General features: G+C 42.6%; 4 protein-coding genes across 4 annotated transcripts; 3 read left to right on the forward strand and 1 right to left on the reverse strand.

Annotated features, from left to right (window-relative positions):
* The first annotated feature begins 5,018 nt into the window (after window positions 1-5,018).
* On the forward strand, window positions 5,019-12,004 carry LOC139376716 (excision repair cross-complementation group 4). The gene is made up of 11 exons (XM_071119590.1): window positions 5,019-5,482; window positions 5,767-5,947; window positions 6,197-6,392; window positions 6,533-6,740; window positions 8,418-8,598; window positions 8,778-8,903; window positions 9,104-9,208; window positions 9,355-9,913; window positions 10,025-10,117; window positions 10,225-10,337; window positions 10,461-12,004. The coding sequence occupies exons 1-11, from the start codon at window positions 5,306-5,308 to the stop codon at window positions 11,192-11,194; spliced, it is 2,673 nt and encodes an 890-aa protein (XP_070975691.1). The 5' UTR covers window positions 5,019-5,305; the 3' UTR covers window positions 11,195-12,004.
* Window positions 12,005-12,173: 169 nt separating this feature from the next.
* Window positions 12,174-53,440, forward strand: LOC139376717 (myocardin related transcription factor Ba). The gene is made up of 15 exons (XM_071119591.1): window positions 12,174-12,345; window positions 18,930-19,010; window positions 28,716-28,959; window positions 33,293-33,358; window positions 33,459-33,514; window positions 33,612-33,849; window positions 34,087-34,271; window positions 35,159-35,299; window positions 35,621-35,871; window positions 38,322-39,429; window positions 39,595-39,747; window positions 39,931-40,071; window positions 47,685-47,745; window positions 47,935-51,955; window positions 52,132-53,440. The coding sequence occupies exons 3-14, from the start codon at window positions 28,806-28,808 to the stop codon at window positions 48,432-48,434; spliced, it is 3,054 nt and encodes a 1,017-aa protein (XP_070975692.1). The 5' UTR covers window positions 12,174-12,345; window positions 18,930-19,010; window positions 28,716-28,805; the 3' UTR covers window positions 48,435-51,955; window positions 52,132-53,440.
* Window positions 53,441-73,489: 20,049 nt separating this feature from the next.
* LOC139376719 (UBA-like domain containing 1a) lies at window positions 73,490-111,628 on the reverse strand. The gene is made up of 3 exons (XM_071119592.1): window positions 111,388-111,628; window positions 110,730-110,789; window positions 73,490-75,893 (listed from the first exon to the last, which is right to left on the reverse strand). The coding sequence occupies exons 1-3, from the start codon at window positions 111,493-111,495 to the stop codon at window positions 75,561-75,563; spliced, it is 501 nt and encodes a 166-aa protein (XP_070975693.1). The 5' UTR covers window positions 111,496-111,628; the 3' UTR covers window positions 73,490-75,560.
* A 13,830-nt stretch (window positions 111,629-125,458) lies between these two features.
* On the forward strand, window positions 125,459-127,709 carry LOC139375641 (forkhead box J1b). The gene is made up of 2 exons (XM_071117442.1): window positions 125,459-126,049; window positions 126,824-127,709. The coding sequence occupies exons 1-2, from the start codon at window positions 125,459-125,461 to the stop codon at window positions 127,679-127,681; spliced, it is 1,449 nt and encodes a 482-aa protein (XP_070973543.1). The 3' UTR covers window positions 127,682-127,709.
* Window positions 127,710-141,327: the final 13,618 nt, after the last annotated feature.

Genomic DNA, 141,327 nt, shown 5'->3' on the forward strand with positions numbered 1-141,327 from the left:
ATTTGCCTTGACCATGAGGATGCTTCTTTTCGTAAGATGTTTAATTTTAGTTTGTCACAGGGATTCAAGGGCTACTATTTGCATATACAGTACCAGTCAAAGTTTGGACACACCTACTCACCAAAGACATCAAAACAATGAAATAACACATATGGAATCATGTAGTAACCAAAAAAGTGTTAAACTAAACAAAATATATTTTATATTTGAGATTCTTCAAAGTAGCCACCCTTTGCCTTGATGACAGCTTTGCACACTCTTGGCATTCTCTCAACCAGCTTCACCTGGAATGCTTTTCCAACAGTCTTGAAGGAGTTCCCACATATGCTGAGCACTTGTTGCCTGCTTTTCCTTTACTCTGCGGTCCTGTAGGCCAGGTCATCTGATGTAGCACTCCATCACTCTGACTGACCTTCATGTTTTAAAGTAATGATGGACTGTCGTTTCTCTTTGCTTATTTGAGATGTTCTTGCTATAATATTGTAACGACCCTGGGTTTATAAGCCCGGAAATCGGCTCTGCCACACGAGCATGCTTTTGCGGCACAGTCGATAGCGCGCCGGACCTCGGGCTAGAAGGTCGAGGGTTCGAGACCTGCTCCCTGCTGTTTCATTATTTCATTATTTCATGGTGTCAGAAGTGGGATCGGACCTTGCATCCACGACAGTGCGTGTGCTTGGCCGGTGAGCGCGTTCCTGTAAGACGTAGAGCCGCAAGCTAGCGCGAGGACGCGCTCTTTGAAAGGAGGAAGTAGTGTAACAACCCTGGGTTTATAAGCGCGGAGCGAGCATGCTTTTCCGGCACAGTCGATAGCGCGCCGGACCTCGGGCGCTATTTCATTACAATATGGACTTGGTCTTTTACCAAATAGGGCTATCTTCTGTATACCACCCTGACCATGTCACAACACAACTGATTAACTTTTAACAAGGCACACCTGTTAATTGAAATGCATTCCAGGTGATCTCATGAAGCTGGTTGAGAGAATGCCAAGAGTGTGCAAAGCTGTCATCAAGGCAAAGGCAAAGGGTGGCTACATTGAAGAATCTCAAATATAAAATATATTTTGTTTAGTTTAACACTTTTTTGCTTACTATATGATTCCATTTGTGTTATTTCATCGTTTTGATGTCTTCACTATTATTCTACAATGTAGAAAATGGTAATAATAAAGAAAAACCCTTGAATGAGTAGGTGTGTCCAAACTTTTGACTGGTACTGTATATGTACAAATGGTAGCCCTTGAAAAGTAAGTATATATATTTTTTGGTAATCAGCTCCTGTTTACATAAACAAAGAAATTAACTTGGAGTGTATCATTGTTTCCCAGCAGCTACTCTCAGGCTGCCTGACTTGTTTGAGCAGCCTAACTCTGCCAATATGCTTTTCTCCTCATCTATATTTTAGTGTACAGAGAAAGCAATAAGCTCAATGAATGAATTATAGGGACTTGTTTTTGGTTTGTAGGCTACCATTGTTGAATCAGAAAGGGAGAGTCAATGTGCTTGATACTGTATGTCACTGTGCGCTGAAAATGTGGGCTGCTTGAAAAGTCTAAATCTTCTGTCCTATTTTTCTTTTTTAGCTCTCTCTCTCTCTCTCTCTGTCTCTCTACATGAAACATCTACTGTAAGTAGCCCAGTATATTTTGGTTCCTTTATATAACAATGCACTGCTATTCAAGACCTACACATCTCTCCTTCTCTGTTGCTCTCATAGAAATGACATCCAATGATCCATTTCTTCACAGGTACTATACATGAAGAAACCTAAATATTCCCCAGGCATTAGCCATAATGCCTTATAATAACTAGACAGATCTGGAGGCAATACAGTTGTAACAGTCCTCAAAATGGTACGCTATTCCCTATATAGGGCACTGTTTGACCAGAGACCTATCAATCCCGGTCAAAAGTAGTGCACTATATAGGGAATAGGGTGCCATTTGGGACAAACCCATTTTCAGACACCCGTTTTAGATGTCTTCCAGTCATATGTGGAAGAAATCATGTAAAATGCCCTATAAAAACTAGCCAGTTCTGAAGGCCATACAGTTATCAGACTTGTAGAGCAGCAGACACTCGTTTTAGCCGCCTCCCACAGCTGCGACCTTCCTAATGAGGGTTGGAGGGGAGAGCTGCTGCTGTTTACTCCATCTCTCTGTCTCTCTCTCTCCCCCCTCTCTCTAGTCATCATTAAATATCATCTTACTTCCCCCTCCAGCCTGCGTGCCTTACATTTTAAGCTGTTCCAGTGTCATTTACACTGCCACACAACCAGTAATGATGTCAGGAAACTGCAAGGTACGAGCTGACAAATAGTTTTTTTTTTTACTCATCCTATAGGGAGATAAATATGAGTGGAAAATGGATGTGATAGATGCATCTATGACATCCATTTGCATCTATCACATCCCCTGGGACCTGGGGACCTATGCAGTCATAAGTAGCATGTTTATGGATCATTTGATCCCACTTCATGAAACAGGAAGAGAAACGTAATCAAGATGTGAGCAGCTGCCTAGTTTTCCCTAGTCTTTCTGTCTCTTTAATTCTAATCACTTTTTGCTCTCATCAAACCCTCATCAAGTCTCGTCATGTTTGACATTACACACTTGAATACATCCTCAGAACAGGAAAAGGGTTTTTAGAGAAGTTCAGACTGTAAACATTAGATGAGTTCTACAGTACATCGTGGAACAAAGCAGTAGAATAGAGAACTATGGAGATAGAGCAACAGTAAAACAGTGCTCTAGTGCTCTCTAAAGGCCATTCTGGAACAGGGCATGACTTCTCTTACTTTACATACTGTATGCTTTCTGTACACATTGCTTACATTGCCTGCTGCTGTATGACCTGGAATCAACACTGAACAGTGATGAAATGGTGTGATATTCCGTTTAGTTTCCAGGTTAACTGCTGACTGAAGTTGACTGAAGTTCAGGGATGTCGTGCTAGAGAAGGATCTCCTGCTAGAAAGGACCCACAATGACAGTGATGTCGTGCTAGAGAAGGATCTCCTGCTAGAAAGGACCCACAATGACAGTGATGTCGTGCAAGAGAAGGATCTCCTGCTAAAAGGGACCCACAATGACAGTGATGTCGTGCAAGAGAAGGATCTCCTGCTAAAAGGGACCCACAATGACAGTGATGTCGTGCTAGAGAAGGATCTCCTGCTAGAAGGGACCCACAATGACAGTGATGTTGTGCTAGAGAAGATGTCCTGCTAGAAGGGACCCACAATGACAGTGATGTTGTGCTAGAGAAGATCTCCTGCTAGAAAGGACCCACAATGACAGTGATGTCGTGCTAGAGAAGGATCTCCTGCTAGAAGGGACCCACAATGACAGTGATGCCGTGCTAGAGAAGGATCTCCTGTTAGAAAGGACCCACAATGACAGTGATGTCGTGCTAGAGAAGGATGTCCTGCTAGAAGGGACCCACAATGACAGTGATGTTGTGCTAGAGAAGGATATCCTGCTAAAAGGGACCCACAATGACAGTGATGTCGTGCTAGAGAAGGATATCCTGCTAGAAGGGACCCACAATGACAGTGATGTCGTGCTAGAGAAGGATCTCCTGCTAGAAGGGACCCACAATGACAGTGATGTCGTGCTAGAGAGGGATCTCCTGCTAGAAGGGACCCACAATGACAGTGATGTCGTGCTAGAGAAGGATCTCCTGCTAGAAGGGACCCACAATGACAGTGATGTTGTGCTAGAGAAGATCTCCTGCTAGAAGGGACCCACAATGACAGTGATGTAACAGACTTTTAGGGCACAGCCAGGCAGCAGATAGTTTGTTTACCCTGGAGGATCATATGTTTGACTGCACCATGGAGATTAACCTATTGAAACATTGATGCCTGTGTTCCATTGAGGTATTCCACAAGCATGGTTTAAGCCTCACAACCTGCCTAAGTTTCTTCTCTGTGGCCACTTCACTTTAAGAACAACAAGAGAAAGGAACTATCTCTTTCTGTGTTGGTAAGTGGAAGTGCTTCACAGCTACTTACCCATATTTTATGGGGAAGGTGAAACAAACTGACTGTTCTGAGAATATCCTTCTCTGTAGGTCTCACAGTATGCATGGCTCTAGATCAAAAATGCACCAAAATGTGAATACCGGTACGAATGTAAATATTAAAGCATGTAAAATGCAGGTCACAGTGTTATAGCTACAGTTCTGAGGTGAGTCATGTCAACAACATCTCCATCTGACTAGGAGAGCCAGGGTTGGAGGAGCGGGAGCTGTGTGTGTGTGTGTGTGTGTGTGTGTGTGTGTGTGTGTGTGTGTGTGTGTGTGTGTGTGTGTGTGTGTGTGTGTGTGTGTGTGTGCGTGTGTGCTGTCTGAAGCAGACAGAACCCTCCCCCACTCCTTCTCCTCCTCATCCAGTGTCATTTACAAGCCTGTCCTATTCTGAGCTACGATTACACACTGCCTCTTCACTGATTATGGAGAAACGTGGGTTGGCAGGACATAGCACAGAACATAGCCCAGCTGGGTACAATTTAGCAGCACAACATACACACACTTATGCAACCACTCTACCTTGTCATGGTCTTTTCACTGCTGTGTTCCCCTATGCCTCCCCAGAGGAATCATTAGTGTTTTGTTAGTGGTAAATATTGTAGATTTTGTCACCTGATTGCATTTCCCTGCTGGCTCTCAAAATCCCCTGAAGGTGGACACTATGCATGATAATAAGTTGGGTTATACAGTACATCACAGGTGGCTGGTGGTACCTTAATTATGGAGGACAGGCTCAATTGCTTGAACGAAATGAATGGGATGGTATCAAACACATCAAACACGTGGTTTCCATGAGTTTAATACCAATCCATTTACTCCATCCAAGACATTTATGAGCCGTCCTCCTCTCACTAGCCTCCTGTGCAGTACATGTCCAGTATGTATGATGGATACTGTACATATTCCTACTGTATACAGTTACTATTCCACTACAGCAGATGGCGCTAAAAATCCTGTCGCTTCTTCCCGCTTCACCGTTACGTGACCGGATATGCGATTTCCAAAACATTGGTGGGATGTGCAGGCTAATACAATGAAGCTCCGAATAACTCCTAATGTATGCACTTGGGGTTATTTTCTTACAACTGATGATATGCAGGTACCCCGAAAGCAGTTTTAGTTAGCAAACAAGTTAAATGTATTTGCTTTACCGACTCGTTCTTGCAGAGTACAACCATGTTGAATAGCTAGCAAGCTAGATAGCGTTCAAGCTATATTGTCTGACTGACTGACCAACATTATTACTGACAAAAACGCACAGTACACGGAGGGAGATGGCTGGTCAACTACTTGAATTTGAGACGGAGATGTTCCTGAGTTTGTTTGGCTCGGACGGGCTGCTGGTGACTGCGGAGGGCATGGGGATAGACCGCATCCTGCTGCAGTTCATGCGGGTGTACTCCGAGGAGGGGAGTCTGGTGCTGCTGCTGAACACTACCACGCCCGAGCAGGTGGGTGATAAATAGCGGTGCTAGGGGAACGAATGGTCAGGGGCCCAGTTCAGGAGGGGCCAACGTTACACAACGATTATAGGTGGCTACTTGTCATCACCTGTTTGACTTTCAAGGTTGCATCAGGAGGGCTTCAGCTAGGATGGACCCCCCTTGGTTGCAGATCTTGCATGAATCGAACTCTAGGTGAAGTTTGAACAACGTTACATGTCTTTCTATGTAGAAAGTTTGTAACAGTAACCAATAACCCATGTTCCTATTTGTGCTTCTATTTCCTCTGCTAGGAGTTCTTCACAGAGCAGCTGCGAGCTGAGGGAGTGAGCCACCTGCCCCGGACAGTGACCAGTGATGTTCAGAGTACAGAGCGCTACGAAGTTTATACACAGGGAGGGGTCCTGTTTGTCACCAGCCGTATCCTAGTGGTGGACTTCCTCACTGACAGGATACCTGCACACCTCATCTCGGGTCAGTATATAGTGTAGGCAAAACTATAGTTTTTACCTACCAGTTATATTAGTATGGATAATGGTACCAAATGGTCCTGGATACAAATCAGACTGGGATGTGTGAAGACAATGCCCTAAGATGTAGTTGCTCAAAAGGACACTCATATTGCTCTCTCTGTCTAAGCACTATCCTTTCTCTGTTTGTGCTGCTTCACTTTATTTATTTACCTTGTTTACACCGACCCACAACTTTCTCTGTTTTCCCCAGGTATACTGGTGTACCGGGCTCATAAGATAATTGAGTCTTGCCAGGAAGCCTTCATCTTGAGACTGTTCAGACAGAAGAATAAGACAGGCTTCATTAAGGCCTTCACAGACAAGGCCACATCCTTCTCCTCAGGCTTCTGTCAGGTGGAGAGAGTCATGAGGAACCTCTTTGTCAAGAAACTTTTCCTCTGGCCCAGGTGGGTGGGGGAGACCTTTTTATTTACTTTTTTACTCCTTTGTGTGGTACCTTCTTGGATTATTGATGATGATGGATAGTTCTCTCTTTCTGCTCCCACCTCTCTCTCTTTTTCTCTCTCTGTTTCCCCGCCTCTCTCAGGTTCCAGGCGTCAGTGAACTCGGTTTTGGACAGACACAAGCCAGAGGTGGTGGAGCTGCATGTGTCTCTGACCCCGGCCATGAGGGCCATCCAGAGCTCTGTCCTGGACATCATGAACGCCTGTCTGAAGGAGCTGAAGCGCTACAACCCCACGCTGGAGGCAGAGGACCTCTCCCTGGAGAATACCCTTGGGAATGCCTTCGAAAAGGTCAGACTTGTTTGTTACATAGGAATTAAGCATCAATACCCACTGGAGTAAACTAACTACAACTTATTGCAGTTCAGCAATAACCATTGTATGCATAACACAACTCAATGTGAATGTACATTTATTGTTCTTCATATTAGCGTTAGTGATATAAAAATATGACTGCACACTGCTCGTCTCCAGACTAAAGGTCGACCGAATATGATTTTTCAACGGCGATACTGATTATTGGAGGACCAAAAAAAGCCGATACCGATTAATCAGACGATTTTATATATATATTTGTAATAATGACAATTACAACAATACTGAATTAACACTTTTATTTTAACTTAATATAATACATAAATAAAATCAATTTAGTCTCAAATAAATAATGAAACATGTTCAATTTGGTTTAAATAATGCAAAAACAAAGTGTTGGAGAAGAAAGTAAAAGTGCAATATGTGCCATGTAAAAAAGCTAACGCTTAAGTTCCTTGCTCAGAACATGAGAACATATGAAAGCTGGTGGTTCTTTTTAACATGAGTCTTCAATATTCCCAGGTAAGAAGTTTTAAGTTGTAGTTATTATAGGAATTATAGGACTATTTATCTCTATATCATTTGTATTTCATATACCTTTGACTATTGGATGCTCTTATAGGCACTATAGTATTGCCAGTCTAATCTCGGGAGTTGATAGTCTTGAAGTCATAAACAGCTCAATGCTTGAAGCACAGCGAAGAGCTGCTGGCAAATGCAGGAAAGTGCTGTTTGAATGAATACTTACGAGCCTGCTGCTGCCTACCACCGCTCAGTCAGACTGCTCTATCAAATATCAAATCATAGACTTAATTCTAATATAATAACACACAGAAATACGAGCCTTAGGTCATTAATAAGGTCAAATCCGGAAACTATCATTTCAAAAACAAAACGTTTATTCTTTCAGTGAAATATGTAACCGTTCCGTATTTTATCTAACGGGTGGCACCCCTAAGTCTAAATATTTCTGTTACATTGCACAACTTTCAATGTTATGTCATAATTATGTACAATTCTGGCTCTTCCTGCACAGAACGCAAGAGAAGTGACACAATTTCCCTAGTTAAAAGAAATTCATGTTAGCAGGCAATATTAAGTAAATTTGCAGGTTTAAAAATATATTATTGTGCATTGATTTTAAGAAAGGCATTGATGTTTATGGTTAGGTACACAGTGCTTTCTTCGCGAATGCGCTTGTTAAATCATCACCCGTTTGGCAAAGTAGGCTGTCATTCAATGATAAATTAACAGGCACCGCATCGATTATATGCAACGCAGGACAAGCTAGATAACCTAGTAATATCATCAACCATGTGTAGTTAACTAGTGATTATGTTAAGATTGATTGATTGTTTTTTATATGATAAGTTTAATGCTAGCTAGCAACTTACCTTGGCTCCTTGCTGCACTCGCATAACAAGTGGTCAGCCTGCCACGCAGTCTCCTCGTGGAGTGCAATATAATCGGTGTCCAAAAATGCCGATTACCGATTATGAAAACTTGAAATCGGCCCTAATTAATCGGCCATTCTGATTAATCGGTCGACCTCTACTCCAGACATTACTTAAATCAAGGCATCCACTGTACTCTATTGACCACTTACAGATTTTCTCTCATATTCCTGTTTGTTGTGCCTGTTTGACCCCCCAGACCATCCGTCACTACCTGGACCCTCTGTGGCACCAGCTGGGAGCCAAGACCAAGTCTTTGGTCCAGGACCTGAAGATCTTACGTACCCTGCTGCTCTACCTCACCCAGTACGACTGTGTCACCTTCCTCAACCTCCTCGAGTCACTCCGCTCTAGCCAGAAAAACTTTGGAAGCAACTCTGGTAAGAAGTTGTAAGAACTGTTCTTGGAGAGTAAGAGAATATGAATAGCTAACTGCATTGCTTAGTTTCATTGGAGAGCTATCATATGAAGGTCTCTGTGTTTCCCCTTCCATTATGTTCGGCAGCCCTAGATGCTGATTCAAAGAAAAATGTCACTTGACTGTGGTTCATTTCAACAGGGTGGTTGTTCCTGGACTCCAGCACCTCCATGTTTATTAACGCCAGGAGTCGGGTGTACAGCATTCCTGAGTCCAAGAAGAAACTCAAGGTGGGAGCTGACACAGAAAAACAACAAAGCACTTCAGGTAACTAACTGCTCTCAAAATATACATTCAAGCACAATCTCTATGGCTATATTATATGTAATTCTACTTCTTTCAGAGGAAGAGCTTGAACATTTCGCTACATCCACGATAACATCTGCAAAAAATGTGTATGCGAACAATACAATTTTATTTTATGCTTTCTGGAGCTGAAGAAAATGATTTTTGTGTGTCTGCCCCAGAGGTGAAAAGGGTGCTGGTGCTGGAGCAGAACCCAAAGTGGGAGGCTCTGACAGAGGTGCTGCAGGAGATAGAGAAGGAGAACAAGAGCTCTGAACTCAAACCAGGTCAGCCACTAGCAAATTACAATATAGACAAAGTATTGTATATGGACACAGAAAGCGTAACATATTCCTACCAAAGCTATGACATGCGTTGGTAAACTGTTCAGTCCTAGGTGGTGAGTCTCACTATTCTTTGTCTGATTCCCCAGGCCACATCTTGATCTGTGCCAGTGATGACAGAACCTGTTCTCAACTTCATGAGTACATCAGTCGTGGCTCAGACTCCCTACTCAATAGACTCTACGCTCGCACCATTGGCAAAAGAGATGCCCTGTTCGACCCAGACGCACACAAACAACAGGGCCAGAGTTGGGCCAGAAAACAACAGCCTGAGAAAGAGACCAAAGGAAAAAAAGCCAAAGGGAATGCAGCAACCAAGCCAAACTCAAAGAGTAAAAAGAGGCCGTCTCTGACCCTGACTCAAATGGTTGGCAACAGAGTGATGGGCAGCAGTGGGGATGAGGGAGGCCTGATGGAAAAGGAGGAGGAGGAGGAGCTAAAGTTAGACTTGTCGTCTGACGCCTATTACGGTGTTCTGAAAGAGCCATTGACTGTTATCCATCCTCTGAGGGGTTGCACTGACCCCTACAGTCTGACGCGGGTACTGCACGAGGTGGAGCCCAGTTTTGTGGTGCTTTATGACGCCGAGCTCAGCTTTGTTCGTCAGCTGGAGATTTACAAAGCCTCCAGACCGGGGAAATCACTGAGGTAATCAAACAAAACCTTTATCCCCTCATTCATTTTACACAGATCTTCTGAATTACATGTTGTTGTTTTCCCAGATGAAGTCACTCATGAAGCATTTCCTCCTCCTCTCAGGGTGTACTTCCTGATCTATGGTGGCTCCACAGAGGAGCAGAGGTACCTGACTGGTCTGGCTAAAGAGAAACAAGCCTTTGAACACCTCATCAGGTCAGACATCTGCTGCATTATATTATGATCATCCTTCAGTTTCCATACCATGTGTTAGTTTGTGAGCTGTGCTGACTGACTGGGTGTCTGTGTGTGTGTGATTGCAGGGAGAAGGCCACTATGGTGGTTCCTGAGGAGAGAGAGGGAAGAGAAGACACCAACCTGGATCTGAGCAGGAGTCAGGAGCCTGCTTACTCTACTACCAACACACGCAAAGCAGGTAAGTGATGTGATTAAATTGCATCTGATTTATTACACTGTGGGCGGCTTAGGTCTTACAATCCACATCATCTATCTGAGTCTGATTTGTTGATGTAATTTCATGTCATGTCTCTCCAATCAGGGGGCCAGGAGCAGCCCAAGGAGCCGTCCCGTGTGATTGTGGACATGCGTGAGTTCCGCAGTGAGCTCCCTTCCCTCCTCCACCGACGCGGCCTGGACATCGAGCCTGTCACCCTGGAGGTGGGCGATTACATCCTTACTGCCGACACCTGCGTGGAGCGCAAGAGCGTCAGTGACCTGATTGGCTCGCTTCAGAGCGGACGCCTCTACACCCAGTGCCTGTCCATGACGCGGTACTACCGGAAGCCCATCCTGCTGATCGAGTTCGACTCGGCCAAGCCCTTTTCCCTGATGGCCCGCTCCGACTTCCGCCAGGAGATCTCAGCTAACGACGTCACCTCCAAGCTGACCCTCCTCACCCTGCACTTCCCCCGCCTCAGGATCCTTTGGTGCCCCTCCCCACACGCCACCGCAGAACTTTTCCAGGAGCTGAAGAAAGGTCGACTCGAGCCGGATGCCGCCGCGGCCCAGGCCATCACTGCCGAGTCGGACACGGTGGCAGAGTCAGCTGACCTCTTCAACCCTGGGCCATATGACTTCCTGCTTCGGATGCCAGGGGTTAATGCGAAGAACTACAGGGCTCTGGTTAAACACGCAGATAGCCTGGCACACCTAGCCAAACTAAGCCAGGAAAGGCTAGCACAGATTCTGGGGCATGCTGGCAATGGGAAGTCGCTCTATGAGTTCCTGCATAATACTGTGGACATCCCTGCCCCTGCACAGAAAAGTAAATAGTCATACACTTTAAAGGAACAGATGCTGATATGTGATATCAGCTATGCTCAGGTTTGACTTTTAGAAAGACTATGGAAGGAACTGTGCCTTGTGTATAGACTGAACTCAATTGTGTTGTCATTGTATGTGTTTGTGAATTTTGTTATCCAACTTTGACTTTGTAAATCTTTGAATATGTAAATGGATATTTTGCTTACATGAGCTGAATTATATTTAGGATCTGCTGTTGGATTTGATACTTGCAGTATTGCAGTGGAAAACTGCTGATACAGAGGAGTCAGTAAGCAGAAAGTGTTTTAAATCGGGTGTGAAACATCCGGTCTGTGGGTGGTTTCATAAAAACAATCAAATAAATATGTGGGAGGAACGAAGTCAATATACTTTCAAATTACTAAAACCAAATAGAAACTAAAGCATCAAAAATTCCAATTTGACAGCAAGGAAATATAACACATTTTCAGTGCGGCCCTCCAAACCTCATTGATGATCAAATGTGGCCCCCGGGGCTAAATTTATTTGACACCCCTGTTTTAAAACAAATTAAAGTTTATTTGTTGCATTTACAGCACACAACAGATATTAATACTGCCCAGGGAAATGCTTAGTTACAAGCTCTTACTCAACAATGCAGTGTTTAAATACTAGGTTTTATTATGATGAATGAATTGTCTGATAATGTTGGTAATGAAACATGTTTATACTGTTTGTCAGAACTAAACTAGGGCTCTATTAAAATATTCAGGTATTGAACATTGGCTCTACATATATCGTTTGGTCTTATCTTTTGCAAAATAAACTTGCCAGAAAGTGCTTCATGATTTGTAATTATTTGTTTGCTCAGAGTTATATGATATATTGCTGCCAACGATAAACATGTATTTAAACACTTATGGGGTGTAGAATGATTTGCCATCTAAGTTGAAGACTCGAGCGCCCCCTGTGTCTTGAATGCAGGCGAGGCAACGCAAAGCTTCCGTTTGACTACTGATTACGTCACCAAATTTATCCGAACATATCAGCAGGAGCCATTTTATTCCGCGAATGAAACTTCCGATTTCCTAAAAAACACAAGACATTCTCCTAGACATCAATTGCAGTGTGTCGTTGAATCGAATGGTAAACCTTTTCATACGGCAATGCGAAGGAATTGGGTAAGATATTTGAACTGGGTAGGGCTGTCTTGTTTTTAACGTGCGAGCAGAACTAGCAGCATGGCTAGTAGCAGAGTAGCGTTAGTGAGTGCAGAGGTTGTTGATGCAGTCATGCCATGTAGAATACAGCGAGCTAGTTAGCTATCAGTGCGAGTGGTTAAAGCCACAGTAGACAATGTGTAAACTGATTTAAATTACAAGATGACAATATTGTTCCGTGTCTTTTCTTTCACCCCCCTATTGTATTCGGTTTACATGCTATCTTGCCTGTCAGATAACCGCACTGACAGGCTGTCTCTGTGATGTTGGAAGCTAGCTAACGTTAACTTCTCACAAATTAAAACCAACGTCTCGCAATTAACTGTAGTGCCTTCTCTTTAATCAGTCAGCCTACCAGTAACCGCTAGTGAACTGAATGCAATGTTTTTTGTGTATGCGGTGATATCTCTAGACCTCCCAGTAATGCCACCTGTTACAATGTAACGTTAGCAGCTAGCAAGTCAACACTGATATCCTACGCCATTTGCTTCATTATCACCAAGGATATATGTTAAAGGGCAGCCACATATTTTGTCAACTGTTAGCACTGTGAATGCTTGACTCTGCACACAGACACAGGTAACTCGGTGAGGTCAACGTGGGTCTCAGTCATAAATGGGTGAGGGAGGATGAGCCAGCCCCTTGGGATAACTAGCACCAAAGAGAGAGACTGGCAGATCAAAGAAACTAAAGATGAAAGTGAGGCTGAGAGTGAAGTGGTTGCTGCCTGCAACACATCACTGGATGATGACACAACACAAACACCTCACAACAGTCTTGCTTGAAATGGGATAAGGTAGATTTGAGATTTTGCATAGCACTTTGTCAGAGCCACATATGGCGCTGCCTTATGAAGCTAACAGATGGTGAGGAAAATAATAGTGAATTGTTCTGGCATACTGTGTTGTGATTTATAATCTGTCTTGCCAAACTTTTTACTTCTAACCGATGTTGCCAAGTTTTTAAAGCTCCTCTCCTCATCCTAACAATGTCTTGATTGTTGGTTCATTGGTTGCCAGAGTTAGGTTCTGTTTTTCCTGCACAAAAAAAAAATCTTATCCGGTTCTAACCTTCACACCAGAGTAACCTGAACCATTCACCCAATTTAAACCTCGTATGATGTCTCAATGAACTTTAACCTTTGGTCTATATATTAATGGATGCCTTCTCCTCTTGGATTTCTGCCTATTTTCTCTGTTTGTTGTGATATGGCCTCATGGGTCACAGATTAGGCTAGGTTTGTTGTGCCTGTCTTTCTCTAGAAGTCAGTAGAAGAGTCACAGTCAACTGTCATGTTCCACGCAATAACTTATTTCCCTCAAGGAGTAGGTGGGATGTGAGTGTGCTTTGGTTTTGTATTTGCATTCGACTTTCTACTTATTTAGCAGATCTTATCCAGAGCGACTTACGGCAGTGAGTTGTACTAGTCCCCTGTGGTAGTCTAGTTCCCACAACCCTGGAGTTGCAAGTGCCATGCTCAACCAACTGAGCTACACGGGACCTTTTATCTTGTCTGCATTAATAAAAAAAATGTGGGGGGGTGGGTGAAAGCAGTTGTCTAGCAGGAAATGGTTTGTCTGGCCAGCTTGCTGAGGTGATAGAGCAGACTTCCACTGTAGTGAACTCTATGCAGTAAAATACTAAAAAAGTCTAAATGTATTTGGATTTAAATATACTTTAAATATAAGTATAAATATTAAGCAAATCAGATGCCTCCACTCTTTTTATTTATTTTATTTATGGATAGCCAGGGGCACACTGGCTACACATAATTGACAAACAAAGCATTTGTGTTTAGTGAGTCCACACGATCAGAGGCAGTAGGGATGACCAGGGATGTTCTCTTGATAAATGTGTGAATTGGACCATTTTCCTTGCCTGCCAAGCATTCAAAATGTAATGAGTACTTTTGGGTGTCAGAGAAAATGTATGGTTTAAAAAGTACATTATTTCTTTTAGGAATGTATCGAAGTAAAAGTTGTCAAAAAGACACAGTAAAGATGCCCCAGAACTGTTTTTACTTAAGTACTTTACACTACTGACTCTGACATGAACCATAATAACATCAGCATTGGCCTTATCTCAAGAAAAAGCAGTCATTTTTGTTGGACTAGACTTGTGGGCTATTTCGGTCTGAGAAACCAACACCCAACAACCTTCAGTTTTATGAAAACGCAAAACAACAGTATTTTAAAGCTGAATTGTAAACACCAGCACATTTACATACACCTATAATCTCCAAAGCCATCTACCATTAGGCCTAGCTGGGCACGACCTTTTCCCTTCTGTGGGTTTCCCTTTGATGAACACATGGTACTTGTTGCTAATGCCTATAGCAGGACAGAGCAGTTGGGTAGGAACACGGTTGATATTTGCCACACATTGTCTAGTCATGCATGATGTTTGCTTTCCCTCTGACAGGACCAGGTACTTCCCTCTGTTTGAATGTAAGCAAACCTGTTGACCTCGATCTTCAGTGGTCAGTCACCAACTGTTCCTGGAGAGCAACAAGTTTTGTGCATGCTCACTGTTTTGTTCCAGCCCAACAATTAAAAACTCCTCCTGATTCAACGATCATCAATACCTTGATGAGTTGAATCAGGTGTTTTAACATTATTCCCGAGCGCGCACACTCTCTATCCAGGGTGCAGTGATTGTGGCCATTGGCAGCCCAGGACCTGAGGAGAGTGCACTAGATCCTCTGTAGCGGATAAACTGAGTTCTGAGGTGTTTTGTATCTTGTTTGAACTGGTTGGTGCTACTGTCACAGTTTGCCTTTCAGTAAAGAGCCCCTCATGTAGGTGAGAGCTTGTCCCGCTAATGTGTCTCCTTTCTGTCTCTTTCAATTTAAGGGGCTTTGTTGGCATGGGAAACATATGCTTACATTGCAAAAGCAAGTGAAATGGATAATAAACAACAAACATTAATAGTAAACATTGCACTCAAACTCTGTCTCTCTGACTCTCAATTTAATTTCAATGTAAGTCCTTTATTGGCATGGGAAACATATGTTGTCATTGCCAAAGCAAGTGAAGGAGATAATAAACAATCAAATGATCAGTAAACATTATGCTCTCAAAGCTCTCTCTCTCTCCCCCCTCCAGAACACCCTTCATCTCATGCCACAAAGACCGCAGCATGCTGTTGCTATAGCAACCGCCGCTTGCCGCTGCAGTCCCGGTGTTTCTTTGCAATACCTGTTTTTGTCTCAGGTAGCCTGTATGCTTTGGTACTTTGGCAACTAGTAAGTCTTTTTTTAAATTCTCCGCTTTGGGCTGGGTGTGTCAATGTCTAGTTTATACATGCAGAATTACTGTTACCTCAATTAGTCACGAAATCCCTAGTTTGAAAGTGTCTATTTTCAGTAAGTTGTGCTGTGCCATTTTTTAAAAACATTTCCCCCCACATGGACCAGCACCCTAGCAATTCAAGTTCCAGCCAATCAGATTCAGCCATTTGAGTGACCGCTAGCAAGAATCACATACAGCAGAGCAAGAGTGCAATGACGTGGTGCACATGGCTGTACCAGACAATCCCTTTGTCCTTTTTACTAGTGAACTATAATATCTCTTAACAGTCACCCCAGCATGAGTTTTCTTATGCGCGTGATGTCAGAATTGACTCACTGTTCATAAATGTGATCTTTACACAACAGGACAACTGCCCTCAAACCAGGACATGCTAATTATCAATAGGGTGTGTTTCAACTTGTCAATATTACATGATTTTCTAACAACAGTTTGAAATGAGGTATGTTCCCCCTCTTTAATTCACAGAAGTAGTTCCAAAACTTGTTATAATCCCATACCTCTTCAAACATTCAACCTCCAGCTGCGTACCCTCTCTAGCACCAGGGTCACCACACTCACAAATGTAGTTTTTTTGCCATAATTATAAGCCTGCCACACACGCATACATTTATTAAACATAAGAATGAGTAAGTTTTTGTCACAACCCGGCTCGTGGGAAGTGACAGAGTTCTTATAGGACCAGGGCACAAATAATAATATAATAATAATAATCTTGCTCTTTATTTAACCATCTTACATATTAAACCTTATTTGTTCATCAAAAGTTGTGAATAACTCACCACAGGTTAATTTGAAGGGCGGGCTTGAAAGGATGCACGTAACTCTGCAAAGTTTGGTTGTATTGGAGAGTCTGTCTTAAATAATTTTCCACACACAGTCTGTGCCTGTATTTAGTTGTCATGATAGTGAGGGTTGAGAATCGTGGTTGCAAAGGGCATCAGTGTCTTAGCGCGATTTGCCAAGGAAGGACACACTCGGCGCAGGCCAAAACAGAAATCTGGCAGTGGCTTCTGATTTTAAATTAAATTTTCACAGAACCGCTTGTTCAGATATTGGTAAGTGGACTGGAGGCAGGGCATGAAGGGATAACGAATCCAGTTGTGTCATCCGTCTCGGGAAAGTACCTGCGTAATTGTGTACCCAACTCCCTCAGATGCTTCGCAATCTCACATTTGACATTGTCCGTAAACTTGAGTTCATTTGCACACAAAAAATCATAATGATTGGAGTACCTGTGTGTTGTCCTTGTTAATCCAGACAGAGAAGAGCTCCAACTTAATCAATTTTGTCCCGCACATTGAATATAGTTGTTGAGAGTCCCTGTAATCCTAGCTTCAGATCATTTAGGCGAGAAAAAACATCACCCAGATAGGCCAGTCGTGTGAGAAACTTGTCATCATGCAAGCCGTCAGACAAGTGAAACTTATGGTCAGAAAAGACCTTTAAGCTCATCTCTCAATTTAAAAAAAAAACATGTCAATACTTTGCCCCTTGATAACCAGTGAACTTCTGTATGTTGTAAAAGCGTTACATGGTCGCTGCCCATATCATTGCATAGTGCAGAAAATACACGAGTTCAGGTGCCTTGCTTAACAAAGTTAACCATTTTCAATGTAGTGTCCAAAACGTCATTCAAGCTGTCAGGTATTCCCTTGGCAGCAAGAGCCTCTCGGTGGATGCTGCAGTGTACCCAAGTGGCGTTGGGAGCAACTGCTTGCACGTGCGTTAACACTCCTATGTCTCCCTGTCATGGCTTTTGTGCCATCAGTACAGATACCATCACATGTTGACCACCAAAGTCCATCTGATGTCACAAAGATGTCCAGTACTTTAAACATATCCTCCTCTGGTTTCCAGTGGTTTGCAGAAGAGGATGTCTTCCTTAATTTACCCCCCCCCCCCATAAATGTAACAGACATATACCAGGAGCTGTGCCAGGCCTGCCACATCTGTTGACTCATCCAGCTGTAATGCATAGATTTCACTGCCTTGTATGCGATGCAGGAATTGTTTCAAAACATCTAATGCCATGTCACTGATGCGTTGTGAAACAGTGTTTGATGAAGTCATGGCCTGCATACTGTGTTGTGTGATGTGCATCTTAGTGGCCGTTTATTGTCCCCAGCACAAGGTGCACCTGTGTAAGGATCATGCTGTTTAACCAGCTTCTTGATTTGCCACACCTGTCAGGTGGATGGATTATCTTGGCAAAGGAGAAATGCTCAGTAACACAACATTTAAGAGAAATAAGCTTTTTGTGCATATGGAACATTTCTGTGATCTTTTATTTCAGCTCATGAAACATGGGACCAACACTTTACATGTTATCTATTTTTGTTCTCCTTTTTTGAAGGTTGTACTGATTATGATGAGCTAATGCTAAGCCATTTGCTGTCTGTGTGGAGTTATGTTTGTTAACATCATTCAATGCATTCTGTGTGTCACGTAAATGTCTGTCAGACACACATTGTTTATAGCAAAACGAGGAGAAGGGATGGTTCACTCGCCTTTCAAGTAAACTTCTAAGTGAATGATGGTAGATTACGCACTCCCTTCAACATGCATACTGCAAATAGACCCAACTCATCTTGTCTCATTTTTGGTTGACGCAGAAAAACTAACATGGTGGCACGCACAAACTACCCACTGGGATTACTTTTGACTTTTAGAAAGTATTTTACTCAATTATTTCAATCACTGGTTAGCTCACCCATGATGTGATGAATTGTACGTAGTATTTGATATTAGCTAACTCATATTATGGTTTCTATCAGCCGATAGTTGGCTATATATGACTGCTAGTGTTAGCTCACTCTTTACTCAGTTAGCATTAGGACTATTGTAGCCTACATTTTCAGATTTGGATGAGTATTGTGTTATGCTACTTCTGTGACTGTCTGAACATTGCATCGATAATAAACTGCTCACATTGAGGACATAATATTGTAAAGACTGTGTAAAATGTTTCTGTGAAATAAGTGTGGCCAGCTCAAATGCTGACTGTTGTGTCAATTGTAACTACACGTTCTAATCACACTGGTTTGAGTCTACGCTGCAGGGACCGCTGTGTTCATATGCGTTAATGATTTTCTGATCTGATACAAATCTTACAAAGGTTGGTGGTCAAGGTCTTTGACATTCAAATTTGCACAAAATGCTTTCTTAGTTCTGATAGCGCATTAATTATAGTTTGTAGTAGAATGTAATTTTAAATCGTCTGTCTTCTGTTCCCAGGTCTGTCTCCATGGCTTAGTGTGCTGTAGCATTTGGACCCAGGCAGAAGTCTCTCTTCATCTTCTCCTTCTCCCAGCGGTGGTAAGGAATGGCATTATGAGAACGTTTCCATACCAAATGGTACTATATCGACAACTTAATTTTTTTTTATTAAGACTCCTATTAGGCTATATAAACACATTTTGGCCAACATTCAGTTGTCTAGTAACAGGTAGGCTTTTTACTAAAAATTAACCATCCATGGTAGAAAAGGTACCTACACCATTCAAACAGAAAGATTAGGCTGCATCAACCTACTTAAAAAAAAAAATGTTTTATTTTTTTATTTTATTTTTACCTTTATTTAACTAGGCATGTCAGTTAAGAACAAATTATTTTTAATGACTGCCTAGGAACAGTGAGTTGGTTCCAATGCTATTAGGCCTAAGTCTGATATTTAGGGCCAACTACTTAAATCTGGAAGATGGGAATCTGGTGTCTTAATAAAGGAAAAAGGAGTTCAGATGAAATTTAAGAGCTGAATCTGAGACTCAACAGCCTCTTTTGAAATGTCCTCTTTTAGAAACTCAGAACCAGCTGTGGCGGGCTGCACTCCCCTCACTAGGGCACAACACTGGAACTTTCAGACTCATGTTGTGTAGAACAGACTAGGGCCGTTGCAGTGACCGTATTACCGCCACACCAGCAGTCATGACCACAGTAAAATTCCACATGACCATTGAGTCACGGTAATCTCTTATACACTCTGGACATGCGTTGATAGTAGCCAACTTCTTAACGACCATCAGGTCGCTAATGGCTTGGTACTCAGTGCTCTATTGTCCCTCTAACCACTCTGACATTAGTGTAAATGCAATGAAAAATCACGTCAAACACTTAAGCCTGATACTGTTTCGCAGTTAACACTCACCTCACTGTGATTGATCAATTTGAAGAAGTTCAACAACATTTTTATTTCACTTTTATTTAACCAGGTAGGCTAGTTGAGAACAAGTTCTCATTTACAACTGCGACCTGGCGAAGATATAGCAAAGCAGTGTGACAAAACAACAACGGAGTTACACATAAACAAACACAGTCAATAACACAATAGAAAAATCTATGTACAATGTGTGCAAATGTAGAGGAGTAGAGAGGTAAGGCAACATGGTTGTTGTGGATGTTGTTTCACAGCCTAACACAATGAAATGGACCCTGCTTTCTGAGGTGATGATTAATTCATAACACCCAGACACATAAGCTCTAATACGCATAGTCCTATACAGTGCAGACTCCAGCCACCCTTGTCTCCCCCCCCCCCTTCACACCACTGCCACAATCTATGCATAGTCACTTTAATTAACTCTACCTACATGTACGTACTACCTCCACAACTAACCGGTGCCCCTGCACATTGACTCTGTACCGGCTCTCCCTGTATATGTTATTTTTTTACTGCTCCTCTTTAATTACTTGCTACCTTTTATCTCTTATTCTTATCTGTATTTTTTGAAACTGCACTGTCGGTTATGGGCTCGTAAGTAAGCATTTCACTGTAAGGTCTACTACGTCTGTATTCGGCGCATGTGACTAATAAAATTTAATTTGCATTCAAAGTATTCAGACCCCTTTATTCTACACTTGATTAAATAAGTTGTTTTCCTCATCAGTCTACACACAACCTCATAATGACAAAGCAAAAAAAGTTTAGAAATGTTTGCAAATTTATTACAAATTAGAAACAGATACCTGAACGGGCTCTAAAATTCTAAATCCAATAGCTAAATTATCCTTGGTATGACCATCTAAACAATTCCGTCTTTTTCTTGACTGACCGCCTGACAGAAAGTCATGACCGCCACATCCCTAGACACACACAACTTAGTAAGGGATCATGTCATGTGGAGTTGGGGATCATGTCAGCTCTATTCATTAAATCTCTAATGGGTTTTCTGCTATGTTCAGAACCTTGCACCCTCTTCAGCGCAACCCTAATATCACAGTCGGTCTCCAGCCCATCTTTCCTCTACCAGACAGACTGACGTTATTGTTCTAACCTGGGTCTAGTCTCCAGTGACATACGTTGAATACCCAGAGCCTCAAGATAAAGTAACATTTAATTTGAACTGTTTTTAAACTGGCTCATGTGGTGGGCTCGGCTACCTCTGTTTGGCTGAGGAGAGGTGGAAGACGAGTGCTGACTGACCAGGTTATAGAAATTGCTTGCCTCTTGAAATGTGAATATTTGTGTGTTTAGATGTACTTGTGTTGACACTTTGGTCAGTACATGTGATCTGAAATCAAGACTGCTGTAGATTGACAGTCATGTAAACCAATGCATAGAGGGGTTGATAGCTGCTTGGTTACTCATTGACGTCTGTAGTATCTAGTGTCCCCACTGTCACCAGTTTTTCTTCTTGGAAAAGAAAACATAACCATAGATACTGATAATGGATATTTGTCTCTTGAGGCACACTAAAGTCAGCCATGGCAGAACAGTGGTTGTCTTCTGTATTTGTGTGTGTGTGGGTGAGACTGCTGGGTCTCTTAGCAACAGTGGTCAATTAAGGAGTGGCTGCTCTCAAATCACTGTCTTCTGGACCATGTAAGATAATGTTTATTATCCCACAGATGTAACAGTTAAGTTATTGAAACGATTGGACCACAGCAACGGAATGGCAACAAACATCCCTCTCTTTGTTCATTACTATGTGGAGAATCCACAATCCTCAAGGGATTCACAGAAAATCCCTGATATGGTCTTAAGTATTGTATTCTGAAGTTGGTTACAGGTTTTTACATTTAAAAAAAAAAATGTGGTTGTTGTGAACAAAAGTTATGAAGTGTGTGAGTCCATGTACAGCCATATACCTAGATGCTTTTAAAATCTTTGTCCTTTAAGTTGGTACATTGGTTGGAATGTTGGTGCTGTTTCTAAGTCCAGAGGTGAAGCAAAGTAAGTACAGAGCTGCATGGTGCAATGCCAATACCAACATGTCAGGATTGTGCCCCTTAGCCCTAGATGGATGTGGTTTGAATGGCTGAACGGAGCTGATGGTGGGACCCGGAACCATCATCATAAACCGGTTATTCGGAACTATAGTTGCCAAACTGTTTGATTTTTTTCCCCTTAACACTAGAACTGCCTGGCCTTTCAGCCTATAGGTACCCGCTAGAGAACGTCATATGCATCAGATCAGTGGTGTGAAGTACTACCTAAGTAGTTTTTGGGGGTATCTGTACATTACTATTTTTGACAACTTTTACTTCATTTACATTCCAAAAAAAAAAGTACTTTTTACTCCACACATTTTCCCAGACACCCAACAGTACTTGTTACATTTTGAATGCTTAGCAGGACAGGAAAATGGTCCAATTAATACACTTATCAAGACAACATCCCTGGTCATCCCTACTGGCGGACTCGCTAAACACGTTTGTAAATTAGTGTTGGAGTGTGCCCCTGGCTATCCTAAATAAAAAAAGAAAATTATGCCCTCAAGTTTGCTTAATATAAGGAATGTGAAATGGTTTATACTTTTACTTTATAACCTCTTAAGGATCAAGTACCCCCCTTTTTTATCGTTTCACCTAAAATGACACGCCCAACTCTAACTGCCTGTAACTCAGGACATGCATATTGTTGATACCATTTGAAAGGAAACACTGAAGTTTGTAGAAATGTGAAATTCATGTAGGAGAATATAACACATTAAATCTGGTAAAAGATAATACAAAGAAAAACGTTTCTATTTTTTTTGTTGTTCCTTTGAAATGCAAAAGACCCATTATATGACTTAGGAGTCTAGCCACAATATTTTGGCCAATAGATGGCAGCAGTGTGTGTGTGCAACATTTTAGACTGAGCCAATGAACCATTCATTGCATTACTGTTCAAAATGTTGTATCAAGTCTGCCCAAATGTGCCTAATTTGGTTTATTTATACATTTTAAAGTACATAACTGTGCATGGCATTCTTTCACTGTAATACCTACTGTAAATTGGAGAGTGTAGTTAAATTAGCAAGAACGTCAGCTTTCTGCCCGTATAATACATGTCTATGTCCTGGAAAGTTTGCTGTTACAACTGTCATGCTAATCACATTAGCTCAACTGTCCCGGTATAGAGACACTGATCCTGTATATTTGAGCAGTTACATTTAATTTTGATTCTTAAGTATATTTAAAACCAAATACTTTTAGACTTTCACTCAAGTAGTATTTCACTGGGTGACTTTTACTTGTCTTTACTCAAGTATAACAATTGGGTACTTTTTCCACCACTGCATCAGATGCATATCAACCCGCAAGGTGTGCAAACATAAGCACCAACGCTTGATAAATAGTGCATAAACTATTAAATAATTAATTGCATGAAGAAATATTTGTGCAAATGTATAATTAAATAACAATAGTGTTTAGATGGTCAAGGATATGTTTTGTATAATTCTACAAACGGCTCCCGAGTAGCGCTGCAGTCTAAGGCACTGCATCTCAGTGCTAGAGGTGGCACTGCAGACCCTGGTTCTATCCCAGGCTGTATCACAACCGGCTGTGATGGAGAGTCCCATAGGGCGGCGCACAATTTGGCCCAGTGTCGTCCGAGTTAGGGGAGGCCGGGTAGGCCATCATTGTAAATAAGAATTTGTTCTTAACTGACTTGCCTAGTTAATTAAATTTTTCTAGAAACAAGTAGGCCTATAGCCTGTTTTTGTTTCCCTTACAATAAAAACAATGTAATCGATTTAATCAACTTTATTTGTTGATTTGATTCATTATACATTCCACTTACAGCTTATTTTGACAAAATAGAAAGGAAAATATGAATAATTAAACCAGCCAGGTGCACAGGTGAAATTATTTCCATATTCCAAAACAAAAGCACCAGTACATGAACAATTGTAAAGGATGAATTGCATAAAAAATATTAGTGGAAATATATTCATAAGTAATTTATTTTATCGGACACTATTGTGCCCGTATATACGCATGAATTTAACTTCTTATGGCTGCAATCCCGTTAACGGAATGATATGACAACAGCCAGTGAAAGTGCAGGGCGCCAAATTCAAAGCAACAGAAATCTCATAATTAAAATTCCTCAAACATACATGTATCTTATACCGTTTTAAAGGTCATCTTGTTGTTAATCCCACCACAGTGTCTGATTTCAAACATGCTTTACAGCGAAAGTACCACAAACGATTATGTTAGGTCACCACCAAGCCACAGAATAAACACAGCCATTTTTCCAGCCAAAGATAGGAGTCAAAAAGCCCAAATGGAGAGAAAATGAATCACTAACCTTTGATCTTCATCAATGACACTCATAGGACTTCATGTTACACAATATATGTATGTTTTGTTTGATAAAGTTCATATTTATATAAAAAAAATCTGAGTTTACATTGGCGTGTTACGTTCACTAGTTCCAAAAACATCCAGTGATTTTGCATAGCCTCATTGATTCAACAGAAATACTCATCATAAATGTAGATGATAATACAAGTTAATCACATGGATAGATAGATATACCTTATAGATATACTTCTCCTTAATGCAACCGCTGTGTCAGATTTCAAAAAAACTTTACGGAAAAAGCAAACCATGCAATAATCTGAGACGGCGCTCAGAAAAATAATCAAATTAGCCTCCATGTTGGAGTCAACAGAAACCAGAAATTACATGATAAATATTCCCTTACCTTTGATCTTCATCAGAATGCACTCCCAGGAATCCTAGTTCCACAATTGTTTGATTTGTTCGATAATATCCGTTATTTATGTCCAAGTAGCTACTTTTGTTAGCGCGTTAGGTATACAAATCCAAACGCTCGTGCATTACTTCGGACAAAATCTTCAAAAAGTTATATTACAGGTCGAAGAAACATTTCAAACTAAGTATAGAATCAATCATTAGGATGTTTTTATCATAAATCTTCAATAAAGTTCCAACCGGAGAATTCCTTTGTGTCTAGAGGAGCAAGGTCGATATCATGTGGAATGCGCGTGACCAGGAAATGATTCATTCAGCTCTTATTCAGTCCCACAACACAGTAGAAGCCTCATTCAAGTTGCTAAAGACGGTTGAAATCTAGTGGAAGCCCTAGAAAGTGCAACTTCATTCATATCCCACTGTGAATTCATTAGGGCCTGGGTTGAAATTTAACCAACCTCAGATTTCTCACTTCCTGTTTTGATTTCTTCTCAGGTTTTTGCCTGCCATATGAGTTCTGTTATACTCAGACATCATTCAAACAGTTTTAGAAACTTCAGTGTTTTATATCCAATACTAATAATAATATGCATATATTAGCAACTGGGACTGAGGAGCAGGCCGTTTACTCTGGGCACCTTTCATCCAAGCTACTCAATACTGCCCCTGCATCCATAAGAAGTTAAGCATGAATCAATCTGGTCTTCTCTTTATACTTCGCGTCCACAGTCAGCACACAGCTTCGGGGCTTTGTGTGAGCAAGCCCCACAAACAAATGGTTTGCGCTGCACACAGTTTTCATTGCCCTTGTTTTGTGTGCATCTGCCGCAGGTGTCTCATCTCTGAAGCGGCTGAGTGTCATGGTCTCTCAGAATTGTCCACCCCATACCCATCAGACCAAAAAGACTCAACATCCACACTGAATGTCACACACTCGTCACTCTTTTCTACCCAAATTGTGCCATCCCTCCCAGACTCCTGTCTCTTGGCAGTTGGGATCACCGTCTCTGTTGGCTCTGTTCTGGTTTCTCTGCGGCAAGGCTCGAAGTCAACATCAGAGTACGATGAAGACTCTTCATCAGCGAAGTCGATTTCGAGCTCAATCGCCAATCCAACTCTTGCTATTTTCTGTAGCATTTACAATGCTGTCAGTGCGTCCATTTGTTTTGGTTCGGCTTGCCATTGTGAACTACACACTGTATGCTGTACTAAGTGTCTGATTTGCCTCTGCAAGGGGAAATTATATACCATTTCCAGTCTTTTCATAATAAAATAATTAGACCGCCCACAATTCTTCATTACACTGTTCTAAATTCAATCATCCTATTCACTCTCATCATTCAGATCAACCAATCACCCTCCATGCACCATTGCGTTTCTATCGCCTGTTCAGCCATTGACGACAGAATAGCATATTTACATTTTAAGTTTGTTACTAGTGTTTGCGTAGTAGCCAGATCAATGCTGCTGCGCGAGTGGTCATGTGCTGAATGCATGGATATTCTTGGGAAAAGTGAAATTTGGAAATCAAGCTGCACCTCTTAATTTTGAGCTCTTTCTGATACTATATAGGAATCAACATGTTTTACCTGCATGTGACTCGGAAGGAGGATTTTATAAAGTTTTGCTCCTTTCCCTGCATCTCTCTATTACAGATGATGCACCCATCTATTCATATACAATTTGTTAGCTGATAGGCCTAATATAGTCACTCATCAGATTGTCAATTTAATATTGTCTATGGGCTAACTCTTGTGTGTGAAAATGTGTACTTATGATGAGCCGGCTGTGCAGGCTGACTGGCATCGTTTTCTTCCTACTGCCTACTGCAACACAGCATGTTTTACTTTCCCTTACAATACATTTGATTTAGTAATAGTTATAGTAAATATAACTGTTCCATAACAGCTTCTTTTTACAAAGTAAAACATAAGAGAATGGTATCAACTAGAGGTCGACCGATTAATCGGAATGGCCGATTTCAAGTTTTCATAACAATCGGAAATCGGTATTTTTGGGCGCCGATTTTTTTGTATTTTTTATATAATAATAATAATAATAATAATAATAATAATAATAATAATAATAATAATAATAATAATAAATAAATTGTTTTTTTATATTTTTTTATATCTTTTTATTTAACTAGGCAAGTCAGTTAAGAACACATTCTTATTTAAAATGACGGCCTAGGAACGGTGGGTTAACTGCTTTGTTCAGGGGCAGAACGACAGATTTTCACCTTGTCAGCTCGGGGATCCAATCTTGCAACCTTACAGTTAACTAGTCCAACGCAATAACAACCTGCCTCTCTCTCGTTGCACTCCACAAGGAGACTGCCTGTTACGCGAATGCAGTAAGCCAAGGTAAGTTGCTAGCTAGCATTAAACTTATCTTATAAAAAACAATCAATCATCACTAGTTAACTACACATGGTTGATGATATTACTAGATATTATCTAGCGTGTCCTGCATTGCATATAATCTGACTGAGCATACAAGTATCTGAGTGGTGGTAGGCAGAAGCAGGCGCGTAAACATTAATTCAAACAGCACTTTCGTGTGTTTTGCCAGCAGCTCTTCGTTGTGCGTCAAGCATTGCGCTGTTTATGACTTCAAGCCTATCAACTCCCGAGATGAGGCTGTTGTAACCGAAGTGAAATGGCTAGCTAGTTAGCGTGCGCTAATAGTGTTTCAAACGTCACTCGCTCTGAGCTTTCTAGTAGTTGTTCCCCTTGCTCTGCATGGGTAACGCTGCTTCGATGGTGGGTGTTGTCGTTGTGTTGCTAGTTCGAGCCCAGGGAGGAAATAGGAGAGGGACGGAAGCTATACTGTTACACTGGCAATACTAAAGTGCCTATAAGAACATCCAATAGTCAAAGGTTAATGAAATACAAATGGTATAGAGGGAAATAGTCCTATAATTCCTATAACTACAACCTAAAACTTCTTACCTGGGAATATTGAAGACTCATGTTAAAAGGAACCACCAGCTTTCATATGTTCTCATGTTCTGAGCAATGAACTGAAACGTTAGCTTTCTTACATAGCACATATTGCACTTTTACTTTCTTTTTCCAACACTTTGTTTTTGCATTATTTAAACCAAATTGAACATGTTTCATTATTTACTTGAGGCTAAATATATTTTATTTATGTATTATGTTAACTTAAAATAAGTGTTCATTCATTATTGTTGTAATTGTCATTATTACTTTTTTTTTTTTAATCGTCTGATTTAATCGGTATTTGCTTTTTTGGTCCTCCAATAATCGGTATCGGTATTGGCGTTGAAAAATCATAATCGGTCGACCTCTAGTATCAACCCGCAAGGTGCGTGGACAAATTATTTGCTGAGGAATAGGCATACACAAACTCCTCATTACACTATTGTCTTTCTAAATTAAATCAACCTCTTTACCTTCATCATTCAGTTAGGCCAAATTTAAATGTGAATTAAGGTGCACAATTATCATCCATTCATCCGTTTGTCATTCAGTGAGGAGAGCGAGAGACTCATTAGCGCCTGGCTGGGTACCAACATCCTATAGCACATTGTCATGGGGGGTTACGTTGGGAATAGGTGTGAACTGGTAAAAAGGCTCAATACTTTTCTGTTTGTGATTTCAAAATTCAGACATGAGCAGTGTAAAATACAAACATTTAGGAAGTCATGGAAGGAGCAGGGCAGATGTTTTTTTTTCAGTGTCCTATGGCGGTTCTAGTGTTTTCATTCCCACTGTTTCAAACCACCATCAGTTAGGCAACTCTGGACACGATTCATTCATCTTATTGACTGGGCTTCTTTCTTATAACTGTTGGTTAAAACGGGTATTTTACACACACATCAATACCTCCTAAATGAATAATACGGTTAGAAGTCTTCCAGGTGGTTGGTTCTGTATTCCACACCACCACTCCCAGTAGGGAGTTTAGAAGAACACTTGTCCCAGGGCATGTTGTAACATTCTTTACTAATTTATAAGTGTAAAAGTTGATTTAGCCTTTCAACACATCCCTGTTCTGTTCTTTGTGTCTTGTAAAAAAACAGATGGGGGGGAAAAAAAGATCCTATTCTCTCTTCCCATGCAGAGATCATCGTGACATCACACCGGGACGGTAACTGCCCCTGCTGGTTACTAGGAAGCCCCCTGATTCCCCCCCCCCCCCCCCCCCGTGGAGATGGAGCCCCAGGGGCTGCCCAGAGCAGAGGGGGATTATGAGATGTTGGGTCTGCTGGTGCCCAGTCCCCAGAGTGAGGCGGTCACCCATGAGCTGGAGGAGCTGACCCTACAGCCCAGCAACAACCTGCCTCCCCTCAACGAACGCAAGAACGGTGAGTGGGGAGGAGAAACAAGCACACACTATGGTGATCGTCAAATTGATTGTCCTTTTCTCATACATAATGATCATTTTGTTTTGCTCCACTGTGATAGATGTGGTTGATTGGTTTCTCACTTGAGCAGTGCTATGCTTGAAAATACCTAACTCAAAGCCTGGAAGATGGAACTCCAGTGAACCTGCCATAATCATGTTTATAGTGTCTTTACAACTGTGATTGGTCTTTTACCCCTTAACACTTGTATATGGGTTAAAAATAGCAGATGTAGGTACTGATAAGTGTATAAATTGGAACCCTCCAGCTCAGTAACATGCTATATATTACGTCATAGCTCAGGCTCTGCACTTCACAGCGTTTTATGGGTTTTGACTGCCAGCCGTCCTGAACTTGAGCACTGCACGCGACAAGAGGTTGACCCCCTCCCTCCCCCAATTGGGTAACTTTGCTATTTTTTTGGTAGTCGGAGTGAGGTAAATGGAGGACTTTATGTATTTTAAAAGATGAGACGGTGAGGATTATAATATTTACCAAAGAATGGAGTTTCGCTGAGCAACTATCATCTTTACTGCCCTTACGACCGGTATGTACTTCCAAAAAATGTCTAAATAAGTTGCATGCAACAGAGAGAGAAAAATGCCTTTGCTGGAAAAAAATCAGGTGTTATTTGAGATGCAGAAGAGGTGGATTTGGCTCATGTGAATTTAGTCTAAGTAATGACTATAGTTGCTCAGCAAAACCCCATTCCTTGGTAAGTACCAAATGTATTTTGACATTAAGCTTGAAATGCTGGTGAATGGTAAATTTAATGGCTGCTTCCTAGGCTTAAAGGAGAATCTCCATATTCAACGTTTCATGTAAACCCAGATTCTGATTCATCAATAACACATCCCATGCACTTCAGACGTTGTACTGTTGGACGTTGAATCACAGGGGAGTGGTGAAAGTGTCAAGCATGTCAGACTCCTTGGAATCCTAGTCAGAATCTCTCACCCTCTGAGCTGACCGGGACTGTGGTCACTTAGCCGACCCACAGCTGAGGAAACACTGCTGCTTAGTGTGTGTGTGTGTGTGTGTGTCTCTCTCTCTCTGTTTCTGTGTGTGTGTTAGGGCTGGGAATTGCCAGGAACTGCAGGAATACGATATTATCACGATAGTTACACTACTGTTCAAAAGTTTGGGGTCACTTAGAGATTTCCTTGTTTTAAAAGAAAAGAAAAAAAAAGTGTCAATTTTTTTTAAATAACAGTAAAATTGATCAGAAATAGTGTTGACATTGTTAATGTTGTAAATGACTTGTAGCTGTAAACTGCTGATTTTAAAAATATATTTTTTAAATGGAATATCTACAGAGGCCCATTATCAGCAACCATCACTCATGTGTTCCAATGGCACGTTGTGTTAGCTAATCTAAGTTTATCATTTTAAAAGGCTAATTGAGCATTAGAAAACCCTTTTGCAATTGTTAGCACAGCTGAAAACCTGCTGTTCTGATTTAAAGAAGCAATTAAACTGACCTTTAGACTAGTTGAGTATCTGGAGCATCAGCATTTGTGGGTTCGATTACAGGCTCAACATGGCTAGAAACAAAGAGCTTTCTACTGAAACTCGTCAGTCTATTCTTGTTCTGAGAAATGAAGGCTATTGAAGATCTGGCACAACGATGTGTACTACTCCCTTCACAGAACAGCGCAAACTGGCCCTAACCAGAATAGAAAGAGGAGTGGGAGGTCCTGGTGCACAACTGAGCAAGAGGACAAGTACAATAGTGTCTAGTTTGAGAAACAGACTCCTCACAAGTCCTCAACTGGCAGCTTCATTAAATAGTACCCGCAAAACACCAGTCTCAACGTCAACAGTGAAAAGTCACGTTTAGTGTGTGTATTTACATCGAAATGTGTCGTCAAATTGAATGAGACGGAATTCACGACAAGCGGTTCACAAAATGTTTCGTCTTAGGCTACAAAAATGGATTTTATCGAACAAAAGGACCTTTCATTGTGTAACAATGAGCATTGGGATTGCAAACAGAGGAAGATCGTCAAAGGTAAACAATTTATTTTATTGCAATTTGGGATTTTGTTACGCTTGTGCTGGTTGAAGTAGTTTTTTTTATGGGGCTCTGTCCTCAGATAATCGCATCGTATTCTTTTGCAGTAAATCCTTTTTAAAATCTGACAACGCAGTTGGATTAGCGATCACCGTATGTTGTCGAATTTAATCCCGCTAACGGGTTCGGTGCGCAGAGGTTAAATCACCCGTTTGGCGAAGAAGGCTATGATTCAATGATAAATTAACAGGCACCGCATCGATTATATGCAATGCAGGACAAGCTAGATAACTACACATGGTTGACGATATTACTAGTTTAACTAGTGATTATGTTAAATGTGATTTGTTTTTTTATAAGATATGTTTAATGCTAGCTAGCACCTTACCTTGGCTCCTTGCTGCACTCGCATAACAGGTAGTCAGCCTTCCACGCAGTCTCCTCGTGGAGTGCAATGTAATCGGCCATAATCGTGTACAAAAATGCTGATTACCGATTTGTATATGAACTTGAAATCGGCCCTAAATAATTGGTCGACCTTTAGTCCAATCTATTGAATTTACCACAGGTGGACTCCAATTTTTTATTTTAACTAGGCAAGTCAGTTAAGAACAAATTCTTATTTTCAATGACGGCCTAGGAACAATGTTCAGGGGCAGAACGACAGATTTGTACCTTGTCATCTCGGGGATTTGAACTTGCAACCTTCCGGTTACTAGTCCAATGCTCTAACCACTAGGCTACCCTGCCGCCCCAATGAAGTTGTAGAAACATCTCAAGCATGATCAATGGAAACAGGATGCACCTGAGCTCAATGTGGAGTCATAGCAAAGGGTCTGAGTACATGTAAAATAGTCAATTCTGTTTTTCATTATGGGGTGTTGTGTGTAGGTTGAGTTTATTTTTTATTTTTAACCATTTTTAGAATAAGGCTGTAACAAAATGTGAAAGTTAAGGGGTCTGAATACTTTCCGAATGCACTGTATATATTTTCTGTATTTTTATATTGTATTCTAGAGGGCACATTTAGAAAAGAGAGACCTAGGTATCTTTGTCTACCCTGTCAAAATATTAAAATACTGTCAATGATTTCTGAAAAGTTTTTCAATAAATATTCATATTTGTAGCTACTTTATAAGTTAATACCTGCAATCAACTTGTGCATATGTTAGGAGATTGAGCAGACTGTATTCATTCCACCTGTCGCATTACTTTACAGTAAGAAGCTTATCTCAGATGAGCCAGTCACATGTTTTTTGTAAATAGCACAACGGGAGAAAGCGACCTGGTGAGTCCGTAGCGTTCTAGTGTCTATCGGCGAATCTCTGTTGTGCGGCGCACATGAGGTGATGTTACACTTGTATGCAATTAACTACTAGATGTTCGCCATCAGATAGCCTATAATGTCTATAAAGCTCTGGATGAGTTATTTCTTCCCTGTGCTTCCTACTAGCGTTTTTCTCCCATGCTTTTCTGAAGAGCAGCACATCATAACTTTGTTCATTTGCACAATTTCTCTCATTCACTTTCGCATGTAAATGTTCACACTCACCGAAAATGACATTTGGTAGCTATTGGCTATGCTTGTATAACTTTATGATCTGTATTTTGCTGTGTTTGCAATTTAGTTTATGTTCGTTTTCACTCGTTAGCATTTAGCTGACAGCGTCTATGTGATCTCGCTATTAGTATGCTAATTTTGTTAGCTTTCTGGTACTAGAGGCCCAATGGGCTTTTCTTGTGTGCTATGCCGGTAATACCATAAATCCCGGGATGAGAGAAGGACGGTATGAAAATCTAGATACCGCCCAAACCTAGTAATCAAGTACATTTAGGCTAGCTGATTTAGCTGTTTGAAATCATGTTTTGCCTGTTTTAGCTATTTGAGATAAATCACAATTCCCCCTGATATTTGTTCCTGTACAATTTTCAAATGCTTTTGATTATTGAAATGAGTTTGTGCCGGATTTGATTAGCCTTGGCTGCAGCTAAAAATAACAAAGAATGCAACGGTATTAAGTAATGAAATTATTGTTCAGAAAAGGGATTCAAGTGAATCCAACCAGGCTTGTTAACCACTGCTGGTGGTAAAGGAAGTGAGTTGTGGTGGCCGTGGGAGTCCAAACTCTGCTGGTCTGTGTGTCTAGCCTTCTAACAGAACCACATCCTCTTGTGAAAGCCTCAGTTACTCATGATGACTTCAGACCCGCAGATGCAGGCAGATTCTGGTTGTGTTTACTGAAGTGTCTACATTTCTCTCTCGCCCCCCTCCCCCAACAGTCCTTCAGCTGAGGCTACAGCAGAGACGCACCCGTGAGCAGCTGGTAGACCAGGGCATCATGCCTCGTGAGTATGGGCACTGCCACTTTATGTAGTCATAATTGAGTTATGTGTTCGCGTTAGAGGTGTCTGTTGAGAAGCTGACAATGTGTTTCTCCCCATGCAGCTCTAAAGAGCCCAGCGGCATTTCATGAGCAGATACGCAGCCTGGAGAGAGCCAGGGTGAGAGCTCAGCCTTGCAAATACATTCCCCAATATATTTTGTGTTCTTGTATGGACATTTCTTGAAAATGCCCTGTCCCCGTTTTCCCTTTCCCAGACTGAAAACTTCCTGAAACACAAGATCCGCAGCCGACCAGAGAGATCTGAACTGGTCAGAATGCACATCCTTAAGGAGACTGGGGCAGAGCCCTCCCTGCAGGCCACCCAGATGAAGCTGAAGAGGGCCAGGCTGGCTGACGACCTGAATGAGAAGCTGGCCCAGCGCCCCGGTCCCATGGAACTGGTAGAAAAGAACATTCTGCCTGTAGAACCCAGCGTCAAGGAGGCCATCATTGGTAAGGCCTGGTAGAGAGAGAGAAAGTGATATGGAGCCGTATCAGGAGTTTGAGTGTAGGAGTGCTGAATTAGGATCAGGTTTGTTTTTTAGATCATAATAAATATGATTAGATGGGCAGCCTGAACCTGCCTAAATCACAGAATTCTGAGGCCTGTTCACCTTTACCCCTTTCTAAACTTGATGTGGACCTTTTGGTTAATGTGCTGTGTTAATGTTGAATGTGTTGGTCCCTCAGTAAACTACCCCAAAGCGCTGGACACGTACGGGTTTGATGAGGACAGCGGGGACGCCCTGTCTCCAGAGCAGCCGGCCAGCCATGAGTCCAAGGTCTCCACACCCTCCCCTGGGGAACCTCGGGCCCTAGAGGCCCCCTGCCCACCACCACTGCCCACAATCACCAACAACCACACAATCCTACAGGTAGGACATGGGAGGTTCTTTATCCACTTGAATTTCATTTTGAAGGACAATACATATGCTTCATTATACCTAGAGTTGCAAAGAGAAGGTATATTACTTGAAACTTTCAGAGTTTACCAGTAAAATACTTGAATTTTGGTAGCTTTCAAGTTTTGGGGGGGAATTTTATAAGATTAATACCATTGGTGTTTTAATATGAGGGGTTCAGCATGAAATATGTTGTATATTTCTTTACAGTTATTTATTTTACAATGTCTGTCTTTGTTATCAATGTTTTGCACCCAAACTGGTGGCAGTTGTGAAAAAAGTTAATAGTTGAAAGACATTCAGTTAATTGAAAATTATGTTGATTTTAGATGCTTTTTTTCATTACTTAGGCTATTTTGTCTTGAACAATATGGTCTATCCACTAGAGCAGTGTTTCCCAACTCCAGTCCTTGGCTACCCTCCAAAAGTACACATTTGTTGTAGCCGTGGACAAGCACACCTGATTCAACTTGTCAATGAATCATCAAGCTCACAATGAGTTGAATCAGGTGAGTTTCTCAGGCTACAACAAAAATGTGTGCTGATGGGGGTACTTGAGGACTGGAGTAGGGAAACCTGGACTAGAAACTCATGGACAATATGGACACAAATGTATAAAAAATGAGTATTTATATGAATACATTTATTTTTTAAAGTTATCCAAGTATAAATGACCAAAGTAACTTTGGTAAATTACCAGTAGCTTTGCAACCCGAATCATACCTCACATTCTTTATCTACCCCTGAATGATTGTAATAATTTAAGTAAATGTTCAGAGAAATGCAAATTATTAACAAGAAACTTAGTTATGTAAGTTATATGCTTAGAGTTATGACGGAAATCTGTTCTTCTGTCCCAGCCCTTTCCTGTTGTCACCCAGGCAACGGCAGACTTCCTCAAAGCTCTCTCCACCCAAGAACTGCCAGTCAGTCGCCCAGCACCCACGTCTCAGCCTATCATCACTGTCGTTCCTTCAAAGCCAGGGCCCACCCTAGTGAAAGTAAGCAGACACATTGTTCTGTCTACTGTTTGGGAAAGTATACTTTCTAAACATCAAACTTCACATTGAAACAAAAGCTCAGTCTTTGAAACTAGCATTGCATCCAAATCACTGAATAAATACATGTAAATATATCTTTCTGTACTAAAATCTGGATTGTCATCTTTCAGTCATAGAAAAAAAAACAGTACTTGAGTCACTTCTAAACACAGATTGTCAGCCCTGTCCCTGTTCATTAAAACAAGTCTGTAAGACAGACTGACTAGTTTTCAATCATGTGCATCTTCTTTATCTTGATGTTTCTCTTCTCTCATCCCACAGCAGAGCCAGCCCAAACAGCCGGGAGAGAGGAATCGCAGTAAGAAGGGCAAGGACCCAAAGCCCCGGGTCAAGAAGTTAAAGTACCACCAGTATGTCCCCCCAGACCAGAAACAGGAGGCCAGCGATGCCCCCATGGACTCATCCTACGCCAAGATCCTCCACCAGCAGCAACTCTTCCTCCAGCTGCAGATCCTCAACCAACAGCAGCAGCAGCACTACAACTACCACACCATCCTCCCAGCTCCCTTAAAGTAGGATATTACTGTCATATCAGGGCAAAATAAATAACACTCCTGGGGTCAAATCGAAACTTCCACTTAAGTCCGATCTCCACTTTGTCAGTGGGAGAAAATGTGAAAATGTGATTTAATTTAGCATTTGCCCCAGAGGCTCAACAGACCTGAAATTCCGAGATCCGACCCGAGCGCGTCCGGCCTCGCTGGTGTGCGTGCTACGACACTGCTTGTAACTTAAAGGAAAATTCCACCTAAACTATATTTTGATATTTTTCTTTAGTCCATTGTTGACATAGTCAATGTTTTGCTTGTCAGCAATCAAGATACTGTATGTAACTTTCAAAATACAGAAATCATCCCTGTATGAGGCATTTAGCATCATGTGATGCTGTTTTACATCATATGGTGGTGATTTCTGTATTTTGAAAGTTACATACAATATCTTAAACTTGATTGCTGACCAGCAAAACATTTTGTGTGTATGTCTACAATGGACTAATGAAACAAATACTAAAAGAGTTTTTGGGTGGAATTCTCCTTTAAGTGAAGTATAACTATACGAAATCTGTGTCAAATTATATCCAGTTTAGGGCTCCAGCTATGTATTTGGTTTTCTAAATTGCTAGCAAAGTTTTCTAGATTTCAAGATTAACCTTGGTTACAGCAGAGACATTCATTCCCCTCTTGGATCAAGGTCCTGGTTGCCTAAATTCTTTTGGGCATAATTATTTTTGAAATGGCGCCCCTTGTGTGTATATTCGGTAATACTTTATACCCCAGTAGGGTACAAAAACGGTATGACAGTATGAAAATCTGGATGCCGCCCAACACTAGGTCCGGGTCCTAAATTCAGACTTTTGTCTCGTGTCGGGTCTGGTCTGATATAATTGTGTGTGTGAAGTGATTAGAACTGTGCAAGCTTGTTATTTGTGTCAGCCAATTGCAACTCAATAAAATGTATAGATCATGTCCATTTGAAACTGGTTCTGGCTGCTCACCTCACATGCCCCTGCTGCTGAGGGGAGAGAGAGAATGCGAGTGATAGGAGCCTTGGTATAGGCCAGTGGTTCCCTTCCTTTTTCACTTACTGTACCACCAACTGTATTTTGCTCTGCCCGGAGTACCCCTAAAGTAACCCCCTCGTGCATTTTACCAGTAAGCCTATGGTCTCATGAGTCCTGGTTGGGAACCACTGGTCTAGGCTACTGTTGATTGTGAAGATGGAGGCCTTTTTCTTTGAAGTAAAACTAAAGTTAGGAGAAGGAGTACGGTGAAAAGAGGCCAAGGGGGAATGTCCTCAGTGACAAGTTCTAATATTTTAGTGGACAAAGATGAGAAGAACGTTGGCACGGCCAGGTGGACTGTGTGCAACTCGCTATTCAGGTTTCATGTCATTTTCTAACTTTTATTTTCTGTATTTTTCATTTGTTTGATCATTATTGTTGTTTATTATTGTCGGCCTATTTAAGAATCTAAACCAGCTGTTTTAAAAATAATTTACACCAGTTCACTTAAAATAATGGAAACATAAAATACCTGATTTACTTCTTATCCCTTGCACAAATAGCTTACAGCTGTGTCCGTTGATACAATGTTTCAAGTTCATTGCAGACAGGTCAGGTGTAGCCAATGTGAGGTGGACATTTATGGCTATAAAGTTTTGAATATGCTACACATAAAAATGCAACGAATAGTTAAAAAAATGTTATAGGCAGTTAAGGACACTTAACTGTGGATTATTTGCCCAATATCACTTGTTTATTGATTGCGCTGGCAGCACCCAGTCGGAGGTTTCTTCCTCTCTTTCTACTCTCGGATCTAACCCAGCACGGGGTCTGTTTTTCCACGGGCCTTTTCAGAACGCTTCAGACTGTACTTTGTTATTTAAAAAAAATATATTTAAGCATATCGGGTCGGGTGGGAAAGTCATGGATCCATTTCAGAACGAGTCCAACTATTTGGACCTGTGAAGACCTCTAATTTCCCCTTACTAGGTTAATAACCTCTGACGTAATGACAATCTGTCTACCTGTTGTTCAAACAAAGGTTTACACGAGAATATTATGTTAGCTGGAAAGCACCTAAAAAGCAAACCAACTGTTGTTTCCAATGGCCTGAATGACAAACTGACAATTAGCTAGTTTCCAATAACAAATCTGCTATAATGATATTAATAACCTGCAGGATGTTGTTTTGGCCTTTTCTATAATTTCCCTGTTAGTCGGAGTTGATCCAAGGTCAGTTATTGTTGGAACTCTGCATTGTTCTATTGACTGATTGTGTACTAAGATGCATGGCAGAGGAGGCTCCTAATATATATTGCTAACACATTTCCCTTCTCCCTCTCTCTCCACCCCTCTTTCCCCCACATTTCCCCTCTCCCTCCTTCACCATATCTCACTCCACCCTCTTTACACTCCCTTTTCCTCTTGTTTCTCTCCATTCACTTCCCTCTCCTCCTCCAGACCTGTAGCTGAGGGTCAGAACAGCGGTGTGAGCGGCCTGCCAACCTCTATAGTGCTGTCCCTGCCTCCTTCCCCCCATGTCACTGTCCCTCCTTCCACCCCTGTCCGTCCCAACAACAGCCTATCCAACCGCAAGCCTGGCCACCTGCCTCCTAACCTGGAGGACATGAAGGTGGCCGAGTTGAAACTGGAGCTGAAATTGCGAAGCCTCCCTGTCTCAGGGACCAAGACTGATCTCATCGAGAGGCTGAAGCCCTACCAGGAGAGTCCAAGCACCCCGGCCCCTACCACAGTCCCAAACCCCGGCCCTAAAACCCTCCCCTCAGTTCCTATAGAGGTTGGCTCATTCCCTGCACTTCTACCTGCCCACCAGGTGGCACCAGAGAGCATGAGCGCCACAGCCCCAGTGTCCCCAATCCCCACAGACCTCGCCACCTTCAGAGACGACGGAGGGATGCCCAGGGTATCCAAGCTCCTTTGCGACCCCCAGAGGGTGAGCCTCTGTCGGACAGGCGCGGGGATGTCCCACCTTGGCCTGGGTCTTGTCCCGGAGGAGAAGGACTGGCGGCTCCATGAGAAGGAACGTCAGATCGAGGAGCTGATGAGGAAGCTGGAGCAGGAGCAGATGCTGGTGGAGGAGCTCAAGATGCAGCTGGGGGTGGAGAAGAAGACCCAGCCCCTCCAAGGACCCTCAGACCCCATCCCCATGATCCAGACCTTCAACGCAGTCAAAATGGAAGGCAGGGTCCTTCCTAACTGCTCAGCCATGATTAACTCAACCCTGGCCCCCCAGACTCTCCCCACTGTGGTGAAGGTAGAGGATGTCATTTGTAACTCTAGACCCCATTCCCAGCCCAATCCGGCCCCCAGTCTGCCCCAGTTTTTCATCAGCCACCAGGGGAGAGTGTCCCAGGTTCTAGGCCAGCCTGTTTCCCAGACCCTACTCACGGCCCAGGATGGCTCTACTCAGATCCTCCTTCCTGTCCTCCAGGCTACGTTGTCAAATCAGGCCCCAGGTCTGATGCAAGCCTCCATCTCCCAGCTGCATACCACCAAGATGGAGACAGCCTCCACTCAGCAGATAACTAATCCCAACCACATTTTGCAGGTGATTTCAAGTTACATAGATGCACATCTTAAATCAGGTTACAGACCAGTTAACTAGGCGTAAGACCCCTAGACTTAGCGAGTGCAGTGATATTAGCAGGCTAGTTAATTGGTTTCTTAACACTACGATCCTGTATTTTTACCCCCTTCTGTGTCTTTTCTACAGACTGTTACAGTTTGTAACGGCTCTGGGATGGTGGAGAACCAGACTATGCCCGACATGCCTCCCCAGTGTTTCCTGAGCAGCTCCCCAGATAACAGGCTCTCTCCCCGTGGGGCTTCACCCAGCCACAACCTTTCCAATGGGCCTGTTAACAAGGTACGCTTTCTCTATTTATTATTTGGAAAACATCATACTCTATCCTAAATGTGATGCAAAATACATATTGCAAACCTACCTTTCTCTCTCAAATCCTTTCAAATCTTACATTCGGTATATGAGTTCTTATTACAGACCAGGTAGGTTGTGTTAAATGTTTTCCTCTTCTCTCAATTCCTCCAGTCCCCCTCTCCATCCCAGCCCACCTTCATCCTCCACCCCTCCTCCCTCGTTACCCAGCCCCCCAAGACCAGGGAGCCCCCTCGCTACGAGGATGCAGTTAAACAGACCCGCAACCTGCAGCAGGCCAACAACCTCACACAGGTGAACACTAGGGTTGATTGGCATTTACCAAGATTTACTGCCAAAACCACTCCCTTTTCCCGGCATAAATAACTGCGAGAAACCGGTAAATTATAATCAAATTTGTATGAACAGCATGACGTTGAATTATATGCAATGTCTACATCTGAGTTCTCTATGGCCTTCTCTCTGGTCAATGCATGATGAATCATCAATGCTTAGGTTGGGGGCAGACAGCCCATCTAAGTATAGTCCTATCATCTCATCGTGGTAACATTCTATTGTGACAGGTCACAGACCTACATTTGCTGGAGCATAGCCTGTGCTACAGTAATATAAAGACCGAATGAGCATACCACCCTGCATTCTACTGCTGGCTTGCTTCTGAAGCTAAGCAGGGTTGGTCCTGGTCGGTCCCTAGATGGGAGACCAGGTGGTGTTGGAGGGGCAGTAGGAGGCACCCTTTCCTCTGGTCTAAAAATATATATCCCTATACCCCAGGGCAGTGATTGGGGACATTTCCCTGTGTAGGGTGCCGTCTTTCGGATGGGACGTTAAACGGGTGTCCTGACTCTCTGTGGTCACTAAAGATCCCATGGCACTTATCATAAGAGTAGGGGTGTTAACCCCGGTGTCCTGGCATACCATCATGGTCACTTAATCATCCCCAGTTTACAATTGGCTCATTCATCTCCCCTGTAACTATTCCCCAGGTTGTTGCTGTAAATGAGAATGTCTTCTCAGTCAACTTACCTGGTAAAATAGGGGTAAAATAAAAAAGATAAGGCTGTATCACAACCAGCCGTGATTGGGAGTCAAAAAGGGTGGCGCACAATTCGCCCAGCATTGTCCGGGTTATGGTTTGGACGGGGTAGGCCGTCATTGTAAATAAGAATTTGTTCTTAACTGACTTGCCTAGTTCAATAAAGGTTAAATGAAAAAATTAAATAGAAATATTATTGCCTTAAAACCTGTTATGGCTGCTGTCCCTGTACAGGGACCAACATCAGGGGAAATTTCAGAGTGACAACTAAAAATACAACGTCGTAACATTAAACATTATTGAAAATGCAAGTGTCTTACACCCTTCAAAAGATTAGAATCTTGGTAATCAAACTACGTTTTCCAATTTGAAATAGCTATTACAGAGAACAATTACCATGCTTTTGTTTGAGAAGAGCAATCAACAACAGAAACATTTTCTGCCATGACACATTTACATCTGAAGGTAAAATTATGAGTTACATTCTGATATCTTGCTCTTATTTCTCTTCCTGAGTATCCCATTGATCAAATGAAGTGCCGTTTTCTTTGATAAAATCCATTTTTATAGCCTAAATCTAAACATTTTGTAAACTATTTGTGCAGTGAATTCCATCTCTATCAATTTTTTACGGAGCATTCGGCGTGATTCGCCCCTGTAAACAATCGTTTACATAGTCATGGTGGGTGTCAGTGCATTCCTATGGATGTTTGCAACGCAGTCAAACAACGTTGTTTTTTTTGCGGGGAGAATTGACCGAAGTGAGCTGATTTGAAGACAACGATAAATGACTACCTGACGCACCAATCATTTTAGCGAAGCTTCATTGACTATATTTCTGCCCAATGACCACTGATCTTCTTGAAATCTAGCTGGGTAGATAGCCAATGAGCCGAGGTAAATGCCAGTATGTAATGGTTTGGGGTTGGACCACAATTCCTTGGCTGTAATCGCACGCGCAGGGAACTCCATTTTCGCCTTGACGATCAGAGGGGTTGCTGTAAGGCTTTTTACGCGCAGCTGTATTTCGTAAAGTTGTTTCAACGATTTCATTGAAGATATCCTGGCGAATACTTCATGTAAAGCGAAGTCAAACTCTAGAGTAAAAGTGAAAGTGAGACAGATTTTTTGTTTGAGGAATCTTGGAGTGTTATCATTCAAACGAACAGAGGAGCTGTTTCTGCAAGGACAGGACGTACTTCTGGACGGGTAAGTGCTAATGCCGTTTTATGAAATCTAAAAATATGTATATATATTATATATAAAAAAAAAAAATTTTTTTGCAATGAAATGTGTAGTTTGTTTTTGTGTATGTATGTATGCATGCATGCATGCATGCATACATACACACACACACACACACACACACACACACACACACACACACACCAATGGCCGTAGTTGAATGGAACACCTTAGTGACTGTTCCCTCTGCTCTATACAATCAATACATATCTGTTTATTTTATGTGATGATAAAAGGCTCAGACAATACAAATATTTTTTTTAATGTTTTCTTTCACAGTGATAGCGACTCCGACTGGGAGGCCCCGGTGCCAAGCTGCCCGCTCTACCTGTGCCCCCAGTGGTGTTCATATGCCACAGTTCATTACTGTGCCTCAGAGCCAAAAGGGCACAGCATGGAGGCGTCGTTGTGTTCTGTGTCGCATGAAATGCACCACTTGTAAAGCAGAGGCAAACTGAACATCAGAAAGAGACTGCTATGGGACATGGTACAGGCAGCAAAATATTATGACGAGGACTTCCAAGGGGTGTACTGTTTTTTTATTTTTTAATATTTATTTTCTAATATTTTTTAAAACATTTTTTGTATGTGTGTGTGTGTGTTAGAATTGCTTTTTGATATGTTGTATATAGTTATTTGCACTGCTGTATATAGTTATAGGTCATTTCACCAATTCGGCCACTTGGGTACATTTGGGCAACTTGTGTGGGACACCTGGGTGACTTCATGCTAAATGTCATGTAGCTCACCCATTCCAGAAGTTATCTGTCTCAAACTTTGCACACCTACAGTTGCCCTCTTGTGTTATCCATCAAAATGATCTCCAGCATCCTATCTGACTGTGTGACTATTCTAGTACATGTGAAAGATGATACTACAACAATAAAAAACAGAAAACGTATGCTCTTTCTCTTTTCGTCCACCAGATCTACTGTGTTATATTCTCCTACATTCAATTAACATTGCCACAAACTTCAGAATGTTTCCATTCAAATGATACCAAGAATATGCATATCCTTGCCTCTGGGGCTGAGCTACAGGCAGTTAGATTTGGGTATGTCTTCAGGCGGAAATTAAGAACAAAGGGTTGCAGCCATAACAGGTTAAGTCGGTGCACATGCGAACACTCTCTTGCAGTCTTTATCTCTCCAACTGTATTCAAATTGCATCCAAAATAGATCATCCTGTTCAAGATTGATATATAGATATCCTAGCCTACCTCGTTCAGGTTTTATTTTTATTTAACTAGGCAAGTCTGTTAAGAACGCATTCTTAATTACAATGACGGCCTACCAAAAGGCAAAAGGCCTCTTGCGGAAATACAAATATAGGACAAAGCACACATCACTACATAGAGAGAGACCTAAGACAACACAACATGGCGGCAGCAGCACAACATGGTTACAGCACAAAACAGGGTACAAACATCATTGGGCACAGACAACAGCACAAAGGGCAAGAAGGTAGAGACAACAATACATCATGCAAGCAGCCACAACTGTCAGTAAGAGTGTCCATGACTGAGTCTATGAATGAGATTGAGTGTTTGTTGCAGCTCGTTCCAGTCGCGAACTGAAAAGACGAGCGACCCAGGGATGTGGGCTTTGGGGACCTTTAACAAAATGTGACTGGCAGAACGGGTGTTGTATGTGGAGGATGAGGGCTGCAGTAGATATCTCAGATAGGGGGGAGTTAAGCCTAAGAGGGTTTTATAAATAAGCAAAGAACCAGTGGGTCGTGTGACGGGTATACAGACCTGACCAGTTTACAGAGGAGTATAGAGTGCAGTGATGTGTCCTATAAGGAGCATTGGTGGCAAATCTGATGGCCGAATGGGAAAGAACATCTAGCCGCTCGAGAGCACCCTTACCTACCGATCTATAAATTATGTCTCCGTAATCTAGCATGGGTAGGATGGTCATCTGAATCCGGGTTAGTTTGGCAGCTGGGTTGAAAGAGGAGTGATTATGATAGAGAAATCTAGACTTGGTTAACTTTAGCCTGCAACTTTGATATGTGCTGAGAGGACAGTGTACCGTCTATCCATACTCCCAAGTACTTGTATGAGGTGACTACCTCAAGCTCTACTACCTCTGAGGGTTTAATCACACCTGTGGGAAGAGGGGCATTCTTCTTACGAAACCACATGACCTTTGTGTTGGAGGTGTTCAGAACAGGGTTATGGGTAGAGAAAGCTTGTTGGACACCAAGAAAGCTTTGTTGTAGAGCATTTAACACAAAATACGGGGAGGGGCCAGCTGAGTATGACTATCGTCTGAACAGTAATGGATGAGAGAGCTTTCTGAGCTATGTTGATGTAAATGGAGAAGAGCGTGGGGCCTAGGATCGAGCCTTGGGGTACACCCTTGGTGACAGGCAGTGGCTGAGACAGCAGATGTTCTGACTTTATACACTGCACTCTTTGAGAGAGGTAATTAGCAAACCAGTCCAAAGACCCCTTGGACACCAATACTCCTTAGCCGGCCCACAATAATGGAATGGCCTACCGTATCAAAATATTTTGGCCAAGTCAATAAAAATAGCAGCACAACATTGCTTAGAGTCAAGGGCAATGGTGACATCATTGAGGACCTTTTTAAGGTTGCAGTGACACATCCATAACCTGAGCGGAAACCATATTGCATACCCGAGAGAATACTATAGACATCAAGAAAGCCAGTCAGTTGATTATTGACAAGTTCTTCCAACACTGTTGATAAACAAGGCAAAATAGAAATAGGCCTATAACAGTTTGATCTCCCCTTTAAATAAAGGACGAACCGTGGCTGCCTTCCAAGTAATGGGAACCTCACCAGAGAGGATAGACAGGCTTGGCGATTATAGGGGCAGCAACCTTAAAGAAGAATGGGTCTTAACCATCTGACCCAGATGTTTTTTTTTTGCGTCAAGTTTAAGGAGCTTCTCTAGCACCTCGGACTCAGTGACTGCCTGCAGGGAGAAATTTTGTAGTGGGGCAGGGGGGAAAAAGGGAGGAGCATCGGGGCTAGTAGCATTATAAGGCGCTAGCGTCCCACCTCGACAACAGCCAGTGAAATTACAGGGCGCCAAATTCAAACCAAAAGAAATCCCATAATTAAAACTACTCAAACATTGTAAATCCAACCACAGTGTCCGATTTCAAATAGGCTTTATGGCGAAAGCACACCAAACGATTGTTAGGTCAGCGCCTAGTCACAGAAAACTATACAGCCATTTTCCAGCCAAGGAGAGGACTCACAAAAGTCAAAAATAGCGATTAAATTAATCACTAACCTTTGATGATCATCAGATGACACTCACAGGACTTCATGTTACACAATAAATGTTATTTTTGTTCGATAATGTCCCTCTTTATGACCAAAAACCTCCTTGTTCGCACGTTTTGTCCAGTAATCCGAATGCACAAGGCATGGGCACTAAGTCCAGATGATTTTTTTTTTTTAAAGTACAATAAAAGTTCGTAGAAACATGCCAAACGATGTTTAAAATCAATCCTCCGGTTGTTTTTGTCATAAATAATATTTCGACCGGACAAAAGCTTTGTCAATAGAAAAGGAGAAACAAGAAAGACGCGTTCCTGATCAGGCGCATGGCTGATGTCTGGAAATTTCCGCTGTCCACTGATTGAAAGTGGTGTATCTCCCTCATTTTTCAGAGTAAAAGCCTGAAACAATGCCTAAAGACTGGCCACATGTAGAGGAAGCCATAGAGCTTGTGAACTGGGTCTTTATATGGTGGATAGGCTTTCAATGGAAAAACAGCCTTTCAAAATAATAGTACTTCCTGGTTGGATTTTCCTCAGGTTTTTGCCTGTCATATCAGTTCTGTTATACTCACAGACATTATTTTAACAGTTTTGAAAACTTTAGAGTTTTCTATCCAAATCTACTAATATGCATTTCTTAGCTTATGGGCCTGAGTAGCAGGCAGTTTAATATGGGCACGCTTTTCATCAGGAGGTGAAAATACTGCCCCCTTCCCAAGACCGGTTAAGGGACATGGGCAGCTGTGTTTTAAGCTGTCTTTTAACCATTTTCCAGAACTTCTTGGGGTTAGACCCACAAAGGGAGAACTGCTTCTTAAAATAACTAACTTTGGCCTTCTGGATAGCCTGAGTGCACTTATTTCTCATTTGCCTGAACGAGAGTATGCCTGAGTATGCATTTGCTGAACCTTTCACCAAATGCAATTCTCGTGATGGAGTAACTCTGCAAGATCACGGTCGAACCAGGGGCTGAACCTGTTTTTAAATCTTATTTTCTTTATGGGGGCGTTTTGTTAACAAAATCACTTACAATATTGAAAAATAAGGTCCAAGCGTCTTAGACAGAGGGGATCAAGCGGATTCTTTACCAATTTACAGAGGCCAGGTAATGCATTCAATGCCTTATATTTAGGTAATTAAGGACGGCTTATGCATAAAAAGCTTTTAACTTATAGCCTCTGTCTCTTGCGCAATACGCAAGCATCTATGCTCCGTTGGCCTCTCTGTTAAAAAGGCTCCTTAGCTCTTGGAGTCTCATGCAAATAAAGCTAGACTAGAATAGCTTGCTGGACGTTATGCTTTTAGAGTTTCTTATACGTATAGTCTGTTTGAAGAGGGACGGAAGCTCTTTTTTTCTGAATGTTAAATACAGCAGCCCAATAGAACTCCCAGGTAGATTGAAAGAAGGGCGAACTCTCAATGGCGGTAGGCAAAAGCAGTTATTTATTCAGACCCATAACAATTCAATGCTCGTGGAGAGAAGTGAAAGCCGTCTGCATCTAATTCTAGTCATACATTATTCAAGCATGTCAGAATGATGAAGATAAGGACAACAAAATGTATTTAATTTAACTGTTGAAAGTGAGGAAGGAATGAAATGACACTAAAGAGAGAGGGGAGGTAGGCTAATTAACTTTTGTGGAAATATTATGAGACGTGTAAATCCAACTCGCTAGCCTGTACTTGTAACTTTATAGGCCTCTTGTGCTGCACCAGAATTCAATGTTCTGGCTCTGCTTTATCGTGGTTTGAACGAGGTGTGTAATTTCAGTCCATATAATACAATCCAGTAATAGTCTACACTCAAAAAGATTTGCCTACCGGAGCTAGTTTAATTTATTTACCCAAGAGAGCATATAGCTAGCAACATCTATGTGCTTTTATGTTTTTCTGTCGTGCGTAATGTGGAGTAGCAAATATCATAAAGGCTATGTATTGAATAACGGCACAATCATTAGAGTTTTTGGGGCTTGGGCTCATTAAATGTCTTTTTAATGTAGGGCTCATAAAATGTATTTAATCAGGCTCAGGTTGCATCAGATTTGAATTTTCAATCAAAGCTCTAATCAAATCCAGACAGGCCTATTTATATGTTTTATAACGCTTTTGAATGACACTTCTGGTTTTGGCGGAAAATATCGGGTTACATGGGAGAAAAGTGATTTATTCTCTGGATGAAACATTTTGTAAAATACTGGGAAAATATTCAACCCCAGTTGAACACACACGCTCGTACAGTAAGACAGACACACAAACACATTCACAAATGTATGATGTGCGCTCTGTAATGCAATTGGTCACACCCAAGAGTCATGTTATTGGTCGTGCATCTCCACCCCCTTACCTTATTGGCTCTCTCAGGTTTCCACGGCAACCAGCCAGCAGATGGACGACCTGTTTGACATCCTGATTCAGAGTGGAGGTGAGAACTTACAGCATGAAGAAACATTTACACCTTTAGCTCCTTGTCCTAACCCTGAAGCGACTAAGTTACAGCCATCTGGTCTTTTCAAACAGTGATAAGGTTGGCGTTTCTTTTTAGACTTCAGCCTGTGTTACAATACAGGTAAATAATCTTTCCTATCCTATTCCTGTCTCTTTTCTCCTCCAGAGATCACTCCATTCATCCAGCAGGACCTGCCTTCTCTAAGCACTAAGACTGTCCCTGTCACAGCCAACATCACTACCCTACCTGTCAACACTGCCCTGTTCAGAACCCCTCCACAGATCCAGGTTGCTCCCCCTCCCACCCCTCCCTTCAACCCCCTGCCCCTCCCCAGCCTGGCCTCCGACAACCAGCTGGAGGCCTTCCTGGAGGGGACTCTGAACAACCCGTCCCCAACCACGGATCCCCGCACCCTGGGTCTGATCGAGGAGTTGCAGTCCCAGCTCCTGGATCAACCCTACTCCCCAATGGACACCTCAGAGCTGTCCTTCTGCGACTCCACGTCTCCCCCTTCCTCCCTCAACATGGGCTTGTCCGACACAGTCCTGGACAACATGGAGTGGCTGGATCTAACCATGCCGTCCGACCCCGCGGGGGGGCTCACACCCCTGGGGATTCCTTCAGACTTCCTGGATACACACGACCTGCAGCTGCACTGGGACTGAGGGAGAAGGGGATGGATGGAGTGAGGAAGGAAGGAAGAGGAGGAGTGGTGTAGGGATAGAGGGACTCAATGTAACAAATACAGACTTGGTAAGTGAGGTTAGTCCTCCTTGTGTATTTAAATCATAAAAAAATATTTAAAAAATGTTATGCCATATAATAAGATTAGCCAGCTGGTGATCGGGGCAGTGGATGTTTAATAGGAGTACTGGGACCAGAGCCAAATGAACAAGGAGGCAGACGGTATGTAAATATCCTGTAAATGTTAGCTGTTCCCTCAGCCCTGCTGGAGTTTTTATTGAATTGGGCAAAGCGTTCACTATACAACACATGGCAGTCAGCCTTACGCTGTTCAGCGTTCCTTGCGGTGAACACGTGGATGTATTAACTTAGCATGCGTTTCACATTGGTCATGCTACAGGGTCTGGATCTACAGCCATTGCTCTGTGGAAGCATGCTGCTGTGCCATACAGTCAGTCTGAGAATGTGGTTTGTTTATTACAGATCTGCTGTGCACAAGCCACGACAAACAGCATAACTGACCCAAGTAAAACTGACAAGAGTACAAGGCTGTTTTACACTGGTCTTTTTTTTTTTGCGACATACCTATATTTGGTATTGCGGCATACCTATATTTGGTATTGCGACATACCTATATTTGGTATTGCGACATAGCTACATATTGTTTTGGATGAGACTGTTTTTTTCCTGAACAATACAGACGCTGTGGTCAGTTGGACTATTTAAGCAACTGAACTGACACTGAGAACAAAGACTCACTCCTATTGGATGAGGAGGAGTGGACTCCTCCCACTCTGAGCTATGCACTAAGGAGGCGGGCCTTACACCTGCACCTCACACAAGGAAATCTGAATCACAGATAAAGATTTTAATGAACCGTTTATTGAAAAAACGTCGATCCACGTGTTGGTTATCTTTGTGTACTTTCAATTCAAGGATTCCAAGTTGATCCGTCTGAAAGAAAGTAGAGACTACATTGTTGGCAGCTTTATCTTCTGAAAGACAACTGACGTATCAGTGGCAAGGGAACAATTATGCTATCACACAGGTACACTACATAGAGGTTAATGTGTATATACTTACTGTATGCTAGCCTGGTCCCAAGGCTGTTTGTGCTCTTGCCAACTCCATTGCTTATTGCCAAGCATGTTTGACATGACAATGAGTGACAAGAAGTTGGCATGATAGTCTGAGTGCCAGGTGTTTTGTATGCTACAAGTGTTTGTGACATGTTTTAATGTGGCTGCATGACCTGTAATCTTCTCTGTCTGTCCTGAAATCTGTCTGTCAAATCTCTGCATTTGTCTCGGTCTCTCAGCATTCTTCTCAGTCTCTCACTGTGTGTCTGTGGTTCTGTCTGAGAAATGATGCATGATGTCTCTGTCTGCATGTGTGTCTATGTGTGCCCTTTCTGTGTGTCTCTGTGTTGTTGAACGTTTTAAACAATGTCTGATATCGGGCTATATTTGTCTCTGTCACTGAGTTGGCTGCAACTCACTTGAGTCGTCTTTATTTTTATGAAGTTGGACGTTCATAAGACAAATGAACAACTTTTATAGGCTGAGTTTTAAAAAGGTTTGTCTCACAGAACAGCTTTGTAGGACTGTTCCCTCTGTCCTGTTTGGTTTGTGTTATGTGGTAAAACGCACAGTAAACACCCACAGTGGTGTGACCAACAGAGTTAAACTAAAAGGACATTAAGCTTCTGGTATAGCTACCATTTTGTGGCTGAATTTGATGATGGTGTTTGTGTATAATGTATAATTTTTTTAAATTTGCGTTGTGTAGTTCTACCTGGTAAATCATGTCAAACGACTTTAGTAGTACTCAGCATCTCAATCCAAATATTATTCTGATCAATATTGTATAGAACTAATACGGTTGTACTGTATAGCACTTTGGAATATCATGGCTTTATTTTGATGTTTGAACAATCATTCTTATCCAACAAGTCAAACACTAAGGATAACATATAGGCAGGTAATAATGCCAAATACTGTACACACTGTCTGTTACCATTAGGAACCAGATGCTTGTAACTGTGGTTTAGGGCTATCAAGGAATTATTTGTTTTTCAATTGTTGCCTAATAAGGCAGTGAAACATTGGTGAAAATCTATTGTTGCCACTTTTTTAAAATTGTATTTATCACATTTTTGTGTTCTAAAATCCAATAGTTTTTTCTGTATATATGCAAGAGGAAGATTACTGTAAATGTTTTTTTTACCACCCATACCAGAAATATATGGCCAAATGCATCTATATACATGGGTATGCTGTAAAATATGACAGTTGGATTCTAAAACATTTAGATTCTGAATCATGTCAAACCTGTGTACTACTACTGTTAATAGGATGTTAGTGAAGCAATAAGGCCTTACACTTACAGCACTGGTTCATTTGTGTTGTCGCTATCTCATAACAAGATGTCATCGTGTTGATCATTGCAAGCGGATCTTGATTTCGGCCTTACCTAATTCTGTGTCTTCTGTATGGTACTTGTCTCCCGTTCAACCCTGGTTCTTTGTCTGAAATGTAACTACACTGAACAAAAGTGTAAATGCAACATTTTCAAAGATTTTAGTTCATATAAGGAAATCCGTCAATTGAAATACATTCACTAGGCCCTACTCTATGGATTTCACATGACTGGGAGTACAGATGTGTGTCTGTTGGCCACAGATACCTTAAAAAAAATAGGGGTGTGGATCAGAAAACCAGTCATTATCTGGTGTGACCACCATTTGCCTCAGGCAGCATGACACATCTCCTTCACGTAGAGTTGATCAGGCTGTTGATTGTGGCATGTTGTCCCACTCCTCTGGATATTGGTGGGAACTGGAACATGCTGTCATACACATCGATCCATAGCATCCCAAAAATGCTCAATGGGTGACCTGTCTGAGTATGCAGGTCATGTAGGAACTGGGACATTTTCAGTTTCCAGAAATTGTGTACAGATCTTTCTGACAGGGGCTGTGTATTTTCATGCTGAAACATGAGGTGATGGTGGCACGACAATGAGCCGCAGGATCTCTGTGCATTCAAATTGCAATCAATAAAATGCAATTGTGTTCGTTGTCCATAGCTTATGCCTGCCCATACCATAACCCCACCGCCACCATGGGGCACTCTGTTCACAACGTTGACATCAGAAAACCTCTAACCCACACATCGGCCATCTACCCGGTACATTAGCACCAGTGGCAATCGAGGGTGCGCCTTTGCCCACTGCAGTCTTTTACGACGCCCAAACTGCAGTCAGGTCAAGACTCTGAGCACGCTGATGAGCTTTCCTGAGACGATTTATGACCTTTTGTTCAGACATTATTCGGTTGTTCAGACCCGCAATTTCTTCAGCTGTCCGGTTGGCTGGTCTCAGACGGTTACGCAGGTGAAGAAGCCGGATGTGGAGGTCCTGGGCTGGTGTGGTTACACCTGGTCTACCTGGATGTGGAGGTCCTGGGCTGGCGTGGTTACACCTGGTCTAACTGGATGTGGAGGTCCTGGGCTGGCGTGGTTACACCTGGTCTAACCGGATGTGGAGGTCCTGGGCTGGCGTGGTTACACCTGGTCTAACCGGATGTGGAGGTCCTGGGCTGGCGTGGTTACACCTGGTCTAACCGAATGTGGAGGTCCTGGGCTGGCGTGGTTACACCTGGTCTAACCGGATGTGGAGGTCCTGGGCTGGCGTGGTTACACCTGGTCTAACCGGATGTGGAGGTCCTGGGCTGGCGTGGTTACACCTGGTCTAACCGGATGTGGAGGTCCTGGGCTGGCGTGGTTACACCTGGTCTAACCGGATGTGGAGGTCCTGGGCTGGCGTGGTTACACCTGGTCTAACCGGATGTGGAGGTCCTGGGCTGGCGTGGTTACACCTGGTCTAACCGGATGTGGAGGTCCTGGGCTGGCGTGGTTACACCTGGTCTAACTGGATGTGGAGGTCCTGGGCTGGCGTGGTTACACCTGGTCTAACCGGGTGTGGAGGTCCTGGGCTGGCGTGGTTACACCTGGTCTAACCGGATGTGGAGGTCCTGGGCTGGCGTGGTTACACCTGGTCTAACCGGATGTGGAGGCCCTGGGCTGGCGTGGTTACACCTGGTCTAACCGGGTGTGGAGGTCCTGGGCTGGCGTGGTTACACCTGGTCTAACTGGATGTGGAGGTCCTGGGCTGGTGTGGTTACACCTGGTCTGTGCTTGTGAGGCCGGTTGCCAAATTCTCTAAAACGACGTTTAGGCTGCTTATGGTAGAGAAATGAACGTTCCATTCTCTGACAACCGCCCTGGTGGACATTCCAGCAGTCAGCATGCCAATTGCACGCTCCCTCAAAACTTGACTGCAAATTTCAGTGGACTTTTATTGTCCCCAGCACAAGGTGCACCTGTGTAAGGATCATGCTGTTTAACCAGCTTCTTGATATGCCACACCTGTCAGGTGGCTGGATTATTTTGGCAAAGGAGAAATGCTCAGTAACACAACATTTGAGAGAGGGAAGCTTTTTGTGCATATGGAACATTTCTGTGATATTTTATTTCAGCTCATGAAACATGGGACCAACATTTTATATGTTGTGTTTTATATTTTTGTTCAGTGTACTAAGACATCTGCCCCCCCCCACACACACACAGACGCGTGCACTGTCAAGTCTGTCATCTGTACACCATACATACATTTTGCACATTGTGTACACACTTGTCATGCATATTTTTATACATGTGTAGCACATCCATTATATCTATTTTGTAAATAATATGAAAACATATATGTACTGAATGCCTTTTGTGTCAATAAAATGTGGTGCATTGTGAAAGTCTCCTAACATCTGCGGCTGGAGGCCAGCGCTCACGTGAGGTTTGGTCCTGGGCTGCTGAGATTGTTAAAGTTCTACTGTGAATATCTTTTGAAATGATGTTAAGCTGTCAAAAACAAACACAGCATCATACTCCGTTGTATAATTGTACTATATAAAAGTAGTAAGCATTTGAGGCATTATTAGATTTGATGTTCTGTAGTTCCACAAGATTAAACAAAACACTTGAAAGGAAAATAGAAAATTACAGTTCACAACATTTGCCAGGTTAATTCACTTACGTTGACCTTTGTCACTGTAAAGAAAGAGGGAAGTAGAATATACAGGCTATTGTTGCTTGCTGGTAAATGTTTGTCTTCATTTTCATAAATCCTAGGTGGTTGTGTGGTAAATGGCTTACTGTCAATGCATCACCTGCTTTCCCTTTGACATTTGCATGACCAATGCGTTGATTAGCCTTCAATGATCATGTTCTCATACGGTCTCTGGTGAGTAGAAACATTTTCTCTCTTAGAATATACAAACATATGTTCTACAGATAATGAAGCGAGGAACGCTATATTCTCAGTATGTGTTATTCCAGTCCATCATTTTGGTCAGAAAGTCTTCTCAGGTTCTGTTGGATTTTGCACCGTTGATAGAACCAAATGCTGTCACAGCTGGACACTGCTCGAGATTCATAGTGCTTTTTAGGATCATCCTCCCAACTTTTTCAAGAAAGAAACTATCACCCCAACAACAATCTCCATCCCCTCAAACTGTGATCATAACACAGTACACAGTACGGCATCTGCCACCAGGTGTCATTAGAGCTGTCCAGTCTCTCGCCTTCTAATGTCCCACAGTTCAGAGGGCATATAACGCCCATCCAACCACTCCATTCACTGTCTCCCTCCATCCAACACCAAAGAAACAGTAGCCAGTGATATAGTATCTGTAGAAGTACCATTCTGTCTTCACATCCGTTCTGCGGTGTAGATGTTGCTGTGACATTCAGGGCATCGATGTCTGACGTCCTTTAGGTTGTCCAAGCAGAAGGGGATGAGACAGCACCCAGCCACACACCTGGCAGAGGGGGTTTATACAGTATTATGAACTGGGTGGTTTGAGGTCTGAATGCTGATTGGCTGAAAGCCATGGTATATCAGACCTTATACCACGGGTATGACAAAACATGTATTTTTACTCTTTTAATTATGTTGGTAAACAGTTTATAATAGCAATAAGGCATCTCGGGGTGGTGCAATATACCACGGCTAAGGACTGTATCCATTTACTCTGCATCTTTGTGCATAAGAACAGCCCTTAGCCCTGGTATATTGGCCATATACCACACCCCCCCCCCCAGGCCTTAATGCTTAATTAAGACAGACTAAAATAAGAGCACATCTGGTTTCTGCTTATCTGGTTGTAGGATAAAGTTGCCCCTAGACTTTGATCTAAGGTCGGATGTTTTAGAGGAGTGCTGACCTATGGTCAGTTTTGCTTTTTATACAACAATGAATAAGACCACATGAACAGGGAGCAGCTCCTAAATCATCACTCCTCTGTGACGTTTGATACTAGAACTTGTCTGCCAGGACTCACCCTAACATGCTGGACACAAGGCATAGCATCCAGGCTGCCCCTCCTATTTTGCGATATGTTTCCGTGGTGATGACCTGCTCGCAGATAGGGCATTGGACGATCGCTGGGTCACTATTGAGCTTCTCCACCTCCACTATGTCATCTGGGGCCTCTGGAGGAGAGGAGAAAAGAAGCATTGTCGTTGCCATCTATGCTCACCTGGACATACTGTAGATGGAGAAATTACAAGTACTGTAGAGCTTATGTCAGAGCTTGTCTCATGTATCCACTCTACCTAATTGTTCATCCTACCAATGCTCACACACACATACCTGGCGCAGCAGGAGGTGTAGTCTGTGTATATTGTTTCATGTTCTCTGGTGTGTTACTCGGTAGGACATACACTCCTTGATAGGGGGCAATGAGATCCTCTGTATAGTCTACAACAACAACAAAAAAGTGTGCTCAGTGATGAGGAAATAAAGTTATGAAACATCCTATTGACATCTATCCAAACATGAATGGAAAGCATAAATCAATAGTTAGTTTTTACAGACAGGACAAAGATCTCTGCTGCACTTTAGGCTCAAGCAAACAATCAAGCTTAAAATATCTAAGATAAGGCAGCTTGTTTCAAAATGTATTTGCTGTGTACAGGACTGGTATAGTGAGCAGGTGTCTGTCTACCTGACAGTGGTTTATGATCCGGTCCAATGTTGTTGTCTGTCTGTATCTGTAGTAGCTCCTGTTCTCTTTCCACCAGATCATGTAGCTCCTGTTCTATGGCCTCCAGCTCTGTAGGCTCGGACTCCTCTGGGAAAGAGACTGTAGGGGACAGAGCTGGGCGACGGAGGGAGACAGAGGAAGATGTGGTTGAAAAGCTTTGGGATAGCTTCAGAACACAAGAAACCAACTTTGCTTTTCAGTTCCTCAATAAGTAGGGGAGACCGGGGTTGGTTGTCTCCCTGGGTTGGTGTTCACAGTGCTAGTTACTCACAATCTAAATGGCACTCATTTATATTTCAACCTGGACTCGGGTACACAACATAGTAAATGTCTGGGACACCAATTAGTCTATTTTATGTTTCGTATTAATTACGTGGATGTCAATCCATTTTGTATATGTTACGAATTACAATTCGTGCAACATGTTAAGAATTGCAATTCCTACAATATGTTACACATTTGCTAAACCTATGTTATGAATTCCAATATGTTGTCGCTAATGTTAGCGAGGTGGCTAACGTTAGTTAGGCTAGGGGTTAAGGTTAGGGGAAGGGTTAGCTTATATGCGAAGTTGCAAATTAGCTAAAGCGGGCCGTGATGAGATTCAAACACGCAACCTTTGGGTTGCTAGACGTTCCAACCAACCACCCTACTTTAATATTTGCCTAAAGTACCTTGTGTCTTATGTATCCAAACCAAATATAACATATCATACTAATTTGATTGCCCCGGATTGATGTTTACTATGTTGCGTCTAGTCTGAGACCAGGCCGGCTATTTTGAAATTTGATGTGTGAATTTCTTTGAAAGAACTAACATTCTCCTCACTTCATGCTGACATGAATTGACCAAGTGGATATGTGTGCGTGTGTGCCACCTACACACAGTACACTATATATACAAAGTATATATACACCCCTTCAAATGAGTGGATAAGCCACACCCGTTGCTGACAGGTGTATAAAATCGAGCACACAGCCATGCAATCTCCATAGACAAACATTGGCAGTATAATGGTCTTACTGAAGAGCTCAGTGACTTTCAACGTGGCACCCTCATAGGATGCCACCTTTCCAAGTCAGTTTGTCAAATTTCTGCCCTGCTAGAGCTGCCCTGGTCAACTGTAAGTGCTGTTATTGTGAAAACATGGAAACGTCTAGGAGCAACAACGGCTCAGCCGCGAAGTGGTAGGCCACACAAGCTCACAGAACGGGACCGCCGTGTGATGTCCTCGGATGCAACAATCACTACCGAGTTCGAAACTGCCTCTGGAAGCAGTATCGGTGCGAGAACTGTTCATTGGGAGCTTCATGAAATGGGTTTCCATGGCCGAGCAGCCGCACACAAAGGTAAGATCACCATGCACAATGCCAAGCGTCGGCTGGAGAGGTGTATAGCTCGCTGCCATTGGACTCTGGAGCAGTGGAAATACATTCTCTGGGGTGATGAATCATGCTTCTCCATCTGACAAATGAATCTGGGTTTGGCAGATAGCAGAGAACGCTACCTGACCCAATGCATAGTGCCAACTGTAAAGTTTGGTGGATGAGGAATAATGGTCTGGGGCTGTTTTTCATGGTTTGGTCTAGGCTCCTTAGTTCCAGTGAAGGGAAATCTTAACGCTACAACATACAATGACATTCTAGGCAATTCTGTGCTTCCAACTTTGTGGCAACAATTTGGGGAAAGCCCTTTCCTGTTTCAGCATTACAATGCCCCCGTGCACAAAGCGAGGTCCATACAGAAATGGTTTGTCGAGATCGGTGTGGAAGAACTTGACTAGCCTGCACAGAGCCCTGTCCTCAAACCAATCGAACACTTTTGGGATGAATTGGAACACTGACTGTGAGCCAGGCCTAATCGCCCAACATCAGTGCCCGACCTAATTAATGCTCTTGTGGCTGAATGGTAGCAAGTCTCCGCAACGATGTTCCAACATCTAGTGGAAAGCCTTCCCAGAAAAGTGGAGGCTGTTATAGCACCAAAGGGGGACCAACTCCATATTAATGCTCATGATTTTGGAATGAGATGTTCGACAAGCAGGTGTCCACATGCTTTTGGTTTTGTGTGTGTGTGTGCTCATTGCTCAAAAAAATAAAGGGAACACAAACAACATAATGTAACTCCAAGTCAATCACACTTCTGTGAAATCAAACTGTCCACTTAGGAAGCAACACTGATTGACAATAAATTTCACATGCTGTTGTGCAAATGGAATAGACAACAGGTGGAAATTACAGGCATTTAGCAAGACGCCCCCAATAAAGGAGTGGTTCTGCAGGTGGGGACCACAGACCACTTCTCAGTTCCTACGCTTCCTGGCTGATGTTTTGGTCACTTTCGAATGCTGGCGGTGCTTTCACTCTAGTGGTAGCATGAGATGGAGTCTACAACCCACACAAGTGGCTCAGGTAGTGCAGCTCCTCCAGGATGGCACATCAATGCGAGATGTGGCAAGAAGGTTTGCTGTGTCTGTCAGCGTAGTGTCCAGAGCATGGAGGCGCTACCAGGAGACAGGTCAGTACATCAGGAGACGTGGAGGAGGCCGTAGGAGGGCAACAACCCAGCAGCAGGACCGCTACCTCCGCCTTTGTGCAAGGAGGAGCAGGAGGAGCACTGCCAGAGCCCTGCAAAATGACCTTCAGCAGGCCACAAATGTGCATGTGTCTGTTCAAACGGTCAGAAACAGACTCCATGAGGGTGGTATGAGGGCCCGGCGTCCACAGGTGGGGGTTGTGCTTACAGCCCAATACCGTGCAGGACGTTTGGCATTTGCCAGAGAACACCAAGATTGGCAAATTCGCCACTGGCACCCTGTGCTCTTCACAGATGAAAGCAGGTTCACACTGAGCACATGTGACAGACGTGACAGTCTGGAGACGCCGTGGAGAACGTTCTGCTGCCTGCAACATCTTCCAGCATGACCGGTTTGGCGGTGGGTCAGTCGTGGTGTGGGGTGGCATTTCTTTGGGGGGCAGCACAGCCCTCCATGTGCTCGCCAGAGGTAGCCTGACTGCCATTAGGTTCTGAGATGAGATCCTCAGACCCCTTGTGAGACCATATGCTGGTGTGGTTGGCCCTGGGTTCCTCCTAATGCAAGACAATGCTAGACCTCATGTGGCTGGAGTGTGTCAGCAGTTCCTGCAAGAGGAAGTCATTGATGCTATGGACTGGCCCGCCCGTTCCCCAGACCTGAATCCAATTGAGCACATCTGGGACATCATGTCTCGCTCCATCCACCAACGCCACGTTGCACCACAGACTGTCCAGGAGTTGGCGGATGCTTTAGTCCAGGTCTGGGAGGAGATCCCTCAGGAGACCATCCGCCACCTCACCAGGAGCATAAAGTTGGATCAGCCTGTAGTATGGTTTTCCACTTTAATTTAGAGTGTGACTCCAAATCCAGACCTCCATGGGTTGATCAATTTGATTTCCATTGATAATTTTTGTGTGATTTTGTTGTCAGCACATTCAACTACGTAAAGAAAAAAGTATTTAATAAGAATATTTCATTCATTCAGATCTAGGATGTTATTTTTTTGTTCCCTTTATTTTTTTGAGCAGTGTATATGTAATATATATCACACACCCAGTGTGTCTCTGTGATATAGATATGTGTGTGATATACAGTTGAAGTTAGAAGTTTACATACACTAGCCAAATGCATTTAAACTCAGTTTTTCACAATTCCTGACATGTAATCCTAGTAAAAATTCCTTGTCTTAGGTCAGTTATGCTCAGCACTTTATTTTAAGAATGTAAAATGTCAGAATAATAAGAGTGATTTATTTCAGCTTTTATTTCTTTCATTACATTCTCAGTGGGTCAGAAGTTTACATACACTCAATTAGATTGTTTAACTTGGGTCAAACGTTTCGTGTAGCCTTCCACAAGCTTCCCACAATAAGTTGGGGGAATTCTGGCCCATTCCTCCTGACAGAGCTGGTGTAACGGAGTCAGGTTTGTAGGCCTCCTTGCTCGCACACGCTTTTTCAGTTCTGCCCACAAATGTTCTATAAGATTGGGGTCTTGGCTTTGATGGTCACTCCAATACCTTGACTTTGTTGTCCTTAAGCCATTTTGCCACAACTTTGGAAGTATGCTTGGGGTCATTGTCTATTTGGAAGACCCATTTGTGACTAAGCTTTAACTTCCTGACTGATGTCTTGAGATGTTGCTTCAATATATCCACATAATTTTCCTCCCTCATGATGCCATCTATTTTGTGAAGTGCACCAGTCCCTCCTGCAGCAAAGCACCCCAGAAGCTTTGCTATCAGAAGCTTCTAAAGTCATGACATCATTTTCTGGAATTTTAAAGCTATATAAAAGCACAGTCAACTTAGTGTTGTTAACAAGAAATTTGTGGAGTGGTTGAAAAACGAGTTTTAATGACTCCAGCCTAAATTTATGTACACTTCCGACGTGTGTGTGTGTGTGTGTGTGTGTGTGTGTGTGTATATATACACATATACATATATACACATATACATATATATACATATATATACACATATATATGTGTGTGTGTGTGTGTGTGTATATATATATATATATATATATACATACACACACACACACACAACTGTTCCAAAGTTTGGGGTCACTTAGAAGCGTCCTTGTTTTTGAAAGAAAAGCACACTTTTTGTCCATTTTAAAATAACATCAAATTGATCAGAAATACACTGTAGACATCGTTAATGTTGTAATTTACTATTGTATCTGGAAATGGCTGATTTTAAAATAAAATACAGTTTAAAAGATGTAATATCTACAGTAGTGTACAGAGGCCCATCAACAAGCATCACTCCTGTGTTCCAAAGGCACATTGTGTTAGTTAATCTAAGTTTATCATTTTAAAGGGCTAATTGATCATTAGAAAATTATTTTGCAATTATGTTAGCACAGCTGGAAACTGTTGTTCTGATTAAAGAAGCAATAAAACTGGCCTTCTTTTAGACTGGTTGAGTATCTGGAGCATCAGCATTTGTGGGTTCAATTACAGGCTCAAAATGTCCAGAAACAAAGAACTTTCTTCTGAAACTTGTCATTCTGTTCCTGTTCTGAGAAATGAAGGCTAATCAAGAAACTGAAGATCTCGTACAACGCTGTGTACTACTCCCTTCACAGAACAGCGCAAACTGGCTCCAACCAGAATAGAAAGAGGAGTGGGAGGCCCCGGTGCACAACTGAGCAGAAGGACAGTTGAGCTCAGTCCATGTTGGATTAAGATGGGAGGATAAAACAGGTCCCCTCAAATCAAAATCCAATCCAATTTTATTAGTCACATTCACTGAATACAACAGGTACCTTACAGTGAAATGCTTATTTACGAGCCCCTAACCAACAATGCAGTTTCAAAAAAATACAGATAAGAATAAGAGATTAAAGTAACAAGTCATTAAAGAGCAGCAGGGAAATAACAATAGCGAGACTTTATACAGGGGTGTACTGATACAGAGTAAATGTGCGGGGGCACCGATTATTTGAGGTAGTATGTACATGTAGGTAGAGTTATTAAAGTGACTATGCATTTCAACCCAAGATCTTGATCTTTTTCCTAATATTGAAAATGGTCTTGTGTAAAATATACTGGTCCTGAGAAATACACATGAGTAAAAAGTCTGACAACCAACCCTGGTTTCCTGGTATGGTTATTATGTTTGTGTATGCACACGTGTGTGTGCTATCTGTCTGTTTGATTCCCCCATAGCCCCACTCTTATGATTGTCTTGACCAGACGACTCACCTTCCCTGTCTTTTCTCTTATTTCTGAACTGCTGCATCTTCAGCAGCATGATCCGCCGGTTGTGGAGCAGCTGCCTCCGGAAGGTGATGAAGGCCAGCTGAGAGTACACCCTACCCAGATCGGCAGTGACCTGGTTGGGCTCGGAGGAGACGCTCGCAGCCTCTATGGAGAGCTGGGCTGAGTCTTCAGAGATTGTCTCTACCTGCTCTGTGTCAGGCTGCAGGTCTACCCCTGATCCAGCTGATGAAAGGAACTCTGGGTCCTGAGCAGAAAAACTCTCCTCCATTTCCATTCTAGTTTCAGTGTTGCTCCATTAATTAAGAAGAGAATGCTTAGAAGCTCCAAGATGGAAAAAGACCTAAGGTTCTTCAAGCTAACATGTTGAACTGACCTCTATTCAATGCCACCCAGTGGGAGAAAAAACCCCAGCTATCAGCTTATGAAGGGCAAAACATAGGTTTTCATGCATTTGCATGTTTTATTACTCATGATGACACAAACCATTCCAGTGAAGATGGTGGATGGGCACCTGTTTTGAATAGCCGCATGCACACAACCAAATGAGACTAGCGTTGGCACAGAAACCACTTTATGTCACCACATTTTTGGGGTGACGTTGATCTTGCTGAACTTACAATTTCATTTACATTTTTTAAGTCACTCCAACTGAGTTGGGCGGAAATTTGACGAACTGACTTGTTGAAAAGGTGGCATCCTATGACGGTGCCGCATTGAAAGTCACTGACAATGTTTGTCTACGGAGATTGCATGGTTGTGTGCTCGATTTTATACACCTCTCAACAACGGGTATGGCTGAAATAGCCGAATCCATTAATTTGGAGTGTCCACATACATTTGTGTGTGTGAATATATATGTACAGTTGAAGTCGGAAGTTTACATACACTTAGGTTGGAGTCATTTTTCAACCACTCCACACATTTATTGTTAACAAACTATAGTTTTGGCAAGTCAGTTAGGACATCTACTTTGCATGACAAGTCATTTTTCCAACAATTGTTTACAGATTATTTCACTTCACTGATTTACTGTATCACAATCAGAAGCTTCTGATAGGCTAATTGACATCATCTGAGTCAATTGGAGGTGTATCTGTGGATGTATTTCAAGGCCTACCTTCAAACTCAGTGCCTCGTTGCTTGACATCATGAGAAAATCAAAAGAAATCAGCCAAGACCTCAGAAAAAAATTGTAGACCTCCACAAGTCTGGTTCATCCTTGGGAGCAATTTCCAAACGCCTGAAGGTACCACGTTCATCTGTACAAACAATAGTACGCAAGTATAAACACCATGGGACCACGCAGCCGTCACACCACTCAGGAAGGAGACGCGTTCTGTCTCCTAGAGCTGAATGTACTTTTGTGTGAAAAGTGCAACTCAATCCCAGAACAACAGCAAAGGACCTTGTGAAGATGCTGGAAGAACCCGGTACAAAAGTGTATATATTTCCACAGTAAAACGTGTCGTATATCGAAATAACCTGAAAGGCCGCTCAGCAAGGAAGAAGCCACTGTTTCGAAACCGCCATAAAAAAGCCAGACTATGGTTTGCAACTGCACGTAGGGACATAGATTGTACTTTTTGGAGAAATTTCCTCTGGTCTGATGATACAAATATAACTGTTCTGCCTGTGATTATTATTATTTGACCATGCTGGTCATTTATGAACATTTGAACATCTTGGCCATGTTCTGTTATAATCTCCACCTGGCACAGCCAGAAGAGGACTGGCCACCCCACATAGCCTGGTTCCTCTCTACATTTCATCCTAGGTTTTGGCCTTTCTAGGGAGTTTTTCCTAGCCAACGTGCTTCTACACCTGCATTGCTTGCTGTTTGGGGTTTTAGGTTGGGTTTCTGTACAGCACTTTGAGAGATATCAGCTGATGTACCAAGGGCTATATAAATACATTTGATTTGGCCATAATGACCATCCATTATGTTTGGAGGAAGAAGGGGGAGGCGTTCAAGCTGAAGAATACCATCCCAACAGTGAAGCACGGGGGTGGCAGCATCATGTTATGGGGGTGCTTTGCTGCAGGAGGGACTGGGGCACTTCACAAAATAGATGGCATCATGAGGGAGGAAAATTACGTTGCTTCAATATATCCACATCTCAAGACATCAGTCAGGAAGTTAAAGCTTGGTTGCAAGTGGGTCTTCCAAATGGACAATGACCCCAAGCATACTTCCAAAGTTGTGGCAAAATGGCTTAAGGACAACAAAGTCAAGGTATTGGAGTGGCCATCACAAAGCCCTGACCTCAATCCTATAGAACATTTGTGGGCAGACCTGAAAAAGCAAGTGTGAGCAAGGAGGCCTACAAACCTGACTCAATTACACCAGCTCTGTCAGGAGGAATGGGCAAAAATTCACCCAACTTATTGTGGAAGGCTACCCAAAACGTTTGACCCAGGTTAAACAATTTACAGGCAATGCTACCAAATACTAATTGAGTGTATGTAAACTTCTGAACCACTGGGAATGTGATGAAAGAAATAAAAGCTGAAATAAATAATTCTCTCTACAATTATTCTGACATTTCACATTCTTAAAATAAAGTGGTGATACTAACTGACCTAAGACAGGGAATTGTTACTAGGATTAAATGTCAGGAATTGTGAAAAACTGAGTTTAAATGTATTTATCTAAGGTGTATGTAAACTTCCGACTTCAACTGTATATATGTGTGTGTGTGTGTTTCTAAGCTCTATCAAATGTGTTATACACTGAGTGCACAAAACTTCAGGAACACCTTCCTAATATTGAGTTGCACCCCCTTTTGCCTTCGGAACAGCCTCAATTTGTCAGGCCATGGTGTCGAAAGCATTTCACATGGGTGCCCATGTTGACTCCAATGCGTCTCACAGTTGTGAAGTTGGTTGGATGTCCTTTAGGTGGTGGACCATTGTTGATACACATGGGAAACTGTTGAGTGTGAAAAACCCAGCAGAGTTGCAGTTCTTGACACACTGAAACCGGTGCGCCTGGCTCCTACTACCATACCCCGGTCAAAGGCACTTAAATGTTTTGTCTCAAGGCTTAACGGTTTGTTTTTTTACCTCCCCTTCATCTACACTGATTTAAGTGGATTTAACAGGTGACATCAAGGGATCGTAGCATTCAACTGGATTCACCTGGTCAGTCTGTCATGAAAGGTGCAGGTGTTCCTAATGTTTTGTACACTCAGTGTGGACTCCCATACCTTTTTTAACCTAGGTATTTGAAAATTGCATTTTAAACTGTTTGAAAATCATTTCAAATACTATTTGGTTTTTACAAATAGACATTAAAATACTCCAATTAAAGTACTTGTTTTGGGCTGTGTATTTGAAAATACTCAAATACACAGAAACAATTTTAAATAACAAATATTCAAATGCATATGTATTTGAACCTAGGTCTCAAATACCCCTAATATAGAGTAAACAATAAACATCATACCCAGTGAGACTGGCTCTGTTTGACCCCAGCCAGCCACCATAATCATAATCAAGTCAATAAAACATGCAGCCACTTCATCAGAATAGAACAGGAAGTGAGCTAATTCCATCCTGACCTATATTCACAATAATAACTACTGTACACAACTTCTCATTCATATTGAAACACAATCACCAGCTGCTTTAATCATAAATCATTGTAGCTGTAGTCAGTTTATGCAGATAAGAATAGCAGTTGCTGTAGCCTTATCGTGTTGGCCTTATTTATTTATATTGAAGCCTCTTAAATAGTGGTATAGAGTGGGTACCTTATGATACAATATATATTGTGGTTTTTACCACCACTAGAGGGCAGCCTCTCATAGATGCCAATGCAGCCTGCAGCATGTCATATTGAAGAGTTCTTTGGTATGTCTTCAGTAGAACAGCTATCTGTGTTACATGCCTCCCTCCCCCTGCCTTGCTGCATCATACAGAGATGGAATATTAACTACCAGACAAAGAAGTCTGCCCCCTTTTCTCTGCTTCCTCCTTTCCACTCCTCCCACACACCCACACTACCAATCCTCCTCCCTCTCTCCCTCTCATTCCAACTCTTCCTTGATTCTCTCTCTCCATTCTCTTTCTCTCTCCCAGGTGACATGAGGGATCCTAGTTCAGGTATCCTCCCACAGGGTGTCTACTAATCGCCATTCATTAGCAACAATTACACACACACGCGCGCACAGACACACACAAAACATCTCTTCATGGGTGATCTGTCCTGCTGCTCCCTATGCCCTCCTGTGAGATGTGACACAGATCGAGTGACAGGAAAAGAGCATCCATGTCAGTGATGCCAGCTGTTTGTGTTACCTCCCATGGACAGTGGCATATATTCATGGATGTCAAAGGAAGCCAGGCTTCCCCAAATATTTTACCAATAAAAAAAATACAATTTGAACATAATTAGTCTTTTGTCTCTGTTTTTATAATTTTCCTTCAATTCACAAGTGGCTGAATCTGGAGAAATCATCCGAGCGAAGGAAACAGCGCCCCTCTGTCTCAGTATGTGAAGCCCATGTATCTGATGCTGTCTGGAACAAAAAGAGTATGAGATGTTGCTGCTGTATCATTTGATTGATGCCAGAAAGTATTTGGCCTCCCTTGATCATTTTTTTCAGTAAAATAATTAGCCAATCCGCATCGGACTGAGCTGAACTGTGGGTTGTCCTGGCGCGCCGAAACGCCCCCTAAGGGAGGCCAGTTTGGATTCGGCTTCACACCAATCAAATCACATTTGCGGTAGCTACCTTGCTATATCGGCCTTTTACTAACTCATGGATGGAGATGGGGATTTGAAAAGGAATTTAGGCTAGCAAGCATTTTAGCTAGGTAGCCAAATAAAACCAGAACTAAAAGTGTACAGAGACATGGACCATTTTGCCAACATGGAAGAGAGGAGGACGGCATTGGCATTCAACAAGTCTAAAAGCCACTTGATATTTAGTAACACTGATTAGACTAAATTGTTTTTGGTGTCTTTTAAGTCTGTTTTCAGTGTAGTAAACAGAATATATACAGGGCATTCGGAAAGTATTCAGACCCCTTGATATTTTCCACATTATGTTATGTGACAGCCTTATTGTGGGGTGGCAGGTAGCCTAGTGGGTATAGCGTTGGGCCAGTAACCGAAAGGTTGCTAGATTGAATCCCCGAGCTGACAAGGTAAACATCTGTCTTTCTGTCCCTGAACAAGGCAGTTAACCCACTGTTCCTAGGCTGTCATTGTAAATTACAATTTGATCGTAACTGACTTGCCTAGTTAAATAAAGGTACAAAACAATTCTGCGACCAAAACAATTCTGCGACCATGTAACGCTTTTACAACATACAGAAGTGCTCTGGTTTTCAAGGGGCAAATATTGACACGTTTTTTTGAATAGCGAGACGAGCTTAAAGTTTTCTTTACTGACCATCATTTTCACTTGTCTGACCGCTTGTGTGATGAGTTTCTCACACGACAGTCCAATCTGGGTGATATTATTTCTCACCTGAATGATCTGAATCTAGGATTACAGGGACTTTCCGCAACTATATTCAATGTGCAGGACAAAATTGAGGCTATGATTAAGAAGTTGGAGCTCTTCTGTCTGCATTAACAAGGACAACACACAGGTCTTTCCATCATGGTATGATTTTTGTGTGCAAATGAACTCAAGCTTACGAACAATGTCAAATGTGATATAGCGAAGCACCTTAGTGAGCTGGGTGCGCAATTATGCAGGTACTTTCCCGAAATGGATGACATAAACAACTGGATTCATTATCCATTTCATGTCCTGCCTCCAGTCCACTTACCAATATCTGAACAAGAGAGCCTCATCCAAATTGCAACCAGCGGTTCTGTGAAAATGTCAATTTAAATCAGAAGCCACTGCCAGATTTCTGGATAGGGCTGCGCTCAGAGTTTCCTGCCTTGGCAAATCGTGCTGTTAAGACACTGATGCCCTTTGCAACCATGTACCTGTGTGAGAGTGAATTCTTCACTCTCACTAGCATGACCACTAAATACAGGCACAGACTGTATGTGGAAAATGATTTAAGACAGAGACTCTCTCCAATACAACCCAACACTGCAGAGTTATGTGCATCCTTTCAAGCACACCCTTCTCATTAACCTGTGGTGAGTGATTTGTTCATCAAAAATTGTGAATAAGGTTTTATATGTAAGATGGCTAAAGAAAGAGCAAAAGTATTGATTATTATTATATTATTATTTGTGCCCTGGTGCTATAATCTTTGTCACTTCCCACGAGCCGGGTTGTGACAAAAACTCACACTCATTCTTATGTTTAATGCATGTATTGTATAGTGTGTGTGTGTGTGTGGCAGGCTTACATTGATGGCAAAAAACAACATTTGAGAGTGCGCTGACCCTGTATGCAGCTGGAGGTTGAATGTTTTGAAGGGATACAGGACTATAAAAGTTTGGGAACCACTGATCTGGAAGATTGAATCATGGCCGGATTACACCACAGAATTCTGTTCCTATTCAGCCTCTGAGTTCTCATCAATAAACTCCTCTGTACTCGGTTGGTGTGTGTGTGTGTGCGCTCAATATGTCTGAATTAAAACATTAAGGTTACTTCCCATGTAGCACTAAGCAGCTGGCCTCGAGGTGAGTAATGCCATGAGAATGAAAGAACTGACACATAACATAAGAGACTCACAGCCACTAGTCACTCTTCTGCTTTCTTTCTTTCTTTCTTTCTCAATCTCTTCCTCCCCCTGTCTCCTCTTCCTTTTCCCCTCCCTCCACCTCTCTCCTGCTGCAGCATATTCAGGACACAGAAGAGCAGCTGTCTCCCCAACGACACATCATCACAGTAGAACATACTTGGTGCTGGTCTAGTCCATTGCACCACACACACACGCACACACACACACACACAAATATCAATAAATTAGATGTCAGAACGAGCCATATCAGAATGAGCCATGTCAGGAGATAGAAGCTGTTTCTCAGTCTCTCGGTCCCAGCTTTGATTCACCTTTACTGTCTCTGCCTTCTAGATTGTAGCAAGGTGAACAGGCCGTTGGTCAGCTGGCTGAGGTCTTTGATGATCTTCTTGGCCTTCCTGTGACACCGGGTGCTGTAGATGTCCTGGAGGGCAGGCAGTGTGCCTCCGATGATGCGTTGGACTGACCGCACCACCCCTCTGGGGAGCCCTGTGGCTGCGGGTTACTGTACCAGGCGGTGATACAGCTTGACAGAATGCCCTCGATGGTGCATATGTGGAAGTTCGTGACGGTCTTAGGAGCCAAGTTGATTTTTTTCAGACAGGTCTAGGCCTTCACTGTGTGTGTGTGTGTGTGTGTGTGTGTGTGTGTGTGTGTGTGTGTGTGTGTGTGTGTGTGTGTGTGTGTGTGTGTGTGTGTGTGTGTGTGTGTGTGTATGTCCAGCCCTGTCCAGCCTATATCTGCAGTGTTAAGAGGCGTGCTAATGTGTTTACTCAGGCAGTACTGACACGCCACAGAACAGAGGCACAATAAACCAGCCTTTTGTGCCCCACTTAGGAAGTGGACCATGGAAGGGCTGAAGCTGCATGGGGCATTGTCATGCTACTGTAGGTTCACAGGGTGCATGTCAAGGCCAGTTAGTACAGGCTACTGCTGACTGTAGCTACTGATACTGCTGCTGTAGAGAATAACTGGAGCATCTCATTCACATGGTAGGCTACATACATTGCACAGAGCCATTGCACTGTGAAATGTACAGGTCCATCTCTCTAACAAACATGGATAATAAAGCACTGTACCTATTGTACTATCTTATTATGTGTATGAGTTATATGTCTGTTCGTGAGAGTATTTAAGTATATTTGAATGGTATCCTGGCTAGTGTTTGTAACGGTGATTTGCTGTGAGTGTGAGGGCAGTGAGGTGAGTAGAGATATCTCCCTGTAGTCTTCTCTCTGGCTGAGTTTCAACACTATAAAACACTAGAATGGACCAGCGGAGAGTTGGAATAGATTTTTAATGGATCCATCTATATTAATCTCTCCCTCTCTCGTGCAGTCTATTTCTCTCTCTTATTGACACACTCACAATGTTTCTTTTGTCTTACTTCTCTCTTTCCCTCCTGCCCCTCCCTTCCAGCATGTTACAACCTTTGTCCCATTTTCTGCTAACTCGTGGACATTTATTAAGGAACCAACCGTCCTCAGCCTCACCCGGAGAGACTCAGGGGCCAGGTTACCAACGCACCCAATACCACCATGCCCTCCACTCTCCCCTGCTCTCCTTTACGCACCTCTACTAGATGTTATCCCTCTTTCTCTCTCGCACCAGTTGTCTCAGCCTCTGAACGCTCAGTTAAGAAAAAACAACTGACATTTACACCCCAGGTGCTGACTGGTTGCACCCTCTATAAACACAGTGATTATTATTTGACCCTGCTGGTCATCTATGAACATTTGATCATCTTGAAGACTGGTCTGACCTTAATAGCCATGTACTCTTACAATCTCCACCCGGCACAGCCAGAAGAGCACTGACCACCCCTTCGAGTATGGTTCCTCTCCAGGTTTTTTTCTAGCCACTGTGCTTCTACATTTGCATTGCTTGCCGTTTGGGGATTTAGGATGGGTATCTGTGTGACAACTGCTGATATAAAAAGGGCTTTATAAAAATAGATTTGATTGATACTCTCCCTTTATCTCTCCTGCCTGGCTGGCCTACTCAGCCTATGATGAAATTACCCCTAGGACACCAAGGTCAGTTTTGAGTTTCCCACCCTAGGATTAGGGTTGGGTAGGCTGATCCTAGATCTGTGGTGAAGGGCAATTTGCGCCTGAAACTGCTATCTCAGTGTGGTCCAGTGCCAGCTCCAGTGAAAGCGTACACTAAAGTCCAGCATTCCTGACTAGAGTGGTTGGACTCGAAGGCTGCTTTCTAATATTGGTGGCCTTGCAAATGGTTTGAGAGAAGCCTATGTATGAAACTCTGACTTTGTCATTATTAGATTATATGCAATTTTCCTGTAAGCGTTGCTATAAGGTTTTAGTCTAACATTGGATATGCTGTATTGAGTTTCTGTGAGCAGTGCTACTGTGCTGTGTAATGTGGTTGGCTGTGTCATGGAAAATCTACACCATAGCCTACTCTTCTATAGCAACCAACTAAACAGGTATCCAACCTGGGTGGTCTGGTCTGCGTGACTCAGTACCGTGTTAGCACGCTGAGCTAAAGCCTTGATGTTAGTCTTCAGGTCTCATTATCATGTGAGTGTATTTTGGCCAACTGCCTCCACTGCACCATACTGTACCAGGCTGTGCTGTTCTGTGGTGCTCTAAACACAACAGTGTGTGTGTGTTATGGTGTGTGTGTGTGTGTGTGTGTGTGTACGAGACAGAATACTCTGGGTACTGTTAGTCAGGCTGGGTCCCATGCCTGCTCCCACAGGCTCAGAGCCACAGCCCAGTGCCAAGTTGGCAGTGCTTTGAATCACTCACACACACACAACGCTGTGTTGGGAAGGGCAGGGCTCACAGGAATCAAAGGAGCTCTCACTCATTTCCTGCTGAGGAGTGTGAAGCAGGCAGCGGTGAGCTGAGGACAAACTCAAAACTCAGTGACCTCACCGTTACTATGACGATAGGACGGATGTGTTTGTATGTGTCTGTTTATGAGTGTGCGTCTCGTGTGTGTGTGTGTGTGTGTGTGTTGGAAACAGCTGGTGTTTGTGTTTACATGGACAACTCTTTTATTCTGGGAGGTAAAAGGAGGGATGGCTGCCTTCTTGATCAAACCCTCTATCAAATCAAATGACGGTCTCTCTCCTACTCTTTAATCTATTCTCTGTCGGACTCCACACCTTCCCTTTTTATGTGTCATTCTTTCCGTCTGTTGGATCAGTTGTATCTCATCCAATACTTACAGCTCAGCGTTGCTACAGTAGGTGTGTATGTGGCTCTTTCTAATAAGGTGGTGGTGAGGAAGAAAAACTCACATAAACGAATCTCGGAATCCAGAACCTAATCTTGCACGTTACCAGCCTGTCACGAGAGCCTACACACGTCCACACACACCCCCTCCCCACAGCCTTGATGACCTCACATGCAGGAGAGCCTAAACATAATCATCAGTGCCCAGTCAGCATAGTTGTCAGACCAGTATTGAGGGAAAAGCAGGCGGTAGCCTACTGGTTAAACAGGAGTTAGGAGTCTTTCTGTCTGACACTGGTCTGGTGGATTAAATTCCTTTTCCTCGCTTGAGTAGCCAGGCGTGATAATTAGGATTCATCCATCTTCTCTGTGTCACTGTTAACACATTTCGGTTCACCCAAGCTGACTCTCCCTTTCTTTCTCCTCCAACTCTTTTCTCTATCTATACTGAACAACATTATGAACGCAACATGTAAAGTGTTGGTTTCATGAGCTGAAATAAAAGATCCCAGAAATGTTCCATACCCACAAAAAGCGTATTTCTCTCAAATTATGTGCACAAATATGCATCAAAATAAATGTTATTTGTCACATACACATGGTTAGCAGATGTTCATGCGAGTGTAGCGAAATGCTTGTGCTTCTAGTTCCAACAGTGTAGTAATATCTAACAAGTAATCAAACAATTTCCTAACAACAACCTAATACACACAAATCTAAAGAGGTGAATGAGAATATGTACATGTAAGTATATGGATGAGCGATGGCAAAGGTGCAATAGATGGTATAAAATACAGTATATACATGTGGTATGAGTAATGTAAGATATGTAAACATTATTAAAGTGGCATTATTTAGAGTGCATTGTATAAAGTGACTAGTGATCGGTTTATTAAAGTGGCCAGTGATTGGGTCTCAATGTAGGCAGCAGCCTCTCTGAGTTAGTAATTGCTGTTTAGCAGTCTGATGGCCTTGAGATAGAAGCTGTTTTTCAATCTCTCGGTCCCAGCTTTGATGCACCTGTACTGACCTCGCCTTCTGGATGGTAGTGGTGTGAACAGGCAGTGGCTCGGGTGGTTGATGTCCTTGATGATCTTTTTGGCCTTCCTGTGACATCGGGTGCTGTAGGTGTCATGGAGGACAGGTAATTTGCCCCCGGTGATGCTTTGGTGAGCATTTCTCCTATGCCAAGATACTCCATCCACCTGACAGCTGTGGCATATCAAGAATCTGATTAAGCAGCATGATCATTACACAGGTGCACCTTGTACTGGGGACAATAAAAGGCCACTCTAAAATGTGCAGTTTTGTCACACAACACAATTCTACAGATGTCTCAAGTTTTGAGAGAACGTGCAATTGGCATGCTGACTAGAGGAATGTTTACCAGAGTTGTTGCCAGATAATTGAATGTTAATTTCTACCATAACCCGCCTCTAACGTTGTTTTAGAGAATTCGGCAGTACGTCCAACTGAACTAAATACCGCAGACCGTGTGTAACCATGCCAGCCCAGGACCTCCATATCCGGCTTCTTCACCTGTGTGTCACACCCTGGCCATAGAGAGGTTTTAATTCTCTATTTTGTTTAGGCCAGGGTGTGACTAGGGTGGGCATTCCATGTTCATTTTCTATGTTTTGGATTTCTGTGTTTGGTCGGGTGTGGTTTTCAATCAGAGGCAGCTGTCTTTCGTTGTCTCTGATTGAGAACCATACTTAGGCAGCCTGTTTTCCCACTGTTAGTTGTGGGTGGTTATTTTCTGTTTATTGTTTGTTGCACCTGTCAGAACTGTTTCGGCTATTCTTTTAGTTATTTTGTATTCAGTGTTCAGTCAGAATAAATAATATGAACATGTACCACTCTGCACCTTGGTCTTCACCTTCTTCGAATGAATGCCGTGACACTGTGGGATCGTCTGAGACCAGCCACCTGAACAGCTGATGAAACTGAGGAGTATTTCTGTCTGTAATAAATCCCTCTTTGTGGGGAAAAAACTAATTCTGATTGGCTGGGCCTGACGCCCCAGTGGGTGGGCATATGCCCTCCCAGGCCCACCCATGGCTGTGCCACTGCCCAGTTATGTGAAATCCATAGAATAGGGCCTAATGAATTTATTTCAATTGACTGATTCCCTTATATGAACTCTAACTTAGTAAAATCTTGAAATTGTTGCATTTATATTTTTGTTCAGTATATATCAATCTCTCTCTACCCCTCTCGTCTCTAAATCTCCATCTCTCTTTCACCCACCAGCTAGAGTAAATTCAGTCACAACTAAAGAGACATACGTCATACCTTGAAGGTCAACATACAATATTTATTTAGGAACACAAAAAATGATAAGTTAATTATCAGGTAGTCCACAAATATTGTGGAAATGGTATATCAATACAGTCATACAGGGGGAAAACCATCCCGAGACGCCCGGATTCAAACAAAATGGTGGATAAGGGATGAACTGAAACATTATTTTAGTCAATTTAAAGATGGTTTACTCATAATCATTATTATATTGTCCAAAGAAGTTATTCCTTGTTTATTTATTCCTAAAAAAAAAAGAAAAAATATTTCTAGCTAGGTTTTATTTTATATACTTTATTCAATTTAAATAACCCAATGACAACAGAACTGAATGGGGCCGACCCTGCATGTGAATATTGCCTTGAATCAATGCCTTTCATAGCCTGCTATAGGCAGGATCACAGTGCACGGGATGCCCAGTTGTATAATGCTGCAATACAAATGATACACCAGAGGGAATGGAAAACACCATGTAGACCGTCATTGTGAATAAGAATTTGTTCTTAACTGACGTGCCTAGTAAAATAAAGGTTTAAATGTAGTATCCCCTACCCCCACAGCCAGAGATCATGTACGTTTGCTACAAAAAAACAGTATACATTATGAGCACATCATGCAAAGTGGCAAGTTCTGCTTTGCAAATAGTATAGTAGTCTGTTTTTTCTCCTCGCCGATCAGCTCTTCCCAAACACAACCTAAAGAAACCCCGCCCACTCCCAAATCCCACCCACCAAGAAAAAAAACATATTAAACTATAATATATCAAACCATGATTTTTATATAATACCCAAATCTGCAGAAACCTTGCAGTGGACAGTTCTATCTTCCAGACCAGGTTAATAGGAAAGCATCACCCCTCGTTGGAAAGAAAAGCTATAGCAGTGAACAATATCATCGTCAACATGAGCAAATACCAGAGCTGAAAAATCACAATTGGTTTAAAAAAAAAAAAGTCCTGTGTTGTCAAACAGTTGAGAATCCCTGATAGGCTGAAAGAAGTCAGGTGACGACTAGGTGAGGTAAGAAGAGTCCCACCTTACGATGGGTAATGAAAACTAGGTCGCTGTTTCTTCTGCTCTGCTGTGCGTGTGTGTTTGTGTGAGATGGTAACACACTGCACACAGACACGTTTGTGATGAGTAGAGTATAAACACTGTACTGCCAGATCCCCTCTGCAGCTCCCCTCTCTCCATGCAGTGTACACACTCTCTATAACATGTTCCTAGTAGAGTATAAACACTGTACTGCCAGATCCCCTCTCTCCATGCAGTGCACACACTCTCTATAACATGTTCCTAGTAGAGTATAAACACTGTACTGCCAGATCCCCTCTCTCCATGCAGTGTACACACCACACTCTCTATAACATGTTCCTAGTAGAGTATAAACACTGTACTGCCAGATCCCCTCTCTCCATGCAGTGCACACACTCTCTATAACATGTTCCTAGTAGAGTATAAACACTGTACTGCCAGATCCCCTCTCTCCATGCAGTGTACACACTCTCTATAACATGTTCCTAGTAGAGTATAAACACTGTACTGACAGATCCCCTCTCTCCATGCAGTGCACACACTCTCTATAACATGTTCTTAGTAGAGTATAAACACTACTGCCAGATCCCCTCTCTCCATGCAGTGCACACACTCTCTATAACATGTTCCTAGTAGAGTATAAACACTTGGACAGATGAAAAGAGAGAGCAGAAACAGTTGCTGCTTTAAGTCCTTGTCTCAGAAAACATCAGAAGTATAATCCTTGGACTTGAAGATTTTTTGTTCCATACATTTCTCTTATCTATGCATTTACTGAGAATAATTTTTTCTAAACAAAGATTTCAGTTGCTCTCTTTCTTATTACTAAGTGTGTGCGCTTCTTTAAAAAAAAAACGTTTGATTTCTTATTTGCATTGTTTCCACTTCTTGAATTGTCCACGTTTAGTACTTGCTTGGTTTTTCTTGGTTTGTGTAGCTGTCTCTATCTCCACCCTACCACCCTCAATTGGAAAGAGACACACCTTCACTCCCCCCCCCCCCCCCCCCCCCCCGCCGTCTAGTCCTGGCCCCTCATCTCTCGGCCTCCATGGCCACACTCGCCTTCTGTTCGGTGGCTGGGTGCTGGTGGGGGTTAACGGTGACCCCCGTGGGCCAGACTGCGGGGTTGGAGGGGGGCTGCGAAGGGGGCTGCCCCTGAGTCCAGAGTCCCTGACCCTGTGGGCCACTCATGGGCATGGGGAGTGGGGGCACGCCCCAGCAACCGTGTGGAGGAGGGGGAGAGGTGGCCATGGAGGCCATGGGGCTGCTGGAGGTGAAGCTCTCTGAAGCCTTGAGACGGGAGAACATGGTGAGGGCATCAGGGAAGTTGGGCGGGGTGGCCGGTGTGTTGGCTGGGGTGCACATCTGGAAGAGAGAGATGAAGAGAGATTTTAGGGGGCGAGAAGACGTACGGAGGAGCACATCCATATACATCACACAATGTGATATAATTATCATTATCACACTTATCACTATACGTTTCACACTATCACTGCCGTGCATCCAGTTTGTTTCACACCATCACTACATCCAGGATGAGGATGCCTGTATATCTAAGCCTGTATAAGGTCCGTCCAAAACAGAGAGGGGAATGTAGGGGGATCCTGTCCTCTCTGTCCCTGAGGATCCTGATGACATTCCTCTCCTCCTCTTTGTTCTGTTCCTAACAACGTTTTTTGTTGTTGTTTTTTTGTACACATTACAAATATCAGGCACAAATATTAATTCTACAAATGATCAGCAATCAACAACTTACATCAGTAAATCAAACACGTCTAACACAAAACAAAGCCCACCGGTAAAAACAACAGACTCCAAACACATGATCTCATAATGATTCAAGAAGATGTCATTATTTTTGTTATTAAGTAGGGATAATGTGTTAACTAGATGATGAAATTAAATCAAATATTTGTCATTTTGGTATAGAATTCTAGAATTGTTGATTGTGTATTTGTGTATTGATTGTGTATTTGGCAACAAGAATGTTAAAAAAATCACAATAATTTCAATGGTCTTGTCATCCTCGCAATAGTAGCATAGTATAACCTTCATGTCAAAAACATGGGTAGTTGCCTAAAAGTTGCAAGGTTTTCCCAGAAATCTATCACAGACTTACCCTCATACAGTAGAACCTAGTGTGTCAGATTTTCACCTTTTTTTTTGCAGATAACACATATCAACGTCGACAAATTTGGACAACATGGAATTACATGGATACGTGATATCTTATGTAAAATCTTAGGAGAGCACTTCCTTAAGTTTGTTTGGTGTACAGTATTTGTAAGGCATCAACCAACATGTTACAATATTTGGTTTTACCTCGAAGGCATAAATTGGTTGTTTGACTGGAAATGTGTCTTATGTATTTGTTACAAGATTTCTCAAGTAAGCCCACGCCCACTCTGATTTCTCAAGTAAACCCACGCCCACTTTGATTTCTCAAGTAAGTCCACGCCTTCCAGACTGAGTTCTGGATCAGCTCTGTGATCATCATCAAAGCTCATATTATTTTTCATTAGTGCAGTTAGTCCACTGGGAATGGCTTTGATCACATAAATATACTCTCTGAAAGGTATTGGAAACTCATTCAGTGTTATATTTCCCTATTAACAAGGTGACCCTCCATGACCTCACATCATGTTAGCAGATCACCTGATTGTCACGGTGCCATCTCTGGTAGTAGCTCCTTCAGTGACGACGATGGTGGTGTGGGTGAGGACAACGATGTCAGAAAGAACCCATATACAGTACAACCCCCTATCCAGCCCAAAACAACATGGACCAACCAACCAGCACCTCCGTGCAGGTCACAAGCCAGGTCAGGTAGATTGAAACACTTTTTTCAGAACACACTCCTCAAAAACAAAAAGGATCTCACTCCAAGAGGCCTGGTTGGTCCAGGGCCAGTTTCCTTTACTCCACATAGATAGGCCTAATATTATAGACCTACTGTTTCTAGCTGACCACAACAACAAGCTGTTACACAGGCTACTACTGAAGGAGGGCTCAACACTGGGGGACCAGTGAAATATGTTTCTGTTGGTAAAGTTTGTTTTTGTTTCACTTTTTCTTTATGATGCAGATTTATTCAAACAGCAATGGGTACGCAACAATGGGAATGCAGACCAGGTTTATTCAAACAGCAATGGGTACGCAACAATGGGAATGCAGACCAGGTTTATTCAAACAGCAATGGGTACGCAACAATGGGAATGCAGACCAGGTTTATTCAAACAGCAATGGGTACGCAACAATGGGCATGCAGACCAGGTTTATTCAAACAGCAATAGGTACGCAACAATGGGAATGCAGACCAGGTTTATTCAAACAGCAATGGGTACGCAACAATGGGAATGCAGACCAGGTTTATTCAAACAGCAATGGGTACACAACAGTGGGAATGCAGACCAGGTTTATTCAAACAGCAATGGGTACGCAACAATGGGAATGCAGACCAGGTTTATTCAAACAGCAATGGGTACGCAACAATGGGAATGCAGACCAGGTTTATTCAAACAGCAATGGGTACACAACAGTGGGCATGCAGACCAGGTTTATTCAAACAGCAATGGGTACACAACAGTGGGCATGCAGACCAGGTTTATTCAAACAGCAATGGGTACGCAACAATGGGAATGCAGACCAGGTTTATTCAAACAGCAATGGGTACACAACAGTGGGCATGCAGACCAGGTTTATTCAAACAGCAATGGGTACACAACAATGGGCATGCAGACCAGGTTTATTCAAACAGCAATGGGTACGCAACAATGGGCATGCAGACCAGGTTTATTCAAACAGCAATGGGTACGCAACAATGGGAATGCAGACCAGGTTTATTCAAACAGCAATGGGTACACAACAGTGGGCATGCAGACCAGGTTTATTCAAACAGCAATGGGTACACAACAATGGGCATGCAGACCAGGTTTATTCAAACAGCAATGGGTACGCAACAATGGGCATGCAGACCAGGTTTATTCAAACAGCAATGGGTACGCAACAATGGGCATGCAGACCAGGTTTATTCAAACAGCAATGGGTACACAACAGTGGGCATGCAGACCAGGTTTATTCAAACAGCAATGGGTACACAACAATGGGCATGCAGACCAGGTTTATTCAAACAGCAATGGGTACGCAACAATGGGCATGCAGACCAGGTTTATTCAAACAGCAATGGGTACGCAACAATGGGAATGCAGACCAGGTTTATTCAAACAGCAATGGGTACACAACAGTGGGCATGCAGACCAGGTTTATTCAAACAGCAATGGGTACACAACAATGGGCATGCAGACCAGGTTTATTCAAACAGCAATGGGTACGCAACAATGGGCATGCAGACCAGGTTTATTCAAACAGCAATGGGTACGCAACAATGGGCATGCAGACCAGGTTTATTCAAACAGCAATGGGTACGCAACAATGGGCATGCAGCCCAGGTTTATTCAAACAGCAATGGGTACGCAACAATGGACATGCAGACCAGGTTTATTCAAACAGCAATGGGTACGCAACAATGGGCATGCAGACCAGATTTATTCAAACAGCAATGGGTACGCAACAATGGGCATGCAGACCAGGTTTATTCAAACAGCAATGGGTACGCAACAATGGGCATGCAGACCAGGTTTATTCAAACAGCAATAGGTACGCAACAATGGGCATGCAGACCAGGTTTATTCAAACAGCAATGGGTACGCAACAATGGTCATGCAGACCAGGTTTATTCAAACAGCAATGGGTACGCAACAATGGGCATGCAGACCAGGTTTATTCAAACAGCAATGGGTACGCAACAATGGGCATGCAGACCAGGTTTATTCAAACAGCAATGGGTACGCAACAATGGGCATGCAGACCAGGTTTATTCAAACAGCAATGGGTACGCAACAATGGGCATGCAGCCCAGGTTTATTCAAACAGCAATGGGTACGCAACAATGGACATGCAGACCAGGTTTATTCAAACAGCAATGGGTACGCAACAATGGGCATGCAGACCAGATTTATTCAAACAGCAATGGGTACGCAACAATGGGTATGTAGACCAGGTTTATTCAAACAGCAATGGGTACGCAACAATGGGCATGCAGACCAGGTTTATTCAAACAGCAATAGGTACGCAACAATGGGCATGCAGACCAGGTTTATTCAAACAGCAATGGGTACGCAACAATGGGCATGCAGACCAGGTTTTCAAAAAGTTTAGTCCGAAGTCTTGGTTAAATCTTTGCGACGCTCAATTCAGTCATGCGCTGTTTGAAGGAACATTTGGAAATGCTTTCTCAAAAAAACTTCCCAATTACAGTCCATTTTGATGGCAAGGTAGGCCTGCTTACCTGGCAGAATGATATCATGATGATTTGTATCAATCGCGGGGCATTTGTTTTGCTAACTCTGCCATCACACATTGTACAGTACGAAAACACCGCTAGCTAAACAAGGTCTCTAGCTACAATTGAATTAAAAAGGCAACAACACACTCCACATTTTTTTGGTAATGTTTCCCGACCTTAAAAGGGGTCTCCATAAGCATTGTTGTGGATTTAGAACATCCAGATTTTGTCATTTTTCTATTAAAAAAAGTGTGATTTTGAGACCGAATACCTCATAAACATAGAAATATTTTACTTCAAAAACTGAATTTATGAAAAGATCAAACCCATTTTAAGGGTTCTACAACTGTAGTGTCTGTTAAAAACACTAACAATAACACCCTTTTTGAGATTGTGCAATCAATGTAATTGTGATACTGTCAAGTTAAAATGTAATTATTTGTGTATGGAGGGTAGGTAGGCTACTATAGCACTCAGATTAAAGATAACATTTAAATTATGCACGCATCATCCGCTTTCCCGGGCAAGTGTTATTTTCATTTGGTCCAGTAGCTTTCAGATGGCACTGGCCCTGGGTGCCACTGCCAAATGTACCTGAATGTCAAGCCCTGCAAGGGCATGCTAATTTAAAAGATGGCTAGTCATTATTATCCTGGTTCTGAATGGAATGCAGCTACATTATGAGACAGTTATTGTTGCCAAGTAGCTGTGAAAAAATGGTGCGACCAAATCATGTGCTGGTGCTATCAACTGAAAAGGTTTGTCTAAAGACCTGGAACTACAACAAGCCATTATTACACAGCGTTCAACTCCCAACAGCAGGTAAACAAGGTACAAAGAACAAAACTAGTGTAAGAAAAGCCCAACGTGTGATGAATGCTCATTTTGAGAATGTGTCATGTATGCATCCAGATTTAGCCCCGATGAGCGGCATGATATGAAGGGTGAGCATGTCTCTGTTGCCCTCTAACAGGAAGTGCTGTGTCATGTCTCCAGTCTATTTCCTGTCCTATGTGTAAAGAGACACCCTGCAGCGAGAGGTAGCTTCCTGTCCTTCATGGTTACCCCCTCTACTTCCTCCCTATTCACTCTACTCAGATATCTAACACATCCACCGTTAAACAGACCACCCCAGATTGTTTTACTGCTGAGCTCACATATGCCCTTCACGCACACACGCACACACGCACACACGCACACACGCACACGCACACGCACACGCACACGCACACGCACACACACACACACACACACACACACACACACACACACACACACGAGCTCGAACGATGAACCGAAAAATGTACGACACCGGCCATACCGATTACTTTTGCTGATATTTTTAGTAGCCTATACTAGAGAAATGTGAAGTTTGAAATGTATCAAGTTTGCTAACATGGATGATTGTTAATGGGACAATTGATTGCTACAAGCATCAAGTTACTAGAAAAAACTGTGATGTACATTAATAAACGTATCATTCTATTTATCGTTATCGCATCAATTCAGACAATTTAATCGCAATATGGATTTTCGTCCATATCGCCCAGCTCTAACGCACACACACAACAGGATAGAGAGTGATTATGTATTGCTCCATTGGGGAAATGATCTGTTCTCAGTGTAGACAGCACACTGTAGAGGTCTAGTCTCTGTGCCCTCAACCTAGCAGTCATTGTCTAGGTGCTGCTTGTGTTTATCCAAAGAGAAACGAAGCAGGCCTAGCCTAGATGTTTTCCGTGCAGTCCCAAACAATGTCAATATATCCTAAGATGAAGCACATGCTCAGAGAAACTATATGTACAGTTTATTCCCACATATCAGTGGTAGCCAGGCAGCACACACAGGCTAGGACTGTGCAGACTGCAGCATTAAGGGCCTGCTGTAAAGCCATAGTAGCTTGATTAGGCTGGCAGCAGATTAAAACTAGGAGGTGTCTGTCTGTGAAGGACACGGTCAGGTAATACTTCAAAAGGCTGCTGGGACAGTGCGTGCGGGCAAAGCATCAAATCCGATTGGCTGAGGTGACTGGGGGCATGTGCATTTAAAATGAGAAAAGCACATTCATGCATGCGCATTTGGGGAAGGGAAAGGCATACCTAGTCAGCTGCATAACAATGCACTCAATGGAAAAGTGTCTTCCACATTTCACCCAACCCCTCAGAAGCCATTTTTTTCTGTTTTTTCATCCAATCAGGGGGAAATGGATGTTACCTAAACTAAGTGAAATGCATGTTACCGACCGCACCATTCATTATTTAGAGAACTGGTGAATATTTGTTCTAGGAGTGTGTTCTAAACACGGCAAACACTGAGGCGTTGCCTTGGGGACGGTCCGTTGCTATGAGGAAGACAGACCTGGTGGTGATGGATAGGACTAGAGCAAGCTTAGACACATCTGTCATTAACTTTCTACAGATCTGTTTACTGTGTGCAGTTTACTGTGGACTCCAATCTGAAGTTTCACCCTGCACTGCTCTAGACATGCCTGCCTGTCTGTCTGTCTGTCCAACCAGCCCTCCACTTTGGTGAAGCTTAAGCCTCAGTCGCTCACTCCTCACTGCTCTCTCTGTGCTTCTCCTTGCAAGACTGATGAGCAGTCATTTCCAGTCTGACCGACAACATTCCTGAGTAAAACCCTGTTTACAGGGAGCAATTTGTATTGAATTTGAAAGGAGAAGCAGATATTCCTCCCTATAACTATCCAGCCTGCATTCACAGACTGGAGGGGTTCAAACGTTACCCCTCTGCCTTGTAACGTCACATGAATGCTGTAGCCCTGCATATGACTCAACCACATGTTACAGGTCTCTGTCTCTCCTTCTGGTAGCTGTTTCATGTCATCACCTGCAGACAGATCCATTAGTTTAACTAGATAACCACAAAGCTCTGGGTAGAAGTTGCCCTTAGGCACAGACCTAGGATCAGCTTACCCTCCCCGAATCCTAATGCTAATCATTAGGGGGGAAAAAATAAAACTGACCATAGATCAGTGTCTAGGAGTAACTTCACCTTTCACCATCATTATCTTTCCCGCCAACAACATTTCTGCTATTTTTTATTTTTTATTTAACCTTTATTTAACTAGGCAAGTCAGTTAAGAACAAATTCTTATTTACAATGACGGCCTACCCCGGCCAAACCCGCAATTGGCACAATTGGCCCAGCGTCGTCCGTGTTTGGCCGGGGTAGGCCGTCATTGTAAATAAGAATTTGTTCTTAACTGACTTGCCTAGTTAAATAAAACATTTTTTTAAATAAATCCTAACCCGGACGACGCTGGGCTAATTGTGCGCCACCATACCGGACTCCCAATCACGGCCAGTTGTGACACAGCAAGGAATCAAATCCAATTGTATTTGTCACATGCACCGAATACCTTACAGTGAAATTCCTACTTACAAGCCCTTAACCAACAATGGCGTTTTAAGAAAAATACATGTTAAGTAAAAAAATAAAAGTAAAACAAAATTAAAGAGCAGCAGTTAAATAACAGTAGCGAGGCTATATACAGGGGGTACCGGTACAGAGTCAATGTGGAGGCTATATACAGGGGGTACCGGTACAGAGTCAATGTGCAGGCTATATACAGGGGGTACCGGTACAGAGTCAATGTGCAGGCTATATACAGGGGGTACCGGTACAGAGTCAATGTGCAGGCTATATACAGGGGGTACCGGTACAGAGTCAATGTGCAGGCTATATACAGGGGGTACCGGTACAGAGTCAATGTGGAGGCTATATACAGGGGGTACCGTACCGGTACAGAGTCAATGTGCAGGCTATATACAGGGGGTACCGGTACAGAGTCAATGTGGAGGCTATATACAGGGGGTACCGTACCGGTACAGAGTCAATGTGCAGGCTATATACAGGGGGTACCGGTACAGAGTCAATGTGGAGGCTATATACAGGGGGTACCGGTACAGAGTCAATGTGCAGGCTATATACAGGGGGTACCGGTACAGAGTCAATGTGGAGGCTATATACAGGGGGTACCGGTACAGAGTCAATGTGCAGGCTATATACAGGGGGTACCGGTACAGAGTCAATGTGCAGGCTATATACAGGGGGTACCGGTACAGAGTCAATGTGGAGGCTATATACAGGGGGTACCGGTACAGAGTCAATGTGCAGGCTATATACAGGGGGTACCGGTACAGAGTCAATGTGCAGGCTATATACAGGGGGTACCGTACCGGTACAGAGTCAATGTGCAGGCTATATACAGGGGGTACCGGTACAGAGTCAATGTGCAGGCTATATACAGGGGGTACCGTACCGGTACAGAGTCAATGTGCAGGCTATATACAGGGGGTACCGGTACAGAGTCAATGTGCAGGCTATATACAGGGGGTACCGGTACAGAGTCAATGTGCAGGCTATATACAGGGGGTACCGGTACAGAGTCAATGTGCAGGCTATATACAGGGGGTACCGTACCGGTACAGAGTCAATGTGCAGGCTATATACAGGGGGTACCGGTACAGAGTCAATGTGCAGGCTATATACAGGGGGTACCGTACCGGTACAGAGTCAATGTGCAGGCTATATACAGGGGGTACCGGTACAGAGTCAATGTGCAGGCTATATACAGGGGGTACCGTACCGGTACAGAGTCAATGTGCAGGCTATATACAGGGGGTACCGGTACAGAGTCAATGTGCAGGCTATATACAGGGGGTACCGTACCGGTACAGAGTCAATGTGCAGGCTATATACAGGGGGTACCGGTACAGAGTCAATGTGCAGGCTATATACAGGGGGTACCGTACCGGTACAGAGTCAATGTGCAGGCTATATACAGGGGGTACCGGTACAGAGTCAATGTGCAGGCTATATACAGGGGGTACCGGTACAGAGTCAATGTGCAGGCTATATACAGGGGGTACCGGTACAGAGTCAATGTGCAGGCTATATACAGGGGGTACCGTACCGGTACAGAGTCAATGTGCAGGCTATATACAGGGGGTACCGGTACAGAGTCAATGTGCAGGCTATATACAGGGGGTACCGTACCGGTACAGAGTCAATGTGCAGGCTATATACAGGGGGTACCGGTACAGAGTCAATGTGCAGGCTATATACAGGGGGTACCGGTACAGAGTCAATGTGCAGGCTATATACAGGGGGTACCGGTACAGAGTCAATGTGCAGGCTATATACAGGGGGTACCGGTACAGAGTCAATGTGCAGGCTATATACAGGGGGTACCGGTACAGAGTCAATGTGCAGGCTATATACAGGGGGTACCGGTACAGAGTCAATGTGCAGGCTATATACAGGGGGTACCGGTACAGAGTCAATGTGCAGGCTATATACAGGGGGTACCGGTACAGAGTCAATGTGCAGGCTATATACAGGGGGTACCGGTACAGAGTCAATGTGCAGGCTATATACAGGGGGTACCGGTACAGAGTCAATGTGCAGGCTATATACAGGGGGTACCGGTACAGAGTCAATGTGCAGGCTATATACAGGGGGTACCGGTACAGAGTCAATGTGCAGGCTATATACAGGGGGTACCGGTACAGAGTCAATGTGCAGGCTATATACAGGGGGTACCGGTACAGAGTCAATGTGCGGGGGCACCAGTTAGTCAAGGTAATATGTACATACATGTAGGTAGAGTTAAAGTGACTTTGTTGTCCTTAAGCCATTTTGCCAATCCTGTGTGTGTGTGTATGTATCCTGTGTTCTTTTCTCTCCTTCTCCCCTCACAGGTGAAAATCATCACTCCCCAATGAGTCACCAATCCAATCATCAATCAGAAGACACACCTCCTCCTGTTTCCTACCATATCACAGTTCCTTTCCCTTGGTTTAAAAACCCTGTCAGTTGTTTGCTCTGGAGCTCAATCTCTCTGTAAATGCCATATGTCTGTAGATCTCTGGTTCACCCTCTCCTACTATGTCGCTCTATCTCTCTTTATGTATTGAGCTCTCTTTTGTTTAAGTACCTCCATATCACTTTGTCCTCACCTGTGAGTATTGTTTTTGGTTATGGTGTTTGTTTGCTGGTGGGAAGAGGGGGAAACAAGACAAGTCGCCCATGGGCATACACTACCCGTAGGTAAACTTAGTTAAATACACTAGTTAGACCTGGGCGGACCACCCACTGTATTTTTGGTTAGTTAGCTGTTGTTGAAATAGGCTAGTCTAGCTTAGGGGTGTTTTTGGATGCTTATTGTTTCTTTCCTTGGGTCTAGCTCAGCCCCTTTTTCTGCTCCCCCCCATTACCGTGTGTTTTCCAATAAACCATGTGTTTGACGGTAATTTAGTTGTCTGTGGTTATTTTGTTCTCACTCTTACTTTTCACTATTATAATTTGCATGAGTTATGTTACGGGTCTCGTTACTATCTCCCCTAGACTGTCGGGCCAAAAGGGATTCGTAACACTTGGGGTCATTGTCCATTTGGAAGACCCATTTGCAACCAAAAGCTTTAACTTCCTGAGATGTTGCTTTAATATATCCACATAATTTTCCTCCTGATGATGCCATCTGTTAAAGTGCACCAGTCCCTCATGCAGCAAAGCACCCCCATAACATGATGCTGCCACACCCGTGCTTCACGGTTGGGATGGTGTTCTTCAGCTTGCAAGCCTCCCCCTTTATCCTCCAAACATAACAATGTTCATTATGGCCAAACAGTTCTATTTTTGTTTCATCAGACCAGAGGACATTTCTAAAAGTACAATCTTTGTCCCCATGTGCAGTTGCAAACAGTAGTCTGGCTTTTTAATGGCGGTTTCGGAGCAGTGGTTTCATCCTTGTTGAGCTGCCTTTCAGGTTATATCAATATAGGACTCGTTTTACTGTGGATATAGCTACTTTTGTACCCGTTTCCTCCAGCATCTTCACAAGGTCCTTTGCTGTTGTTCTGGGATTGATTTGCACTTTTCACACCAAAGTACGTTCATCTCTAGGAGACAGAACGCGTCTCCTTCCTGAGCATTATGACGGCTGCGTGGTCCCATGGTGTTTATACTTTCATCTGTACAAGGAATAGTATGTATGTGGTACCTTCAGGCGTTTGGAACTTGCTCCCAAGGATGAACCAGACTTGTGGGGGTCTACAATTGTTTTCTGAGGTCTTGGCTGATTTCTTTTGATTTTCCCATGATGTCAAGAAGAGGCACTGAGTTTGAAGGTAGGACTTGAAATACATCCACAGGTACACCCACTATTGACTCAAATGATGTAAATTAGCCTAACAAGCTTCTAAAGCCATGATGACATTTTCTGAAATTTTCCAAGCTATTTAAAGGCACAGTCAACTTAGTGTATGTAAACTTCTGACCCGCTGGAATTGTGATACAGTGAAATAATCTGTAAACAATTGTTGGAAAAATTACTTGTCATGCTAGATGTCCTAACCGACATGAACAAACTATAGTTTTGGCAAAATAAATTTGGAGTGGTTGAAAAATTTGTTTTAATGACTCCAACCTAAGTGTATGTAAGCTTCCAACTTCAACTGTATGTACGTACGGTCACAGTGGGGACGACGTCATCGATGCACTTACTAAGCCAGTGACTGATGTGGTATACTCCTCAATGCCAACTGATGAATCCCGGAACATGTTCCAGTCTGTGCTAGGAAAACAGTCCTGTAGTTTAGCATCTGCTTCATCTGACCACATTTTTTTTATTGACCGAGTCACTGGTGCTTCCTGCTAAAGTTTTTACTTTTAAGCCGGAATTAGGAGGATAGAATTATGGTCAGATTTGCCAAATGGAGAGCTTTGTTGAACCAGGGTCTGTAGTGACGCCTCTAGCACTGAGATGCAGTGCCTTAGACCGCTGCTCCACTAGGGAGCAATGCCGTGTTCACATGCTAGTTGGAACTAGGAAACTGACATTTCTCTTCTTGCTAACTGGTTGTACTTTTACACGTGCCACTTTTAATTGGTTGTAGTTTTACACTTGCAACGTTCAATTAGGAGATTTCAGAGTTTCGTAGTTCCGATTACCACTAACACGGCATGAATCCCTGTCCAATGACGTCCCTCGCTCAATAAACAAATATTCAAACAATTTGCAAGAGCCTTGCAATAAGCAGTGGAATGTGCAGCAGCATACTGGAGAATGGTAGGATTGTTAAAACTTCTGTTTCAAAGTCATTGCCCTGTATTGTGACTAGAGGTCGACCGATTATGATTTTTCAACACCGATGCCGATTATTGGAGCACCAAAAAAAGCAGATGCCGATTTTTAAATATACAGTGCCTTGCGAAAGTATTCGGCCCCCTTGAACTTTGCGACCTTTTGCCACATTTCAGGCTTCAAACATAAAGATATAAAACTGTATTTTTTTGTGAAGAATCAACAAGTGGGACACAATCATGAAGTGGAACGACATTTATTGGATATTTCAAACTTTTTTAACAAATCAAAAACTGAAAAATTGGGCGTGCAAAATTATTCAGCCCCTTTACTTTCAGTGCAGCAAACTCTCTCCAGAAGTTCAGTGAGGATCTCTGAATGATCCAATGTTGACCTAAATGACTAATAATGATAAATACAATCCACCTGTGTGTAATCAAGTCTCCGTATAAAAGCTAACGTTTAAGTTCCTTGCTCAGAACATACGAAAGCTGGTGGTTCATTTTAACATGAGTCTTCAATATTCCCAGGCAATAAGTTTTAGGTTGTAGTTATTATAGGACTATTTATCTCTATACCATTTGTATTTCATATACCTTTGACTATTGGATGTTCTAATAGGTACTTTAGTATTGCCAGCCTAATCTCGGGAGTTGATAGGCTTGAAGTCATAAACAGCGCAATGCATGAAGCATTGCGAAGAGCTGCTGGCAAACACAGAGTGCTGTCTAAATGAATGCTTACGAACCTGCTGCTGCCTACCACTGCTCTGTCAGACCAGACTTATTTATAATATAATAACACACAAAAACGAGCCTTGGGTCATTAATATGGTAAAATCCGGAAACTATAATTTAGAAAACGTTTATTCTTTCAGTGAAATACGGAACCGTTCTGTATTTTATCTAACGGGTGGCATCCATAAGTCTAAATATTGCTGTTACATTGCACAACCTTCAATGTTATGTCATTATGTAAAATTCTGGCAAATTAGTTCGCAATGAGCCAGGCGGCCCAAACTGTTGCATATACCCTGACTCTGCGTGCAATGAACGCAAGAGATGTGACAATTTCCCTAGTTTAATTTTGCCTGCTAACTAAATATGCAGGTTTTAAAAAAAAAATCAATACACAGAAGTATATATTTTAAGGCATTGATGTTTATGGTTAGGTCAATTTGTGCAACGATTGTGCTTTTCGCAAATGCTGCATGGATTATATGCAACGCAGGACAAGCTAGAAACTAGTAATATCATCAACCGTGTGTAGTTAACTAGTGATTATGTTAAGATTAATCATTTTTTATAAGTTATGTTTAATGCTAGCTAGCACCTTACCGTGGCTCCTTGCTGCACTCGCATAATAGGTTGTCAGCCTGCCACGCAGTCTCCTCGTGGAGTGCAATGTAATCGGCCAAGATCGGTGTCCAAAAATACCGATTGTTATGAAAACTTGACATCGTCCCTAATTAATCGGCCATTCCGATTAATCGGTCGACCTCTAGTTGTGACAGTCATTGACTGAAGCAGGATGGTCTGTTTGAGTAGGCGATGCATCTTCTCAACAGAGTAGCTTCTGCTCCTTGTCTCCTGCTTTCACCTGTCCAGTCCTTTCAGGTCAGTGCAATTACAGGAAAGGAGATAAGCAATATAATTAACCTTAAGACTATTGGGATACTTCCTCTGACTATCAGGAACCCTTAGGGCTAGGTGACTAGGACGTCCTGTAGTTCATATAATATTATGGTAGTTAATGTAATTACATGGTTGGTAATGGAATAATTGAGTCTCTGTACCACCGTAAAACGACAGACAACCTGATAAGACATGATGATGTACAGACTGGCAACGGTGTCTGAATGATCGGAACGAGAGAGACATGAGAGAGAGAACGGTATAGAGAGGGGGAGAGGAGGGAGGAGAGTACTGTATCTGTTAAATGTTTAAAGTAGGAGTGCTCAGTTCTACTATGCAGCACATTTGCAGTGTTCTTTGTTCACACACTGCAGCTCTCACTGTGCTCTGACCATCATACTGCTTTTGATCATATGCAAATGACAAAAATCGTATATTAAACATTCATGAATACAAGTGTCGTACATCATTTAAAAGCTTAACACAAGCATTACGTACATCTTCTAACCAAGCAGAGGTGTCACGAAAGTCAGAAATAGCGATAAAATAAATCACTTACCTTCGAAGATCTTCATCTGGTTGCAATCACAAGGGTCCCAGCTACATAACAAATGGTCCTTTTGTTCGATAAAGTCCTTTATATCCCAAAAAAGTATTTAATTGGCGCGCTTGACTCAGGAATCCACCGGTTTCCCTCATTCAAAATGCATACAAATGAGTCCCGTAAGTTACCAATAAACTTCTTCCAAACATATCAATGTTCCTAATCAATCCTCAGGTACCCTAATATGTAAATAAATTATACAATTTAAGATGGAGAATACCGGAGACCATTACTGGAGATAAATAATGAAGTACGCGCCCTCACCAGAATGCGCAACAAACACTACAGCCAAAATGGGAGCCACTTACTAAACTACTTCTAGCTAATTTTTCAAAAAACAAGCCTGAAACTCTTTCTAAAGACTTGACATCTAGTGGAAGTCCTAGGAACTGCAATCTGGGAGATATTCCTTTTATATTACGTTGACAGCCATAGTAACCAAGGGTTTCGCCTGCCATATCAGTTCTGTTATACTCACAGACATTATTTTAACAGTATTGGAAACTTTAGAGTTTTCTATCCAATACTACCAATTATATGCATAGCCTAGCTGCTGGGCCTCAGTAACAGGCAGATTACTTTGGGCACCTCATTCATCCAAACTTCCGAATACTGCCCCTAGCCCAAAGAAGTTAAACTGTAATTTCTCTTGGTTTTCCGTTAAAACAATACAAAAATTCCACATCAATTCACAATGCAGCTGTGCTGCTACCAGCAACGGTTTGGGACTTAAGGTGCGTCCCTTTCAGCATTGCACCTAAACAACTTCCTTCTCCTTTAACATCTCAAAGTATTGACTTTGCTACTGCTGCTGTTCTTTCTCTGCCATTCTTCCAACTGTTGATGACAATGACGTAGTGGTGGAGAGCCGACTCCAAAATAATTGATTCCTTGACTCCTTACACATCGACTCCCATTTCTGAGTGTCAATAAATCTTAGGACTCCTAAGATTCTGTATTTTTGGAAGAGAGGAGATTGATTAGTTGCCATAATTCAGAGAACAGAAACACTCACATCTTCCATTGCGAGCTAACTAAGGGCACAGTATAGGCAGGTCAGCCACCAGGCAGACAGTCAGCACCTACGCCTATCTATTGGTAATCAAAAGCTGTATCACTCGATGGAATGCTGCATCTCACAATTTCTTGGCTTGCAATGTCTCGCAACTTCAGTAAAGCTGGGCCTATCATCAATGGAACAACCTAGGATATTCTACACGCAACAAACCAAACACCGAACACACACTCGCATTATTAGCAAAGATAAAGAGAACGGCAAGCCAGTGCAAGGTAGAGAGAGAGGGGGCAGACTGCGCATACAGTGCATTCGGAAAGTATTCAGACATTTTGTTACGTTACAGCCTTATTCTAAAATGTATTCAATTGTTTTTTTCCCTCATCATTCTACACACAATACCCCATAATGACAAAGCAAATACTGTTTTTTGGAAATTGGAGCAACTGTATTAGATTTTAAACTATCACATTTACATATACACGTGTTCATACCCTTTATTCGGTACTTTGTTGATGCACATTTGGCAGCAATTACAGTCGAGTATGACGCTACAAGCTTGGCACACCTGTACAGTGCCTTGCGAAAGTATTCGGCCCCCTTGAACTTTGCGACCTTTTGCCACATTTCAGGCTTCAAACATAAAGATATAAAACTGTATTTTTTTGTGAAGAATCAACAACAAGTGGGACACAATCATGAAGTGGAACGACATTTATTGGATATTTCAAACTTTTTTAACAAATCAAAAACTGAAAAATTGGGCGTGCAAAATTATTCAGCCCCTTTACTTTCAGTGCAGCAAACTCTCTCCAGAAGTTCAGTGAAGGATCTCTGAATGATCCAATGTTAACCTAAATTACTAATGATGATAAATACAATCCACCTGTGTGTAATCAAGTCTCCGTATAAATGCACCTGCACTGTGATAGTCTCAGAGGTCCGTTAAAAGCGCAGAGAGCATCATGAAGAACAAGGAACACACCAGGCAGGTCCGAGATACTGTTGTGAAGAAGTTTAAAGCCAGATTTGGATACAAAAAGATTTCCCAAGCTTTAAACATCCCAAGGAGCACTGTGCAAGCGATAATATTGAAATGGAAGGAGTATCAGACCACTGCAAATCTACCAAGACCTGGCCGTCCCTCTAAACTTTCAGCTCATACAAGGAGAAGACTGATCAGAGATGCAGCCAAGAGGCCCATGATCACTCTGGATGAACTGCAGAGATCTACAGCTGAGGTGGGAGACTCTGTCCATAGGATAACAATCAGTCGTATATTGCACAAATCTGGCCTTTATGGAAGAGTGGCAAGAAGAAAGACATTTCTTAAAGATATCCATAAAAAGTGTTGTTTAAAGTTTGCCACAAGCCACCTGGGAGACACACCAAACATGTGGAAGAAGGTGCTCTGGTCAGATGAAACCAAAATTGAACTTTTTGGCAACAATGCAAAACGTTATGTTTGGCGTAAAAGCAACACAGCCATCCCCACTGTCAAACATGGTGGTGGCAGCATCATGGTTTGGGCCTGCTTTTCTTCAGCAGGGACAGGGAAGATGGTTAAAATTGATGGGAAGATGGATGGAGCCAAATACAGGACCATTCTGGAAGAAAACCTGATGGAGTCTGCAAAAGACCTGAGACTGGGACGGAGATTTGTCTTCCAACAAGACAATGATCCAAAACATAAAGCAAAATCTACAATGGAATGGTTCAAAAATAAACATATCCAGGTGTTAGAATGGCCAAGTCAAAGTCCAGACCTGAATCCAATCGAGAATCTGTGGAAAGAACTGAAAACTGCTGTTCACAAATGCTCTCCATCCAACCTCACTGAGCTCGAGCTGTTTTGCAAGGAGGAATGGGAAAAAATGTCAGTCTCTCGATGTGCAAAACTGATAGAGACATACCCCAAGCGACTTACAGCTGTAATCGCAGCAAAAGGTGGCGCTACAAAGTATTAACTTAAGGGGGCTGAATCATTTTGCACGCCCAATTTTTCAGTTTTTGATTTGTTAAAAAAGTTAGAAATATCCAATAAATGTCGTTCCACTTCATGATTGTGTCCCACTTGTTGTTGATTCTTCACAAAAAAAATACAGTTTTATATCTTTGTTTGAAGCCTGAAATGTGGCAAAAGGTCGCAAAGTTCAAGGGGGCCGAATACTTTCGCAAGGCACTGTATTTAGGGAGTTTCTCCCATTCTTCTCTGCAGATCCTCTCAAGCTCTGTCAGGTTGGATGGGGAGCATCGCTGCACAGCTATTTTTGGATCTCTCCTGAGATTTTCGATCGGGTTCTAGTCTGGGCTCTGGCTGGGCCACTCAAGGACATTCAGAGACTTGTCCCAAAGCTACTCCTGCGTTGTCTTGGCTGTGTGCTTAGGGTTGTTGTCCTGTTGGAAGGCAAACCTTCACCCCAGTCTGGGGTCCTGAGCGCTCTGGAGCAGGTTTTCATCAAGGATGGGATGGTGCCAGGTTTCCTCCAGACGTGAAGCTTTGCATTCAGGCCAAAGAGTTCCATCTTGGTTTCATCAGACCAGAGAATATTGTTTCTCATGGTCTGAGAGTCTTTTAGGTGCATTCTGGCAAACTCCAAGCGGGCTGTTATGTGCCTTTTACTGAGGAGTGGCTTCCTTCTATCCACTCTACCATAAAGGCCTGATTGGTGGAGTGCTGCAGAGATGGTTGTCCTTCTGGAAGGTTCTCCCATCTCCACAGAGGAGCTCTGTCAGAGTGACCATCGGGTTCTTGGTCACCTTCCTGATCAAAGCACTTCTCCCCCGATTGCTCGGTTAGGCCGGGCGGCCAGCTCTAGAAAGAGTCTTGGTGTTTCCAAACTTATTCCCCTTAAGATTGATGGATGCCACTGTATTCTAGGGGACCCTTTCTAGTACCCTTCCCCAGATCCTCGACACAATCCTGTCTCGGAGCTCTACGGACAATTCTTTCGACCTCATGGCTTGGTTTTTGCTCTGACATGCACTGTCAACTGTGGGACCTTATATAGGCAGGTGTGTGCCTTTCCAAATCATGTCCAATCAATTGAATTTTCCACAGGTGGACTTCAAGGTTCAAGGTTTCTACCCTAGCACTACACAGCTGATTCAACTAATCATCAAGCTTTGATCATATGAACCAGCTGTGTAGTGTTACGTCAACTAAACGTGCACCACTTGGGGTCCCGAGGACCGAGTTTGGGAAACGCTGGTTTAAACGTTCACACCCCTAACATGCTGACCAGTCCGTGCGCGAGCGTCGCAAATTCAATTTAGAAATCCATGTTATTCAATTATTACACCCACACTGCTCGCGCGGGCCAACGAGCGTCTGCGACGCCAAGGGCTAAAATAGAAGTCATTCCTATTTCTGACACAGATCGCGCTGAAAGTCCTGCCTCTCCCATCTCCTCATTGGTTTATAGAAGCAGGTACCCATGTGCCATCTCCTCATTGGTTATACCCACGTGGGTGACTGAAAGATGAACTGTTTTGCCGGTAGTCGTGGTAATACAATGAAAGTTCAGATGCAATCACCATATAAGTTAAACGATGAAAAAGCCTGGAAGGAGAAGAGATGACTAGAAACGATTCGGTTGGCCGTTTTATGTGTGGATGAATTGTCGGAGTAGAAGTCCTTGTGCATTTCAGGTAAAATAACAACTCAATGTTTATATCCCAGGACAAATTAGCTAGCAACAGGACAAATTAACGTTAGCTAGCAAGTGCAAGCTAACTCGCTAAATTGCCATACATGTTTAATGATTTTCGACCTGTCTCCAAATAATGTCATTGGTTCAGAGTTTGTTTTGATATTTTAACCTGCGTGTCGTGATCGTGTTTGGTGTGGGGGGGGGGGGGGGGGGGCAAAATCAATGTATGCGCACGATGGCGCACGCGCACAACCGGTTTGGGTTCCGTGTGATTAGAACCTGATTCAACGTGAGAAATGGCCTATAGATTCATTGCTAGTTAGCCTAAATGCCCTGGTAAGTCTCAGTCAGTCAGGCCTGTAGAACTGATATTCAGCAACAGTCTGGGATTTTCCATGATCCATCACAGACACTGTCAGCTGACCCAATGAACACTCAGTTACAGGTTGGGAAAAGTAGTGTGTGTGTGTGAAACCAAAGAGAACACCACTGCTAATGAACACATCTGCTCCTCGCACTCCCCCACGTGTCTTCAGTCGCTGTGTCGCCTGAGCCAGCCAGCCAGCGTGTGTGTGTGTGTGTGCCTGTGTGTAGGTGTGGTTAGCCAGGCCCAGTGTTCTCGGAAGCGGTGCTCTTGGAAACACGCAGGGCAGCATGCTGGAACATGCTGAGCTCAGGCCAAGGCTCTTCTGATGTGGCTGACTGCCTGGCACTGTGAAAGGCACAAGGAAATACTATACACACTGTGTGGCCTGAATCACAAGATGGCGCCGTGTGTGGAGGTAATAATGTTTCTCGCATTATTACCTACAGTCCTAAAAAATAACTTTTGGATATCAGATCGCCAGTCATTCTCCAGCATTGTGGTCACTCACCAGAAATGTGACTTTCCTGAATTGGATTCTATGTTCTTACCCCCAACCAGCGAGGTTCTCTGTACATCGCACGGACAGGAAGAACGAACTCTCTGGGGAAAAAAGGTGGAGGTGTATGTTTTATGATTAACTACTCATGGTGTGATTGTGGTAACGTACAGGAACTCAAGTCCTTTTGTTCTCCAATGTGAGTAAGACATTTAAGCGTGTTAACCCTCACAAGACTGCAGGCCCAGCCAGACTATCTCTAGCCGCATCCTCACAACATGTGCAGACCAGCTGGCTGGAGTGTTCAGACATTTTTCAATCTCCCCATATCCCAGTTCATTGTCCCCACCTGCTTCAAGAGGTCCACTACTGTTTCTGTACCCAAGAAAGTGACGGTAACTGAAATAAATGACTATGGCCCTGTAGCACTCACTTGTCATCATGAAGTGCTTTGAGGCTAGTTAAGGATCATATCACCTACACCTTACTGACACCTTAGACCCACTACAATTTGCCTACCACAACAGATTCACGGATGACGCCATCGTGCTGCAAACTGCCCTATCTCATCTGGACAAGAGGAATACCTACTGTATGTAAGAATGCTGTTCATCGACTACAGTTCAGCCTTCAACACCATAGCACTATCCAAGCTCATCACTAAGCTCGAGGTGGTGAAGGTAGGCAACAACACCTCCACTACGCTGGTCCTCAACAAGGGGCCCCCACAAGGGTGTGTGCTCAGCCCTCTCCTGTACTCCCTGTTCACTCATGACTGCGTGGCCACGCACATCTCCATCATGTTTGCAGACAACACAACAGTGGTAGGCCTGATTTACCAATAACTACGAGACAGCCTAGAGGGAGGTGAGTTCCCTGGCAGAGTGGTGCCAGGAAAATAACCTCTCCCAAAATGAAGAAGCTGATTGCTGTCTCCTAAAGTTGACAGAGGGAGCACGCACCCATCCACATTGACAGGGCAGCTGTGGAGAGGGTGAAAAGCTTCCAAGTTCCTTGGCGTACACATCACTGACAACCTGAAATGGTCCATCCACACAGACAGTGTGTTGAAGAAGGAGCAACAGCACCTCTTTAACCTCAGGAGGTTGAAGAAATTTGTCTTGGCCCCTAAGAACATAAACTTCAACAGATGCACCATTGAGAGCATCCTGTCGGGCTGAATCACTGCCTGGTACAGCATGTGCACCGTCCGCAACCGCAGGGGACTCCAGAGGGTGGTACAGTCAGCCCAACGCATCACCTGGGGCACAGTCAGCCCAACGCATCACCTGGGGCACACTGCCTGCCCTCTAGGACATTTACAGCACAGTGTCACAGGAAGGCCAAAAAGATCAAAGACCTCAGCCATGGGCTGTTCTCCATCTAGAAGGTGGAGACATTAGAGGTGCATCTCAACTTGGACAGAGAAAACGGCTTTGATCTCCAGGCCATCAGACTGTTAAATACCTTGCCCTGAGCTTTAGTCAATGCTGGTAGCCGGTACTCTACCATACACCTTAGAGACTGCTGCCCTATGTACATTGTCATTGAACACTGGTCACTTTAATAATGTTCGCATACTGTTTTACCCACTTCATATGTACAGTGGGGCAAAAAGTATTTAGTCAGCCACCAATTGTGCAAGTTCTCCCACTTAAAAAGATGAGGCCTGTAATTTTCATCATAGGTACACTTCCCAGCCTGGTGCAGGTCTACAATTTTGTTTCTGGTGTCCTTTGACAGCTCTTTGGTCTTGGCCATAGTAGAGTTTGGAGTGTCACTGTTTGAGGTTGTGGACAGGTGTCTTTTATACTGATAACAGGTGCCATTAATACAGGTAATGAGTGGAGGACAGAGGAGCCTCTTAAAGAAGTTACAGGTCTGTGAGAGCCAGAAATCTTGCTTGTTTGTAGGTGACCAAATATTTATTTTTATTTTTCCACAAATTCATAAAAAATCCTACAATGTGATTTTCTGGATTCTTTTTCTCATTTTGTCTGTTATAGTTGAAGTGAACCTATGATAAATTACAGGCCTCATCTTTTTAAGTGGGAGAACTTGCACAATTGGTGGCTGACTAAATACGTTTTTTGCCCCACTGTATATACTGTATTCTAGTCAAGGTTCATCCTATATAACTAATGCTGTACACCTTTTCTATTCATATACTGTCCACAATGTCTATACACATACACACCATAATATGTGTACAAAACATTAGGAACACCTTCCCAATATTGAGTTGCACCCCCTTTTGCCCTCAGAACAGCCTCAATTCGTTGGGGCATGAGACTACAAAGTGACAAAAGTGTTCCACAGGGATGTTGGCCCATGTTGACTCCAATACTTCCCAGTGGTTGTGTCAAGTTGGCTGGATGCCCGTTGGGTGGTGGACCATTCTTGATACGCACGGGAAACTGTTGCGCATTGGGGGGGGGGGGGGGGGGGGGGGTTTGCAGGTATTACTGTACTGTTGGAGCTAGGAACACCCGCAATAACATCTGAAAAATGTGTACACAACCAACATTTTATTTCATTTATGTAGGCCTAGGCTTTGGAACTATGAGCAAGAACACACACAGATACACACAGTCATACACTCACACAAACCTGGGGCACACTGCACATTCTCAATATGGGAAAAATAAATTGGATCTCAGTTAATTCCAATTAAGAAGTGTAACTTGTTTCACCAGCCAGACAGACTGCCATAGACACAAAGCTCATCTGTGTTACCAACTGAAAAGAATGATCTCTTTTCTCCAAATAATTAATCGTTACCCTGTTATTACCCTATTCTACCCTGCTGGAAAACGAAGTGCTCCCCCTTTCTCTTCCCCCTTTTCTCCAATCCTCATTTCTTCCCACTGTTGCTACCTCACTTCTTTCCCTTCTTCCCTCCTGCCCTGGTGATAAACTGACCATGGGCCAGGCAGACAAAGGGATAGGACAATCTCTCCCTTCTTCCCTCCTGCCCTGGTGATAATCTGACCATGGGCCAGGCAGACAAAGGGACAATTTCTCTCCCTTCTTCCCTCCTGCCCTGGTGATAAACTGACCATGGGCCAGGCAGACAAAGGGATAGGACAATCTCTCCCTTCTTCCCTCCTGCCCTGGTGATAAACTAACCATGGGCCAGGCAGACAAAGGGATAGGACAATCTCTCCCTTCTTCCCTCCTGCCCTGGTGATAAACTGACCATGGGCCAGGCAGACAAAGGGACAATTTCTCTCCCTGCAGCCATTGCAACAGTACAGTCAGCCATGTTGTGATGATTTATGACTGACTGTGCATCTCTTACCATCTGACACACAACCAGTTCTAGCGTAATGGAGACTTCAAAATACAGTTGTGTGTGTGCTCTTGTTCTTCTATCCTCGAGGGGACCTAAAATCCCCCAAAGGCAGGGTTTCTGTTAGGAAAATGTGGCGCAGGACATTTGACCAGCAGCATTTTAAATTTACCGGCCATTTGAGAAATTTACCGGACCCATAGGCATTGGGTGCATAACCTGATTAGGGCGTCCACCCACGGTGCTCAGAATGACAGAAATCACATTTAGATGATGGTAATTCATATTAACAGAACATGCAATGTGCGGTCCTTCTTACCTAATTCTGATGCACACTTTGATGTTAAAATGACTGTCCACATTTACTTTTCCTCAGCCAACAAGACGAGTAACTAACAGCAAAATCACTAGCCTATGCCAATCTACTATCCAACATAGTAGAAATGTTTACTTAATCTGTTGGTCAGCTTGTCAAGAAAGAATTAGCCTATTCCAAACAGACTCTGGGACAGTTGGGGGACGATAGATCCCAAATTCATACAACCAGTAAGCCTAGGCTACATTTATTTTTTTTAAAGTTCAAAGCAATGAGTTTGATGCAACAGATCAGAAAGTTTAGCTTAAAATGTTGATAAACTATTATTTCTTCACATTTTAAAATCGCAGCAATACACACAAGGCCGTAAGCAACTCGCGACTGTTCGTTCCATAATGCAATTAGCGGGAAAACAGTGTTGTCAACAGCACATGCGAGCGGTTTCATGTGACAGACATGAAAATATCCATTAGAAATTTAGAAAGCTCTAGCATGGGCTGCTTATAAGACTAGGATTGTGCCTTTGGCTACTGGACAATGAAAGTTTCTATAAAATAATTGCCTCCACGGATTGGCTAGGCTACTTTGAAACAAGGTAAGACATGGCTCATAATATGTAGTAAAACATTCCGGTTTTAAATAATGAAGTATATGTTTTCAAAATGCATACTGCCTCCAGCTCATTGCAAAGTGGTGTGTGATGATGTGATGAAGGCTGCCTTCCATTGCCTATGCATTTGCTGTTTGAGATGCTGCAGATGCAGCTCTCACGCTGTCTGACAGATTTTGCACTCAAAGGCTCTGTATCTGTATGCTGTACGTGTGTGATAAATAAGATACATAATGAATATACTGTACACACACTAACGGTTTTGACTTAAGGTTATTCTTTATAGGGGTGCCAGGTAGGTTGTGCCTACCAGAGAAAACATTGGTTTCTCCCATCTGGTCCGTCAAGTCTTGTTGTTCGGGCGGCGATCGACGCCGCTCCATTTTTCATATATCCATTTGTTTTGTCTTGTTCCATACACACCTGGTTTTCATTCCCTATCACACTGAATCTATTTAGTCCTCTGTTCCCCTCCGTGTCTTTGTGTGAAATTGTTTTGATGTTATGTGGGTATTGTTACGCGCCAGACTTTTGTTTATGTTTTGGGCATGTTATATGTACTTATGTGCTTTCGTTTGGACCGGAATAAAAAGTGCGCCTGTTAAATACTCTGCTCTCCTGCACCTGACTTCGCCTCCAGTACACACCCGTAACACATACACTTTTCATAAACCCTTAAAACATTGAAAATAACTTCAAAACAACTGTATTCTTTTGCGTGGGTTGTATTACCAACATAAATGATCACACACATATAATGAGTTCTGGATCCTCCAGAAAGGTTCTGTACCACTAAATGTGAATGAATGCAAATGAACCTATAGTCCGATAAGCATAACCAGTCAAATGTATTTACATTAATTAAAGCATTCTTTTGCAATGGGATTTTTTTCTTCTCCAGAGAATTGGCTGGTGCCCGTTTTATTTATCGGCTTCTCAAAAATAAAATATAGACAAAATGCCTGCTATTACCGGCTAATGTAAACCCTGCTCCACAAGGATAGTACAACAAGAAAATTCTACCTGGTGGGGACATTTCCCACGTCCCCACGAGGACAAAGGCTATTTTAAGATTAGGGTTTAGGTTTAGGGCTACATTTGAGGTTAGGGTTAAAATTACAGTTAGGGTATTTTATTAAGGTCCCCAATTAGCCGGGGCCAAGGCAGCTACTACTCTTCCTGGAGTCCAAACAGGAAACTAAACACAACAAATAAAATATAATATACATAACACTACATAAATGAAAAATACAATGCAAAATATATATATATAAAAATGCCTGCCTCTTCACAGTCCCTGTTGTGCCGTAAGGTGTTCTTTATCCGTTTTTTAAATCTTATTTTATTTTTGCCTAGAATTTCATTTAAGGTGCTCCAGAGTTGAACTATCATTCATCTTTGTTTGGGGTTAGGGTTATGGTTAGGGAAAATAGGATTTTCAATGGAAATCAATTTTAGGTCCCCACAAAGATAGAAAAACAAGTGCATGTTAGTTATTGACCGTCTGCTTTGCTGGAGAGGGGTACTGAAAGCAACATCTCTGATCTATACCTCTATCTGGGCCTTACAACTGTAGTAAAGTGAATGAAGCATCATGTGACCTGGGAAGAGGAAGTGGATTGACTTCCACTACATCACATGTGACCCATGTGACCGATAACTAACCTAGACAGCCAGCTACACTAACAACCAGGAAATACAGTTTATAAAGGCTAATACAACATAAGCCTGTGGATTTGACTACCAGGGGAAATGACTCACTCAAACACAAATATACAGTGTGCAGATATGGATGTCATTGTTCATTCATGTCTGGTGTGATATTGTAGGTCTAGGGCAGGTCTAGATGATCAATGAACAAACCAATAGGCTCCATATGTCATTTTGAGGTCAAATGAACCACTCTTTACAATGCTGGCATTCACAGTCGCTGGCTAACTATCATCTGGGTACAGTGACGTAGTCAAGAAAGGATTGGACAGCAGACCATGTTAAGAGTAGTTGAAAGATTATTTCCTGGCACTATACATACTCTGAGGTTGTGAGGGAGGGGATGGAGGGATGGGGGAGGGAGAGGGATGGATGGAGGAATAGTTTCTGGTAAGTATATGCATGTGATTTTGTTTCTCGTGTAAATATAAATAGCGTTCGCATTAATGCGCACGTGCACATACACACTTCACTGAGTCAGTGGCTTCACCACCTCCCATTCAGAAAGTCTCCCAGCTCATACACCCAGAGACCGACACTATGGCCTCTGTCGAGGCTCTACCAAAACATAGCCAGATAGTTAGCTCTGTGTCTGCAGCCTAACTAGCCCCTGCTGCTCTGAAAGAGTCCATTTTGGGGAAGCCGGAGCCTGGCTTCCTGTTGGAATGTGTTGCGGTGGCACTGTTTGTATGGGCAGAGAGTGTGTGGAGAGGGAAACCGCTGAGGGGAGAGCCGACGAGACACAACAAAAAGGCAAATCTAAACATGGCCGAGCACAGGCCGGCTGCTTAGGACCGGAGTCAGGAGGGGCAGGGGCAGTGTTAATTTTGGCAGCTATTTTAGATTTTGTTTAAATCTAACAATACCTTTTTAGTTTTAGTCACATTTTTGTAATTTCATCCTTCTTTAGTTTTAGCTTTAGTTTTAGCTTCTAATGTGATCAAAGCAAAAATAGCCTACATGAAAGTAAAAGAGTAAACATTGTTTCTAGTTGAGGTTAGTTACAAGTGCCCAGGCATCGCATCAGTTCAAAAGACTGCCTGAGAGCTGTGCAGGGAAAGCCGGGCAGATCAGCTCAATCATACCACGTAACTGAAAGATGTAAATCCTGCCCATGAGGAGACTGCATGAAATATTCTGCATGCCTGCTTAGGACATGAGGAGACTGCATGAAATATTCTGCATGCCTGCTTAGGACATGAGGAGACTGCATTAAATATTCTGCATGCCTGCTTAGGACATGAGGAGACTGCATTAAATATGCTGCATGCCTGCTTAGGACATGAGGAGACTGCATTAAATATTCTGCATGCCTGCTTAGGACATGAGGAGACTGCATTAAATATTCTGCATGCCTGCTTAGGACATGAGGAGACTGCATGAAATATTCTGCATGCCTGCTTAGGACATGAGGAGACTGCATTAAATATTCTGCATGCCTGCTTAGGACATGAGGAGACTGCATTAAATATTCTGCATGCCTGCTTAGGACATGAGGAGACTGCATGAAATATTCTGCATGCCTGCTTAGGACATGAGGAGACTGCATTAAATATTCTGCATGCCTGCTTAGGACATGAGGAGACTGCATGAAATATTCTGCATGCCTGCTTAGGACATGAGGAGACTGCATTAAATATTCTGCATGCCTGCTTAGGACTCTGGACAAAACAGATGGAAAGAAGCTTCACGTCAAATGAAATGTCCATTAGACTCACGTGGAATTCTCGTCTCATCACATTTTCATCAACTAAAATAGTCATTTGTAATAGTTAGTGTTTTTTTCCAGGGCATCGCGTCTCGTTATCGTCATAGTTTAAGTCAGAAAAAATAGGTTATTGACGAGTATTGTTCATCCGAGTTATTGTTGATGAAATGAACACTGGGCCAGGAGGAAGAGACAGCCAAGGTGAGGCAGGGGGAGCAGGAAGGGCAGGGGGACTACCCAGACAAGAGTATGGCAAGTTTAGGAGTAAGATTCCCCTTGCCACTGATCTGGAAGTCTGTAGTTCTCCTAATGGTTTAGGTTAGGATTTAGGGAGGGAAAGCTGATCCTACTTAGGCCCGTTACTCATGCAAGCTCCTCACTGAGTGGTTGGCTCCTAACTCCACCATGGCTAGGCTAACTCTCACTTTAATGACATACACAATGCTTGTCCCTAGGCCCTTTATATCAATATGAACAGGCTCAGAGAAGAGAAAGTCCACATTAAAGAGTCTGCTTTCACAGCCTTTAGTCTTTGTGTTGTCAATTAGAGGATCCTTCATTAGTATTCTTCCCATAGCCACATGACTCGTTTGAAGCCTGTCATGCTCTCTAAAAAAACATTGTGTACAAAACACAAGCACACATACTCCCACATTACCATCCCTTTCCCTCTCTGACACACACACCTCAAATACGTGTCTGTGCAAAGATGAACGTTTGTTTATGTTGTGCCAGGGAACGGGCAGGGCTTTGCAGCACTCCCCTGGCTTTCTTTATTCTTTGCTAGGCTAAATCTACCATGTTTCACAACCTAATGCAAGAAGAAAGAGAGGAGCTGCATTCCGCTACTGGAGATGGTTGATATTAAATTGGTCCTCTGTGGCTGAAAAGACTCATGGGTAGAATGTGTTGATTCTAGGGTAAATCCTAATACAATTTAGACTTGATAAGGAGAATATTTTATAGCATAGTCTGGAACAGTTATCACCTTATCATACTGAGGATGATGAACATTTTATGGGAATTCATGAGCATAGACTAAAGAAACGTATGGCGCTGAGCTTTTCCCTGCATCCATCAGGTTTGTCAATCACAATAAAATGTGCCAGTCGGAGGAAATACTGAAGCAAAGTGGATTAAGTCTCTATAGCCAAGCTACGCTGATAAGCTCCAGGGAGTTGGCATTGGCAATGGCTGCAGCCTGCCATGAAGTAGACTAACACACACACACACACACACACACACTGGGATTTTTCTGCCATTGAAATCCTTGGGTGGGCGTTTTTTTCCAAGTCACCTAAGTCCAAACAGTGAAATTAAATTTTGGGATGGAAAAAAGCTTTCAGTGTAAACTTCAATTACTAAAACCAGATTTAAAAAGTATGTAGAAAAGATAATGTACAATTGTAAATTCCCAAAAAAATGAATTTAGCAGTATATCTAGAACACAGCAATTAGCCATGGAAAATGCATAGAATTGAAGAAAATTAGCTTTAAAACGACAACATTTTCTCTCAATGGCATAATGTGTGGAATTGCAGGAAATTTGCATTAGAACTGCAAAAATTTCTCTCAGCTCCATGGAGAAATATGTACAATTGCAGGAAATTGGCTTAAAAATTGAAAAATGTCTCTACACTGCCAAGATGGGGGCCTATAAAATCTCTTACATTCAGCTGCGCAGGTGGGCCGATCGCCATGCCCAACACCTAAGCCCCTTTTTGATCCATGCTTCGTAAACAGCAGGTGTAGACTAACAGTGAAATGCTTACATAATGGTCCTTTTCCAACGATGCAGAGTTAAAAATAAAGATATATGTATACAGAAATAGTGACACGAGGATCTAATACACAGTGAATAATGAATAACAACGAGTAAAAATAAAATATAAAGGGAGTATCAGTACCAAGTTGATGTGCAGGGGTATGATGTACCTGAGGTAGCTATGTACATATAGGTAGGGGTAAAGTAGGCAACACGATAGATAATCGAAAGAAGCAGCAGCCTGTGAGGGTGAGTGTGTGTGAGTGTGTGGGGTCAGTATGCATGTGTGTGCATGTTATGTGTGTGTGGTCTAGTGCTGTGCGATGAACCAAAATGTCATTTTTTGCGAGCTCAACGTACTGTTTCTCTAGAGAGAAATCAAATAATTCACAATAGAAAGTCAAGAACTATGTGGGATGCTGGGCTGAAGGGAGATGTCATTTTTACTGAGCAAATATTCAAAAAAGTTTTGCGCAGAAACGTGGTACCACAATGACCATAATCCATTGCGCCTGTTCTTTCCGGCTCGGACAAAAATGGATACACTTTTATGCCAGCTGCATTAGGTTAGATAAACACAGATCGCATAGACCGCATGAGAGGGGAATGTACACAACACAACAAGGAGAGAGGGAATAGAGACAGTTTGTGAAAGTATGCCTTGTCTACTTTGAAGAACTAGGTTAGCCTAAGACTACAGTATGGGGAGCACAGAGATAATGCTGTTTGGCTGGCTGGCTGCTACTGCCTGAGCAGAGATGAGGACTTTAAGAAATTAAAAATATTAAAGTAATATAATAGTTATAAAATATAGTTATTTCCTATTTTTCTATTGACGTCTAACCAATGTGGACTTGACAGAGACAATGGAATATTTTCAATGTTTTGACAATTGAATGTTCACTATTTTTGGCTTTGGAATTTTCATAAAAAAATAGGGATGTCGATATTTTTGGCCGATACCGATATCCAATATTTTCCTTGCCAAAAGAACTGATACCGATAACCGCTATTTAAAATTCTTGAGTCCTTTCAAGCATTCTAGTACAGTTATATAGTTGAAACACACACACATACATATACACACACACTGACCCAAAAATTATTTTGTTGGCATTTAAGTAATTCAATAAAATATAGTTATTTACTGGTAATGTCCCCATTACCAGTAAAACATAATCAAAACATATTTATTTTACTTACTTGCTGTGCTGTTTCGTTTGCTCAGTGATTTTTGATCAGTGGTTTCATTCTCAACCAGTTTTTCATCATACATGTCAAGCAGTTAAGTTTCAGCTCTGTCTGTCCATGACCTCTTCTGTCGTGGGTTCTCTTCCTCGGTGCACACAGTCACAGTGTCTGTTTCCATATTGTCTAGCTGTGTCTAACATTTCACGTAAACCCTGTTTCTTGTCTGCATCGAAGTAGCGGTCCTTGTACCTAGCATTGAGCATGATGGCGACACCGTAAAGAGGCTCAGAGGGAAGGCCACCGAATCGCTTGTTCACAGCCTCTAGTAGAGTACTTTTGTACGTTTTAACCCCACGGTCTGTCTGCAGTTTTGTTGAGCAGGTGTTTCAATACCATGACAGAGGGTATGACGTCTGCTGCAGACGCAGTTGATGAGCTTATTTCTGGAGTCAGTTGATCGAATGGAGCTAGGAGTGTTCATGTTTCCAAGTTTCAAACATGTTCTCAAATGCCATTGAAGTGGCAGCAGCGGTATGAGAACCAGCACATTCTTGAGCAATACTGCTTTCCTCAGTACGAAATCCTTGTTGAACCACTATGCTGTCAGACTCCGCATGCTCGTGGGGCTGACATCGCTGGTCCAAATGTCAGTCGTGAAGCTAATAGCAGTGAAGCCCATAGCAAGTAGCTCATGGATGTGGTTTTAACAATACTGTGTAACTCCGGTAGGGCAACATCTGAAAAATAGCGCCTACTTGGTAGTGTGTACCGGGGCTTGAGGTGCTCGACCAGTTGGCAAAAGCCAACATCATCCACGACAGAGAACGGTTGATTTTCTTGGCATTAATGGATTTCGCCTTTGAGTTGACCACACAGATCCACACAGCAGACATTGTGGGCTAGGTTAGGAATGCTGTGTTGCACGTGTAGCGCTGTATTTTTCGTGGCGTCATTGCATCATCTACCAACGTTATACAGGTATGCACGTCAGCTTTGACGTCGGTTTTGCACATCAGCGTTAAACTAGACATCGGGCTAATGCCGATGTTGACATTTTTAGCTAATATCGTCCGATTCCGATATGCTTACCGATATATCGTGCATCCCTAATAAAACATCTCTAAAATCCTTTAAAGTCATTATTTCATAATGCATTTAATGTTCCACAAAAAAAATGTAAACCAAAATTGAAAACTATTCTTATTTTTTTCTTAAATAATCGAACCAAAACCAAACCAACCTCAAAATGCACGAATCACTCAGCACTAGTGTATGTAGTGTGTGTTGGGGTGTGTGTTGGGGTGTCAGTGTAAGTATGTGTGAGTGTGTGGGTAGAGCCCAGCATGTAGAGTCAGTGCAAGAGAGTTAATGCAAAAAAAGGGTCAATGCCGGTAGTCCGGGTAGCCATTTGATTGGCTATATAGCAGTCTTGTTTAGAAGTCTTACACAGGACAACACAGAGACAGAGAGCAAGCTGTTTTGTATTGAAATTCAAAAGTTCTTTATTCTGTCTCTATGGACAGAGCGATATGAAATACCCTCCACTGATATGATTCAGGCTACTGTACACAAAGACGTGTGTACAACCCAGGTTCACCCATATCCGAGCCTATGTTGACTTACTAAATTAAAGTAATTTCAGGTGACACACATATAGGCTAAATAAAGGTTGGAGGGTAGACATACAGTGCCTTGCGAAAGTATTCGGCCCCCTTGAACTTTGCGACCTTTTGCCACATTTCAGGCTTCAAACATAAAGATATACAACTGTATTTTTTTGTGAAGAATCAACAACAAGTGGGACACAATCATGAAGTGGAACAACATTTATTGGATATTTCAAACTTTTTTAACAAATCAAAAACTGAAAAATTGGGCGTGCAAAATTATTCAGCCCCTTTACTTTCAGTGCAGCAAACTCTCCAGAAGTTCAGTGAGGATCTCTGAATGATCCAATGTTGACCTAAATGACTAATGAGGATAAATACAATCCACCTGTGTGTAATCAAGTCTCCGTATAAATGCACCTGCACTGTGATAGTCTCAGAGGTCCGTTAAAAGCGCAGAGAGCATCATGAAGAACAAGGAACACACCAGGCAGGTCCGAGATACTGTTGTGAAGAAGTTTAAAGCCAGATTTGGATACAAAAAGATTTCCCAAGCTTTAAACATCCCAAGGAGCACTGTGCAAGCGATAATATTGAAATGGAAGGAGTATCAGACCACTGCAAATCTACCAAGACCTGGCCATCCCTCTAAACTTTCAGCTCATACAAGGAGAAGACTGATCAGAGATGCAGCCAAGAGGCCCATGATCACTCTGGATGAACTGCAGAGACCTACAGCTGAGGTGGGAGACTCTGTCCATAGGACAACAATCAGTCGTATATTGCACAAATCTGGCCTTAATGGAAGAGTGGCAAGAATAAAGCCATTTCTTAAAGATATCCATAAAAAGTGTTGTTTAAAGTTTGCCACAAGCCACCTGGGAGACACACCAAACATGTGGAAGAAGGTGCTCTGGTCAGATTAAACCAAAATTTAACTTTTTGGCAACAATGCAAAACGTTATGTTTGGCGTAAAAGCAACACAGCTGAACACACCATCCCCACTGTCAAACATGGTGGTGGCAGCATCATGGTTTGGGCCTGCTTTTCTTCAGCAGGGACAGGGAAGATGGTTAAAATTGATGGGAAGATGGATGGAGCCAAATACAGGACCATTCTGGAAGAAAACCTGATGGAGTCTGCAAAAGACCTGAGACTGGGACGGAGATTTGTCTTCCAACAAGACAATGATCCAAAACATAAAGCAAAATCTACAATGGAATGGTTCAAAAATAAACATATCCAGGTGTTAGAATGGCCAAGTCAAAGTCCAGACCTGAATCCAATTGAGAATCTGTGGAAAGAACTGAAAACTGCTGTTCACAAATGCTCTCCATCCAACCTCACGGAGCTCGAACTGTTTTGCAAGGAGGAATGGGAAAAAAATTCAGTCTCTCGATGTGCAAAACTGATAGAGACATACCCCAAGCGACTTACAGCTGTAATCGCAGCAAAAGGTGGCGCTACAAAGTATTAACTTAAGGGGGCTGAATAATTTTGCACGCCCAATTTTTCAGTTTTTGATTTGTTAAAAAAGTTAGAAATATCCAATAAATGTCGTTCCACTTCATGATTGTGTCCCACTTGTTGTTGATTCTTCACAAAAAAATACAGTTTTATATCTTTATGTTTGAAGCCTGAAATGTGGCAAAAGGTTGCAAAGTTCAAGGGGGCCGAATACTTTCGCAAGGCACTGTATAGTTTCTGCACAGCTAATAGATGTTATCAGCTCTTGATTTTAATCACTCCTGCTGGGTTTTATTTTCAATCACAAAAGCTGCAAGTAAAACACTATATTCTCCAGCCTGAACAATGTTGTATGAATACACTGTACTGTGAGCAACATGCACCCACATAAAACGTATCTGAAACCAATCATTGCATTCACAGACCAGCATGAACACTAAAATGTCCACTAGTATGGTGAGGCCACCTGACATGAGAGAATCTGGACAGACACATGAATGGGTTTCTGCTCAGCTCCAAACTGATCAACATTTCCCCAAATCCTTTATTTAGTCCTATATGTGTGTTCCAGAATGCAGCTGTTGCTAGATGCTGCCATGCCATGCAGCTCAACACAAAGGCTTATGTGCCACTGAGTAGGCAATCCAGGGCGTGCAAAACCATAACAAGTGTTCTATAATATTCAGGCACTGTTGACAGACTGACTGCCAATTTTATGCTTGATATTTTGTTTACACTATTCCCAAAACATCACAGCTGCACTACTTTATGTATGTAATACCGTTATAACAACTCATAATGATGTAATAAAATAGGCAGACAAATGGAATACAACATCAGCCTTCGTTTAACGGGAAATATACATTTTCCCCAGAAACATAAGGACATGGTGTTTGGGGCACACAGAATGTGGATTCCGTTCACGTGTATCCACCACAGTGCAGTACACATATATCACGCACATCTTCTTCGAATCCACCTTCAACATCACTCTTTCCATTCCAAAATCATCAACATTCTAATCGAACGCAGGCTGTGCTGGCTGAACCAAACGTGGCTGCTGCTGCTGCTAAACGCGTGTGTTTATTTATGGGAACCCCGACTCCACAACATGGCCGACATGTGCTTTGTTATTGTTACTACGTCGTCATCATTATGGGGTCTTTACGCATCGTTTTCTAAGTAATTAATGAACTAAGAGAAGGCGTATCGGTACTATTGACACAGTAAGTCATAATATTGTAATAACACCATCACATTAAAAAAGATTAGGGTGAAGAGTTGACTGCATTCTAATAGAGAGCCCATACTCACCATCTGATGATGGTGACCGTATGGAATATTCGTTTCTTGAAAAAAGGCACTGAGGGCAGTCTAAAACATACAAAAATAAAATATAATTTGAGCAATTATATTTAGCCTTTACTACATAGAAAATGTATTTAAAAAATAAATATATACAAATACAAATTGTGTAGAGAATTATGTAATATAGGTAATACAACAGTTCTGTGTTTACAAAGCATTCGGCACATAATATATTCCACTGTTCAGACTAAACAATCACCTGCAGACAATACAAACGAACATTTATCTTCATTGCATAATAGCATTTTCTAGCCTCACCTAGCCGCTGCATGGGAACAGGATTAGCTATAGCTAGTACATTTAGTCTCTAGAGTAAATTCTAACGGGTAAACTTTTCCCAGTCGAGCCTTACTTCATGGATATTTATAACATACATAAATACAACAGAACAATTATATATAACACAAATAAATAGACGCTAGAAGTTGAGTTTAAAAGTGTTGGTACTGATCTCTATTTTCTAATGTTCTTATGCAACATCAAATGTCAGCCATGATAATAACGAACATCGCAGCACAGTCAAAACTAAAAGTACTGTCTGTCACACTGGCAGACAGACATAAACATTAGCTAGCCATCTCGCTACTGATCGTAAACCCCTTACCTCAAATTGCCAATGTGCCGCTTGCAAAAGCTGCTTCGCCTGATCTGCCGCACAACCTGCTGTCAAGACGAACTGGTTTATCATTACTTGGTGTTTGAGTTCCTCCATTTTGCGACGATGCTTTATTCCTACTCACGGCTCGTAGTGTTGTGTCTGGACTTCGTTTTCGTGGTTTTAGTCCTCTCTTTTCTGTCTCAGTCATCCACCATTACAACCGGTTGAGCAAACACAAATATTTACTGTAAGAGCGCTGATCAGTAGCGTAAGTAGCGCCCCCTTGAGTGACACCAGCCGGTAGCCAATCAAGACAGAGCGGTGCAAATGGGATATGTATGCCACAAAACTCCTGCCACAACACGAGCGCAGCTGATGAAATGATTCCATTCTCTCGAATCACAAGACAAGATGGTCAGTACAGTGCAAAAACAATATGGAAAAGATTGGAATTTAGACAGTTCACATGTTCATGAAAATATAATATAGAATAATTATATTAAAGTAATATCAAATATGAGAGGATTATCATGTTCCCCAAAATAAGGATGTCTTCTTTTTATTTGTTTTGGACCACAAGTCCCGTGAGCCAACGCTTTGTTTGTACATTTCTAGCACATACAGTGGTCCTAGGGGACTGAATTTTGTGAATGACGGCCACCCCTGTCCAATTCCCATACGCGCTGTGTTGCTATCTGCCCAAATATGGTAAACAAATCTACCACCACCAATTACATTTCACGGAGTTACATTATCGACAGTCTCGCGGCGGGTGTATTTAAAGTACATTCAGACGCGTCATGTCTGCGCAGTGAGGTCAATATTGCAGCCAAAACCACACAGCACAAGCTATATTACCAATATACATTCACTAAATAACTTATGGCATGTTTATAAACAATGTGTTTAATATCCTGCTGTCATTTGAAATTAATCTCTCAGTGTTTTGTGCTATGAATAATTTGTGTTTATAATATGTTTCCACTGGCCTACTGTTTTTTTCTCTCTGTCATTCCCCACGCAACTCATAAGAATACCTCATAAGAATACCCAATAACAACAGTCCCTGTTGCCTGTACTTAAAATGGCATTGATGGGGATGCAGGGTGAAAGGAAAATAGCACTGTAGCCACAGGGTGTAGACTGTGTGTATATAGAACCCTCAATACCATCAATAAACTGCCAAGGATTGTGGGAAACTGGACACTGTAAACATCCTGTTATTGGCCTTGTGTGTGTGTGTGTGTGTTTTTGTGAGCACGATTTAGGCTTTGGAAAAAGAGACACCTGCTGGTGAAATGGTCCTTTTGAGCAGTGCATAGGTCAGAGATCAAAATAAAATAGATTTCCTATTACTGTATAGCCATCCTTAGAGCACAGCCAAACCCCAAAATTATAGTTTTGGACTCTATGAATATGGAAAATGTTGCCTCTTTTAGTACTGTAATTCCCTTTTTGTTTGATCTGCTTACCTTTATGAAGACCCTTTGATGACTTCATAATTAGACCAAACACCCTGGCATGATTTCAGTTTCCTGAAAGAAAGTGGGCTAGACGTCATGCAGGACTAGGTGCATAATGATAGATTATAAGACATCCCCGATTACATTAGACCCCTGTCTGTACACTGTACACATACTGTATGCCATAGGCCTCTCTTGAGAAACATTGCTGCTGCCTCTCACAGCAATAAGAACAGCTGGTCAAACATTTACCCTGTTTCACCAGGGCCCTTTGTGAATGAACTGAAACTAACCTGGAAGCATTTTGAAACCATGTGATGCCTCCTTCCTTCCGTGACTGACAGCAGCATGTGACAGCTGGATTGGTTTATCTCAGTTTTTAAATGCAGTGATGCGACCCACTCCTCCTTTGACCCAGCATTCAGAGCTCTACTTTGCCCCAGATCTGTACAGGCAGCTAGGCCTACTGATTGTGAACCCCCTCTGCTATCCAGTCTTATACAGTCCTGGATGGTGCATGGACCAAAGGCTCCTTAGTACATGAATGTCCACTATTAATAGTGTAATGATTAAGAGACGGTAGTATTATCCCACCACTGCCACCAATGTAACAAATGAGGGGGAACAGCCAGCTCGGGGTTCCAACCATCCTGTTCTGTGTCATAAGGTCCAGACTTCTTGGGAGAGGCATTAGTATAGGATTCTAAGGCCAACATACAAAGATTCAGAGAAACTACATCAGAGGCTAAATTAGGTGAAAGTGAAAGTGCAAAGATTGTGTATGTTGTGTAACCAGTCCAGGGATTATGAAAGGGAAACTGCCATAGAGTGTACACATGGTCCAGGGTTGAGCAACAGGGTTACAGCACAGGTCACTGTAAAGCCGTCAACTGCATGAGGGAGAGTTGGGTCAGGTCAGGTTATGATCCGTAATCTGTTTTAACCTCTAGAAAATGCCTGATCTATCGCTGGCTCTGGTCTGGGGCCATCTGTTTGAAGGTACTGAAACCACCATAGGGAGCATCTCAATAGTCTAGTGGGGTTTCCTCTGCTCATGCCCTATACTTCATTTGCATTGATCTACATGCACGTACAGTGCATTTGGAAAGTATTCAAACCTATTCCCTTTTTCCACATTTTGTTACGTTACAGCCTTATTCTAAAATGGATTAAATACATTTTTTTCCTCATCAATCTACACACAATATCCCATAATGACAAAGCAAAAACATATATTTTTTAAATGTTTGCCAATTTATTAAAAATAAAAACAGACATACATTTAGAAACACAGTCTTCCTAGAGCTGGCCGCCCGGCCAACCTGAGGAATTGGTGAAGGGCCTCGGTCAGGGAGGTCACCGAGTACCCAATGGTCACTCTGACAGAGTTCCAGAGTTCCTATGTGGAAATGGGAGAACCTTCCAGAAGGACAATCATCTCTGCAGTACTCCACCAATCAGGCATTTATGGTAGAGTGGACAGACAGAAGCCATTCCTCAGTAAAAGGCACATGACAACCCGCTTGGAGTTTGCCAAAAGATGGAACTCTTTGGCTTGAACGCCAAGCGTCACGTCTAGAGGAAACCTGGTACAATCCCTACACTGAATCATGGTGGTGGCAGCATCATGCTGTGGGGATGTTTTTCAGCACCAGGGACTGGGAGACTAGTCAGGACCGGGGGAAAGATGAACGGAGTAAAGTGCCGAGTGATCCTTGATGAGAACCTGCTCCAGAGTTTTCAGGACCCCAGACTGGGGTGAAGGTTTACCTTCCAACAGGACAACGACCCTAATCACACTGCCAAGACAATGCAGGAGTGGCTTTGAGACAAGTCTCTGAATGTCCCTGAGTGGCCCAGCCAGACCCCAGACTTGAACCCATTTGAACATCTCTGGAGAGACCTGAAAATAGCTGTGCAGTGACACTCCCCATCCAACTTGATGACAGCGCTTTAGAGGATTTGCAGAGAAGAATGGGGGAAACTCCCCAAATACAGGTGTGCCAAGCTTGTAGCATCATACCCAATTAGACTCGAGGCTGTAATCGCTGCCAAAGGTGCTACAACAAAGTACTGAGTGAAGGGTCTGAATACTTATGTAAATGTGATATTTCAGATATATTTTTTTATACATTTGAAAAATGTTCTAAAAACCAGTTTGGGGTATTATGTGTAGATTGATGAGGGGGAAAAACATTTAATCCATTTTAAAATAAGGCTGTAACATAACCAGTGGTGTAAAGTATTTCAGTATAAATACTTTAAAGTACTACATAAGTAGTTTTGGGGGGTATCTGTACTTTCCTTTGCTATTTATATTTGTGACTACTTTTACTTTTACTTCACTACATTCCTGAAGAAAATCATGTACTTTTTACTCCATACATTTTCCCTGACTCCCAAAAGTACCAGTTACATTTTGAATGCTTAGCAGGACAAGTAAATGGTCACGTACATCCCTGGCCATCTCTGCTTCCTCTGATCTGATGGACTCACTAAACACAAATGCTTTGTTTGTAAATTATGCCTGAGTGTTAGAGTATGGACCTGGCTATCCATACATTAAAAAACAACAAGAAAATGGTGCCGTCTGGTTTGCTTAATATAAGGAATTTGAAATGATTTATACCTAAGTATATTTTAGCAATTACATTTACTTTTGATATTTAAGTATATTTCAAACCAAATACTTTTAGACTTTTACTCAAGTAGTATTTTACTGGGTGACTTTCACTTTTACTTTAGTAATTTTCTATTAAGGTATCTTTACTTTTACTCAAGAATTACGTGTGGGTACTTTTTCCACCACTGAACATTCGGAATACGGAATACTTTCCGAATGCACTGTACAAACCAGGAATTTTCTTTCACCTGTGCAGTTCTTTCATATCAATACAGATTGATTCAGCTCTCTGGATAGAGGTGCATTATCTTAATTTGATCACCCCGTTGCAGGAGAACTGTCCTGCAATGCAGGACATATAATACTTGAAGTTTATTTGAGGTTTTAAAAAGCTCCTGCAGTTTGTATTTTCCACTTTGAAATTTTAGATTTTCCTGCTGTAGCAATCTGGCTCAAATTAAAATAATCTGTAGGTAGGCCTACTGGAAGTGAGTTTCAGCTGCAGTACACTGTATTTCCACAGAGTGGCAGTGCATCTCTATGAGTGGAGCTGAGGTAGTTTTCAATAGGCAATAGATGGAAACAGGGTTTTTTCCTCTGTTTTTTTTTTTGTAAACTTATCAGTATTACTACATTTACATTTACATCTATTCCATCAAATAAACCACCATTTTGTTTTTTACCATAATTCGGCACTCTCGCTGACCTTGCTTGGTGAGCGAAAAAAACGAAACAACGCCACATGCTGTAGAAGACAGATGTTGGGCCCAGTTATCCCTCTTGCTTCGTCTCTTGCTTCGTGTGACAAATAAATTATTTACTATAGCTCTCACCTTGGGCCAATCAGTGTAATCTTGTAAATGCCGGATCTCTATGGCAAGACGCATCATTTACCCAAGTTTGTTCAAAATCGGGCCAGTGCTGTCTGAGATATCGTGTGTGACTAATGTACGAACTGACAGACAGAGACAGATCCACAGTTCCCTCACCGATTTCATTGTGGGGGACAATAATAACAAGAGGAATAAATACACAATGAGTAACGTGGCTACAGTATATACACTGGGTACCAGTAAAGAGTCAATGTGCTTGAGGGGTATGAGGTAGAGGTACTGTAGATACAGTTGAAGTCTGAAGTTTACATACACTTTAGCCAAGTATATTTAAACTCAGTTTTTCACAATTCCTGACATTTAATCCTAGTAAATATTCCCTGTTTTAGGTCAGTTAGGATCACCACTTTATTTTAAGAATGTGAAGTGTCAGAATTATAGTAGAGAGAATTATTTATTTCAGCTTTTATTTCTTTCATCACATTCCCAGTGGGTCAGAAGTTTACATACACTCAATTAGTATTTGGTAGCATTGTCTTTAAATTGTTTAACTTGGGTCAAACGTTTCAGGTAGCCTTCCATAATCTTCCCACAATAAGTTGGGTGAATTTTGACCCATTCCTCCTGACAGAGCTGGTGTAACTGATTCAGGTTTGTAGGCCTCCTTGCTCGCACTCACCTTTTCAGTTCTGCCCACAAATTTTCTATAGGGTTAAGATCAGGGCTTCGTGATGGCCACTCCAATACCTTGACTTTGTTGTTCTTTAACCATTTTGCCACAACTTTGGAAGTATGCTTGGTGTCAATGTCCATTTGGAAGACCCATTTGCAACCAAGCTTTAACTTCCTGACTGATGTCTTGTGATGTTGCTTCAATATATCCACATAAATTTCCTGCCTCATGATGTCATCTATTTTGTGAAGTGCACCAGTCCCTCCTGCAGCAAAGCGGGATACAAAAGTCAGATATTACCTCACCACAAAATCTACAGGGAGAGCTAGAAAGTTTAAGCCCCCTTGGGTGCTGCCATAGATTTACATTTAGAAGTGTCCATCCAAGAAGGCTCAAGGTCATTGGCCACAGATAAAACTAACGTATCAGTGCTCATCGGCCATTGGACATAAACATAACACAACAAGTACGAAATCGCAAATTCAACAATGAGTGGTTTGGAAGGAATCAGTGGCTAACTGCAAGCATTGCAAAGCAATCACTGTTTTGCTTCCCCTGCTATTCAGTGGAGAGGGTGTGTGGTCCAAGTCTGGGTTTAATTTGTCTATTTTCCACGTTAAAAGGATAAACATTCACACGCAACCCCATGGGCCAGAAAATGTTGAATACATTGGCCATGCTGTCAATCCAGCATGCTTTTTTGCACGTTCACAACAACTGGAAACTCGGAACAGGGAAATCTCAGATTTCAGGGAGTTCAAGACAGCTGGGAACTTGGGTAGAAATGTGCTCCGACTGGGAATATACATTTTGAATGATCATCCAACTCGGAATTCGAAGTCGGGAACTCGGGCGTCTTTCTAGAGCTCTGACCTGAAGATCACTGATGTCGTGATTCGATCTTGTTTTTTTCAGAGTTCCCAGTTGTCTTGAAAGTCCCATAAATCCAGAGAATGCCAGACTTTGATGATCAAGTAACATGACAAAATTTGGCCACAAGTAGGACTGCCGCACCACCTTCCTGTACAAGTGAGTACAACACAATGGTGAATACAAAAATGTCTTGTATGCTGCTGCATAAATTATGTAATATGCCAGGGAGATATGTATACTGTAGCTAAGAAAGTAACACTAACTGTATGTTGTGAGTAAGCTGTTAGTAGCCCATGTGCCTCACCCTAATGATTTGGTCCCTTTCCCCCTCATAACTTAGCCTACTGTTCTAATTTGGTGGTGCACATGTAGCATATAGCCTGTTTAGAGAAATGTAATCATTGAATGTTGTAGGAGCTTTCATTGTCTGCTTATATGCCTCCTTTATATATCCTACAGTTCTGACTTGGTGTACAGGGAGAATACTGTAAGAACAGTCCATGTTCTGAATTCTGTCGCTGTACATTTCAAAAGTGCTGGACAAATAGTTATGTTGACTATGTTAGTCTTAGCTGCGCTGTTAGGCAGGTGTAGCGGTGGTAAGGATTCACTCAAAGGTGCTAAAAAGAAAGCTCTGCTTTTGGGACAGCTTTATGTAGGCCCTAACACTTTGTGGGCACAATTTATCACATTATAGTGCAATTCATGTATTGTGAAGTGTTGTGTTGTGTTGTGTAGTGGCTTTGCTGTCATACAGCTAAAAAAAATGGAGTTTGCCCAACCAAGATTTACATGCTAAAATCGCCACTGGCTGTTTGGCCAAAATGCTTCACAGATGCGTTTTCTTTTGTTGTATTAGCTAATTAGGCTAATGACCTATCAGACGATAAATCGAATTATTCTGTAGATTCAATCTGAGTCTGTTGATAGGGCCAAATGATCAACAAGCTATTTCTATTTTTGGGTGCTATTATTATCATTTTTGGGGGCCATAATGAACAATCAATTCTCTGGTTATGGACATTGCGCAGCTCTGTGGAATCAAGCAAAGCAGACCACTCCGACTAGTTCTAATTTACTGAGATCTGGTCTAATAATTGAGACTTGTTGTGTTTGAACGGATGATCTGCCAAGAATGAAATAATTTTGTTTTGTTTGGAGCCCTGTTAAGTATATGAAATAATCTATGCCTATACAATATCTAGTAGCGTTTCACTTTTGCTAATTGGCCGTTATACAAATGGGGTGAGAGTAAACTGGGAAAGTAAATGGACAATTTTCCTTTGCCGAGTTTAAAAAAATATTTAATTAAGCCATGCAGGCGCTGCTCATTGGGATGCTTCGTAAGAACACTGACATGAATGAACATCTCAAGCAGGCAGCCTAAGATCAGCATTTGTGCATAATGTTTTTTGTATTCGCTAATAATATAGCACTTAAATAAAATGAAAATGTTTTTATTTAGACGGCTAATTTCTTTACTAATTCATGTTTCACATTAGGAGAGGGGGGGACGACACTTTTTTCCCCTCATGTCTTGCTTGTTATATGTGCTTATTGTGTTATGTTGTCTTGTGTTGTTATTTTGTTTTTCTTTCCTGTGTTTATTATGTCACTCCTAAGATGATTATGAATTTGAAAATGAAATGCTCAAATACAACTTTGTGAGCCATAATGTCAATAGTTTGGATAGCACTTTGAAAAATACAAAAATATGGTGTTATTTGAATAAAAAGAGAGTAGACAGCTTTTCTACGAGAGACTAATCTCTTACCACCTGCTCATGAGCAACTTTGATCTGGATGGGTTGAAAGTTCTCTATTCCTCTTTTACATCCGACACTAGAGGTACTGCCATCCTGATTAGACAAAATATGTATTTTTCCCCAGAATAAATTAAGTCTGAGGTCATGTTACTAAACTGCTACTTCCCTAATCATGATGACCCCAAGTGTGTGTGTGTGTGTGTGTGTGTGTGGGGGGGATTTTATTTGTATTTTGGATGCCATTTTTGAGAAATCATCGACTAATGTCCAATCATTGTCCAATATGTCTATAGTACTTGTCCATAAAACTCTAGATTTGGGACTTCAAGAAGTATGGAGCACAACATCCTAATGAAAGGCTATTTTTTACTCTAGTGTACACAAATCCTATTCAGCAATACATTTGTTCTTTGTTCCATAAAACATTTTTCTCTAAGATTTCAAATTGTGTTTAGTATCCTAGAATCCTATTTGGCCACTCTGTCCTGTTTATTGCAATTGAATTTGCCGAACCTCCTTTGACACCTAAGTCTTGGAAATTCAACATTTCATTACTAGTAAATGATGAATTTATTGATTATGTTCATTTGAAGTGCACGGGAACACAGCAGTATGCCTTGAAAGGTCTGGGATACCCTGAAAGTGTACTTTAGAGGGAACAACATAGCATTTGCTTCTTCTCTAAAAAGGAAAACAAAAGATGAATTCAAATATATTGAAAAGGAGATAAAACACTTGGAGAATCTGCATTCGGTTACTAAAGAATCTATCACACTTCGCCAACTAGAGAATTAAAATATGAGATATAACACCTTGATATATTCACTCTATAGAACTATCTATTTTAAAAACAAAACAAAGATATGTAGAACAAGGTGAAATGGCTGGCAAGTTACTGGCTTGGCAAAGAAAGAAAGAAACAGAAAGAAAGGATGGCTGTAAGGTCTGCTTCCAACTCACACTCTCAATCATGTAGATCCCCTGAACGCAGCTCACTTTCCAGACCACTTTCCAGCTCACACTCTCAAACACAAAGATCCCCTGAACGCAGCTCACTTTCCAGACCACTTTCCAGCCCCCACTCTCAAACACAAAGATCCCCTGAACGCAGCTCACTTTCCAGACCACTTTCCAGCCCCCACTCTCAAACACAAAGATCCCCTGAACGCAGCTCACTCTCCAGTTCCTAATCACCTGAATTCTGATCACCTGTTCACACACCTGTATGTCATTATCACACACTATTTAGTTCAGTTCTTTGCATCCCATCATTGTGAGGTATTGTTTGTTTTACTTTAGCCTAGCGGATTTCCTGTTATCAACCTATTGCCTGATCTTCCGAACGACATTTGGATCCCCTGTGTATGACCTTCTGCCTGCCCCTGGACCCAGCTACCTGCCTCCTCCTGTGGTCCTTTACAAATAAGCACCTGCTGTGCCCTCTGCTTGAAACCAACTCTCTGTCTCCCATCGTGTTCATTACAAGGGTAGTGTTAGATTGAACAGTTGATCCATTTCAAATTAATGAAACGTTTAGACTATTCTATGAAGACTTGTACTCAACTAGTTTGCAATGTAACTCAGACTCTTTAATGCCTTCCTGAAAGATATCAATATACCAACTTTATAACTTAGGGCTAGAGGTCCCGGGACAACTTTCGGTGAAACTGGAGGGCGCGCAATTCATTTAAATAATCATAAATAATATGGATTTTCAACATGTATGTACATATGTTTCTTATATTGGCTGAAAGCTTACATTCTTGTTAATCTAACTGCACTGACTGATTTACAGTAGCTATTACAGCAAAAACATGCCATGTGATTGTTTGAGGATGGCGCCCCAAATCAAAATATTTTTCCACTGTCACAGGTTTTATACATTCACAAATAACGATTAAATATTCACTTACTTTTTGAAAATCTTTCTCTGATTTTTCATCCTAAGGGTCCCAGCTATAACATGTAGTGTCGTTTAGTTAGATAAAATCCTTCTTTATATCCCAAAAAGTCAGTTTAGTTGGCGCCATTGATTTGAGTAATCCACTCGTTCATCATGCAGAGAAAGGAATCCGAAACTCTGCTTCAACAAGTCAAAATACATTTCCAGTTACTCCTCAGATACCCTAAAATGTAATCAAACTATAATATTTCTTACGGAAAGAAGTATGTTCAATAGCAAACCGATTTTAGCAGGTGCGTAATGTCTTCATAGCGCACCTAAACACGAATTTCCAAGACTGTGTCCTTCTGCTAAAACTGATATTTCTTATTTGTTTTTGAAGTTACAAGCCTGAAACCTTGAACATAGACTGCTGACACCCTGTGCCATAGGAATTGCATCCAGGGAGCTACATTTCAATATGACCTTTCTCTTGAATTTATAAAAGGTTGGTCTCAAAAAAAATAATTCTGGTTGGTTTTTCTTTGGATTTTCTCCTACCATATCTATTGTGTTATATTCTCCTACATTATTTCTAATCTAAATTTCTACAAACTTCAAAGTGTTTTCTTTCCATTGGTACCAATTATATACATATCCTGGCTTCAGGGCCTGAGCTACAGGCAGTTTACTTTGGGCACGTCATTCAGACAGCAAGTGGAGAAAAAAGGGGCCTAGCCCTAAAGAAGCAAGGCTAAATTTAGATCAAGACATTATTACTGAGGAGCTATCAGATGCTATGGGTTCCCTCCAAAATGGAAAGGCATTGGGATTAGATTGGTTACCTATAGAATTATATAGGCAATTCTCTGAGTGGTTGATGCCTCTTTTTCTTCCTATGATCAAGGTCTGTCTAGAGTAAAAAACAGCTTTACATGTTGCAGCTATTACTTTACTGAAACAATAAAGATTAAGATCATACATTGGGCTCCTCCCATAGACCAGTCACTTTTCTGTTGATTATAAATTGATTGCTAAAATATTAACTCTGCGCCTACCGTCACATACACACAGACCAAACTGGTTTTCTGCAGGGTCGTCTCTCGTCTGTTCATTTAAGTATATTTTAATTTAAGTCTTTCTTTTTCATGCTAATGATCTTAAGACCCCAAATGTTGCAGTGTCCCTTGAAGCTGAAAAAGCATTTGAGAGTGGAATGGAATTACCTTATGTCTGTATGGTCAAGGTTTAATTTTGATCCAATTTTTATCTCATGGATTCAAGATCTTTATAATTCACCAATGGCAGTACTGTAGTAAACCCCCCCCCCCCCCCCTTCCTGTTGTCTCAAGGGACAAGGCAAGGCTGTCTGGCCAGTGCAGGACTTTTTGCTATGGTCATAGAACCCCTTGCCACCATGTTTAGAGCACATGACCAAATTAAATGAATTACAATTGGAAAAGAATACCATATTGCATCATTATATGTAAATTATGTCTTTCTCTATCTCCAAGACCCCTCATACTAAATTCCAGTCCTCCTGTCATTGCTTGAAGAGTTTGGTAAACTATCTTATTACAAAGCCAATTGTTTCAAGACAGATATTATGTGTAAATCTACCTTCAACCCCAAACCTTTACAAGACCAATTCAAATGGAAATGGTCCTTGATGTATACCCATATACGGTCTGATATACCACAGATTTCAGTCAATTGATTATAAACTGGGTAGTTCGAACCCTGAATGCTGATTGGCTGACAACCGTGGTATATCGGACCATATACCGTGGGTATGACAAAACCTTTATTTTTACTGCTCTAATTATTTTGGTAACCAGTCTACAATAGCAATTAGGCACCTAATGGTTTGTGGTATATAGCCAACATATCACATCTAAGGGCTGTATTCAGGCCTCCGCGTTGTACTGTGCATAAGAACAGCCCTTAGCCATGGTAAACTGGCCATTTACCACAACCATTCAAGCTTTTTTGCTTAATCAAATCCTCTGTTCTCATCGAACTGATTAATGAAAATGTTCATATTTGAAGATGGCAAAAAGGCCAGTCTCTTTGGCACATGACATGGAGTACAGGGGGTGGATTAGCTAAAGAGACTGGTACCCAGGGTAACTAACTGCCTTCCATTTTTTAAGACATTTATTTTCATTGTTAGAGAGGCCACTTGAGTATCTGGTCAATGTCAAGGATAATCTGTCATCACACACGAACACATTTCAGTTATCTCAATTTGCCCATTCGTTGGGGATTACATGTTTACTGTTACCTTGTATTTCTATGATCTTTCTTTCTCTCTGCATTGTTGGGAAGGGCTGTAAGTAGGCTAAGCACTTCCCTTTAGTTTACCTGTTGTTTACAAAGCAGGTAACAAATAACATTTGAATTGTACAACTTGAGTCATTTTGGATTTTATTTCAAAACCATTATGTTGTTTGAAGACTAATATTCATGGCATGTAAATTAAACTAAACAAAAACAATTCATATTCCTATGCTTTATTATAGTTTGATGCACTTGTGTAGGAATTTCTTCTCATATTTCCCTCTGCAGTTGAATGGAGCTATTTGATAGTTTACAGTAAATAAGGGGTTAGTTATTAAATGTGGACTAAATGTATGGAATATTGAGGGTAAAGTGCAGTGCAAGCGCGGGACATGTGGCGCGGCGTTTCAGCGCTCCACGGGAGGACTGTCGCGCCAAATCGCTCTCAACGGGTTATGGGTGACGTTTGGGGTCGGGACAACAATAGCCTTTAGGAAAGAAGAACGAGATGGCCAAGTGTTGTTGATTTTGTGGTATTTTTTGTATTCCGAGATTTAACCTAAAAGGGGCAATAATCAATTTAAACTACAAGAAAGCTTTTTCCCCGCCCCTGTTTCGGTAAAAAGCTTGGGCAGAGAAATGAAACCACTCTCAAATTCATAGACAGAGCTATGGATGCAAGGACTGACCATCCATGATATCACAATTATAGTTTTAACCATGTTTTGGGGCTATATAGTGTTTGTTAACATTTACTTTGTTTACCAACATTGGAGTAAAACAAGCTTATATTTCTGGTTCCGAGGGGCTACTACAGTTGAACTAAGCTCATGAGGCATGTATGTATATCATTTTAGAATCCATTGGTAGGCCTACATATCATTTATACGTCCAGAAATTGATATAACAACTTCAGATGATTTCCCCCTTTAACATAGGCTAGCCTACTGTGGATATAATTATTCGTATGCTACATCAATTCCGAGGTTGAATATGCAGTTCAGCGCGCTCCTCATATCCCCATGAACGTCAGCAGTGTCTGACAAGCCAAGTGAAACCTGGAGAGAAAGGAACCAGCCAATCAGAGACGTCCAATACGTTTAAAGGGCTTGTGGGCAGTCTCTCCACCTTTTATTATGAGCATCCAAAAACCTTCCAGCACCCAGACTTTTTCATGTATCATTCCGTAAAGCAACTGGCCGGGAATTAAATAATTAGGATTATGCCAAAACGACTGAAATGGATGAAATAATCTGATGGATTTTTAAATGAACAGCTGGATTCTACTTTGGTGAGCATTCCCCCTCTACTCTTGTTGCGCAGAGGATAGTGCTTCGCTGAAGTCCTTTGGGAATAGAGCACAGGGACGGATCGACAGACGGTTGCAACAGGTGCAAACTGTTCCCGAGCATCATCGCTGACCTGTCATTGAGGTAAGGATATAGGCTATCTTCTGTACTATGATCATTTTTATTACATTTTCGAATCACGTTTTGACACGTTGGCATGTTGAGCCAAATAGTCCATTTTTTAATGGTGTGTTTTTAATACTGTAATGGGGGTAGTGGATCAAATTAGAATTTGTATGTGTTTTTCAATATTTGTTTTGTGCAGGACATCTCATTGAACAGTCCTACAAAATTTTCACATTTTTGCGGGTGACGGTTTCGTGCGTGACGCTCAGAATGCCTGTCCTGATGAGTCCGGAGATCGCCTCCAAGTTTAAGGAGAAATGTCTGAAATTACAGCCGGAGAACCAGGACACCGCACCCGGGTCAGTGCACCTGGACGACAGCCTGACCAGCCTCCACTGGCTTCAGAACTTCTCCATCCTCAGCACTAACTCAGAAAGATCCACCGGCACCGGCTCCGGTTGCCCCTCACAGCACCTGGTCTCCTACCACCAGCGCCTGTACCCCCCGGGCACCGACTCCCCGTCTAGCCCTCCAGCAGGGGACACGGCCGCTACCGGGATGCCTCTCTGCCTCGGGAGCCCCGTTACCTCTGGCAGTAACTCCACCGACGCGCGTTTGGTGAATTATCCACACCACCAAACCACAACCTACCCCCACCTCAACCACCACATCATGCAGATCATCCCACCAGAGGAGATTGACTTTAAAACGAACCCCAAAGTCAAACCGCCTTATTCCTATGCCTCTCTCATCTGCATGGCCATGCAGGCCAGCAAGAAGCCCAAGGTGACTCTTTCCACCATCTATAACTGGATCACAGACAACTTCTGCTACTACAGACATGCTGAGCCCAGCTGGCAGGTAAATGACCCGGCTCTCCTCTGTCTCTCTATTATTGATTAGCTAAATGGTGACAGGGAGAGAAGAGAGGGGGAGAAGGGGGAGCAGAAGGTTTGCCACATGCATATTAAACCTGTTGTTTGTTTGTAAGAATATTAATGCACTTATACAACATACATTTAAAACCCATTTATCCTATTATTTCTCATAATCATCTAGTCTAACAGTAACTTACACTGTATTATATTATGTATGACACAGCTTGACTAGCCTAGTCATATTCATTTTCATTTACATTTCAAATCACAGAACATCTCTGCAATTTCTACCCTCCAAGAAATCTCTGTCAGGCTTCTTTCTCAGGGGGCCAAGCACAAGTGCTATACTGCTCCAGGGATGTGTGTGTGTGTGTGTGTGTGTGTGTGTGTGTGTGTGTGTGTGTGTGTGTGTGTGTGTGTGTGTGTGTGTGTGTGTGTGTGTGTGTGTGTGTGTGTGTGTGTGTGTGTGTGTGTGTGTGTGTGTGTGTGTTAATGAGGATCCCTGTGAGAGCTCCCTTGGCAGCCAAGCACGGCTGATCATGTTTGAAATGCACAGAACTCTACACTAGAAAGCCTCATTAGGTGCATTTGCTTTCCTACACAAACAACAACAATACCTCCTCCGCCTCTACCTTAAATGCCTTTCTCTTTCTCCCTCTCTCTATTTGACACACACACCATTCATACATTATATTAAATCAAATACACATTTAACATGGATTTAACACATTTGTTTCTTCTCCCCTCGCCCTCTCAGAACTCTATCCGCCATAACCTCTCGCTCAACAAGTGCTTCATGAAAGTTCCGCGGCAGAAGGATGAACCAGGGAAAGGAGGCTTCTGGCAGATCGACCCTCAGTACGCTGACATGTTCGTCAACGGAGTCTTTAAGAGAAGGAGAATGTCCTCCAGCCACTACAACACCCACAGGCAGAGCAAGCTCCTACACAACCAGGAAACTGGCTACCACAGAGCCACTCAGCAGGGCCAAGATGGCTACCACTACCAAGGAGCTGGAGCCGGCAACAAGCGTAAACAACCTTCTCCAAGGCAAAACAGCAAGATGGCGGGGACACCCAAATCCCCACTGTTAGCCACAGAGGCTCACAGCGCAGATGTAGTTCTGAGGGGAGACTTTGACCTTGCATCTGTGTTTGACGATGTCCTCAGTGGAAACTGCAGTACATTCGAAGACCTGGACATCAACACTGCTCTGAGCTCCCTGGGCTGCGAGCTGGATCTGACCCTGCAGGAGAAGCACTCTGTCGGGCTGGGGAGGTGGTGTGGAGAGGGGGACAACCAGACCCAGAACCAGACCCAGACCCATGACTCTTATGGCTACATGGAGCTGAGTGGCTCAGTGGGATGTAATAGTAGTAACATAGGGAACCTTTACATTCAACAACAGCAGCTGAACCAGGATCAGTTGTTACAGACCCACCTGCACCAGTTTGAGGAGGTGACTCTGTTCCCAGAGCAGCAGGAGGTGCACCCCTGGGAGGAGATGAAGGAGGATGTGCAGGCCATCCCTCAGACTCTGGATCAGGGCTTTGGTCTGTGTGAAGGATTCTTCTCAGAGATACAACCCTGGGAGAGGGCTGAGGCCTACCTGTGACAAACCAACCACTGTTGAACCAATGCTTACGCCACCCCTTAGCCAAGGGATTCAGGCCCTAGCCACGACTTCCTTATAGTAAATGCTGGGACAGGGGATTCAGGAGACTGCTGGTCATTCATGTCCTGTCCATGCAGTTCCTTCAGACTATGGTTAAAGACTGGGTTGTTGTGGTTTGAAGGAGCATGTTGTATTTGTTTCACAAGACAATGAAACACTATTGGTCTTACCTTCTGCTATGTGCTCCACACTCCAAACAGATATGCACTCTATTGGCTTGTGGGGCAGACCTACATACAGACGACTATTTTTCTACATTAGCCTCATGAAATCTTATATACATAAAATGTATTTTTTTCTTGTTTGTTTTTTTGCATTATGTTTTTGAGAGATCTATGCTGTATGTTTATGACTTTATGAAGATCTATATTTCTGGTTTGATCGCTGACTAGGGAAGTCAATGAAGTCAAATGCAGTACTTAGTGTTGGGTCATAGTCAAACCTATTGATCCAATTTCAATGTGTTTTTCAAGTAATCAATTTAATATATATATATATATCGATTAGAGTCTACGATAAGAGCCTAGATGGCCATGTGTCGTGTGTCATAGGCTATGGCAAAGCAGAAAGAGGGACAGAAATGAACTGAAATGCCTCAATCAGAATACCCAAGCATATGCACTTTGAGTGACAACAGGTATGTTTGAGGATAGAAAATATTTCTGCTGTGCATCAGAATGCTATTTTCCCTTGTTCCATAAAACATGCAACGTCACAGATTCAGCGTGCACACACCATCATTTGACAGCAACACCACAGCCTTCGTAGGCACTGACGGTTTTGTTCAAGTTTTCCATTTTTCTGCCAATCTTACATTTGATTGAACTCTATTAATGATTCTGTTCAGGATATACTGAGGAAATCTGAATTCTCTCACTGGGTGATTGGCTTCCATTTTGTGATAATGATTACTGATTTTTGATTGATTACGTCAAACCACGATAAATATATAAATGAACAACAATGGACTGTTTTTTTGAAAGGATGATTCATTTAAAATCGTATGTTGTTTGGGAAAACGGATGAACCAATGAAAAGGCTTGTGCTCTAGAAAGGTTTGATTTTTTTGAGTCAATTGTGAAGATCAGATCAACCTTTATACAATGTCTTCAATGTCATTCTGTTGTTTTTATTTGTACTCTTATAAGATGTTAAAAATGCAATCATGCCTCAATGCAATAAATGTTGTCAATTTAGACGTTTTATCTCATTCGTTTGCCATATTGCATGTGAAAGTCAAAGAAGCAATCCATTGGTCAATACGGCTCAAGAACAGCTTGTTCATAGATGAGAAGATACAGAGTTTCTCATTCTTGGTCAGGCCCAGACTAGCCTGGTCTCTCAGAATTGCAACATCACATTGAACAAATACCTATAACTCTGTGAGGTCTCTGCCAGTATCGTAGGTCGATGTGATCTGGCCAGGATCAGTGCTAGGATAGGTTATGAGCTGGTGAATAGAGGTTGAACAGGAAGGAGCATTATGTACAGATGGAAAGTTTATAGAATATAATGTGAAAGGAAACCTTGCTCTCTCAGTTCAGATGCCAAACAAAGACATCTCTTGCAGTTGGGACATGACGAACGGCATATGGGTTATTTTCTATTTCCAGTTGTCTAATTTTGCTGTATTCTTTCATTTGAAAGGTTAATGTCTCTCAGCAGTTATGTTGATCAAGTCTATATCCAGAGAACATTCTCTCAAACCAGGTTGGTTTGAACTAAGAGCAACAGTTTTCAAGGATATTGTGTCTGCGCCACACACACACGGTTTCTCCCTTCAAATCTCTTTTTAATTGAAAAAGCCAAAAAAGGGGAGAAAAATGTGGATTATCCAATCCCATTGGTTCTCCCTCCCTGCAGTTGGAGGTCAGGAGTAAAGATCTTTTGGGATCAGCCAAATAACTCAGATTCCTAGAAACAGCAGGGACTGTGCAAAGAGACAGAATCGTGAGGTTACGTGATTTCACAATTTCCTGAGAGCTGATGATAACTATGCTATATCAGTTACACACCAGCCTGTACCAGTTATTATGTTCCAGTCTCCCAGGAGTCCTGCTTATTCTAATGATAATGATGATGGTGGTGGTGAGGGTGTGTGTGTGCCTTGATGTGTGTCTATGTGTATGTATGTGTGTGTGGGGGGGGGGGGTTTGTAAATGTGTGTGTGTGTGAGGTTTAAATATTGGCCCCCATGTTTGAATAGATAACCTTATCTCTATGGAGGCAGGATTCTGCAGCTCTATTCACCCTGGCTCTGAGACCAGCGCTGCCCAGCACGCGGACGCTGTGACTGCAAGACCAGGAACAAGACTCGCCTGTCACAGTGGGCTAATGCTACGCTACTTTATAGCTTCTCTGGCACTGTGTGTGTGTGTGTGTGTGTTTTTTTTATAGCCCCGACTGGCAATCCATGGACAAACCCTGATTAGCGGGCTGCATACAGACCCCCCTAACACATACAGGACAGGAGGAGGGAATTTGAAAAGTGGAGGGGAGTGGCTAAGATAGGAAATACACCTCAACGATCTTTCTAATAGGTTTATGTTTATGTATGACATGTAAATTAGGTTCCATTTGTTCCATTTGTTCCATTTGACAATATTAGCTCTTTTCATCCATGTGCTTTGCTGTGTTCCTGTGATACAATGATTTACATTATGAAAGACCGTGCACGTACAAGGTCGTTGTGTCCAAAATTGTAGTCCGTGTGTGTGTGTGTGTGTGTGTGTGTGTGTGTGTGTGTGTGTGTGTGTGTGTGTGTGTGTGTGTGTGTGTGTGTGTGTGTGCGTGCGTGCGTTTGTGTGTGTGTGTGCCTACATGTCTACGTGTGTCCATGTGTCTGTCTGTCCAGAACACATTACATGTTAAAGCACTCAGCAGGCTGTGTTGAATGGGGTTCAGGGATGTTATTGTTAAGCTAAACCCAAAAGCTTTCCTGAAGCAATGAACCCTTCTGTCTATGTGACTATGATTAACAAGGGCAGTGTCTCGTAACTTCTTCTTTGGTCAAAGACGACAACCACCCATTCTAAATCGACCCCTAGCTATTCTAGGCACCTGAACTATAGCATATAGACGATGGAAGCAAAATAGTGAAAAAAACACCAACTAGTATAATAGGGGTCAAGGTGAAACTATTAACACATTATGAATATACCTATGAAATACTTTCAGGTCTACTCAAGTGCCTAGCAGTTAGGGACTGGGGTCGATTTGGAATTTGGTACCACCATTGAACCACTGTATAGTAGTAGTTATGGGGTTATCTATATGCTGCAGAACCGAGACCTTGAAATGGGAAACAGAGACATGACATTTATTTTCATGAATCTCATGAATAGCTTATAGTGCTCGCTCATTGTAGGAGATCCTCTCTGTCTATCAAATTGTGTAAAGTATCAGTCCAGTCAGGTCTCATAACTGGCCTCTAGTCTGATGAGGCAGTGCAATGGACTGTGGTGTATGATGGAGTTGGTATATGCCATAGTGATGTGTGCATTGGTGGTTTGTGTTTTTTGAGTGTGTGAACTGGTGTTCGCTCAGGAAAAATTGCCACTATTTTCCAGGGAGTCCCCCGGACTGTTTTCCAGAGGGTATTGGTGTGTGTTGCCACTGCCCATGTCAGTGAAAGGCATTCCTTTCTGTTCGCTGTGGTCACTATGATCTTTGGGTACTATGGGACTAAACTGGCTGCTCAGGGGAGAGAAGGGAGGGGGGCCTATGAGACTACAGGCTGCTGGCTTTAGAGAGGAGGCCAGCCAGAGGCCAGCATGTCTGGGGTGGGTAAACTGGGCACAGACGTGGGGGACAAGAGGGACCAGAGGGACTCAGTCCTCCTGGACCTCTGCCACACACACTGCCCCATGCCAAACACACACACTGCCCCATGCCAAGCAGCAGAGCAGAGAACAAGTCTGTGCCCAGACTGTCCCGTATTGTGTCTGCTGTATAGTTTCTTCGTTCTCCACTCCTCAGACATACATCTCCTGGGAGGTTTTCTCTCGCTCGCTGTCCCTCTGGAATTCAGATTCTCAATCTATTCACGGAATGAACTCTGCACTACAAAACTACCAAAGCAACCAACATTCTAAATGAAGGAATAATGTAACACTAAACAGGTAGACCATGAGAACTGATGTAGATGGGCTTTGACTGTAGAGTGTAGCAGTAGCAGACGGGTCAAATCGCCTTTCTTGAGACACTTCTTTTGGCTTTTCACAGAGATACACTGTCAATCATGGTTAGATTGTCATGATGGAGATCGTCATGGTGGAGACTGTCATAGTGGAGACTGCCGTAGTAGAGATTGCCATAGTGGAGATTGTCATAGTGGAGAAAGTCATGGTGGAGAAAGTCATGGTGGATATTATCAAGACAATGAAATGAATGCTTGTATAATACTTCTTGAGACTCTTGCAACAACAACAAAACATTCAGTAGAATGTGTGTATGTGTGGGGCTCCCAGGTGGTGCAGCGGTCTAAGGCACTGCATCTCAGTGTAAGAGACGTCACTGCAGTCCCTGGTTCGTATCCAGGCTGCATCAAATCTGGCTGTGATTGGGACTCCCATAGGGCGGTGTACAATTGGCCCAGCGTTGTCCGGGGTCGGCCGTTATTGTAAGTAAGAATTTGTTCTTAAATGACTTGCCTAGTTCAATGTGTGTGCCTGTATTTCTATATACCAACTGTGTTATCCTCTTGAAGGCCCTACACTGAGCCTCTCTCTCCCTGCCATCCACACACACTCCATCCTCTCTCTCAGACTATACATACACTGCCTAGGGCTCTTATTTGATTGGCTGGGCTTTGCTTTGTCAAGCCTGGCATCTGGCACACATTGAGAGCTACGGTACACCTTATACTGGGCTCTGCCTACGCACACACATACACATCGCAGGCATGTAACACACATTCATACACAATCCATCCCCACCATCATCATCAGTAGCATAAGCAGCGCTCCTAACAAAAACAGGCCAGTCTAAATCATTTACATCTCTCTGACCCTGATCATGACCTCTATGATCTCACTCCATTGTTGGGAAAGCACCTCTGATTACATAAGGGTGACTGTGTGGTGTGTAACTCTATCTGTCAGGCCTTAGTTAAACTAATCCCCTGCTGGTTAAATATGCATGAACTGACTGGTCACCTGTGTGGGGTGTGATTCAGCCATTATGCCAAACATCAGGTGTCTTCCCTCAACTTGCCTTATAGTGACCACATCAACATGGTCATGGTAGAAGATGTTTTTGAAGAGCTTGTTTGCAGGACTATGGTTGCATGATGACAAACCTGGCTGAGCTGAATTAGATGAGTAAGCTATGACAGGTAGAGCCTGCCTGAGAGAGCACACACACTCATGCACACACACACACACGCACACGCACATGCACATGCACACGCGCGCGCACACGCACACGCGCACACACACACACACACACACACACACACACACACACACACACACACACACACACACACACACACACACACACACACACACACACACACACACAAGGGGTTAATTAAAACTGATTGGGTCTTGTGGGACCAAACCTACCCCTGACAGGTAAGGTATCAGTCTCACATGTACTATTGTGTGTGTGCCTGTGTGTGTGTGTGTGTGTGTGTGTGTGTGTGTGTGTGTGTGTGTGTGTGTGTGTGTGTGTGTGTGTGTCTGTGCACATATGTGTAAGCTAAGCAGTGCCTCCCCCTTCCCAAGTGCAGTGCTTCTCAGTGAGACAGGCATGAAGCTGCAGGGAGGCAGGAATTGGTTCCAGAGTGTTCCAGTGTTCCAGAGTGTAGGCCTAATCAGCAGTCGTGCATTAGCATTCTGAAGTGACTCTGAAGAGCATGGTGCACCTCTCTGGATCCTTCTGGGACTGCTGGGGGTAAAGACACAGCATCTAGAGCCCACAAGCACTACATTAGGCCTATCACTCTGCATAAACGCAGACAGGAAGACGTACAGAAACACACACACACACACACACACACACACACACACACACACACAGAGACATGAGATGCACACACACGCGTACCCACACATACACAACGAGCGAAATCCATACAGACAAGCAAATTCACAGCATTGTCTTTTACTGTCTGTGCCAAGATAATGGTGTGTTCATATTAGCATGTTATGTTCTGCTCTGTCACAGGCTGGTTAGAGCTACGTGCTGTTTGTTCATGTCAGCTAAGCAAAGCAATGTTCTATAGCAGCAGCATGGCAGGGCCAGGGGAGAGCCACTAACAGTACACACCTCCCTGTGCTCTGCCAGCAGGCTAGAACAGTCAAATTGGCCCCTAAAGAACAGACAGAGCCATGGTAGAGATCTCCACCGAGGCTGGATGGGAACGCAAGAGAGAGGAGAGCGAGAGAAACAGGGGGAGAGAGAGGAGGTGAGGAGCCGTAAGAGCTTGCTCGATGAGCAGGGGGAGAGGGATAGGAGAGAGAGAGCAGAGAGGAGAGAGATAATGAGATACGAGAGAAGAGATAGAGAAGAGAGAGTGGGAAAAGAGAAAAATATGTTTTGTTGTCACATACACCGGAAGCACATACAGAGGTGCAGTGAAATGTGTTGTTTTACAGGGTCAGCTAATTGTACGGCACCCCACTGTAGCAAATTAGGAGAACCCCCCCTCAGAAAAATAAAATAACATTTAATGGTATTTTTCTTATAGGAACTCAGCCTGGCTTTAATTACTTTTGAAAGTTTTAATAGTAGAATGCACAAGGTATCATTTTGATTTTGGGTAGTGCAACATCAGTTCCTCTTGTCATGTCAGTCATTGCATACCTTAGAGAGCTATTTATAACTTGTCAGAAATGTCCAGATCAAGTAGCCCATGACAGCTAATTTTTTATTTCATTTAGGTTTTTTAGCCGAACGATATTGTTGTAATTTTTTAGTCACTGAAATATTACATGAATACACATTAGACATGGCAAAATGTGTACTGCAAGAAAATGTGCCTTAAAACAGCAAAATGTTCTTTGCATCCCATGACAAAATGTGTAGAATTGCAGGACATAAGCTTTAAACCTGCTCAATTTTCTCCAACCAACAAGAAGGGCGTGAACAGACGTGGCGCGAACATGATTTTTCCCAATACTGGAAGTGGGGCCAGAGTGAAAAATAACCCTTGATCTATAGGACTCCAAAAGGACTTTATTCTGATTCAGTATCAAAGACTCTAGTCCAGTCTTTTTGTCAATCTCACAGTGAGTGTCCCTGAGTTTACGCTGACAAAAATAAAAAGCGATGTGTGTGTGTGTGTGTGTGTGTGTGTGTGTGTGTGTGTGTGTGTGTGTGTGTGTGTGTGTGTGTGTGTGTGTGGTGAGGTGTGGTGTGTGTCTCTTGCTCTCTCTTCCTAGTCCCACTCTTGTATCTCTCTGCCATTTGGATCCACACATTCTCCCATTCAGGCGAAGAGAAGAGAAGAAATAGAAAATGAGATCAAAAGAGAGGAGAGACAAGTGTTTTCTCCCTAATGCCAGACCTGGGTCAGACCCGGGCCAACTCTGCTGTCTTAGGGCGCTTATTATGCTAGACCACAGACACCCTGGGTGACACTGCCAATCAACCCAGGCAAACAGAGGAGAGAAGAGTGGGAGGGAGGAGAGATGAGAGCGGAGGAGGGAGGGCATGTGTTTGTTAAGTGCATGTAGTCTGTGGCTTTGTGGGCAATCAATGCTACCTTACTGGACTGTGTGAAAGGATCCTGCTGAGCGGGCGTAACTGCGTTTGTGTGTGTGTCCAGTTTGCAACAAGATACATAGTGTGTCCAGTAGAGACAACAAGATACATAGGTTTTCAGTGCAGACATGTACCAGTGATTTGGTCCCTTTCTGTGTATCAGTGATTTGGTCCAGTGCACATTGGGGTGAGGGGTGTGAATTCATTAGCGGTGGTAATTACAGGATCCCTCTCTACAGTAATAATGTGTCATTAAACCCCCTCAGCCTCCCACATTACCAATTAAGATCAGAGGGGGAGAGGTTAAATACCAACCCACAACCTGTGCATGTGTGTGGTGTGTGTGGTGTGTGCGTGTGCGTGCATTGTGTGTGTGTGTGTGTTTGTGTGTGTGTGTGTGTGTGTGTGTGTGTGTGTGTGTGTGTGTGTGTGTGTGTGTGTGTGTGTGTGTGTGTGTGTGTGTGTGTGTGTGTGTGTGTGTGTGTGTGTGTGTGTGTGTGTGTGTGTGTGTGTGTGTGTGTTCGTGTCATTGAAGACTCTTTAGAGGAGGAAGGGGAGGACAATCCTCCTCATGGAATTTCATTTTTTATTTAAATAGTGTAACATTAAAAAGGTTATCATAAAACTATACTAAGTATATTCACATGTCACCAAATAATTGATTAAAACAAACTGTTTTGCGAAGGTCTACAGTAGCCTCAACAGCACTCTGTAGGGTAGCACCATAGTGTAGCTGGAGAACAGCCAGTTTCTGAGTACATTGACTTCAACACAAAACCTAGGAGGCTCGTGGTTCTCACCCCCTTCCATAGAAATAAAATAAAATCCAATCAAATGTTATTGGTCACATACACATGGTTAGCAGATGTTAATGTGAGTGTAGTGAAATGCTTGTGCTTCTAAATCTAAAAGGGTGAATGAGAATATGTACATATAAGTATATGGATGAGCGATGGCCGAGCGGCATAGGCAAGGTGCAATAGATGGTATAAATGCAGTATATACATGTGGTGTAAGATATGCAAACATTATTAAAGTGCCGTTATTTAGTGGCATTGTCTAAAGTAACTAGTGATCCGTTTATGAAAGTGGCCAGTGATTGGGTATCAATGTAGGCAGCAACCTCTCTGAGTTAGTAATTGCTGTTTAGCAGTCTGATGGCCTTGAGATAGAAGCTGTTTTTCAATATCTCGGTCCCAGCTTTGATGCACCTGTACTGACCTCGCCTTCTGGATGATAGCGGTGTGAACAGGCAGTGGCTCGGGTGGTTGATGTCCTAGACACAACATCCAAAGGACGTCCTCCAACCTATCAGAGCTCTTGCAGCATGAACTGACATGTTGTCCACCCAATCAGAGAATGAATCCAGTACTGAAAGCATCATCTACAACTAGCCAGCACTGCAGTGCATAAAATATGGTGAGTAGTTGACTCAAAAAGAGAGAAAGACAATAGCTGAACAGTTTTTAACAAATGTATTTCTTCCGAAATGAAGGAGAAGCAAGAGAGAGAGATATATTTTGTTGCATTTTTATTTAACTAGCAAATGCAGCTAGCTAGTTTAGCCTAGTCAAACACCGGGCTCAAACATAGAGGGATGCTATGTTAGCTAGCTGACTATGGCTATCCAACACTGGAACTCTTCCAAGTCAAGGTAAGCTTTTGGTTTTGTTCATTCATTTCATTTCCTCCGGGGCCCGCCGGAGTAACTGCTAAAGTGCTTGCTGCTGACTGTATACTGTACTGCATGATCATAGCGGGTTTACTAACACATTAGTTCTAGTAGCTATGATGACTATGACGTTAATATGGTGACAACGATGAAGGCTGTGTGTAGTGGCTAGCGGTTATGATATGAAGGTTTGGCTTGGAAAGTTTTTTGTTCACCTGGTCACAGAAAGCTGATGTGTTTTGCACTGAAGTCCACATGCAAAGGAAAAAGTGAGAGGAGAGAGCATAGATGCGAGAAGGAATACAACAATCAATCAACAATCAATCAAAGGGATCATGCTTTTTGTATGTGGCTGCTATGAAAGTGAACTGTGTTTGCATATGATCAGTGGTGTATTAATTATGTTGAACAACTTTTCTTAAACGGAAGCAAACGGAACGAAACGGGGATAAACATACCTGAATTTGTGCAATAGAAATGTTAATTTGCAACTGTTGGACTAATGATTACACCCTAGATCAGCTAGATGCAGGCAAGATTGGACTAATGATTACACCCCAGATCAGCTAGATGCATGCAAGAGTGGACTAATAATTACACCCCAGATCAGCTAGATGCAGGCAAGATTGTGCAAGGCGGTATTGAATGTGTCAATGTCTGTCACCTTGATTACTCAAATGTCTCTCGACCTGTGCACCTACGCTGTAAACTTTCCTTCATAGGCTAGGTTGTTGCAACCTCATGATGGGTATAGGGAAAATTAGAGAGGCCTAGACCTATCGATGATACTTTGAGCTGGGTGAATGGAATATCATCCAATATGCTGTAATATAAATAAGACCATGCTCATTAAAAATAATCTTCATCCCTCATCTGAAACGGTACCGACCATCACTGGTATGTGTGTGTCCCAACTAAACTACCCCAAAGTCAGGGCTGTGTTGGAATAGACATTTAATCTCTCATTCGGGGTTATGTCACAATGACAAATGTCAAGCTTTTACTTGATGAAAAGCTGAAATGAAAGACAATAAACTTGACAAAAATGGTCACATTATGATCCATGAGATGCATACAGTATGTGACCTATAGCATTTCAATTATTTACGATAGGGTAGAGGAATACAAAGAGACTACTGGTGTCATCTGGAAATGTTAGGGGATCATAAAAGTTCACACTTGTGATTTGCGTTTGTATCCATATTTCTATTTTTGACACTGTGCTCTTCATTTGACTTTGGATGAATAAACAGGATAATGTCCGTGACTCAAAATCCAACAGCAAATGATGAACATTCAAAAGGCTGTAGACAAAGGATTTAATTTTCAGAATATGAAGTTTATGTTCAGAGTACATAGATTGAAGGACATCTCCCAGTAGCTACCGCTTGGTCTAGCAAACCGAGCGGATAAGACACAACCTCCTTTTAAATCCACACGATATACACTGAGTGTGCAGGACATTGAATTCATGCCAATACTTGACATTGTTGGACATAAAAGTGTGTGTGTGCTTCTGTGCCTTCATGCGTGTGAGTGATCACTGTGTGTGTGTGTGACTACCAGTAAAACAAGAAGAGATGCCAAACACACAAGGTGGTCTTCCAAAGACCCTTACAGCCCTGAGAGACAAAGAACAAACAAACAAAGGGATACAAGAGAGGAGAGAAAAGAAAGGCTACAGGGATGAAAAGAGAGAAAGGTCATGTCAAGGTCATGTCAGTGAGCCTTGAATCTGACTTCTAGTAAACATGTCAAATCAAATCAAATTTGATTGGTCGCATACACATATTCTTCAGATGTCGCAGGTGCAGCGAAATGCTTTTTATTTCTAGCTCCAACAGTGCACTAATGCCTAACAATACAAAACAATACACACAAATCCCACAAATTTCAAGAAAGAAATGAAGAAATATCAGAACAAGCAATGTCAGAGTCCACATGTATGTGTGTGTCGAGGGTTGGGGTCACCAGATGACCCCACAGTGTGTGCCGGGGAAGAGCAGGACACTGGTGATAATGTATTTCTTATTGCGTTGAAGTAGTACTGAGAGAAACGGAGGAAAGGAAGAGTCTGTTTCCTCTCACCCTCTCAGTGCTGTGAGTACACACCAGGGGAGAACGACTGCCAACTCTCATTTAGGCCACAGAAGTTCAAGGCCGACAACGGTACTGCGGGCGTTGTTAGCAGAAAAAGGATCCCTCATTATATTGAATGTAAAAATGGCAGAAGACAATCATGGTACCAATAATTTATTCTAATATACCAGATGTATGTCCTTGAACTGATTTATAAAAAAATTGCTTACAGAAGAAGTTATAAGGATAATTTAGTTGCTAATGGCAGCCTGCAGTACCCAGTTGGTATTCAACTTTAGATGAGAGTGGGCAGCACTGAGCTAGCCTGCAACGTCACTTTCTGGATTAGCTCAAACTGCGCATGTTATGTCTCCATGAGATGCCATCTTAACTGACTTCATTTGGTTTCAATGCAATGTTGAGTTTTCGCATAGGAATGAGTGGTGTCATGTGATCGATGGCTTTGTCCATTCATACATACAATCATCCGTACACACAGGCCCGCTACCCTACCCTCAACCCCACATACACAAACTTTTACTGATTACCTCACAAAAGTCAAGCTTCTCTGAGGGTTTAAAGTGGAACTGACAGTATTTTAACTACTTTGCAGGCAAATATCAATCAAAAATATAAAATCTTCAGTATATGCTTCAAAACCAACTTCATAAGAGGTTTCAGATTCAGATTCAGAGATTCAGAGATGTAGATTCAGAAAATGTTGTCTTGACATTTAAAAAAAAAAGTCCTCCGAAACATGACCCGCCAAACCGCACTTCTTAACTCCCGCCCGCTTAACCTGGAAGCCAGCTGCACCAATGTGTCTGAGGAAACACCATTCACCTGACGACCGAGGTCAGCCTGCAGGCACTCGGCCCACCACAAGGAGTACTAGCGCGAGATGAGCCAAGAAAAGCCCCTCTGGCCAAACACTCCACTAACCCGAACGACGCTGGGCCAATTGTGCGCCGCCCTATAGGACTCCCGATCACGGCCAGTTGTGATATCGATCACGGCCAGTTGTGAACAAACCAGGGTCTGTAGTGAAGCCTCTAGCACTGGGATCCAGTGCCTTAGACCGCTGCGCCACTCAGGAGCGCCTAGTTTCGGTAGCTGCAGCTAGAGATGCAGGTGTCATTTGGTTATCTAGCAGGAAATGTGAATCGCTGAGGAAACACAATTCAGCCTGCAGGCGCCCGGTCTTAACGTCAACAGTGAAGAGGCGACTCCGGGATGCTGGCCTTCTAGGCAGAGTGTTCTTTTGCCCATCTTAATCATTTATTTTTATTGGCCAGTCTGAGATATGGATTTTTCTTTGCAACTCTGCCTAGAAGGCCAGCATCCCGGAGTCGCCTCTTCACTGTTGACGTTGAGACTGGTGTTTTGCGGGTACTATTTAATGAAGCTGCCAGTTGAGGACTTGTGAGGTGTCTGTTTCTCAAACTAGACACTCTAATGTACTTGTCCTCTTGCTCAGTTGTGCACCGGGGCCTCCCACTCCTCTTTCTATTCTGGTTAGAGCCAGTTTGCGCTGTTCTGTGAAGGGAGTAGTAGCACAGCATGGTACGAGGTCTTCAGTTTCTTGGCAGTTTCTCACATGAAATAGCCTTAATTTCTCAGAACAAGACTGACGAGTTTCAGAAGATAGGTCTTTGTTTTTAGCCATTTTGAGCCTGTAATCGAACCCACAAATGCTGATGCTCCAGATACTCAACTAGTCTAAAGAAGGCCAGTTTTATTGCTTCTTTAATCAGGACAACAGTTTTCAGCTGTGCTGACATAATTGCAAAAGGTTTTTTAAATTATAAATGAGCCTTTTAAAATGATAAACGTTGATTAGCTAACACAACGTGCCATTGGAACACAGGAGTGATGGTTGCTGATAATGGGCCTCTGTACACCTATGTATTGTATATCCCATTAAAAAATCAGCTGTTTCCAGCTACAATAGTCATTTACAACATTAACAATGTTTGCACTGTATTTCTGATCAATTTGATGTTATTTTAATGGACAAAAATGAAGGTAACTGAGGTGCTATTGGAGTTTGCTATTTTTGAACTATTCCATTGGTTCCATTGCACTGGGCAGAACTAACCAAGCACAGCTCAAGTATCTGAAAGTA

The sequence above is a fragment of the Oncorhynchus clarkii genome, chromosome 20 (assembly GCF_045791955.1).
Source record: "Oncorhynchus clarkii lewisi isolate Uvic-CL-2024 chromosome 20, UVic_Ocla_1.0, whole genome shotgun sequence".
NCBI classification, from domain to species: Eukaryota; Metazoa; Chordata; class Actinopteri; order Salmoniformes; family Salmonidae; genus Oncorhynchus; species Oncorhynchus clarkii.

What these genes read in the sequence shown, in the direction of transcription:
- LOC139376716 (XM_071119590.1), top strand. Translation starts at nt 5,306, where the DNA reads ATGGCTGGTCAACTACTTGAATTTGAGACGGAGATGTTCCTGAGTTTG. An exon ending in ACCTGCACACCTCATCTCGG is followed by an intron (nt 5,948 to 6,196) that starts GTCAGTATATAG and finishes TGTTTTCCCCAG; the next exon opens with GTATACTGGTGTACCGGGCT. An exon ending in GCCTTTGAACACCTCATCAG is followed by an intron (nt 10,118 to 10,224) that starts GTCAGACATCTG and finishes GTGTGATTGCAG; the next exon opens with GGAGAAGGCCACTATGGTGG.
- LOC139376717 (XM_071119591.1), top strand. Translation starts at nt 28,806, where the DNA reads ATGGAGCCCCAGGGGCTGCCCAGAGCAGAGGGGGATTATGAGATGTTG. An exon ending in GCAGCCTGGAGAGAGCCAGG is followed by an intron (nt 33,515 to 33,611) that starts GTGAGAGCTCAG and finishes TCCCTTTCCCAG; the next exon opens with ACTGAAAACTTCCTGAAACA. An exon ending in ATCCTCCCAGCTCCCTTAAA is followed by an intron (nt 35,872 to 38,321) that starts GTAGGATATTAC and finishes CTCCTCCTCCAG; the next exon opens with ACCTGTAGCTGAGGGTCAGA.
- LOC139376719 (XM_071119592.1), bottom strand. Translation starts at nt 111,495, where the DNA reads ATGGAGGAACTCAAACACCAAGTAATGATAAACCAGTTCGTCTTGACA. An exon ending in CGGCACATTGGCAATTTGAG is followed by an intron (nt 110,790 to 111,387) that starts GTAAGGGGTTTA and finishes TGTATGTTTTAG; the next exon opens with ACTGCCCTCAGTGCCTTTTT. An exon ending in ACGGTCACCATCATCAGATG is followed by an intron (nt 75,894 to 110,729) that starts GTGAGTATGGGC and finishes TCTCTCTTCCAG; the next exon opens with ATGTGCACCCCAGCCAACAC.
- LOC139375641 (XM_071117442.1), top strand. Translation starts at nt 125,459, where the DNA reads ATGCCTGTCCTGATGAGTCCGGAGATCGCCTCCAAGTTTAAGGAGAAA. An exon ending in ATGCTGAGCCCAGCTGGCAG is followed by an intron (nt 126,050 to 126,823) that starts GTAAATGACCCG and finishes TCGCCCTCTCAG; the next exon opens with AACTCTATCCGCCATAACCT.